The sequence below is a fragment of the Dendrobates tinctorius genome, unplaced genomic scaffold (genome assembly GCF_039654945.1).
Source record: "Dendrobates tinctorius isolate UK_male_01 unplaced genomic scaffold, ASM3965494v1 ptg000017l, whole genome shotgun sequence".
Lineage (NCBI taxonomy): Eukaryota > Metazoa > Chordata > Amphibia > Anura > Dendrobatidae > Dendrobates > Dendrobates tinctorius.
The window spans coordinates 16,596,343-16,740,521 of NW_027361685.1; the positions used below are offsets into that span (position 1 = coordinate 16,596,343).

The 144,179-nt window shown below is 47.5% G+C and overlaps 1 protein-coding gene across 1 annotated transcript; it reads left to right on the plus strand.

Annotated features, from left to right (window-relative positions):
• The first annotated feature begins 21,863 nt into the window (after positions 1–21,863).
• LOC141082460 (uncharacterized) lies at positions 21,864–114,805 on the plus strand. The gene is made up of 3 exons (XM_073566399.1): positions 21,864–21,980; positions 92,848–92,938; positions 113,441–114,805. The coding sequence occupies exons 1-3, from the start codon at positions 21,864–21,866 to the stop codon at positions 114,556–114,558; spliced, it is 1,326 nt and encodes a 441-aa protein (XP_073422500.1). The 3' UTR covers positions 114,559–114,805.
• The last annotated feature ends 29,374 nt before the right edge of the window (positions 114,806–144,179 follow it).

A 144,179-nucleotide genomic window follows, 5' to 3' on the forward strand; every position in this document is an offset into this window, starting at 1 on the left:
TTTGATGTCTTCTGTCTTCTTCTTGGTTCTTTTTTTTTAAAAAAAAGTTTTTCTATAGCATATAGATGTTGTAGAAATCGTGTTGTGTATCAAATCAAAGTCCATAAATTCAAATGTTGATAAGAAACAAAGTCTATAGATGAAATGCAGCTTTAATATCTGTGCAGTGTCACCTTTGAAAACCTGGGCTTACATTGGCTTGCCTTGGATATTCTGGAATCCCCCATCGGCACTGGTCTTTGAACAGGTGTGACGTCTTTGGTCAGCAAAGCAAGGGTTAAAATGACTCTTCCTTGCTAATCATAGCACCATAACCAGTCCTTGTCCTAATGCACAGGACATATGTCAGGGTTGGAGCTTCCTGACAATTACCTTATTGTTCACCAGCCTTCATCGAAGCTTTTCAGGTGATTGAAACCTCTGGAACTTGGTAAGAACGTGATAACACAGTTCATCTCAGCATCACAGGATCATCCTCCTCTGGTTGTCAGGTTAGACACTTTAATTGTGGCTGTCAGTGGTGGATACTGCACTTGTGGCTGTCAGTGGTGGATACTGCACTTGTGGCTGTCAGTGGTGGATACTGCACTTGTGACTGTCAGTGGTGGATACTGCACTTGTGACTGTCAGTGGTGGATACTGCACTTGTGGCTGTCAGTGGTGGATACTGCACTTGTGACTGACAGTGGTGGATACTGCACTTGTGGCTGTCAGTGGTGGATACTGCACTTGTGACTGTCAGTGGTGGATACTGCACTTGTGACTGTCAGTGGTGGATACTGCACTTGTGGCTGTCAGTGGTGGATACTGCACTTGTGGCTGTCAGTGGTGGATACTGCACTTGTGACTGTCAGTGGTGGATACTGCACTTGTGGCTGTCAGTGGTGGATACTGCACTTGTGACTGTCAGTGGTGGATACTGCACTTGTGGCTGTCAGTGGTGGATACTGCACTTGTGGCTGTCAGTGGTGGATACTGCACTTGTGGCTGACAGTGGTGGATACTGCACTTGTGGCTGTCAGTGGTGGATACTGCACTTGTGACTGTCAGTGGTGGATACTGCACTTGTGGCTGTCAGTGGTGGATTCTGCACTTGTGGCTGTCAGTGGTGGATACTGCACTTGTGGCTGTCAGTGGTGGATACTGCACTTGTGGCTGTCAGTGGTGGATACTGCACTTGTGGCTGTCAGTGGTGGATACTGCACTTGTGACTGTCAGTGGTGGATACTGCACTTGTGACTGTCAGTGGTGGATACTGCACTTGTGGCTGTCAGTGGTGGATACTGCACTTGTGACTGTCAGTGGTGGATACTGCACTTGTGGCTGTCAGTGGTGGATACTGCACTTGTGACTGTCAGTGGTGGATACTGCACTTGTGACTGTCAGTGGTGGATACTGCACTTGTGGCTGTCAGTGGTGGATACTGCACTTGTGACTGTCAGTGGTGGATACTGCACTTGTGACTGTCAGTGGTGGATACTGCACTTGTGGCTGTCAGTGGTGGATACTGCACTTGTGGCTGTCAGTGGTGGATACTGCACTTGTGACTGTCAGTGGTGGATACTGCACTTGTGGCTGTCAGTGGTGGATAGTGCACTTGTGACTGTCAGTGGTGGATACTGCACTTGTGGCTGTCAGTGGTGGATACTGCACTTGTGACTGTCAGTGGTGGATTCTGCACTTGTGACTGTCAGTGGTGGATACTGCACTTGTGACTGTCAGTGGTGGATACTGCACTTGTGGCTGTCAGTGGTGGATACTGCACTTGTGGCTGTCAGTGGTGGATACTGCACTTGTGGCTGTCAGTGGTGGATACTGCACTTGTGACTGTCAGTGGTGGATTCTGCACTTGTGACTGTCAGTGGTGGATACTGCACTTGTGACTGTCAGTGGTGGATACTGCACTTGTCGCTGTCAGTGGTGGATACTGCACTTGTGACTGTCAGTGGTGGATACTGCACTTGTGACTGTCAGTGGTGGATACTGCACTTGTGGCTGTCAGTGGTGGATACTGCACTTGTGACTGTCAGTGATGGATACTGCACTTGTGGCTGTCAGTGGTGGATACTGCACTTGTGACTGTCAGTGGTGGATACTGCACTTGTGACTGTCAGTGGTGGATACTGCACTTGTGACTGTCAGTGGTGGATACTGCACTTGTGACTGTCAGTGGTGGATACTGCACTTGTGGCTGTCAGTGGTGGATACTGCACTTGTGACTGTCAGTGGTGGATACTGCACTTGTGGCTGTCAGTGGTGGATACTGCACTTGTGACTGTCAGTAGTGGATACTGCACTTGTGACTGTCAGTGGTGGATACTGCACTTGTGACTGTCAGTGGTGGATACTGCACTTGTGACTGTCAGTGGTGGATACTGCACTTGTGACCGTCAGTGGTGGATACTGCACTTGTGACCGTCAGTGGTGGATACTGCACTTGTGACCGTCAGTGGTGGATACTGCACTTGTGACTGTCAGTGGTGGATACTGCACTTGTGACTGTCAGTGGTGGATTCTGCACTTGTGACTGTCAGTGGTGGATACTGCACTTGTGACTGTCAGTGGTGGATACTGCACTTGTGACTGTCAGTGGTGGATACTGCACTTGTGACTGTCAGTGGTGGATACTGCACTTGTGACTGTCAGTGGTGGATACTGCACTTGTGGCTGTCAGTGGTGGATACTGCACTTGTGACTGTCAGTGGTGGATACTGCACTTGTGACTGTCAGTGGTGGATACTGCACTTGTGACTGTCAGTGGTGGATACTGCACTTGTGACTGTCAGTGGTGGATACTGCACTTGTGGCTGTCAGTGGTGGATACTGCACTTGTGACTGTCAGTGGTGGATACTGCACTTGTGACTGTCAGTGGTGGATACTGCACTTGAGACTGTCAGCCACGGTGTTTTTTGGCTTGCGCTTGTTTTTTTTCTTTTTCCTCTTTCCGGTTGCCCCGTCCTCAGGGCAGACCTCATCCCCAAAGAGCAGTGTGCCAAACCGCTCTGGGGACTCGATCTGCCTCACCTGTTGTAGGACGAGGCAGCCCCCCTCACTACTACTGTCCCCACTTCCACCAACCTCCCCCTCGCTCCCACTTTCCTCCGAGTAACTGGAGTCCGGTGGGAGAGCCACTTGCTCAGGGGCAACCCCGCTGCATGTTACCTGGGTGTTGTTGCTCACCAGGCCTTCAGGTGGGGCAGTGTAAAATAATGCTTAGCCTTGTAAAATACTTAAGACTAGTTACCAGATAAAAATATAGTGGTTTATTTGGATTCTTCCATCAAAGGAAAGATTATTACAGAAAAATATAAAAACAGGTGAAAGAGAGATTGTCCATTAGTTCATTAGTGCGAAGATTGGTCACCTTCTTACGCTGAGATCCCACATGGCAAATGGCCTCTGTCTCTCTTAGGCTTCTTCGTAGTAAAGTAACATACCAGCTGTTCAGTTATGTCCAAGCAGAGATGTCTGTGTCTCATGATGATGAGGGAAGGAACCAGCGACCTCTACAGTTAGCCATGAATTATATACGTCTCTTGAAGCACGTGATCCTGGTATATATGGAGTTTGACATTTACCATGAGCCAAGCTTAAAATATGTAGTGGAGCTGACATTTACCACTTGCTAAAATAGCACATGCAATGGAAGACAATGTCCCGTACAGAACATATAAGAATACAACTTCATAACTAATATAAATCCATAACTAATATAAATCCATAACTAATAATATTTAACAATTCCCCCTTTTGAGGGAGACAGACATTAATTGGAACCCTCGAAATATAACAAGATCTTCTTTCTTCTTTTCTTCTTCTTTGACAAAATAATTTAATATCAATAATAATAATAATATCAGATTACCGTTATAAGTACTCAATGACATAATTGATGTGAATTCATGTTATGGTAAGCCGTGAACAATATTCATATAAAAAAATGTATAATTATACTTCCCTAAGTCTAAATTGAAGCATCTCAGGTCCAGTCATCATCATCTGATGTCATCTGGTCTTCATTTTGATGTCTTCTGTCTTCTTCTTGGTTCTTTTTTAAAAAAAAAAAGTTTTTCTATAGCATATAGATGTTGTAGAAATCGTGTTGTGTATCAAATCAAAGTCCATAAATTCAAATGTTGATAAGAAACAAAGTCTATAGATGAAATGCAGCTTTAATATCTGTGCAGTGTCACCTTTGAAAACCTGGGCTTACATTGGCTCGCCTTGGATATTCTGGAATCCCCCATCGGCACTGGTCTTTGAACAGGTGTGACGTCTTTGGTCAGCAAAGCAAGGGTTAAAATGACTCTTCCTTGCTAATCATAGCACCATAACCAGTCCTTGTCCTAATGCACAGGACATATGTCAGGGTTGGAGCTTCCTGACAATTACCTTATTGTTCACCAGCCTTCATCGAAGCTTTTCAGGTGATTGAAACCTCTGGAACTTGGTAAGAACGTGATAACACAGTTCATCTCAGCATCACAGGATCATCGTCCTCTGGTTGTCAGGTTAGACACTTTAATTGTGGCTGTCAGTGGTGGATACTGCACTTGTGGCTGTCAGTGGTGGATACTGCACTTGTGGCTGCCAGTGGTGGATACTGCACTTGTGACTGTCAGTGGTGGATACTGCACTTGTGACTGTCAGTGGTGGATACTGCACTTGTGGCTGTCAGTGGTGGATACTGCACTTGTGACTGACAGTGGTGGATACTGCACTTGTGGCTGTCAGTGGTGGATACTGCACTTGTGACTGTCAGTGGTGGATACTGCACTTGTGACTGTCAGTGGTGGATACTGCACTTGTGGCTGTCAGTGGTGGATACTGCACTTGTGGCTGTCAGTGGTGGATACTGCACTTGTGACTGTCAGTGGTGGATACTGCACTTGTGACTGTCAGTGGTGGATACTGCACTTGTGGCTGTCAGTGGTGGATACTGCACTTGTGGCTGTCAGTGGTGGATACTGCACTTGTGGCTGACAGTGGTGGATACTGCACTTGTGGCTGTCAGTGGTGGATACTGCACTTGTGACTGTCAGTGGTGGATACTGCACTTGTGGCTGTCAGTGGTGGATTCTGCACTTGTGGCTGTCAGTGGTGGATACTGCACTTGTGGCTGTCAGTGGTGGATACTGCACTTGTGGCTGTCAGTGGTGGATACTGCACTTGTGACTGTCAGTGGTGGATACTGCACTTGTGGCTGTCAGTGGTGGATACTGCACTTGTGACTGTCAGTGGTGGATACTGCACTTGTGACTGTCAGTGGTGGATACTGCACTTGTGACTGTCAGTGGTGGATACTGCACTTGTGACTGTCAGTGGTGGATACTGCACTTGTGGCTGTCAGTGGTGGATACTGCACTTGTGGCTGTCAGTGGTGGATACTGCACTTGTGGCTGTCAGTGGTGGATACTGCACTTGTGGCTGTCAGTGGTGGATACTGCACTTGTGACTGTCAGTGGTGGATACTGCACTTGTGGCTGTCAGTGGTGGATAGTGCACTTGTGACTGTCAGTGGTGGATACTGCACTTGTGACTGTCAGTGGTGGATACTGCACTTGTGACTGTCAGTGGTGGATTCTGCACTTGTGACTGTCAGTGGTGGATACTGCACTTGTGACTGTCAGTGGTGGATACTGCACTTGTGGCTGTCAGTGGTGGATACTGCACTTGTGGCTGTCAGTGGTGGATACTGCACTTGTGGCTGTCAGTGGTGGATACTGCACTTGTGACTGTCAGTGGTGGATTCTGCACTTGTGACTGTCAGTGGTGGATACTGCACTTGTGACTGTCAGTGGTGGATACTGCACTTGTCGCTGTCAGTGGTGGATACTGCACTTGTGACTGTCAGTGGTGGATACTGCACTTGTGACTGTCAGTGGTGGATACTGCACTTGTGGCTGTCAGTGGTGGATACTGCACTTGTGACTGTCAGTGATGGATACTGCACTTGTGGCAATCAGTGGTGGATACTGCACTTGTGACTGTCAGTGGTGGATACTGCACTTGTGACTGTCAGTGGTGGATACTGCACTTGTGACTGTCAGTGGTGGATACTGCACTTGTGACTGTCAGTGGTGGATACTGCACTTGTGGCTGTCAGTGGTGGATACTGCACTTGTGACTGTCAGTGGTGGATACTGCACTTGTGGCTGTCAGTGGTGGATACTGCACTTGTGACTGTCAGTGGTGGATACTGCACTTGTGACTGTCAGTGGTGGATACTGCACTTGTGACTGTCAGTGGTGGATACTGCACTTGTGACTGTCAGTGGTGGATACTGCACTTGTGACCGTCAGTGGTGGATACTGCACTTGTGACCGTCAGTGGTGGATACTGCACTTGTGACCGTCAGTGGTGGATACTGCACTTGTGACCGTCAGTGGTGGATACTGCACTTGTGACCGTCAGTGGTGGATTCTGCACTTGTGACTGTCAGTGGTGGATACTGCACTTGTGACTGTCAGTGGTGGATACTGCACTTGTGACTGTCAGTGGTGGATACTGCACTTGTGACTGTCAGTGGTGGATACTGCACTTGTGGCTGTCAGTGGTGGATACTGCACTTGTGGCTGTCAGTGGTGGATACTGCACTTGTGACTGTCAGTGGTGGATACTGCACTTGTGACTGTCAGTGGTGGATACTGCACTTGTGACTGTCAGTGGTGGATACTGCACTTGTGACTGTCAGTGGTGGATACTGCACTTGTGGCTGTCAGTGGTGGATACTGCACTTGTGACTGTCAGTGGTGGATACTGCACTTGTGACTGTCAGTGGTGGATACTGCACTTGTGACTGTCAGTGGTGGATACTGCACTTGTGGCTGTCAGTGGTGGATACTGCACTTGTGGCTGTCAGTGGTGGATACTGCACTTGTGACTGTCGGTGGTGGATACTGCACTTGTGACTGTCAGTGGTGGATACTGCACTTGTGACTGTCAGTGGTGGATACTGCACTTGTGACTGTCGGTGGTGGATACTGCACTTGTGACTGTCAGTGGTGGATACTGCACTAGTGACTGTCAGTGGTGGATACTGCACTTGTGACTGTCAGTGGTGGATACTGCACTTGTGACTGTCAGTGGTGGATACTGCACTTGTGACTGTCAGTGGTGAATACTGCACTTGTGGCTGTCGGTGGTGGATTCTGCACTTGTAATTAACACAGTTACTCAGTAATCATAGCTTTGTTACCTTCTGGGACTTCTGGATATCGGCATTCTTCTTCTTGCAACTGGTAAGAATCAATAAAGTTTAGAAATATGAAAAGTCTTTATTAACGTAATTTCAGTATCTTGCTTGAAGTCTTCATTCCCTATTCTATACCAAATCTGGTAATTTTCCTATCCTATAATATCACAGCGTACCATAGCAATCAGTAATATCCATATAATCATTATCAGAATTTGTACCGTATATGGATTTCAATGTTTGAAATAATAAACCAATAATAAGTGATAATACATTATTATCCATATTCTTCATGTGATAGAACATTTTTTTTTTTATGTCATAGGTGTAATTACCTTTTCCAACCCATAGGTGCCACTGTGTTTTATGTAACCAGTGTTTTCATCTTTATTAATAAGGAATATATTTATTATACTAATAATATGTAGGAATGTATAGCCATGAACCAAAATAAGAATATATGAGTGAGCGAATGAATGAATAAAAGAATTGTTGCATATAACTCAGAAGTGAAACATTTCCTTTGTAATAGAACCATATCATCGCTATATTTAATGAATCAATATTCTCAGTAGATATTACTTTACTAAATATTGATGAAAGAAAAAATAAAAATTTAAGAATTATAATAAAAATAGATTAAAAAAATTGAAAATTAAAAATAAGAATAAGAATAAAAATAAGAATAAGGCCTTTATGTTGATGCAGAGTAGTTATGTCTTCAGTAACATATACCCTTAATATTTCCATGATCTGGATTATTTCATAATTGTCATAAACTTGTGTTATCAAAATATTCAAATTATGCAACTTTGCATGTATTACTCCTCTTACTGTAAAAAAATGACTCTTTATAATATTTAATGTTATTATACCCAATACTTATACCATTGTACCTTATTAATATTTCTTCTTTATTAAAATGTGTGAAGAAGAGGTATTAATCAAATGTGATGATGTAGTCAGGATCAAAAACATATTTCCCCCTTAATACCAAAAAATATTGTTTCATGAAATAATTCATTTATCAAAACCAAAATTAAAAATAATTAATTTATAAATTATGTGAATTTATACTTGCTTATACCATTATTTGTCTGAAGATGTGTAACCATCTATGTAACCATTAAAACTAATTTGAATATCATAAAATTATCCTTTGGAAAATTAATTTAAATGTAGATTTTCTTCATAAACCATATTGATGTGCGATTGCACTTATCCACAATTAACTAAATCAAGAAATAATAATTACTATAGAAATATAGAAATATATGTTGTGTAGATAATATTTCATTATATATCCTAATATTCTAATAATTTAAATGATCTGCATATTTCTCCTAAAGATAAAGGCTTTTGGTTTTTTGTTTTTTTTCTCTCTAGCATTCAGAATCCTGAGGCCTCATACAAACGTATCACATCACTCGCTCAGCAGCTGCTCATACACTCAGTCACTGTCACTCAGACTGTGTCACATATTTAAGTTTAAACCAAATACCCCACATACAAAGGTGTGATGAATACACGTATTTTAACCCAAATTATCCTAATTATCAATGCATTGTAAACTATTTAAATTTAGTCTTAATATTTCTTTGAATATTCCCCACATGACATAAATATATGTTGTATAGCTATACTTGACATTTAGGCCTGGAAAAAAAATTCCATTGGTTTGCAAAAGTTGAGACCCCCTTAAAAATTCTTTTACTTATTATTAGAACAAGGTTCAAATTCCACATGCTGTGGCTGTCATTCAAGCCATGCAGTAAAAGCATACACACAGAACACATTTAAAATGCAGTTAGTTATTTCCTTTTAAGGGTTAGATATAAAATCATGCAATTATTGCAACTTCCTGTGTAAATCATAGAATCATAGAATCGTAGAGTTGGAAGGGACCTCCTGGGCCATCTGGTCCAACCCCCTGCTCAAAGCAGGATTCGCTAAATCATCCCAGTCAGATGTCTGTCCAGCCTCTGTTTGAAGACTTCCATTGAAGGAGAACTCACCACTTCTCGTGGCAGCCTGTTCCACTCATTGATCACTCTAACTGTCAAAAAGTTTTTTCTAATATCTAATCTGTGTCTCTTCCCATTCAGTTTCATCCCATTGCTTCTAGTCTTTCCTTGTGCAAATGAGAATAAAGTTGATCCTTCTACAATGTGACAGCCCTTTAGATATTTGTAGACAGCTATTAAGTCTCCTCTCAGTCTTCTCTTTTGCAAACTAAACATTCCCAAATCCTGCAACCTTTCCTCATAAGACAGGGTTTGCAGACCGGTCACCATTCTGGTCGCTCTTTTCTGAACTTGCTCCAGTTTGTTGATGTCTTTTTTAAAATGTGGTGCCCAAAACTGGACACAATATTCCAGATGAGGTCTGACCAAAGAGGAGTAGAGGGAAATAATGACTTCACGTGATCTAGACTGTATGCTTCTGTTAATACATCCTAGAATTGCATTTGCCTTTTTTGCTGCTGCATCACACTGTTGACTCATATTCAGTCTGTGATCTATTAGTATACCCAAGTCTTTTTCACATGTGCTGTCACTTAGCCCTATTCCTCCCATTCTATATATGCTTTTTTCATTTTTATTGCCCAGATGTAGTACTTTGCATTTCTCCCTGTTAAAAACCATTCTGTTAGTTGCTGCCCACTTCTCCAGTTTATTTAAATCTTTTTGAATCCTCTCTCTCTCTTCTCTAGTATTAGCTATCCCTCCTAGCTTTGTGTCATCAGCAAATTTAATCAGTTTACCCTCAATTCCTTCATCTAAATCATTGATAAAGATGTTGAACAATACAGGGCCCAGGACAGAGCCCTGTGGTACCCCACTTGAGACATTCTTCCAACTGGATGTGCAGCCATTTACGACCACTCTTTGGGTCCGATCACTAAGCCAGTTATGAATCCACCTAACAGTTGCCTTGTCCATTCCATACTTAGTCATTTTTTCAATAAGGATTGTATGAGAGACTTTGTCAAATGCTTTGCTGAAGTCAAGATATACTATATCTACAGCATTTCCTTGATCCACCCAATCAGTGATACCGTCATAGAAGGAAATTAAGTTAGTCTGACATGACTTATTAGTTAGAAACCCATGCTGACTCTGTTTAATCACTTCATTCTTATCCAGGTATTGACATACATGTTGTTTAATAATTTGTTCAAAGATCTTTCCTGGTATAGAAGTCAGACTCACCGGCCTATAGTTGCCTGGGTCCACCTTCTTCCCCTTTTTGAAGATAGGAACAACATTTGCTCTTCTCCAGTCTTCTGGCACTTCTCCTGTTCTCCAAGAATTTTCAAAGATTATGGAGAGGGGTTCAAAAATTTCTTCTGCTATCTCCTTCAGTACTCTGGGGTGTAATTCATCTGGACCTGGAGGCTTGAATTCATTTAGGTTAGCTAAGTGTTTCCTCACTATCTTTCTGTTTATAGATATCCTGGATTCTTCTATTCCCTTAATAGGACAGTGAATAACAGTTGATGTTGCATTTCCTTTCTGAGAGAAAACAGATGCAAAATAGGAATTTAAAAGTTCAGCCTTCTCAACATCCTGTCTTACCATTTCATCATTTTCATCCTGTAAAAATCCTATAGCATCTTTGACTTTTCTTTTACTTTTGACATATCCCCAAAATCCTTTATTATTGCTTTTGACATCTCTTGCAAGCCTCAGTTCATTTTCAGCTTTAGATAATCTGATTTGTGCCCTGCAGGTTCTGCAGACAGCATTATATTCTTCTTTAGATATGCCTCCCTCTTTCCATTTTATAAACATTTTTTTCTTCCTTTTTAGCATGTGCTTAAGTTCTGTGTTCATCCATCCTGGTTTCCTTAAATGCTTCCTATTCTTCCCTCTTTTCGGAATTGTTAACAACTGTGCTTTGAGAATTTCATTTTTCAAGATTTCCCATCCTTCCTGGACATTTTTGTCTTTAAGGATATCCAGCCATTGGATCCCTCCAATTCTCTTTCTGAATCCCTTAAAATCTGCCTTTCTGAAATCTAACCTTGACGTCTGAGTCTTCACAGGTCTTCCACCTCTAGTAATCCAAAATTCTAAAATAGCATGGTCGCTACCTCCTAGGGTCCCAGCCACTTTTACCTCCTCAACCATTTCCTCCCTGTTTATAAGGATTAGATCCAAGGTAGCAGTTCCCCTTGTTTTCTCCCTTACCTTTTGGAAGATAAAGTTGTCAGCAAGAGAGGATAAGAATTTCCTTGACCTGTTAGTTTTGCCTGAGAGAGATTCCCAACAAATGTCTGGATAGTTGAAATCTCCCATGACAACTATGTCATATTTTTTGGAGAACTTGGCCATCTGATGCATAAAGAGTTCATCTATATCTTCGGCTTGCACAGGCGGCCTGTAGTAAATGCCTACAATGGTGTCCTTTCCATTGTTCTGTCCTTGTATTCTTACCCAAACAGTTTCCACAGAACTCCCAGTCTCTGAAGCTTCAATCTCTGTGCAGATATACGCGTTTCGAACATACAATGCGACACCCCCTCCTCGTTTATCAAGTCTGTTTCTTGCAAATAAGTTGTATCCTTCTAGTCTTGTATTCCAATCATGTGTATTGTCCCACCAAGTTTCAGTGATTCCAATTACATCATATTTCTGTTCCTGTGTTAGTAGTTCCAATTCTCCTTGTTTGTTGCCCATGCTTTGTGCATTAGTATAGAAACATTTTAGTTTGTGATTGGTTTCTCTTTCGCCAATATTTTTATTAATTAGATTCTTTCGTCTTTGTTCTTCCTTTCCACTTCTAATAGCAGAGTTCTCAATAGCATTTGTCAGGTGTATGGCTTTTTCTGGTCTTTTGCTTCCCTTCCCATGTTGTTCTAGTTTAAAGCTCTCCTTACAAGTGTAGCAATAAAGTCATAAATCCTTGTAAGAGAATTTTTCCCGATTAAGTCCTGCTTTGAAATGAAAATTCTAAGGAAAAATAAAAGAGAAGGTTAATATCATATTCATAATTCTAAATATTATTACTGATGTAGATTTTAATTTTCATTAAATACAGTTCTACTATTTCTACTTCTACAAACACTCTATATATACTGTATGAATATGTATATATCCACAAACCATAAAACTACAGGATTATACTCTATATAATAATTACATATAACTAATACATTGCATAACACTTTACACAATATATATATAATTACTTTTTCTAGCCAATTCCTACACCCATACTTATTTCTCTGCAAAAAATATCCTGAAAGGTTCTTGCCATTTTGAAGCTGATAGATTGTTGGAGCAGAGTATTCAGTTTACAGGCCATGATGTCACTCACCACCTGCTTCTGTCTGTCAAATTCGGCCATCTTGGTTACAGAAAGAAGATCAAAACTCATCATTTTTCTTAACTCAATTTGTGTCTTTTCGGTGATCCTTTGCATCATTCCATAAGGCTTATAACAAACATGTGATTTTCTTCGTTCTTCATAGATTTGATTTCGGGGAAAACTCATTTTAGAAGGCTTTGCTAATACAGGCTTCTGATAAGATTTTACTCCGCCTGTCTTCACAAAATTAGCACAATTTACTTTCCTTTCACGATTCTCGTGTTTTCTGGCAAAATCAAGGGATTGCGCACATTCCAATAAAGAATCTTTTTGCGACGCAATAACACGAGATGCAGGATTTAAAAACCAAAATTTGCTTACAAAACTCCTTATGAGGGACGGTGTTTTGACATTCTCAATCAGCATTTTGTACAAACGTTCATATATTGACAAAAACGTGAAAGTACATTCCTTCCGACCAATCCTTAATTCTTGAAGAATATCAATATCTGGATGATTTTCACTTGATGAACAAAAAATGAGAATTTGTAATCTGTCCTTATCAGATAAATTCTCATGTGTTTCACCAGATAACTTTAAAGTCAATCTCCTAGCAAAGTTTACAGGGATCCACATTTTGAACAACTGATTCTTCTCCTCGTTAGATAAATCAAATTTGTCAACACAACTTTCAAAAACCTCAGAGTTTCTACAAACATGGATTGTGTTATCATATGCAGGAATGATTTTGCATATTTTTAGCAACGTTTTTCTTACTTTCCTTCGAAGTTGGGCCTGTGAGTCGTCTATTTTTAGTGGTCCGTCTATCCCGTGTACGTCCTCTACGTCAGTTCTGAAGTCTCCTCCTACTTCTCCATCTTGTTCCACATCTGCAAGGTCACCTTCAATGGCTGCTACAGACACTTGATTACAGGCAATCTCGAGAACATCACAACAATCATTTTTGGATTTCTCTGACACAGATCTATGAAATATATCTACCATCTGTAGAATATTTTTTAATCTCTCTCTTTCTCTATTGAAGAATTTACAATCTAACTTCTGATTCGCCAGTTCGCACTCAGTATATAATCTAAGCCATAATACTTCTGGATTAGACTTGTCTACAGACTTAAATTTCAATTTACTCTGCTTAGCAAGAGAATTAATGACATCCATTTCTCTTACCTTGAAATGTCTCAGCTTGTTCCTTTGATGGACAACGCTGGGCTCCGGTCTTCACACGTCTGGCACTTTGGCACTTGTAGTACTTCTCAATCCATCTGGCAATTCTTAGTCCTCACTTCTAGATTCTGTCTGATTCTTGTGAATAGTGGAATTCCTGATAACTTGCACATATGACTGACGTTATCAAAGTTCAATCCCCCTTTTGGGCAAGTTGAGGGAAATCCGCAAAAAAAAGTACGAAAATTCAGATCTGGCTGGCTCTCCAATGTAAAATAATGCTTATCCTGTAAAATACTCAGGACTAGTTACCAGATAAAAATATAGTGATTTATTTGGATTTCTCCATCAAAGAAAAGATTATTACAGGAAAAATATAAAAATAGGTGAAAGAGAGATTGTCCATTAGTTCATTGCAAAAGCTTGTCACCTTCTTTCTCTGAGATCCCACATGGCAAATGGCCTCTGTCTCTCTTAGGCTTCTTCGTAGTAAAGTAACATACCAGCTGTTCAGTTATGTCATCTTGCGTCTGTGTCTCATGATGGTGAGGGAAGGATCCAGCGACCTCTACAGTTAGCCATGAATTATATACGTCTCTTGAAGCACGTGATCCTGGCATATATGGAGTTTGACATTTACCACTTGCTAAAATAGCACATGCAGTGTTAGTAGAAGGCAATGTCCTGTACAGAACTGAGTGTGATAAGAATACAACTCCACAACTAATATATAAATCCATAACTAATATAAATCCATAATATTTAACAGGTATAATGAAGCCTCACTGTACAGGAGAGAGCGGAGCGTGGAGCAGGGGTCTGATCACAAGAGCTGACAATCTGAGGACACAGCAATGCTGAATAACAGTCTACACTGCATCACTAGATCCTTATACAGGGGTATAATGAGGCCTCACTGTACAGGAGAGACCGGAGCGAGGAGCAGGGGCCTGATCACAAGAGCTGACAATCTGAGGAAACAGCAATGCTGAATAACAGTCTACACTGCATCACTAGATCCTTATACAGGGGTATAATGAGGCCTCACTGTACAGGAGAGACCGGAGCGAGGAGCAGGGGCCTGATCACAAGAGCTGACAATCTGAGTAGACAGCAATGCTGAATAACAGTCTACACTGCATCACTAGATCCTTATACAGGGGTATAATGAGGTCTCACTGTACAGGAGAGACCGGAGCGAGGAGCAGGGGCCTGATCAAAGGAGCTGACAATCTGAGGAAACAGCAATGCTGAATAACAGTCTACACTGCGTCACTAGATCCTTATACAGGGGTATAATGAGGCCTCACTGTACAGGAGAGACCGGAGCGAGGAGCCGGGGACTGATCACAAGAGCTGACAATCTGAGTAGACAGCAATGTTGAATAACAGTCTACACTGCGTCACTAGATCCTTATACAGGGGTATAATGAGGCCTCACTGTACAGGAGAGACAGGAGCGAGGAACAGTGGCCTGATCACAAGAGCTGACAATCTGAGGAAACAGCAATGCTGAATAACAGTCTACACTGCGTCACTAGAGCCTTATACAGGGGTATAATGAGGCCTCACTGTACAGGAGAGACCGGAGCGAGGAGCAGAGGCCTGATCACAAGAGCTGACAATCTGAGGAGACAGCAATGCTGAATAACAGTCTACACTGCGTCACTAGATCCTTATACAGGGGTATAATGAGGCCTCACTGTACAGGAGAGACCGGAGCGAGGAGCCAGGGACTGATCACAAGAGCTGACAATCTGAGTAGACAGCAATGCTGAATAACAGTCTACACTGCGTCACTAGATCCTTTTACAGGGTATAATGAGGCCTCACTGTACAGGAGAGACCGGAGCGAGGAGCAGGGGCCTGATCACAAGAGCTGACAATCTGAGGAGACAGCAATGCTGAATAACAGTCTACACTGCGTCACTAGATCCTTATACAGGGGTATAATGAGGCCTCACTGTACAGGAGAGACCGGAGCGAGGAGCCGGGGACTGATCACAAGAGCTGACAATCTGAGTAGACAGCAATGTTGAATAACAGTCTACACTGCGTCACTAGATCCTTATACAGGGGTATAATGAGGCCTCACTGTACAGGAGAGACAGGAGCGAGGAACAGTGGCCTGATCACAAGAGCTGACAATCTGAGGAAACAGCAATGCTGAATAACAGTCTACACTGCGTCACTAGAGCCTTATACAGGGGTATAATGAGGCCTCACTGTACAGGAGAGACCGGAGCGAGGAGCAGAGGCCTGATCACAAGAGCTGACAATCTGAGGAGACAGCAATGCTGAATAACAGTCTACACTGCGTGACTAGATCCTTATACAGGGGTATAATGAGGCCTCACTGTACAGGAGAGACCGGAGCGAGGAGCCAGGGACTGATCACAAGAGCTGACAATCTGAGTAGACAGCAATGCTGAATAACAGTCTACACTGCGTCACTAGATCCTTTTACAGGGTATAATGAGGCCTCACTGTACAGGAGAGACCGGAGCGAGGAGCAGGGGCCTGATCACAAGAGCTGACAATCTGAGGAAACAGCAATGCTGAATAACAGTCTACACTGCGTCACTAGAGCCTTATACAGGGGTATAATGAGGCCTCACTGTACAGGAGAGACCGGAGCGAGGAGCAGGGGCCTGATCACAAGAGCTGACAATCTGAGGAAACAGCAATGCTGAATAACAGTCTACACTGCGTCACTAGAGCCTTATACAGGGGTATAATGAGGCCTCACTGTACAGGAGAGACCGGAGCGAGGAGCAGAGGCCTGATCACAAGAGCTGACAATCTGAGGAGACAGCAATGCTGAATAACAGTCTACACTGTGTCACTAGATCCTTATACAGGGTATAATGAGGCCTCACTGTACAGGAGAGACCGGAGCGAGGAGCAGGGGCCTGATCACAAGAGCTGACAATCTGAGGAAACAGCAATGCTGAATAACAGTCTACACTGCGTCACTAGAGCCTTATACAGGGGTATAATGAGGCCTCACTGTACAGGAGAGACCGGAGCGAGGAGCAGAGGCCTGATCACAAGAGCTGACAATCTGAGGACACAGCAATGCTGAATAACAGTCTACACTGCGTGACTAGATCCTTATACAGGGGTATAATGAGGCCTCACTGTACAGGAGAGACCGGAGGGAGGAGCAGGGGCCTGATCACAAGAGCTGACAGACTGTGTTGACCTAAAAGGAGGGGAAGGTAACCCCTTAACGCATTTCCTCAGCCCCTCTTAACCACTATTAATTAGACACTGAGAACGATTGATGGGTGAAAGTCGGTCACAGCTTTATTAAACTTCTTTTATAAAATTTAACAACCTTTTGTAAACAGGCACTTAGCTTTCTTAAAACGCGCTAGCCGCTCAATGCCCCGCTCCATAGACGCAGGCAAGTCAGCCGGCAAGCCGTAGCTTCGTGCAATAACTTCTCCAACGCCGTGACTTGTAATAACTACGAATAAAAGAACGAAATAACATAACATCAGCAAATTTGTAACAAAAAAGGGAGGGAGGGTGGGAAAAGCACTTCCAGGACCGCAGTGAACGGAGGAAGAGGAAGGGCTGCTAAAATCCCAGGACTTTATATACATAGGAAGGGGCTGTGCTAATCCCTTCTTTATCCCAATTGGCTCCCCATACTTAAATCCCACCTCATTAAATCATGGAAGGGCAGCTGTCATGCCCGAACCAATCAGGGTTAAGGGGAGGGTAGGAAAGGCACACCCAGTCAGTGGCACTTTCCTTAATCAGATCAGTGCCCACCAGACTGTGTTGACCTAAAAGGAGGGGAAGGTAACCCCTTAACGCATTTCCTCAGCCCCTCTTAACCACTATTAATTAGACACTGAGAACGATTGATGGGTGAAAGTCGGTCACAGCTTTATTAAACTTCTTTTATAAAATTTAACAACCTTTTGTAAACAGGCACTTAGCTTTCTTAAAACGCGCTTGCCGCTCAATGCCCCGCTCCATAGACGCAGGCAAGTCAGCCGGCAAGCCGTAGCTTCGTGCAATAACTTCTCCAACGCCACGGAGGATCCTGACATCAGACAGGACTCCGACCCCCACCCATCAACAGCAATGCCTGCTCAATGCCATCTTGGAGACCAGAGAGGAAAATATTGAGCCCGATATCATTCAGATGTACACCATCGGGTCTCAACAATGCAGCATTGTCCCCTTCCAACTGTCTATGCCTAACCACTACCCCAAAACGCTCGAGAACGAACTTAGAAATCCGAGCATTTATGTTCCTCCTGGTACGCTCCACGGCTATACCATCCCTCGCTCCTTGCCACACTGCCCTCGGAACAATTTCTGACCATACGAAAACCAATTCTTGAAAAAAACCATGAAATCGCTCCATGTCGGCTCGCATCATTGTAAGGAGCTCCGCCATTTTGTAGGAACATAAATCATTTCCCCCTGCATGCAAAACCAAAATTGCCGGACCCCTGGTTCCTCTTGAAATCGACACCACTTCTGGGAGAACTTGCGGCCATTGCAACCCCCTGATGCCTCTCCACATGCAGGACACATCTCGAAAGCCTAAGTGCCTCCCACCAGGGCGGCACTCCGCTCACTGCGCTGCCCAAAATATATACGAGTGTCCCAGCAGCCATATCGTTGGTCTAACCGGATCTGCAGAAAGAAATGAAGCGTTAGTACAATAAATCCGGACGAATGTACCTAGCAAAACACGCTGAACGCCACCTCCCAATCCGCTGAACTTCCTCATCAGGTAAACCTTCCTTAGCAGCCTCCGTAGCAACCCCAATTCGAAAAGAATGTGTGCCATAATCACGCACAGCCACTCCCACACCCTTCAAACATTTATTGAATACCGCCTGGAATTGGTATCTCGTCAATGGCGATGAATCTGCGTGCGTGAAGAAAAATTCACCACCGCATCTAATATCCAAGTATACCGTCAGCAAACCCACCGGGCACGTCGGGGAGTTTGAGGCATTCAGCAACACCCAAGAGCCCCGTCCCAATGTATCAGTCTTGGACTTCCTTATTCGTACCCGCACCGCTGTGTCCAAGAAAACCACATCCCCAACTAGTAATCCACATTCTGAACCGTGTTTTCCCCACGGAACTAATTCCCCAACCCTTAATGCTCCAAAAAATGCTAAACTGAACGCCGCGGATATGAGAGTCGCTTCGAACTTTGAACTACAGACCTTTTGCGAAATCTCTATCAGCTGGCCCAGTAAGGCTAGCGAAATAGGACGCCGACACTCACTAGTAGGATGAATCCTTTTCCACCCTTTAATGGCCTGCCGAATAATAAAGGATTTCGTCACATCCCCCAACCTAACAATTGAAAATGAAAGGCAATACCCGACAAACGCTGCTGTACTGATGTCCCTGACAAACCCCTATCCCTCAAATGGCAGAGGTACTCTATTACCACTTGAAATCTCGCCTCCCCGCAGACTTGCACTGGCCTGGAACCCGCTACTAAACACCATTCCTTCCACGCCTTACCGTAAGCTTGCCACGTAGACGCAGACACCGACGAGCGAACCAGCGACATCAGCTGTTCGCGACCAACTCCCACAGGTGCGGCGGACATCGAAAAACCTCCTGGAGAGCATTGGGGCAAGAACCTGATAGCACCTGTAAATCAGGGTGAATGGAAAAGTTAGACATGCAAAGATCACTTTCTTGTACCAATTGAGCTCGAAGCCAGATAATAAATCTCAAACTCAATAAAGCCAACCGGCGCAGCAGGCTCAATACCGGCTGCGACTTGGACGACATATGATTGATACATCTAGCAACGCGCAAATCAGCAGTCTGCATATGTATCTCCTGGTTACGGAGTAACTCACCCCAAAGTTCAATTGAAACGACAATCGCAAAAATCTCACAAAATGTCCCGTCACGACATAACTCCGAACTCCGCCAAACCTCCGGCCACGGCTCCCTACACGTCCTGTTCTCGAAAACCGCCAAAAAACCAGTCTCTGTATCTCCTGTGAAACGCAATCCCAAATCACGAGCCATGCGGCGGGGCAGCATGAAACAGGTATGACCATTGAACTTTTCCAAAAACAACCGCCACACTTCCAAATCTGCCTTCATAGTCCTTGTAACCCGCACCCTGTGATGGGGGCTAGACGCACCTTTCGTAGCTAAGGATAGCCTCCGCGAAAAAACCCTGCCCACTGGCATGATTCTGCTGGCAAAAACCAAGAGACCCAACAGCGATTGCATCTGTAAAAGGGTCACATTGTTAACTGACATGAATCCATCAATCATCGACATCAATTTTTGAACTTTCTCATTGGGAAGATGGTACACCATTGCGACCGTATCAATTTCGATGCCCAAGAACGATAAAACTTGCTCCGGGCCGATGGTCTTCTCTTGGGACAATGGCACACCAAATCTGTCTGCCATGGTCGTGAAAGCCATAAGCAACCTGTGACACAAATCCGAGCCCTTTGGGCCAACAAAAAGAAAATCATCAAGGTAGTGGGTAACGGACCTGCTCCCCGATTCCCATCTCACTACCCATTCCAAAAATGAACTAAAAAGCTCAAAATAATAGCAAGAGATAGAACATCCCATGGGGAGACACATGTCATAGTAAAATTCGCCGTCCACTTGGCAACCTAGCAAATGAAAACAATCCGGGTGCACTGGCAGTAAACGAAACGCCGAGTCAATATCCGATTTTGCCAACCAAGCACCTTCTCCCGCCGTTCTGATCAACGTTACCGCCCGATCAAACGATGCATAAGACACCGATGCATCTTCGGGCGAAATCCCGTCATTAACGGAAAACCCTTTCGGATGCGATAAGTGATGTATCAATCGAAACGAACCCGGCTCCTTCTTTGGAATAACCCCTAACGGCGACACTCTAAACTCCGAAAACGGCGGTATTGAAAAGGGGCCAGCCATTCTACCAAGACGAACCTCCTTTTGTATCTTCTCGACAAGAACCTCTGGATGTTCCCGAGCTGATTTCAAATTCGCCGGGAAACCACTGCATTTTTGCAGTCGGAACGGAATGAAAAAACCCTCAGAAAAACCAAAACGCAGCTGACCAGCCGCTTCTTTATTAGGATAACGGTCTAACCACGGTCCCATCTCGACTACGCTCACCGGCGTCCTTCCTATCCGTTTGCTGCGGCTTAATTGTCAACTTTCCTGCTGGCCGCGTACATTTACATGCTGGATGGGAACCGCCACATGCCGAACATTCGTGTTTAAACTTACAAAGGCCGTAGAATCTGCAGTGCCCTTCATTGAACAACCAACAGGCACCAGGTCTGCGCACGACCACTGAACTGGAACCTGTTGCACTTTGTCCAGCAGCCGCTGATGGAAAGGGAGATGGCCTTTGTGTCATCATCAGCCTTAACCAAACCTCGGTCGCTTTCACCCCCCAACCAATATCTGGATGGAGAGCCAATCTCCTCCGGAATTCTTCGTCATACCGCCACCATGCCGATCCACCATGAGCCTTATAAGAGTTGTAAATCAAATCTTGGTAAATAAAAAGCTCCGAACAACGACCCGGATACTTCTGACCCATAATGCAACCCAGCACTGCAAAAGCCTGCAACCAATTGTTCATCGTTTTTGCCACCTTCTGGCGCCCTTTATCCGTAAATCTCTCAAACGTTTTCCTCTCTTTATCCACCGTATGTTGATCCACAGAAATTAGCGACCAAATATCTATAAAACCATTATTCCAAATTTTTATTTTTGTTTCCTCGTCGATGTGCGATCCAAGCGCACTCACCCCACAAAACATGGTATCTTTATATACTCCCGCTGGTGCGGTATCAACTTTTGCTTTGTCTTGTACAACATCGGATGTTAAGGGCAATTGCCCAAGCAACGCCTTAAGAGCTGAAAGAACCACAGCATTATCCGCACTTTTTAGTCCCAAAAGGGAACACTCACCCGTGTCCGCTGATGGAGGAGGGACTCCCATCGATGGAGGTACTCCGGCTCCTGGACACCTCTCCTGGCTGAACGTGCTGCGACTTGAAGCCCTGGGAGGCACGGCCACCTCGACCAGGCTGAAAGTCCTTGACCGCGCCCTCGACTCCCGATGACTAGGAGGAGGGCCCTGGCCATGTTCAGGACTCGCAGACGTGCTGGACACCTCCGACACCGAAGATGGGGAGCCACGCCTCGAAGACTGATGATGATGACGACCACGAGAAGTTTCCCTGCGCCCCGACCGCCGGGACCTCTTCCTATTCCTCCGAGAAGTGCGACGCTCCCGCCGCGTCTGTGGGGACGACGAATAAGAGGACGAGGATCTCTGGCGCCTACGCCTGTCCTCCCTCCTGCCTGGGGAACCCCTTACCCCTGCATGGACCACTGTAACCCCTTCTGCATCCATAACATTCGGGGCATGGGCCGCCGGAGACTGGGCATCATTATAAGAAGCCCCAGTTGCCCCTGTATCTAAGCTACCCCTTGTGACACTAACGGGCGTAATCAAGGGCGGCTGAGCAGGGCTTGATCCCGGCTGCTGCAAAGCTGTGGCTTGGCCCTGTACCCCCCCCAAAGCCACCGTGGCCTGTTCATGGCTCGCCTCCTCCGCCGACCCGGCGGAGGAGGTACTATTCCTGCTCCCCATAATGGGCCCCGCCGCCACGACCGGCAGCCCCATGCTGTGCTGACCCCACACCTCCCTCCCTATACCCGACTCTTTAGACGCTGTCCTTGACGTGCGCACGCTGGCGCTGCGGCGTGCTGCTGCCGGAGACCGCGGCGCCGCGTCCTGTAATGTCGCCGCCTCACCGCGCTCCGCCCACGAACCCCGACAGGCACCGGTGAGGCCTCCCGAAGATGCAGAGGAGGGCGGGTTCGGCGCTCAGACCGCCTGCCTCCTCCCCGCCCCCCCGCCGCCGGCTGCACACACTGAGCCACAGCGGCGGCGGCCGGGGCGACTGCCGCTGGAACCGCGCCAGGGGGCATAACCGCCGAGGACAGGTGAGCGCTGATCCCCTCTACCAATGTCCGAAACCAGGGCTCACCCTCCTGCATAACCTGAGCTCGCAGGGCCTCCATCAGAGAATCTGCCATCTTCCTGCCAGACAGTGCTAAAAAAGCACTTCCAGGACCGCAGTGAACGGAGGAAGAGGAAGGGCTGCTAAAATCCCAGGACTTTATATACATAGGAAGGGGCTGTGCTAATCCCTTCTTTATCCCAATTGGCTCCCCATACTTAAATCCCACCTCATTAAATCATGGAAGGGCAGCTGTCATGCCCGAACCAATCAGGGGTAAGGGGAGGGTAGGAAAGGCACACCCAGTCAGTGGCACTTTCCTTAATCAGATCAGTGCCCACCAATCTGAGGAAACAGCAATGCTGAATAACAGTCTACACTGCGTCACTAGATCCTTATACAGGGGTATAATGAGACCTCACTGTACAGGAGAGACCGGAGCGAGGAGCAGGGGCCTGATCACAAGAGCTGACAATCTGAGGAAACAGCAATGCTGAATAACAGTCTACACTGCGTGACTAGATCCTTATACAGGGGCATAATGAGGCCTCACTGTACAGGAGAGACCGGAGCGAGGAGCAGGGGCCTGATCACAAGAGCTGACAATCTGAGGAAACAGCAATGCTGAATAACAGTCTACACTGCGTCACTAGATCCTTATACAGGGGTATAATGAGACCTCACTGTACAGGAGAGAACGGAGCGAGGAGCGGGGGCCTGATCACAAGAGCTGACAATCTGAGGAGACAGCAATGCTGAATAACAGTCTACACTGCGTCACTAGATCCTTATACAGGGGTATAATGAGGCCTCACTGTACAGGAGAGACCGGAGTGAGGAGCAGAGGCCTGATCACAAGAGCTGACAATCTGAGGAGACAGCAATGCTGAATAACAGTCTACACTGCGTCACTAGATCCTTATACAGGGGTATAATGAGGCCTCACTGTACAGGAGAGACCGGAGCGAGGAGCAGGGGCCTGATCACAAGAGCTGACAATCTGAGGAGACAGCAATGCTGAATAACAGTCTACACTGCGTCACTAGATCCTTGTACAGGGGTATAATGAGGCCTCACTGTACAGGAGAGACCGGAGCGAGGAGCAGGGGCCTGATCACAAGAGCTGACAATCTGAGGATACAGCAATGCTGAATAACAGTCTAAACTGCGTCACTAGATCCTTATACAGGGGTATAATGAGGCCTCACTGTACAGGAGAGACCGGAGCGAGGAGCAGGTGCCTGATCACAAGAGCTGACAATCTGAGGAAACAGCAATGCTGAATAACAGTCTACACTGCGTGACTAGATCCTTATACAGGGGCATAATGAGGCCTCACTGTACAGGAGAGACCGGAGCGAGGAGCAGGGGCCTGATCACAAGAGCTGACAATCTGAGGACACAGCAATGCTGAATAACAGTCTACACTGCGTCACTAGCTCCTTATACATTGGTATAATGAGGCCTCACTGTACAGGAGAGACCGGAGCGAGGAGCAGGGGCCTGATCACAAGAGCTGACAATCTGAGGACACAGCAATGCTGAATAACAGTCTACACTGCGTCACTAGATCCTTATACAGGGGTATAATGAGACCTCACTGTACAGGAGAGAACGGAGCGAGGAGCGGGGGCCTGATCACAAGAGCTGACAATCTGAGGAGACAGCAATGCTGAATAACAGTCTACACTGCGTCACTAGATCCTTATACAGGGGTATAATGAGGCCTCACTGTACAGGAGAGACCGGAGCGAGGAGCAGGGGCCTGATCACAAGAGCTGACAATCTGAGGAGACAGCAATGCTGAATAACAGTCTACACTGCGTCACTAGATCCTTATACAGGGGTATAATGAGGCCTCACTGTACAGGAGAGACCGGAGCAAGGAGCAGGGGCCTGATCACAAGAGCTGACAATCTGAGGACACAGCAATGCTGAATAACAGTCTACACTGCGTCACTAGATCCTTATACAGGGGTATAATGAGGCCTCACTGTACAGGAGACACCGGAGCGAGGAGCAGGGGCCTGAACACAAGAGCTGACAATCTGAGGACACAGCAATGCTGAATAACAGTCTACACTGCGTCACTAGATCCTTATACAGGGGTATAATGAGGCCTCACTGTACAGGAGACACCGGAGCGAGGAGCAGGGGCCTGATCACAAGAGCTGACAATCTGAGGAAACAGCAATGCTGAATAACAGTCTACACTGCGTCACTAGATCCTTGTACAGGGGTATAATGAGGCCTCACTGTACAGGAGACACCGGAGCGAGGAGCAGGGGCCTGATCACAAGAGCTGACAATCTGAGGACACAGCAATGCTGAATAACAGTCTACACTGCGTCACTAGATCCTTATACAGGGGTATAATGAGGCCTCACTGTACAGGAGAGACCGGAGCGAGGAGCAGGGTCCTGATCACAAGAGCTGACAATCTGAGGACACAGCAATGCTGAATAACAGTCTACACTGCGTCACTAGATCCTTATACATTGGTATAATGAGGCCTCACTGTACAGGAGAGAACGGAGCGAGGAGCGGGGGCCTGATCACAAGAGCTGACAATCTGAGGACACAGCAATACTGAATAACAGTCTACACTGCGTCACTAGATCCTTATACAGGGGTATAATGAGGCCTCACTGTACAGGAGAGACCGGAGCGAGGAGCGGGGGCCTGATCACAAGAGCTGACAATCTGAGGACACAGCAATGCTGAATAACAGTCTACACTGCGTCACTAGATCCTTATACAGGGGTATAATGAGGCCTCACTGTACAGGAGAGACCGGAGCGAGGAGCAGGGGCCTGATCACAAGAGCTGACAATCTGAGGAAACAGCAATGCTGAATAACAGTCTACACTGCGTCACTAGATCCTTATACAGGGGTATAATGAGGCCTCACTGTACAGGAGAGACCGGAGCGAGGAGCAGGGGCCTGATCACAAGAGCTGACAATCTGAGGAGACAGCAATGCTGAATAACAGTCTACACTGCGTCACTAGATCCTTATACAGGGGTATAATGAGGCCTCACTGTACAGGAGAGACCGGAGCGAGGAGCAGGGGCCTGATCACAAGAGCTGACAATCTGAGGAGACAGCAATGCTGAATAACAGTCTACACTGCGTCACTAGATCCTTATACAGGGGTATAATGAGGCCTCACTGTACAGGAGAGACCGGAGCGAGGAGCAGGGGCCTGATCACAAGAGCTGACAATCTGAGGACACAGCAATGCTGAATAACAGTCTACACTGCATCACTAGATCCTTATACAGGGGTATAATGAGGCCTCACTGTACAGGAGAGACCGGAGTGAGGAGCAGAGGCCTGATCACAAGAGCTGACAATCTGAGGAAACAGCAATGCTGAATAACAGTCTACACTGCGTCACTAGATCCTTATACAGGGGTATAATGAGGCCTCACTGTACAGGAGACACCGGAGCGAGGAGCAGGGGCCTGCTCACAAGAGCTGACAATCTGAGGAAACAGCAATGCTGAATAACAGTCTACACTGCGTCACTAGATCCTTGTACAGGGGTATAATGAGGCCTCACTGTACAGGAGACACCGGAGCGAGGAGCAGGGGCCTGATCACAAGAGCTGACAATCTGAGGACACAGCAATGCTGAATAACAGTCTACACTGCATCACTAGATCCTTATACAGGGGTATAATGAGGCCTCACTGTACAGAAGAGACCGGAGCGAGGAGCAGGGGCCTGATCACAAGAGCTGACAATCTGAGGACACAGCAATGCTGAATAACAGTCTACACTGCGTCACTAGATCCTTATACATTGGTATAATGAGGCCTCACTGTACAGGAGAGACCGGAGCGAGGAGCAGGGGCCTGATCACAAGAGCTGACAATCTGAGGACACAGCAATGCTGAATAACAGTCTACACTGCGTCACTAGATCCTTATACATTGGTATAATGAGGCCTCACTGTACAGGAGAGAACGGAGCGAGGAGCGGGGGCCTGATCACAAGAGCTGACAATCTGAGGAGACAGCAATGCTGAATAACAGTCTACACTGTGTCACTAGATCCTTATACAGGGGTATAATGAGGCCTCACTATACAGGAGAGATCGGAGAGAGGAGCAGGGGCCTGATCACAAGAGCTGACAATCTGAGGACACAGCAATGCTGAATAACAGTCTACACTGCGTCACTAGATCCTTATACAGGGGTATAATGAGGCCTCACTGTACAGGAGAGACCGGAGCGAGGAGCAGGGGCCTGATCACAAGAGCTGACAATCTGAGGACACAGCAATGCTGAATAACAGTCTACACTGCGTCACTAGATCCTTATACAGGGGTATAATGAGGCCTCACTGTACAGGAGAGACCGGAGCGAGGAGCAGGGGCCTGATCACAAGAGCTGACAATCTGAGGACACAGCAATGCTGAATAACAGTCTACACTGCGTCACTAGATCCTTATACATTGGTATAATGAGGCCTCACTGTACAGGAGAGAACGGAGCGAGGAGCGGGGGCCTGATCACAAGAGCTGACAATCTGAGGACACAGCAATGCTGAATAACAGTCTACACTGCGTCACTAGATCCTTATACAGGGGTATAATGAGGCCTCACTGTACAGGAGAGACCGGAGCGAGGAGCAGGGGTCTGATCACAAGAGCTGACAATCTGAGGAGACAGCAATGCTGAATAACAGTCTACACTGCGTCACTAGATCCTTATACAGGGGTATAATGAGGCCTCACTGTACAGGAGAGACCGGAGCGAGGAGCAGGGGCCTGATCACAAGAGCTGACAATCTGAGGAGACAGCAATGCTGAATAACAGTCTACACTGCATCACTAGATCCTTATACAGGGGTATAATGAGGCCTCACTGTACAGGAGAGACCGGAGTGAGGAGCAGGGAACTGATCACAAGAGCTGACAATCTGAGGAGACAGCAATGCTGAATAACAGTCTACACAGCGTCACTAGATCCTTATACAGGGGTATAATGAGGCCTCACTGTACAGGAGAGACCGTAGCGAGGAGCAGGGGCCTGATCACAAGAGCTGACAATCTGAGGAAACAGCAATGCTGAATAACAGTCTACACTGCATCACTGGATCCTTATACAGGGGTATAATGAGGCCTCACTGTACAGGAGAGACCGGAGCGAGGAGCTGGGGCCTGATCACAAGAGCTGACAATCTGAGGAAACAGCAATGCTGAATAACAGTCTACACAGCGTCACTAGATCCTTATACATTGGTATAATGAGGCCTCACTGTACAGGAGAGACCAGAGCGAGGAGCAGGGGCCTGATCACAAGAGCTGACAATCTGAGGACACAGCAATGCTGAATAACAGTCTACACTGCGTCACTAGCTCCTTATACAGGGGTATAATGAGGCCTCACTGTACAGGAGAGAACGGAGCGAGGAGCGGGGGCCTGATCACAAGAGCTGACAATCTGAGGAGACAGCAATGCTGAATAACAGTCTACACTGCGTCACTAGATCCTTATACAGGGGTATAATGAGGCCTCACTGTACAGGAGAGACCGGAGCGAGAAGCAGGGGCCTGATCACAAGAGCTGACAATCTGAGGAAACAGCAATGCTGAATAACAGTCTACACTGCGTCACTAGATCCTTATACAGGGGTATAATGAGGCCTCACTGTACAGGAGAGACCAGAGCGAGGAGCCGGGGCCTGATCACAAGAGCTGACAATCTGAGGACACAGCAATGCTGAATAACAGTCTACACTGCGTCACTAGATCCTTATAAAGGGGTATAATGAGGCCTCACTGTACAGGAGAGACCGGAGCGAGGAGTAGGGGCCTGATCACAAGAGCTGACAATCTGAGGACACAGCAATGCTGAATAACAGTCTACACTGCGTCACTAGATCCTTATACAGGGTATAATGAGGCCTCACTGTACAGGAGAGACCGGAGCGAGGAGCAGAGGCCTGATCACAAGAGCTGACAATCTGAGGAGACAGCAATGCTGAATAACAATCTACACTGCGTCACTAGATCCTTATACAGGGGTATAATGAGGCCTCACTGTACAGGAGAGACCGGAGCGAGGAGCAGGGGCCTGATCACAAGAGCTGACAATCTGAGGAGACAGCAATGCTGAATAACAGTCTACACTGCGTCACTAGATCCTTATACAGGGGTATAATGAGGCCTCACTGTACAGGAGAGACCGGAGTGAGGAGCAGGGGCCTGATCACAAGAGCTGACAATCTGAGGAGACAGCAATGCTGAATAACAGTCTACACTGCGTCACTAGATCCTTATACAGGGGTATAATGAGGCCTCACTGTACAGGAGAGACCGTAGCGAGGAGCAGGGGCCTGATCACAAGAGCTGACAATCTGAGGAAACAGCAATGCTGAATAACAGTCTACACTGCGTCACTAGATCCTTATACAGGGGTATAATGAGGCCTCACTGTACAGGAGAGACCGGAGCGAGGAGCTGGGGCCTGATCACAAGAGCTGACAATCTGAGGAAACAGCAATGCTGAATAACAGTCTACACAGCGTCACTAGATCCTTATACATTGGTATAATGAGGCCTCACTGTACAGGAGAGACCGGAGCGAGAAGCAGGGGCCTGATCACAAGAGCTGACAATCTGAGGACACAGCAATGCTGAATAACAGTCTACACTGCGTCACTAGCTCCTTATACAGGGGTATAATGAGGCCTCACTGTACAGGAGAGAACGGAGCGAGGAGCGGGGGCCTGATCACAAGAGCTGACAATCTGAGGACACAGCAATGCTGAATAACAGTCTACACTGCGTCACTAGATCCTTATACAGGGGTATAATGAGGCCTCACTGTACAGGAGAGACCGGAGCGAGGAGTAGGGGCCTGATCACAAAAGCTGACAATCTGAGGACACAGCAATGCTGAATAACAGTCTACACTGCGTCACTAGATCCTTATACAGGGTATAATGAGGCCTCACTGTACAGGAGAGACCGGAGCGAGGAGCAGAGGCCTGATCACAAGAGCTGACAATCTGAGGAGACAGCAATGCTGAATAACAATCTACACTGCGTCACTAGATCCTTATACAGGGGTATAATGAGGCCTCACTGTACAGGAGAGACCGGAGCGAGGAGCAGGGGCCTGATCACAAGAGCTGACAATCTGAGGAGACAGCAATGCTGAATAACAGTCTACACTGCGTCACTAGATCCTTATACAGGGGTATAATGAGGCCTCACTGTACAGGAGAGACCGGAGTGAGGAGCAGGGGCCTGATCACAAGAGCTGACAATCTGAGGAGACAGCAATGCTGAATAACAGTCTACACTGCGTCACTAGATCCTTATACAGGGGTATAATGAGGCCTCACTGTACAGGAGAGACCGTAGCGAGGAGCAGGGGCCTGATCACAAGAGCTGACAATCTGAGGAAACAGCAATGCTGAATAACAGTCTACACTGCGTCACTAGATACTTATACAGGGGTATAATGAGGCCTCACTGTACAGGAGAGACCGGAGCGAGGAGCTGGGGCCTGATCACAAGAGCTGACAATCTGAGGAAACAGCAATGCTGAATAACAGTCTACACAGCGTCACTAGATCCTTATACATTGGTATAATGAGGCCTCACTGTACAGGAGAGACCGGAGCGAGGAGCAGGGGCCTGATCACAAGAGCTGACAATCTGAGGACACAGCAATGCTGAATAACAGTCTACACTGCGTCACTAGATCCTTATACAGGGGTATAATGAGGCCTCACTGTACAGGAGAGACAGGAGCGAGGAGCTGGGGCCTGATCACAAGAGCTGACAATCTGAGGAAACAGCAATGCTGAATAACAGTCTACACAGCGTCACTAGATCCTTATACATTGGTATAATGAGGCCTCACTGTACAGGAGAGACCGGAGCGAGGAGCAGCGGCCTGATCACAAGAGCTGACAATCTGAGGAGACAGCAATGCTGAATAACAGTCTACACTGCGTCACTAGATCCTTATACAGGGGTATAATGAGGCCTCACTGTACAGGAGAGACAGGAGCGAGGAGCTGGGGCCTGATCACAAGAGCTGACAATCTGAGGAAACAGCAATGCTGAATAACAGTCTACACAGCGTCACTAGATCCTTATACATTGGTATAATGAGGCCTCACTGTACAGGAGAGACCGGAGCGAGGAGCAGGGGCCTGATCACAAGAGCTGACAATCTGAGGACACAGCAATGCTGAATAACAGTCTACACTGCGTCACTAGCTCCTTATACAGGGGTATAATGAGGCCTCACTGTACAGGAGAGAACGGAGCGAGGAGCGGGGGCCTGATCACAAGAGCTGACAATCTGAGGAGACAGCAATGCTGAATAACAGTCTTCACAGCGTCACTAGATCCTTATACATTGGTATAATGAGGCCTCACTGTACAGGAGAGACCGGAGCGAGGAGCAGGGGCCTGATCACAAGAGCTGACAATCTGAGGACACAGCAATGCTGAATAACAGTCTACACTGCGTCACTAGCTCCTTATACAGGGGTATAATGAGGCCTCACTGTACAGGAGAGAACGGAGCGAGGAGCGGGGGCCTGATCACAAGAGCTGACAATCTGAGGAGACAGCAATGCTGAATAACAGTCTACACTGCGTCACTAGATCCTTATACAGGGGTATAATGAGGCCTCACTGTACAGGAGAGACCGGAGCGAGAAGCAGGGGCCTGATCACAAGAGCTGACAATCTGAGGAAACAGCAATGCTGAATAACAGTCTACACTGCGACACTAGATCCTTATACAGGGGTATAATGAGGCCTCACTGTACAGGAGAGACCAGAGCGAGGAGCCGGGGCCTGATCACAAGAGCTGACAATCTAAGGAAACAGCAATGCTGAATAACAGTCTACACTGCGTCACTAGATCCTTATACAGGGGTATAATGAGGCCTCACTGTACAGGAGAGACCGGAGCGAGGAGTAGGGGCCTGATCACAAGAGCTGACAATCTTAGGACACAGCAATGCTAAATAACAGTCTACACTGCGTCACTAGATCCTTATACAGGGTATAATGAGGCCTCACTGTACAGGAGAGACCGGAGCGAGGAGCAGAGGCCTGATCACAAGAGCTGACAATCTGAGGAGACAGCAATGCTGAATAACAATCTACACTGCGTCACTAGATCCTTATACAGGGGTATAATGAGGCCTTACAGTACAGGAGAGACCGGAGCGAGGAGCAGGGGCCTGATCACAAGAGCTGACAATCTGAGGACACAGCAATGCTGAATAACAGTCTACACTGCGTCACTAGATCCTTATACAGGGGTATAATGAGACCTCACTGTACAGGAGAGAACGGAGCGAGGAGCTGGGGCCTGATCACAAGAGCTGACAATCTGAGGAGACAGCAATGCTGAATAACAGTCTACACTGCGTCACTAGATCCTTATACAGGGGTATAATGAGGCCTCACTGTACAGGAGAGACCGGAGCGAGGAGCAGGGGCCTGATCACAAGAGCTGACAATCTGAGGAGACAGCAATGCTGAATAACAGTCTACACTGCGTCACTAGATCCTTATACAGGGGTATAATGAGGCCTCACTGTACAGGAGAGACCGGAGTGAGGAGCAGAGGCCTGATCACAAGAGCTGACAATCTGAGGAAACAGCAATGCTGAATAACAGTCTACACTGCGTCACTAGATCCTTATACAGGGGTATAATGAGGCCTCACTGTGCAGGAGACACCGGAGCGAGGAGCAGGGGCCTGATCACAAGAGCTGACAATCTGAGGAAACAGCAATGCTGAATAACAGTCTACACTGCGTCACTAGATCCTTATACAGGGGTATAATGAGGCCTCACTGTACAGGAGAGACCGTAGCGAGGAGCAGGGGCCTGATCACAAGAGCTGACAATCTGAGGAAACAGCAATGCTGAATAACAGTCTACACTGCGTCACTAGATCCTTATACAGGGGTATAATGAGGCCTCACTGTACAGGAGAGACCGGAGCGAGGAGCTGGGGCCTGATCACAAGAGCTGACAATCTGAGGAAACAGCAATGCTGAATAACAGTCTACACAGCGTCACTAGATCCTTATACATTGGTATAATGAGGCATCACTGTACAGGAGAGACCGGAGCGAGGAGCTGGGGCCTGATCACAAGAGCTGACAATCTGAGGAAACAGCAATGCTGAATAACAGTCTACACTGCGTCACTAGATCCTTATACAGGGGTATAATGAGGCCTCACTGTACAGGAGAGACCAGAGCGAGGAGCAGGGGCCTGATCACAAGAGCTGACAATCTGAGGACACAGCAATGCTGAATAACAGTCTACACTGCGTCACTAGCTCCTTATACAGGGGTATAATGAGGCCTCACTGTACAGGAGAGAACGGAGCGAGGAGCAGGGGCCTGATCACAAGAGCTGACAATCTGAGGACACAGCAATGCTGAATAACAGTCTACACTGCGTCACTAGATCCTTATACAGGGGTATAATGAGGCCTCACTGTACAGGAGAGACCGGAGCGAGAAGCAGGGGCCTGATCACAAGAGCTGACAATCTGAGGAAACAGCAATGCTGAATAACAGTCTACACAGCGTCACTAGATCCTTATACAGGGGTATAATGAGGCCTCACTGCACAGGAGAGACCGGAGCGAGGAGCAGGGGCCTGATCACAAGAGCTGACAATCTGAGGACACAGCAATGCTGAATAACAGTCTACACTGCGTCACTAGATCCTTATACAGGGGTATAATGAGGCCTCACTGTACAGGAGAGACCGGAGCGAGGAGCAGGGGCCTGATCACAAGAGCTGACAATCTAAGGAAACAGCAATGCTGAATAACAGTCTACACTGCGTCACTAGATCCTTATACAGGGGTATAATGAGGCCTCACTGTACAGGAGAGACCGGAGCGAGGAGTAGGGGCCTGATCACAAGAGCTGACAATCTGAGGACACAGCAATGCTGAATAACAGTCTACACTGCGTCACTAGATCCTTATACAGGGTATAATGAGGCCTCACTGTACAGGAGAGACCGGAGCGAGGAGCAGAGGCCTGATCACAAGAGCTGACAATCTGAGGAGACAGCAATGCTGAATAACAATCTACACTGCGTCACTAGATCCTTATACAGGGGTATAATGAGGCCTCACTGTACAGGAGAGACCGGAGCGAGGAGCAGGGGCCTGATCACAAGAGCTGACAATCTGAGGACACAGCAATGCTGAATAACAGTCTACACTGCGTCACTAGATCCTTATACAGGGTATAATGAGGCCTCACTGTACAGGAGAGACCGGAGCGAGGAGCAGGGGCCTGATCACAAGGGCTGACAATCTGAGGAGACAGCAATGCTGAATAACAGTCTACACTGCGTCACTAGATTCTTATACAGGGGTATAATGAGGCCTCACTGTACAGGAGAGAGCGGAGCGAGGAGCAGGGGCCTGATCACAAGAACTGACAATCTGAGGAGACAGCAATGCTGAATAACAGTCTACACTGCGTCATTAGATCCTTATACAGGGGTATAATGAGGCCTCACTGTACAGGAGAGACCGGAGCGAGGAGCAGGGGCCTGATCACAAGAGCTGACAATCTGAGGAAACAGCAATGCTGAATAACAGTCTACACTGCGTCACTATATCCTTATACAGGGGTATAATGAGGCCTCACTGTACATGAGAGACCAGAGCGAGGAGCCGGGGCCTGATCACAAGAGCTGACAATCTAAGGAAACAGCAATGCTGAATAACAGTCTACACTGCGTCACTAGATCCTTATACAGGGGTATAATGAGGCCTCACTGTACAGGAGAGACCGGAGCGAGGAGCAGGGGCCTGATAACAAGAGCTGACAATCTGAGGACACAGCAATGCTGAATAACAATCTACACTGCGTCACTAGATCCTTATACAGGGGTATAATGAGGCCTTACAGTACAGGAGAGACCGGAGCGAGGAGCAGGGGCCTGATCACAAGAGCTGACAATCTGAGGACACAGCAATGCTGAATAATAGTCTACACTGCGTCACTAGATCCTTATACAGGGGTATAATGAGGCCTCACTGTACAGGAGAGACCGGAGCGAGGAGCAGGGGCCTGATCACAAGAGCTGACAATCTGAGGACACAGCAATGCTGAATAACAGTCCACACTGCGTCACTAGATCCTTATACAGGGGTATAATGAGACCTCACTGTATAGGAGAGACCGGAGCGAGGAGCCGGGGCCTGATCACAAGAGCTGACAATCTGAGGACACAGCAATGCTGAATAACAGTCTACACTGCGTCACTAGATCCTTATACAGGGTATAATGAGGCCTCACTGTACAGGAGAGACCGGAGCGAGGAGCAGGGGCCTGATCACAAGAGCTGACAATCCGAGGACACAGCAATGCTGAATAACAGTCTACACTGCGTCACTAGATCCTTATACAGGGTATAATGAGGCCTCACTGTACAGGAGAGACCGGAGCGAGGAGCAGGGGCCTGATCACAAGAGCTGACAATCTGAGGAGACAGCAATGCTGAATAACAGTCTAAACTGCGTCATTAGATCCTTATACAGGGGTATAATGAGGCCTCACTGTACAGGAGAGATCGGAGCGAGTAGCAGGGGCCTGATCACAAGAGCTGACAATCGGAGGACACAGCAATGCTGAATAACAGTCTACACTGCGTCACTAGATCCTTATACAGGGTATAATGAGGCCTCACTGTACAGGAGAGACCGGAGCGAGGAGCAGGGGCCTGATCACAAGAGCTGACAATCTGAGGAGACAGCAATGCTGAATAACAGTCTACACTGCGTCATTAGATCCTTATACAGGGGTATAATGAGGCCTCACTGTACAGGAGAGACTGGAGAGAGGAGCAGGGGCCTGATCACAAGAGCTGACAATCTGAGGACACAGCAATGCTGAATAACAGTCTACACTGCGTCACTAGATCCTTATACAGGGGTATAATGAGGCCTCCCTGTACAGGAGAGATCGGAGTGAGGAGCAGGGGCCTGATCACAAGAGATGACAATCTGAGGAAACAGCAATGCTGAATAACAGTCTACACTGCCTCACTAGATCCTTATACAGGGGTATAATGAGGCCTCACTGTACAGGAGAGACCGGAGCAAGGATCAGGGGCCTGATCACAAGAGCTGACAATCTGAGGAAGCAGCAATGCTGAATAACAGTCTACACTGCGTCACTAGATCCTTATACAGGGGTATAATGAGGCCTCACTGTACAGGAGAGACCGGAGCGAGGAGTAGGGGCCTGATCACAAGAGCTGACAATCTGAGGACACAGCAATGCTGAATAACAGTCTACACTGCGTCACTAGATCCTTATACAGGGTATAATGAGGCCTCACTGTACAGGAGAGACCGGAGCGAGGAGCAGAGGCCTGATCACAAGAGCTGACAATCTGAGGAGACAGCAATGCTGAATAACAATCTACACTGCGTCACTAGATCCTTATACAGGGGTATAATGAGGCCTCACTGTACAGGAGAGACCGGAGCGAGGAGCAGGGGCCTGATCACAAGAGCTGACAATCTGAGGAGACAGCAATGCTGAATAACAGTCTACACTGCTCGCACCAACTTCTCGCACCAACTGCGTCACTAGATCCTTATACAGGGGTATAATGAGGCCTCACTGTACAGGAGAGACCGGAGTGAGGAGCAGGGGCCTGATCACAAGAGCTGACAATCTGAGGAGACAGCAATGCTGAATAACAGTCTACACTGCGTCACTAGATCCTTATACAGGGGTATAATGAGGCCTCACTGTACAAGAGAGACCGTAGCGAGGAGCAGGGGCCTGATCACAAGAGCTGACAATCTGAGGAAACAGCAATGCTGAATAACAGTCTACACAGCGTCACTAGATCCTTATACATTGGTATAATGAGGCCTCACTGTACAGGAGAGACCGGAGCGAGAAGCAGGGGCCTGATCACAAGAGCTGACAATCTGAGGACACAGCAATGCTGAATAACAGTCTACACTGCGTCACTAGCTCCTTATACAGGGGTATAATGAGGCCTCACTGTACAGGAGAGAACGGAGCGAGGAGCGGGGGCCTGATCACAAGAGCTGACAATCTGAGGACACAGCAATGCTGAATAACAGTCTTCACAGCGTCACTAGATCCTTATACATTGGTATAATGAGGCCTCACTGTACAGGAGAGACCGGAGCGAGGAGCAGGGGCCTGATCACAAGAGCTGACAATCTGAGGACACAGCAATGCTGAATAACAGTCTACACTGCGTCACTAGATCCTTATACAGGGGTATAATGAGGCCTCACTGTACAGGAGAGACCGGAGCGAGGAGTAGGGGCCTGATCACAAGAGCTGACAATCTGAGGACACAGCAATGCTGAATAACAGTCTACACTGCGTCACTAGATCCTTATACAGGGTATAATGAGGCCTCACTGTACAGGAGAGACCGGAGCGAGGAGCAGAGGCCTGATCACAAGAGCTGACAATCTGAGGAGACAGCAATGCTGAATAACAATCTACACTGCGTCACTAGATCCTTATACAGGGGTATAATGAGGCCTCACTGTACAGGAGAGACCGGAGCGAGGAGCAGGGGCCTGATCACAAGAGCTGACAATCTGAGGAGACAGCAATGCTGAATAACAGTCTACACTGCGTCACTAGATCCTTATACAGGGGTATAATGAGGCCTCACTGTACAGGAGAGACCGGAGTGAGGAGCAGGGGCCTGATCACAAGAGCTGACAATCTGAGGAGACAGCAATGCTGAATAACAGTCTACACTGCGTCACTAGATCCTTATACAGGGGTATAATGAGGCCTCACTGTACAGGAGAGACCGTAACGAGGAGCAGGGGCCTGATCACAAGAGCTGACAATCTGAGGAAACAGCAATGCTGAATAACAGTCTACACTGCGTCACTAGATACTTATACAGGGGTATAATGAGGCCTCACTGTACAGGAGAGACCGGAGCGAGGAGCTGGGGCCTGATCACAAGAGCTGACAATCTGAGGAAACAGCAATGCTGAATAACAGTCTACACAGCGTCACTAGATCCTTATACATTGGTATAATGAGGCCTCACTGTACAGGAGAGACCGGAGCGAGGAGCAGGGGCCTGATCACAAGAGCTGACAATCTGAGGACACAGCAATGCTGAATAACAGTCTACACTGCGTCACTAGATCCTTATACAGGGGTATAATGAGGCCTCACTGTACAGGAGAGACAGGAGCGAGGAGCTGGGGCCTGATCACAAGAGCTGACAATCTGAGGAAACAGCAATGCTGAATAACAGTCTACACAGCGTCACTAGATCCTTATACATTGGTATAATGAGGCATCACTGTACAGGAGAGACCGGAGCGAGGAGCAGGGGCCTGATCACAAGAGCTGACAATCTGAGGAGACAGCAATGCTGAATAACAGTCTACACTGCGTCACTAGATCCTTATACAGGGGTATAATGAGGCCTCACTCTACAGGAGAGACAGGAGCGAGGAGCTGGGGCCTGATCACAAGAGCTGACAATCTGAGGAAACAGCAATGCTGAATAACAGTCTACACAGCGTCACTAGATCCTTATACATTGGTATAATGAGGCCTCACTGTACAGGAGAGACCGGAGCGAGGAGCAGGGGCCTGATCACAAGAGCTGACAATCTGAGGACACAGCAATGCTGAATAACAGTCTACACTGCGTCACTAGCTCCTTATACAGGGGTATAATGAGGCCTCACTGTACAGGAGAGAACGGAGCGAGGAGCGGGGGCCTGATCACAAGAGCTGACAATCTGAGGAGACAGCAATGCTGAATAACAGTCTTCACAGCGTCACTAGATCCTTATACATTGGTATAATGAGGCCTCACTGTACAGGAGAGACCGGAGCGAGGAGCAGGGGCCTGATCACAAGAGCTGACAATCTGAGGACACAGCAATGCTGAATAACAGTCTACACTGCGTCACTAGCTCCTTATACAGGGGTATAATGAGGCCTCACTGTACAGGAGAGAACGGAGCGAGGAGCGGGGGCCTGATCACAAGAGCTGACAATCTGAGGAGACAGCAATGCTGAATAACAGTCTACACTGCGTCACTAGATCCTTATACAGGGGTATAATGAGGCCTCACTGTACAGGAGAGAACGGAGCGAGGAGCGGGGGCCTGATCACAAGAGCTGACAATCTGAGGACACAGCAATGCTGAATAACAGTCTACACTGCGTCACTAGATCCTTATACAGGGGTATAATGAGGCCTCACTGTACAGGAGAGACCGGAGCGAGAAGCAGGGGCCTGATCACAAGAGCTGACAATCTGAGGAAACAGCAATGCTGAATAACAGTCTACACTGCGACACTAGATCCTTATACAGGGGTATAATGAGGCCTCACTGTACAGGAGAGACCAGAGCGAGGAGCCGGGGCCTGATCACAAGAGCTGACAATCTAAGGAAACAGCAATGCTGAATAACAGTCTACACTGCGTCACTAGATCCTTATACAGGGGTATAATGAGGCCTCACTGTACAGGAGAGACCGGAGCGAGGAGTAGGGGCCTGATCACAAGAGCTGACAATCTTAGGACACAGCAATGCTAAATAACAGTCTACACTGCGTCACTAGATCCTTATACAGGGTATAATGAGGCCTCACTGTACAGGAGAGACCGGAGCGAGGAGCAGAGGCCTGATCACAAGAGCTGACAATCTGAGGAGACAGCAATGCTGAATAACAATCTACACTGCGTCACTAGATCCTTATACAGGGGTATAATGAGGCCTTACAGTACAGGAGAGACCGGAGCGAGGAGCAGGGGCCTGATCACAAGAGCTGACAACCTGAGGACACAGCAATGCTGAATAACAGTCTACACTGCGTCACTAGATCCTTATACAGGGGTATAATGAGACCTCACTGTACAGGAGAGAACGGAGCGAGGAGCTGGGGCCTGATCACAAGAGCTGACAATCTGAGGAGACAGCAATGCTGAATAACAGTCTACACTGCGTCACTAGATCCTTATACAGGGGTATAATGAGGCCTCACTGTACAGGAGAGACCGGAGCGAGGAGCAGGGGCCTGATCACAAGAGCTGACAATCTGAGGAGACAGCAATGCTGAATAACAGTCTACACTGCGTCACTAGATCCTTATACAGGGGTATAATGAGGCCTCACTGTACAGGAGAGACCGGAGTGAGGAGCAGAGGCCTGATCACAAGAGCTGACAATCTGAGGAAACAGCAATGCTGAATAACAGTCTACACTGAGTCACTAGATCCTTGTACAGGAGTATAATGAGGCCTCACTGTGCAGGAGACACCGGAGCGAGGAGCAGGGGCCTGATCACAAGAGCTGACAATCTGAGGAAACAGCAATGCTGAATAACAGTCTACACTGCGTCACTAGATCCTTATACAGGGGTATAATGAGGCCTCACTGTACAGGAGAGACCGTAGCGAGGAGCAGGGGCCTGATCACAAGAGCTGACAATCTGAGGAAACAGCAATGCTGAATAACAGTCTACACTGCGTCACTAGATCCTTATACAGGGGTATAATGAGGCCTCACTGTACAGGAGAGACCGGAGCGAGGAGCTGGGGCCTGATCACAAGAGCTGACAATCTGAGGAAACAGCAATGCTAAATAACAGTCTACACAGCGTCACTAGATCCTTATACATTGGTATAATGAGGCATCACTGTACAGGAGAGACCGGAGCGAGGAGCTGGGGCCTGATCACAAGAGCTGACAATCTGAGGAAACAGCAATGCTGAATAACAGTCTACACTGCGTCACTAGATCCTTATACAGGGGTATAATGAGGCCTCACTGTACAGGAGAGACCAGAGCGAGGAGCAGGGGCCTGATCACAAGAGCTGACAATCTGAGGACACAGCAATGCTGAATAACAGTCTACACTGCGTCACTAGCTCCTTATACAGGGGTATAATGAGGCCTCACTGTACAGGAGAGAACGGAGCGAGGAGCAGGGGCCTGATCACAAGAGCTGACAATCTGAGGACACAGCAATGCTGAATAACAGTCTACACTGCGTCACTAGATCCTTATACAGGGGTATAATGAGGCCTCACTGTACAGGAGAGACCGGAGCGAGAAGCAGGGGCCTGATCACAAGAGCTGACAATCTGAGGAAACAGCAATGCTGAATAACAGTCTACACAGCGTCACTAGATCCTTATACAGGGGTATAATGAGGCCTCACTGCACAGGAGAGACCGGAGCGAGGAGCAGGGGCCTGATCAGAAGAGCTGACAATCTGAGGACACAGCAATGCTGAATAACAGTCTACACTGCGTCACTAGATCCTTATACAGGGGTATAATGAGGCCTCACTGTACAGGAGAGACCGGAGCGAGGAGCAGGGGCCTGATCACAAGAGCTGACAATCTAAGGAAACAGCAATGCTGAATAACAGTCTACACTGCGTCACTAGATCCTTATACAGGGGTATAATGAGGCCTCACTGTACAGGAGAGACCGGAGCGAGGAGTAGGGGCCTGATCACAAGAGCTGACAATCTGAGGACACAGCAATGCTGAATAACAGTCTACACTGCGTCACTAGATCCTTATACAGGGTATAATGAGGCCTCACTGTACAGGAGAGACCGGAGCGAGGAGCAGAGGCCTGATCACAAGAGCTGACAATCTGAGGAGACAGCAATGCTGAATAACAATCTACACTGCGTCACTAGATCCTTATACAGGGGTATAATGAGGCCTCACTGTACAGGAGAGACCGGAGCGAGGAGCAGGGGCCTGATCACAAGAGCTGACAATCTGAGGACACAGCAATGCTGAATAACAGTCTACACTGCGTCACTAGATCCTTATACAGGGTATAATGAGGCCTCACTGTACAGGAGAGACCGGAGCGAGGAGCAGGGGCCTGATCACAAGGGCTGACAATCTGAGGAGACAGCAATGCTGAATAACAGTCTACACTGCGTCACTAGATCCTTATACAGGGGTATAATGAGGCCTCACTGTACAGGAGAGAGCGGAGCGAGGAGCAGGGGCCTGATCACAAGAACTGACAATCTGAGGAGACAGCAATGCTGAATAACAGTCTACACTGCGTCATTAGATCCTTATACAGGGGTATAATGAGGCCTCACTGTACAGGAGAGACCGGAGCGAGGAGCAGGGGCCTGATCACAAGAGCTGACAATCTGAGGACACAGCAATGCTGAATAACAGTCTACACTGCGTCACTATATCCTTATACAGGGGTATAATGAGGCCTCACTGTACATGAGAGACCAGAGCGAGGAGCCGGGGCCTGATCACAAGAGCTGACAATCTAAGGAAACAGCAATGCTGAATAACAGTCTACACTGCGTCACTAGATCCTTATACAGGGGTATAATGAGGCCTCACTGTACAGGAGAGACCGGAGCGAGGAGCAGGGGCCTGATAACAAGAGCTGACAATCTGAGGACACAGCAATGCTGAATAACAATCTACACTGCGTCACTAGATCCTTATACAGGGGTATAATGAGGCCTTACAGTACAGGAGAGACCGGAGCGAGGAGCAGGGGCCTGATCACAAGAGCTGACAATCTGAGGACACAGCAATGCTGAATAATAGTCTACACTGCGTCACTAGATCCTTATACAGGGGTATAATGAGGCCTCACTGTACAGGAGAGACCGGAGCGAGGAGCAGGGGCCTGATCACAAGAGCTGACAATCTGAGGACACAGCAATGCTGAATAACAGTCCACACTGCGTCACTAGATCCTTATACAGGGGTATAATGAGACCTCACTGTATAGGAGAGACCGGAGCGAGGAGCCGGGGCCTGATCACAAGAGCTGACAATCTGAGGACACAGCAATGCTGAATAACAGTCTACACTGCGTCACTAGATCCTTATACAGGGTATAATGAGGCCTCACTGTACAGGAGAGACCGGAGCGAGGAGCAGGGGCCTGATCACAAGAGCTGACAATCCGAGGACACAGCAATGCTGAATAACAGTCTACACTGCGTCACTAGATCCTTATACAGGGTATAATGAGGCCTCACTGTACAGGAGAGCCCGGAGCGAGGAGCAGGGGCCTGATCACAAGAGCTGACAATCTGAGGAGACAGCAATGCTGAATAACAGTCTAAACTGCGTCATTAGATCCTTATACAGGGGTATAATGAGGCCTCACTGTACAGGAGAGATCGGAGCGAGTAGCAGGGGCCTGATCACAAGAGCTGACAATCGGAGGACACAGCAATGCTGAATAACAGTCTACACTGCGTCACTAGATCCTTATACAGGGTATAATGAGGCCTCACTGTACAGGAGAGACCGGAGCGAGGAGCAGGGGCCTGATCACAAGAGCTGACAATCTGAGGAGACAGCAATGCTGAATAACAGTCTACACTGCGTCATTAGATCCTTATACAGGGGTATAATGAGGCCTCACTGTACAGGAGAGACTGGAGAGAGGAGCAGGGGCCTGATCACAAGAGCTGACAATCTGAGGACACAGCAATGCTGAATAACAGTCTACACTGCGTCACTAGATCCTTATACAGTGGTATAATGAGGCCTCCCTGTACAGGAGAGATCGGAGTGAGGAGCAGGGGCCTGATCACAAGAGATGACAATCTGAGGAAACAGCAATGCTGAATAACAGTCTACACTGCCTCACTAGATCCTTATACAGGGGTATAATGAGGCCTCACTGTACAGGAGAGACCGGAGCAAGGATCAGGGGCCTGATCACAAGAGCTGACAATCTGAGGAAGCAGCAATGCTGAATAACAGTCTACACTGCGTCACTAGATCCTTATACAGGGGTATAATGAGGCCTCACTGTACAGGAGAGACCGGAGCGAGGAGCAGAGGCCTGATCACAAGAGCTGACAATCTGAGGAGACAGCAATGCTGAATAACAATCTACACTGCGTCACTAGATCCTTATACAGGGGTATAATGAGGCCTCACTGTACAGGAGAGACCGGAGCGAGGAGCAGGGGCCTGATCACAAGAGCTGACAATCTGAGGAGACAGCAATGCTGAATAACAGTCTACACTGCGTCACTAGATCCTTATACAGGGGTATAATGAGGCCTCACTGTACAGGAGAGACCGGAGTGAGGAGCAGGGGCCTGATCACAAGAGCTGACAATCTGAGGAGACAGCAATGCTGAATAACAGTCTACACTGCGTCACTAGATCCTTATACAGGGGTATAATGAGGCCTCACTGTACAGGAGAGACCGTAGCGAGGAGCAGAGGCCTGATCACAAGAGCTGACAATCTGAGGAAACAGCAATGCTGAATAACAGTCTACACTGCGTCACTAGATCCTTATACAGGGGTATAATGAGGCCTCACTGTACAGGAGAGACCGGAGCGAGGAGCTGGGGCCTGATCACAAGAGCTGACAATCTGAGGAAACAGCAATGCTGAATAACAGTCTACACAGCGTCACTAGATCCTTATACATTGGTATAATGAGGCCTCACTGTACAGGAGAGACCGGAGCGAGAAGCAGGGGCCTGATCACAAGAGCTGACAATCTGAGGACACAGCAATGCTGAATAACAGTCTACACTGCGTCACTAGCTCCTTATACAGGGGTATAATGAGGCCTCACTGTACAGGTGAGAACGGAGCGAGGAGCGGGGGCCTGATCACAAGAGCTGACAATCTGAGGACACAGCAATGCTGAATAACAGTCTTCACAGCGTCACTAGATCCTTATACATTGGTATAATGAGGCCTCACTGTACAGGAGAGACCGGAGCGAGGAGCAGGGGCCTGATCACAAGAGCTGACAATCTGAGGACACAGCAATGCTGAATAACAGTCTACACTGCGTCACTAGATCCTTATACAGGGGTATAATGAGGCCTCACTGTACAGGAGAGACCGGAGCGAGGAGTAGGGGCCTGATCACAAGAGCTGACAATCTGAGGACACAGCAATGCTGAATAACAGTCTACACTGCGTCACTAGATCCTTATACAGGGGTATAATGAGGCCTCACTGTACAGGAGAGACCGGAGCGAGGAGCAGAGGCCTGATCACAAGAGCTGACAATCTGAGGAGACAGCAATGCTGAATAACAATCTACACTGCGTCACTAGATCCTTATACAGGGGTATAATGAGGCCTCACTGTACAGGAGAGACCGGAGCGAGGAGCAGGGGCCTGATCACAAGAGCTGACAATCTGAGGAGACAGCAATGCTGAATAACAGTCTACACTGCGTCACTAGATCCTTATACAGGGGTATAATGAGGCCTCACTGTACAGGAGAGACCGGAGTGAGGAGCAGGGGCCTGATCACAAGAGCTGACAATCTGAGGAGACAGCAATGCTGAATAACAGTCTACACTGCGTCACTAGATCCTTATACAGGGGTATAATGAGGCCTCACTGTACAGGAGAGACCGTAGCGAGGAGCAGGGGCCTGATCACAAGAGCTGACAATCTGAGGAAACAGCAATGCTGAATAACAGTCTACACTGCGTCACTAGATACTTATACAGGGGTATAATGAGGCCTCACTGTACAGGAGAGACCGGAGCGAGGAGCTGGGGCCTGATCACAAGAGCTGACAATCTGAGGAAACAGCAATGCTGAATAACAGTCTACACAGCGTCACTAGATCCTTATACATTGGTATAATGAGGCCTCACTGTACAGGAGAGACCGGAGCGAGGAGCAGGGGCCTGATCACAAGAGCTGACAATCTGAGGACACAGCAATGCTGAATAACAGTCTACACTGCGTCACTAGATCCTTATACAGGGGTATAATGAGGCCTCACTGTACAGGAGAGACAGGAGCGAGGAGCTGGGGCCTGATCACAAGAGCTGACAATCTGAGGAAACAGCAATGCTGAATAACAGTCTACACAGCGTCACTAGATCCTTATACATTGGTATAATGAGGCCTCACTGTACAGGAGAGACCGGAGCGAGGAGCAGGGGCCTGATCACAAGAGCTGACAATCTGAGGAGACAGCAATGCTGAATAACAGTCTACACTGCGTCACTAGATCCTTATACAGGGGTATAATGAGGCCTCACTGTACAGGAGAGACAGGAGCGAGGAGCTGGGGCCTGATCACAAGAGCTGACAATCTGAGGAAACAGCAATGCTGAATAACAGTCTACACAGCGTCACTAGATCCTTATACATTGGTATAATGAGGCCTCACTGTACAGGAGAGACCGGAGCGAGGAGCAGGGGCCTGATCACAAGAGCTGACAATCTGAGGACACAGCAATGCTGAATAACAGTCTACACTGCGTCACTAGCTCCTTATACAGGGGTATAATGAGGCCTCACTGTACAGGAGAGAACGGAGCGAGGAGCGGGGGCCTGATCACAAGAGCTGACAATCTGAGGAGACAGCAATGCTGAATAACAGTCTTCACAGCGTCACTAGATCCTTATACATTGGTATAATGAGGCCTCACTGTACAGGAGAGACCGGAGCGAGGAGCAGGGGCCTGATCACAAGAGCTGACAATCTGAGGACACAGCAATGCTGAATAACAGTCTACACTGCGTCACTAGATCCTTATACAGGGGTATAATGAGGCCTCACTGTACAGGAGAGACCGGAGCGAGGAGTAGGGGCCTGATCACAAGAGCTGACAATCTTAGGACACAGCAATGCTAAATAACAGTCTACACTGCGTCACTAGATCCTTATACAGGGTATAATGAGGCCTCACTGTACAGGAGAGACCGGAGCGAGGAGCAGAGGCCTGATCACAAGAGCTGACAATCTGAGGAGACAGCAATGCTGAATAACAATCTACACTGCGTCACTAGATCCTTATACAGGGGTATAATGAGGCCTTACAGTACAGGAGAGACCGGAGCGAGGAGCAGGGGCCTGATCACAAGAGCTGACAATCTGAGGACACAGCAATGCTGAATAACAGTCTACACTGCGTCACTAGATCCTTATACAGGGGTATAATGAGACCTCACTGTACAGGAGAGAACGGAGCGAGGAGCTGGGGCCTGATCACAAGAGCTGACAATCTGAGGAGACAGCAATGCTGAATAACAGTCTACACTGCGTCACTAGATCCTTATACAGGGGTATAATGAGGCCTCACTGTACAGGAGAGACCGGAGCGAGGAGCAGGGGCCTGATCACAAGAGCTGACAATCTGAGGAGACAGCAATGCTGAATAACAGTCTACACTGCGTCACTAGATCCTTATACAGGGGTATAATGAGGCCTCACTGTACAGGAGAGACCGGAGTGAGGAGCAGAGGCCTGATCACAAGAGCTGACAATCTGAGGAAACAGCAATGCTGAATAACAGTCTACACTGCGTCACTAGATCCTTGTACAGGAGTATAATGAGGCCTCACTGTGCAGGAGACACCGGAGCGAGGAGCAGGGGCCTGATCACAAGAGCTGACAATCTGAGGAAACAGCAATGCTGAATAACAGTCTACACTGCGTCACTAGATCCTTATACAGGGGTATAATGAGGCCTCACTGTACAGGAGAGACCGTAGCGAGGAGCAGGGGCCTGATCACAAGAGCTGACAATCTGAGGAAACAGCAATGCTGAATAACAGTCTACACTGCGTCACTAGATCCTTATACAGGGGTATAATGAGGCCTCACTGTACAGGAGAGACCGGAGCGAGGAGCTGGGGCCTGATCACAAGAGCTGACAATCTGAGGAAACAGCAATGCTGAATAACAGTCTACACAGCGTCACTAGATCCTTATACATTGGTATAATGAGGCATCACTGTACAGGAGAGACCGGAGCGAGGAGCTGGGGCCTGATCACAAGAGCTGACAATCTGAGGAAACAGCAATGCTGAATAACAGTCTACACTGCGTCACTAGATCCTTATACAGGGGTATAATGAGGCCTCACTGTACAGGAGAGACCAGAGCGAGGAGCAGGGGCCTGATCACAAGAGCTGACAATCTGAGGACACAGCAATGCTGAATAACAGTCTACACTGCGTCACTAGCTCCTTATACAGGGGTATAATGAGGCCTCACTGTACAGGAGAGAACGGAGCGAGGAGCAGGGGCCTGATCACAAGAGCTGACAATCTGAGGACACAGCAATGCTGAATAACAGTCTACACTGCGTCACTAGATCCTTATACAGGGGTATAATGAGGCCTCACTGTACAGGACAGACCGGAGCGAGAAGCAGGGGCCTGATCACAAGAGCTGACAATCTGAGGAAACAGCAATGCTGAATAACAGTCTACACAGCGTCACTAGATCCTTATACAGGGGTATAATGAGGCCTCACTGCAGAGGAGAGACCGGAGCGAGGAGCAGGGGCCTGATCACAAGAGCTGACAATCTGAGGACACAGCAATGCTGAATAACAGTCTACACTGCGTCACTAGATCCTTATACAGGGGTATAATGAGGCCTCACTGTACAGGAGAGACCGGAGCGAGGAGCAGGGGCCTGATCACAAGAGCTGACAATCTAAGGAAACAGCAATGCTGAATAACAGTCTACACTGCGTCACTAGATCCTTATACAGGGGTATAATGAGGCCTCACTGTACAGGAGAGACCGGAGCGAGGAGTAGGGGCCTGATCACAAGAGCTGACAATCTGAGGACACAGCAATGCTGAATAACAGTATACACTGCGTCACTAGATCCTTATACAGGGTATAATGAGGCCTCACTGTACAGGAGAGACCGGAGCGAGGAGCAGAGGCCTGATCACAAGAGCTGACAATCTGAGGAGACAGCAATGCTGAATAACAATCTACACTGCGTCACTAGATCCTTATACAGGGGTATAATGAGGCCTCACTGTACAGGAGAGACCGGAGCGAGGAGCAGGGGCCTGATCACAAGAGCTGACAATCTGAGGACACAGCAATGCTGAATAACAGTCTACACTGCGTCACTAGATCCTTATACAGGGTATAATGAGGCCTCACTGTACAGGAGAGACCGGAGCGAGGAGCAGGGGCCTGATCACAAGGGCTGACAATCTGAGGAGACAGCAATGCTGAATAACAGTCTACACTGCGTCACTAGATCCTTATACAGGGGTATAATGAGGCCTCACTGTACAGGAGAGAGCGGAGCGAGGAGCAGGGGCCTGATCACAAGAACTGACAATCTGAGGAGACAGCAATGCTGAATAACAGTCTACACTGCGTCATTAGATCCTTATACAGGGGTATAATGAGGCCTCACTGTACAGGAGAGACCGGAGCGAGGAGCAGGGGCCTGATCACAAGAGCTGACAATCTGAGGACACAGCAATGCTGAATAACAGTCTACACTGCGTCACTATATCCTTATACAGGGGTATAATGAGGACTCACTGTACATGAGAGACCAGAGCGAGGAGCCGGGGCCTGATCACAAGAGCTGACAATCTAAGGAAACAGCAATGCTGAATAACAGTCTACACTGCGTCACTAGATCCTTATACAGGGGTATAATGAGGCCTCACTGTACAGGAGAGACCGGAGCGAGGAGCAGGGGCCTGATCACAAGAGCTGACAATCTGAGTACACAGCAATGCTGAATAACAATCTACACTGCGTCACTAGATCCTTATACAGGGGTATAATGAGGCCTTACAGTACAGGAGAGACCGGAGCGAGGAGCAGGGGCCTGATCACAAGAGCTGACAATCTGAGGACACAGCAATGCTGAATAATAGTCTACACTGCGTCACTAGATCCTTATACAGGGGTATAATGAGGCCTCACTGTACAGGAGAGACCGGAGCGAGGAGCAGGGGCCTGATCACAAGAGCTGACAATCTGAGGACACAGCAATGCTGAATAACAGTCCACACTGCGTCACTAGATCCTTATACAGGGGTATAATGAGACCTCACTGTATAGGAGAGACCGGAGCGAGGAGCCGGGGCCTGATCACAAGAGCTGACAATCTGAGGACACAGCAATGCTGAATAACAGTCTACACTGCGTCACTAGATCCTTATACAGGGTATAATGAGGCCTCACTGTACAGGAGAGACCGGAGCGAGGAGCAGGGGCCTGATCACAAGAGCTGACAATCTGAGGACACAGCAATGCTGAATAACAGTCTACACTGCGTCACTAGATCCTTATACAGGGTATAATGAGGCCTCACTGTACAGGAGAGACCGGAGCGAGGAGCAGGGGCCTGATCACAAGAGCTGACAATCTGAGGAGACAGCAATGCTGAATAACAGTCTAAACTGCGTCATTAGATCCTTATACAGGGGTATAATGAGGCCTCACTGTACAGGAGAGATCGGAGCGAGTAGCAGGGGCCTGATCACAAGAGCTGACAATCGGAGGACACAGCAATGCTGAATAACAGTCTACACTGCGTCACTAGATCCTTATACAGGGTATAATGAGGCCTCACTGTACAGGAGAGACCGGAGCGAGGAGCAGGGGCCTGATCACAAGAGCTGACAATCTGAGGAGACAGCAATGCTGAATAACAGTCTGCACTGCGTCATTAGATCCTTATACAGGGGTATAATGAGGCCTCACTGTACAGGAGAGACTGGAGAGAGGAGCAGGGGCCTGATCACAAGAGCTGACAATCTGAGGACACAGCAATGCTGAATAACAGTCTACACTGCGTCACTAGATCCTTATACAGGGGTATAATGAGGCCTCCCTGTACAGGAGAGATCGGAGTGAGGAGCAGGGGCCTGATCACAAGAGATGACAATCTGAGGAAACAGCAATGCTGAATAACAGTCTACACTGCCTCACTAGATCCTTATACAGGGGTATAATGAGGCCTCACTGTACAGGAGAGACCGGAGCAAGGATCAGGGGCCTGATCACAAGAGCTGACAATCTGAGGAAGCAGCAATGCTGAATAACAGTCTACACTGCGTCACTAGATCCTTATACAGGGGTATAATGAGGCCTGACCGTACAGGAGAGACCGGAGCGAGGAGTAGGGGCCTGATCACAAGAGCTGACAATCTGAGGAAACAGCAATGCTGAATAACAGTCTACACTGCGTCACTAGATCCTTATACAGGGGTATAATGAGGCCTCACTGTACAGGAGAGACCGGAGCGAGGAGTCGGGGCCTGATCACAAGAGCTGACAATCTGAGGAGACAGCAATGCTGAATAACAGTCTACACTGCGTCACTAGATCCTTATACAGGGGTATAATGAGGCCTCACTGTACAGGAGAGACCGGAGCGAGGAGCAGGGGCCTGGACACAAGTACTGACAATCTGAGGAAACAGCAATGCTGAATAACAGTCTACACTGCGTCACTAGATCCTTATACAGGGGTATAATGAGGCCTCACTGTACAGGAGAGACCGGAGCGAGGAGCAGGGGCCTGATCACAAGAGCTGACAATCTGAGGAAACAGCAATGCTGAATAACAGTCTACACTGCGTCACTAGATCCTTATACAGGGGTATAATGAGGCCTCACTGTACAGGAGAGACCGGAGCGAGGAGCAGGGGCCTGATCACAAGAGCTGACAATATGAGGACACAACAATGCTGAATAACAGTCTACACTGCGTCACTAGATTCTTATAAAGGGGTATAATGAGGCCTCACTGTACAGGAGAGACCGGAGCGAGGAGCAGGGGACTGGATACAAGAGCTGACAATCTGAGGAGACAGCAATGCTGAATAACAGACTACACTGCGTCACTAGATCCTTATACAGGGGTATAATGAGGCCTCACTGTACAGGAGATATCGGAGCGAGGAGCAGGGGCCTGATCACAAGAGCTGACAATCTGAGGACACAGCAATGCTGAATAACAGTCTACACTGCGTCACTAGATCCTTATACAGGGGTATAATGAGGCCTCACTGTACAGGAGAGACCGGAGCAAGGAGCAGGGGCCTGATCACAAGAGCTGACAATATGAGGACACAACAATGCTGAATAACAGTCTACACTGCGTCACTAGATCCTTATAAAGGGGAAAAATGAGGCCTCACTGTACAGGAGAGAACGGAGCGAGGAGTCGGGGCCTGATCACAAGAGCTGACAATCTGAGGATACAGCAATGCTGAATAACAGTCTACACTGCATCACTAGATCCTTATACAGGGGTATAATGAGGCCTCACTGTACAGGAGAGACCGGAGCGAGGAGCAGGGGCCTGATCACAAGAGCTGACAATCTGAGGAGACAGCAATGCTGAATAACAGTCTACACTGCGTCACTAGATCCTTATACAGGGGTATAATGAGGCCTCACTGTACAGGAGAGACCGGAGCGAGGAGTCGGGGCCTGATCACAAGAGCTGACAATCTGAGGACACAGCAATGCTGAATAACAGTCTACACTGCGTCACTAGATCCTTATACAGGGGTATAATGAGGCCTCACTGTACAGGAGAGACCGGAGCGAGGAGCAGGGGCCTGGACACAAGAGCTGACAATCTGAGGAAACAGCAATGCTGAATAACAGTCTACACTGCGTCACTAGATCCTTATACAGGGGTATAATGAGGCCTCACTGTACAGGAGAGACCGAAGCGAGGAGCGGGGGCCTGATCACAAGAGCTGACAATCTGAGGAAACAGCAATGCTGAATAACAGTCTACACTGCCTCACTAGATCCTTATACAGGGGTATAATGAGGCCTCACTGTACAGGAGAGACCGGAGCGAGGAGCGGGGGCCTGATCACAAGAGCTGACAATCGGAGGAAGCAGCAATGCTGAATAACAGTCTACACTGCGTCACTAGATCCTTATACAGGGGTATAATGAGGCCTCACTGTACAGGAGAGACCGGAGCGAGGAGTCGGGGCCTGATCACAAGAGCTGACAATCTGAGGACACAGCAATGCTGAATAACAGTCTACACTGCGTCACTAGATCCTTATACAGGGGTATAATGAGGCCTCACTGTACAGGAGAGACCGGAGCGAGGAGCAGGGGCCTGGACACAAGAGCTGACATTCTGAGGAAGCAGCAATGCTGAATAACAGTCTACACTGCGTCACTAGATCCTTATACAGGGGTATAATGAGGCCTCACTGTACAGGAGAGACCGAAGCGAGGAGCGGGGGCCTGATCACAAGAGCTGACAATCTGAGGAAACAGCAATTCTGAATAACAGTCTACACTGCGTCACTAGATCCTTATACAGGGGTATAATGAGGCCTCACTGTACAGGAGAGACCGAAGCGAGGAGCGGGGGCCTGATCACAAGAGCTGACAATCTGAGGACACAGCAATGCTGAATAACAGTGTACACTGCGTCACTAGATCCTTATACAGGGGTATAATGAGGCCTCACTGTACAGGAGAGACCGAAGCGAGGAGCAGGGGCCTGGACACAAGAGCTGACAATCTGAGGAGACAGCAATGCTGAATAACAGTCTACACTGCATCACTAGATCCTTATACAGGGGTTTAATGAGGCCTCACTGTACAGGAGAGACCGGAGCGAGGAGCAGGGGCCTGATCACAAGAGCTGACAATCTGAGGAGACAGCAATGCTGAATAACAGTCCACACTGCGTCACTAGATCCTTATACAGGGGTATAATGAGGCCTCACTGTACAGGAGAGACCGGAGCGAGGAGCAGGGGCCTGATCACAAGAGCTGACAATCTGAGGAGACAGCAATGCTGAATAACAGTCTACACTGCGTCACTAGATCCTTATACAGGGGTATAATGAGGCCTCACTGTACAGGAGAGACCGGAGCGAGGAGCAGGGGACTGGATACAAGAGCTGACAATCTGAGGAAACAGCAATGCTGAATAACAGTCTACACTGCCTCACTAGATCCTTATACAGGGGTATAATGAGGCCTCACTGTACAGGAGAGACCGGAGCGAGGAGCGGGGGCCTCTTCACAAGAGCTGACAATCGGAGGAAGCAGCAATGCTGAATAACAGCCTACACTGCGTCACTAGATCCTTATACAGGGGTATAATGAGGCCTCACTGTACAGGAGAGACCGGAGCGAGGAGTCGGGGCCTGATCACAAGAGCTGACAATCTGAGGACACAGCAATGCTGAATAACAGTCTACACTGCGTCACTAGATCCTTATACAGGGATATAATGAGGCCTCACTGTACAGGAGAGACCGGAGCGAGGAGCAGGGGCCTGGACACAAGAGCTGACAATCTGACGAAACAGCAATGCTGAATAACAGTCTACACTGCGTCACTAGATCCTTATACAGGGGTATAATGAGGCCTCACTGTACAGGAGAGACCGGAGCGAGGAGCAGGGGCCTGATCACAAGAGCTGACAATATGAGGACACAACAATGCTGAATAACAGTCTACACTGCGTCACTAGATCCTTATAAAGGGGTATAATGAGGCCTCACTGTACAGGAGAGACCGGAGCGAGGAGCAGGGGACTGGATACAAGAGCTGACAATCTGAGGAAACAGCAATGCTGAATAACAGTCTACACTGCGTCACTAGATCCTTATACAGGGGTATAATGAGGCCTCACTGTACAGGAGAGACCGGAGCGAGGAGCAGGGGCCTGGACACAAGAGCTGACAATCTAAGGAAACAGCAATGCTGAATAACAGTCTACACTGCGTCACTAGATCCTTATACAGGGGTATAATGAGGCCTCACTGTACAGGAGAGACCGAAGCGAGGAGCGGGGGCCTGATCACAAGAGCTGACAATCTGAGGAAACAGCAATGCTGAATAACAGTCTACACTGCCTCACTAGATCCTTATACAGGGGTATAATGAGGCCTCACTGTACAGGAGAGACCGGAGCGAGGAGCGGGGGCCTGATCACAAGAGCTGACAATCGGAGGAAGCAGCAATGCTGAATAACAGTCTACACTGCGTCACTAGATCCTTATACAGGGGTATAATGAGGCCTCACTGTACAGGAGAGACCGAAGCGAGGAGCGGGGGCCTGATCACAAGAGCTGACAATCTGAGGAAACAGCAATGCTGAATAACAGTCTACACTGCCTCACTAGATCCTTATACAGGGGTATAATGAGGCCTCACTGTACAGGAGAGACCGGAGCGAGGAGCGGGGGCCTGATCACAAGAGCTGACAATCGGAGGAAGCAGCAATGCTGAATAACAGTCTACACTGCGTCACTAGATCCTTATACAGGGGTATAATGAGGCCTCACTGTACAGGAGAGACCGGAGCGAGGAGTCGGGGCCTGATCACAAGAGATGACAATCTGAGGACACAGCAATGCTGAATAACAGTCTACACTGCGTCACTAGATCCTTATACAGGGGTATAATGAGGCCTCACTGTACAGGAGAGAACGGAGCGAGGAGCAGGGGCCTGGACACAAGAGCTGACATTCTGAGGAAGCAGCAATGCTGAATAACAGTCTACACTGCGTCACTAGATCCTTATACAGGGGTATAATGAGGCCTCACTGTACAGGAGAGACCGAAGCGAGGAGCGGGGGCCTGATCACAAGAGCTGACAATCTGAGGAAACAGCAATGCTGAATAACAGTCTACACTGCGTCACTAGATCCTTATACAGGGGTATAATGAGGCCTCACTGTACAGGAGAGACCGAAGCGAGGAGCGGGGGCCTGATCACAAGAGCTGACAATCTGAGGACACAGCAATGCTGAATAACAGTGTACACTGCGTCACTAGATCCTTATACAGGGGTATAATGAGGTCTCACTGTACAGGAGAGACCGAAGCGAGGAGCAGGGGCCTGGACACAAGAGCTGACAATCTGAGGAGACAGCAATGCTGAATAACAGTCTACACTGCATCACTAGATCCTTATACAGGGGTTTAATGAGGCCTCACTGTACAGGAGAGACCGGAGCGAGGAGCAGGGGCCTGATCACAAGAGCTGACAATCTGAGGAGACAGCAATGCTGAATAACAGTCCACACTGCGTCACTAGATCCTTATACAGGGGTATAATGAGGACTCACTGTACAGGAGAGACCGGAGCGAGGAGCAGGGGCCTGATCACAAGAGCTGACAATCTGAGGAGACAGCAATGCTGAATAACAGTCTACACTGCGTCACTAGACCCTTATACAGGGGTATAATGAGGCCTCACTGTACAGGAGAGACCGGAGCGAGGAGCAGGGGACTGGATACAAGAGCTGACAATCTGAGGAAACAGCAATGCTGAATAACAGTCTACACTGCCTCACTAGATCCTTATACAGGGGTATAATGAGGCCTCACTGTACAGGAGAGACCGGAGCGAGGAGCGGGGGCCTGATCACAAGAGCTGACAATCGGAGGAAGCAGCAATGCTGAATAACAGCCTACACTGCGTCACTAGATCCTTATACAGGGGTATAATGAGGCCTCACTGTACAGGAGAGACCGGAGCGAGGAGTCGGGGCCTGATCACAAGAGCTGACAATCTGAGGACACAGCAATGCTGAATAACAGTCTACACTGCGTCACTAGATCCTTATACAGGGATATAATGAGGCCTCACTGTACAGGAGAGACCGGAGCGAGGAGCTGGGGCCTGATCACAAGAGCTGACAATCTGAGGAAACAGCAATGCTGAATAACAGTCTACACAGCGTCACTAGATCCTTATACATTGGTATAATGAGGCCTCACTGTACAGGAGAGACCGGAGCGAGGAGCAGGGGCCTGATCACAAGAGCTGACAATCTGAGGACACAGCAATGCTGAATAACAGTCTACACTGCGTCACTAGATCCTTATACAGGGGTATAATGAGGCCTCACTGTACAGGAGAGACAGGAGCGAGGAGCTGGGGCCTGATCACAAGAGCTGACAATCTGAGGAAACAGCAATGCTGAATAACAGTCTACACAGCGTCACTAGATCCTTATACATTGGTATAATGAGGCATCACTGTACAGGAGAGACCGGAGCGAGGAGCAGGGGCCTGATCACAAGAGCTGACAATCTGAGGAGACAGCAATGCTGAATAACAGTCTACACTGCGTCACTAGATCCTTATACAGGGGTATAATGAGGCCTCACTGTACAGGAGAGACAGGAGCGAGGAGCTGGGGCCTGATCACAAGAGCTGACAATCTGAGGAAACAGCAATGCTGAATAACAGTCTACACAGCGTCACTAGATCCTTATACATTGGTATAATGAGGCCTCACTGTACAGGAGAGACCGGAGCGAGGAGCAGGGGCCTGATCACAAGAGCTGACAATCTGAGGACACAGCAATGCTGAATAACAGTCTACACTGCGTCACTAGCTCCTTATACAGGGGTATAATGAGGCCTCACTGTACAGGAGAGAACGGAGCGAGGAGCGGGGGCCTGATCACAAGAGCTGACAATCTGAGGAGACAGCAATGCTGAATAACAGTCTTCACAGCGTCACTAGATCCTTATACATTGGTATAATGAGGCCTCACTGTACAGGAGAGACCGGAGCGAGGAGCAGGGGCCTGATCACAAGAGCTGACAATCTGAGGACACAGCAATGCTGAATAACAGTCTACACTGCGTCACTAGCTCCTTATACAGGGGTATAATGAGGCCTCACTGTACAGGAGAGAACGGAGCGAGGAGCGGGGGCCTGATCACAAGAGCTGACAATCTGAGGAGACAGCAATGCTGAATAACAGTCTACACTGCGTCACTAGATCCTTATACAGGGGTATAATGAGGCCTCACTGTACAGGAGAGAACGGAGCGAGGAGCGGGGGCCTGATCACAAGAGCTGACAATCTGAGGACACAGCAATGCTGAATAACAGTCTACACTGCGTCACTAGATCCTTATACAGGGGTATAATGAGGCCTCACTGTACAGGAGAGACCGGAGCGAGAAGCAGGGGCCTGATCACAAGAGCTGACAATATGAGGAAACAGCAATGCTGAATAACAGTCTACACTGCGACACTAGATCCTTATACAGGGGTATAATGAGGCCTCACTGTACAGGAGAGACCAGAGCGAGGAGCCGGGGCCTGATCACAAGAGCTGACAATCTAAGGAAACAGCAATGCTGAATAACAGTCTACACTGCGTCACTAGATCCTTATACAGGGGTATAATGAGGCCTCACTGTACAGGAGAGACCGGAGCGAGGAGTAGGGGCCTGATCACAAGAGCTGACAATCTTAGGACACAGCAATGCTAAATAACAGTCTACACTGCGTCACTAGATCCTTATACAGGGTATAATGAGGCCTCACTGTACAGGAGAGACCGGAGCGAGGAGCAGAGGCCTGATCACAAGAGCTGACAATCTGAGGAGACAGCAATGCTGAATAACAATCTACACTGCGTCACTAGATCCTTATACAGGGGTATAATGAGGCCTTACAGTACAGGAGAGACCGGAGCGAGGAGCAGGGGCCTGATCACAAGAGCTGACAACCTGAGGACACAGCAATGCTGAATAACAGTCTACACTGCGTCACTAGATCCTTATACAGGGGTATAATGAGACCTCACTGTACAGGAGAGAACGGAGCGAGGAGCTGGGGCCTGATCACAAGAGCTGACAATCTGAGGAGACAGCAATGCTGAATAACAGTCTACACTGCGTCACTAGATCCTTATACAGGGGTATAATGAGGCCTCACTGTACAGGAGAGACCGGAGCGAGGAGCAGGGGCCTGATCACAAGAGCTGACAATCTGAGGAGACAGCAATGCTGAATAACAGTCTACACTGCGTCACTAGATCCTTATACAGGGGTATAATGAGGCCTCACTGTACAGGAGAGACCGGAGTGAGGAGCAGAGGCCTGATCACAAGAGCTGACAATCTGAGGAAACAGCAATGCTGAATAACAGTCTACACTGAGTCACTAGATCCTTGTACAGGAGTATAATGAGGCCTCACTGTGCAGGAGACACCGGAGCGAGGAGCAGGGGCCTGATCACAAGAGCTGACAATCTGAGGAAACAGCAATGCTGAATAACAGTCTACACTGCGTCACTAGATCCTTATACAGGGGTATAATGAGGCCTCACTGTACAGGAGAGACCGTAGCGAGGAGCAGGGGCCTGATCACAAGAGCTGACAATCTGAGGAAACAGCAATGCTGAATAACAGTCTACACTGCGTCACTAGATCCTTATACAGGGGTATAATGAGGCCTCACTGTACAGGAGAGACCGGAGCGAGGAGCTGGGGCCTGATCACAAGAGCTGACAATCTGAGGAAACAGCAATGCTGAATAACAGTCTACACAGCGTCACTAGATCCTTATACATTGGTATAATGAGGCATCACTGTACAGGAGAGACCGGAGCGAGGAGCTGGGGCCTGATCACAAGAGCTGACAATCTGAGGAAACAGCAATGCTGAATAACAGTCTACACTGCGTCACTAGATCCTTATACAGGGGTATAATGAGGCCTCACTGTACAGGAGAGACCAGAGCGAGGAGCAGGGGCCTGATCACAAGAGCTGACAATCTGAGGACACAGCAATGCTGAATAACAGTCTACACTGCGTCACTAGCTCCTTATACAGGGGTATAATGAGGCCTCACTGTACAGGAGAGAACGGAGCGAGGAGCAGGGGCCTGATCACAAGAGCTGACAATCTGAGGACACAGCAATGCTGAATAACAGTCTACACTGCGTCACTAGATCCTTATACAGGGGTATAATGAGGCCTCACTGTACAGGAGAGACCGGAGCGAGAAGCAGGGGCCTGATCACAAGAGCTGACAATCTGAGGAAACAGCAATGCTGAATAACAGTCTACACAGCGTCACTAGATCCTTATACAGGGGTATAATGAGGCCTCACTGCACAGGAGAGACCGGAGCGAGGAGCAGGGGCCTGATCACAAGAGCTGACAATCTGAGGACACAGCAATGCTGAATAACAGTCTACACTGCGTCACTAGATCCTTATACAGGGGTATAATGAGGCCTCACTGTACAGGAGAGACCGGAGCGAGGAGCAGGGGCCTGATCACAAGAGCTGACAATCTAAGGAAACAGCAATGCTGAATAACAGTCTACACTGCGTCACTAGATCCTTATACAGGGGTATAATGAGGCCTCACTGTACAGGAGAGACCGGAGCGAGGAGTAGGGGCCTGATCACAAGAGCTGACAATCTGAGGACACAGCAATGCTGAATAACAGTCTACACTGCGTCACTAGATCCTTATACAGGGTATAATGAGGCCTCACTGTACAGGAGAGACCGGAGCGAGGAGCAGAGGCCTGATCACAAGAGCTGACAATCTGAGGAGACAGCAATGCTGAATAACAATCTACACTGCGTCACTAGATCCTTATACAGGGGTATAATGAGGCCTCACTGTACAGGAGAGACCGGAGCGAGGAGCAGGGGCCTGATCACAAGAGCTGACAATCTGAGGACACAGCAATGCTGAATAACAGTCTACACTGCGTCACTAGATCCTTATACAGGGTATAATGAGGCCTCACTGTACAGGAGAGACCGGAGCGAGGAGCAGGGGCCTGATCACAAGGGCTGACAATCTGAGGAGACAGCAATGCTGAATAACAGTCTACACTGCGTCACTAGATCCTTATACAGGGGTATAATGAGGCCTCACTGTACAGGAGAGAGCGGAGCGAGGAGCAGGGGCCTGATCACAAGAACTGACAATCTGAGGAGACAGCAATGCTGAATAACAGTCTACACTGCGTCATTAGATCCTTATACAGGGGTATAATGAGGCCTCACTGTACAGGAGAGACCGGAGCGAGGAGCAGGGGCCTGATCACAAGAGCTGACAATCTGAGGACACAGCAATGCTGAATAACAGTCTACACTGCGTCACTATATCCTTATACAGGGGTATAATGAGGCCTCACTGTACATGAGAGACCAGAGCGAGGAGCCGGGGCCTGATCACAAGAGCTGACAATCTAAGGAAACAGCAATGCTGAATAACAGTCTACACTGCGTCACTAGATCCTTATACAGGGGTATAATGAGGCCTCACTGTACAGGAGAGACCGGAGCGAGGAGCAGGGGCCTGATAACAAGAGCTGACAATCTGAGGACACAGCAATGCTGAATAACAATCTACACTGCGTCACTAGATCCTTATACAGGGGTATAATGAGGCCTTACAGTACAGGAGAGACCGGAGCGAGGAGCAGGGGCCTGATCACAAGAGCTGACAATCTGAGGACACAGCAATGCTGAATAATAGTCTACACTGCGTCACTAGATCCTTATACAGGGGTATAATGAGGCCTCACTGTACAGGAGAGACCGGAGCGAGGAGCAGGGGCCTGATCACAAGAGCTGACAATCTGAGGACACAGCAATGCTGAATAACAGTCCACACTGCGTCACTAGATCCTTATACAGGGGTATAATGAGACCTCACTGTATAGGAGAGACCGGAGCGAGGAGCCGGGGCCTGATCACAAGAGCTGACAATCTGAGGACACAGCAATGCTGAATAACAGTCTACACTGCGTCACTAGATCCTTATACAGGGTATAATGAGGCCTCACTGTACAGGAGAGACCGGAGCGAGGAGCAGGGGCCTGATCACAAGAGCTGACAATCCGAGGACACAGCAATGCTGAATAACAGTCTACACTGCGTCACTAGATCCTTATACAGGGTATAATGAGGCCTCACTGTACAGGAGAGACCGGAGCGAGGAGCAGGGGCCTGATCACAAGAGCTGACAATCTGAGGAGACAGCAATGCTGAATAACAGTCTAAACTGCGTCATTAGATCCTTATACAGGGGTATAATGAGGCCTCACTGTACAGGAGAGATCGGAGCGAGTAGCAGGGGCCTGATCACAAGAGCTGACAATCGGAGGACACAGCAATGCTGAATAACAGTCTACACTGCGTCACTAGATCCTTATACAGGGTATAATGAGGCCTCACTGTACAGGAGAGACCGGAGCGAGGAGCAGGGGCCTGATCACAAGAGCTGACAATCTGAGGAGACAGCAATGCTGAATAACAGTCTACACTGCGTCATTAGATCCTTATACAGGGGTATAATGAGGCCTCACTGTACAGGAGAGACTGGAGAGAGGAGCAGGGGCCTGATCACAAGAGCTGACAATCTGAGGACACAGCAATGCTGAATAACAGTCTACACTGCGTCACTAGATCCTTATACAGGGGTATAATGAGGCCTCCCTGTACAGGAGAGATCGGAGTGAGGAGCAGGGGCCTGATCACAAGAGATGACAATCTGAGGAAACAGCAATGCTGAATAACAGTCTACACTGCCTCACTAGATCCTTATACAGGGGTATAATGAGGCCTCACTGTACAGGAGAGACCGGAGCAAGGATCAGGGGCCTGATCACAAGAGCTGACAATCTGAGGAAGCAGCAATGCTGAATAACAGTCTACACTGCGTCACTAGATCCTTATACAGGGGTATAATGAGGCCTCACTGTACAGGAGAGACCGGAGCGAGGAGCAGAGGCCTGATCACAAGAGCTGACAATCTGAGGAGACAGCAATGCTGAATAACAATCTACACTGCGTCACTAGATCCTTATACAGGGGTATAATGAGGCCTCACTGTACAGGAGAGACCGGAGCGAGGAGCAGGGGCCTGATCACAAGAGCTGACAATCTGAGGAGACAGCAATGCTGAATAACAGTCTACACTGCGTCACTAGATCCTTATACAGGGGTATAATGAGGCCTCACTGTACAGGAGAGACCGGAGTGAGGAGCAGGGGCCTGATCACAAGAGCTGACAATCTGAGGAGACAGCAATGCTGAATAACAGTCTACACTGCGTCACTAGATCCTTATACAGGGGTATAATGAGGCCTCACTGTACAGGAGAGACCGTAGCGAGGAGCAGAGGCCTGATCACAAGAGCTGACAATCTGAGGAAACAGCAATGCTGAATAACAGTCTACACTGCGTCACTAGATCCTTATACAGGGGTATAATGAGGCCTCACTGTACAGGAGAGACCGGAGCGAGGAGCTGGGGCCTGATCACAAGAGCTGACAATCTGAGGAAACAGCAATGCTGAATAACAGTCTACACAGCGTCACTAGATCCTTATACATTGGTATAATGAGGCCTCACTGTACAGGAGAGACCGGAGCGAGAAGCAGGGGCCTGATCACAAGAGCTGACAATCTGAGGACACAGCAATGCTGAATAACAGTCTACACTGCGTCACTAGCTCCTTATACAGGGGTATAATGAGGCCTCACTGTACAGGTGAGAACGGAGCGAGGAGCGGGGGCCTGATCACAAGAGCTGACAATCTGAGGACACAGCAATGCTGAATAACAGTCTTCACAGCGTCACTAGATCCTTATACATTGGTATAATGAGGCCTCACTGTACAGGAGAGACCGGAGCGAGGAGCAGGGGCCTGATCACAAGAGCTGACAATCTGAGGACACAGCAATGCTGAATAACAGTCTACACTGCGTCACTAGATCCTTATACAGGGGTATAATGAGGCCTCACTGTACAGGAGAGACCGGAGCGAGGAGTAGGGGCCTGATCACAAGAGCTGACAATCTGAGGACACAGCAATGCTGAATAACAGTCTACACTGCGTCACTAGATCCTTATACAGGGGTATAATGAGGCCTCACTGTACAGGAGAGACCGGAGCGAGGAGCAGAGGCCTGATCACAAGAGCTGACAATCTGAGGAGACAGCAATGCTGAATAACAATCTACACTGCGTCACTAGATCCTTATACAGGGGTATAATGAGGCCTCACTGTACAGGAGAGACCGGAGCGAGGAGCAGGGGCCTGATCACAAGAGCTGACAATCTGAGGAGACAGCAATGCTGAATAACAGTCTACACTGCGTCACTAGATCCTTATACAGGGGTATAATGAGGCCTCACTGTACAGGAGAGACCGGAGTGAGGAGCAGGGGCCTGATCACAAGAGCTGACAATCTGAGGAGACAGCAATGCTGAATAACAGTCTACACTGCGTCACTAGATCCTTATACAGGGGTATAATGAGGCCTCACTGTACAGGAGAGACCGTAGCGAGGAGCAGGGGCCTGATCACAAGAGCTGACAATCTGAGGAAACAGCAATGCTGAATAACAGTCTACACTGCGTCACTAGATACTTATACAGGGGTATAATGAGGCCTCACTGTACAGGAGAGACCGGAGCGAGGAGCTGGGGCCTGATCACAAGAGCTGACAATCTGAGGAAACAGCAATGCTGAATAACAGTCTACACAGCGTCACTAGATCCTTATACATTGGTATAATGAGGCCTCACTGTACAGGAGAGACCGGAGCGAGGAGCAGGGGCCTGATCACAAGAGCTGACAATCTGAGGACACAGCAATGCTGAATAACAGTCTACACTGCGTCACTAGATCCTTATACAGGGGTATAATGAGGCCTCACTGTACAGGAGAGACAGGAGCGAGGAGCTGGGGCCTGATCACAAGAGCTGACAATCTGAGGAAACAGCAATGCTGAATAACAGTCTACACAGCGTCACTAGATCCTTATACATTGGTATAATGAGGCCTCACTGTACAGGAGAGACCGGAGCGAGGAGCAGGGGCCTGATCACAAGAGCTGACAATCTGAGGAGACAGCAATGCTGAATAACAGTCTACACTGCGTCACTAGATCCTTATACAGGGGTATAATGAGGCCTCACTGTACAGGAGAGACAGGAGCGAGGAGCTGGGGCCTGATCACAAGAGCTGACAATCTGAGGAAACAGCAATGCTGAATAACAGTCTACACAGCGTCACTAGATCCTTATACATTGGTATAATGAGGCCTCACTGTACAGGAGAGACCGGAGCGAGGAGCAGGGGCCTGATCACAAGAGCTGACAATCTGAGGACACAGCAATGCTGAATAACAGTCTACACTGCGTCACTAGCTCCTTATACAGGGGTATAATGAGGCCTCACTGTACAGGAGAGAACGGAGCGAGGAGCGGGGGCCTGATCACAAGAGCTGACAATCTGAGGAGACAGCAATGCTGAATAACAGTCTTCACAGCGTCACTAGATCCTTATACATTGGTATAATGAGGCCTCACTGTACAGGAGAGACCGGAGCGAGGAGCAGGGGCCTGATCACAAGAGCTGACAATCTGAGGACACAGCAATGCTGAATAACAGTCTACACTGCGTCACTAGATCCTTATACAGGGGTATAATGAGGCCTCACTGTACAGGAGAGACCGGAGCGAGGAGTAGGGGCCTGATCACAAGAGCTGACAATCTTAGGACACAGCAATGCTAAATAACAGTCTACACTGCGTCACTAGATCCTTATACAGGGTATAATGAGGCCTCACTGTACAGGAGAGACCGGAGCGAGGAGCAGAGGCCTGATCACAAGAGCTGACAATCTGAGGAGACAGCAATGCTGAATAACAATCTACACTGCGTCACTAGATCCTTATACAGGGGTATAATGAGGCCTTACAGTACAGGAGAGACCGGAGCGAGGAGCAGGGGCCTGATCACAAGAGCTGACAATCTGAGGACACAGCAATGCTGAATAACAGTCTACACTGCGTCACTAGATCCTTATACAGGGGTATAATGAGACCTCACTGTACAGGAGAGAACGGAGCGAGGAGCTGGGGCCTGATCACAAGAGCTGACAATCTGAGGAGACAGCAATGCTGAATAACAGTCTACACTGCGTCACTAGATCCTTATACAGGGGTATAATGAGGCCTCACTGTACAGGAGAGACCGGAGCGAGGAGCAGGGGCCTGATCACAAGAGCTGACAATCTGAGGAGACAGCAATGCTGAATAACAGTCTACACTGCGTCACTAGATCCTTATACAGGGGTATAATGAGGCCTCACTGTACAGGAGAGACCGGAGTGAGGAGCAGAGGCCTGATCACAAGAGCTGACAATCTGAGGAAACAGCAATGCTGAATAACAGTCTACACTGCGTCACTAGATCCTTGTACAGGAGTATAATGAGGCCTCACTGTGCAGGAGACACCGGAGCGAGGAGCAGGGGCCTGATCACAAGAGCTGACAATCTGAGGAAACAGCAATGCTGAATAACAGTCTACACTGCGTCACTAGATCCTTATACAGGGGTATAATGAGGCCTCACTGTACAGGAGAGACCGTAGCGAGGAGCAGGGGCCTGATCACAAGAGCTGACAATCTGAGGAAACAGCAATGCTGAATAACAGTCTACACTGCGTCACTAGATCCTTATACAGGGGTATAATGAGGCCTCACTGTACAGGAGAGACCGGAGCGAGGAGCTGGGGCCTGATCACAAGAGCTGACAATCTGAGGAAACAGCAATGCTGAATAACAGTCTACACAGCGTCACTAGATCCTTATACATTGGTATAATGAGGCATCACTGTACAGGAGAGACCGGAGCGAGGAGCTGGGGCCTGATCACAAGAGCTGACAATCTGAGGAAACAGCAATGCTGAATAACAGTCTACACTGCGTCACTAGATCCTTATACAGGGGTATAATGAGGCCTCACTGTACAGGAGAGACCAGAGCGAGGAGCAGGGGCCTGATCACAAGAGCTGACAATCTGAGGACACAGCAATGCTGAATAACAGTCTACACTGCGTCACTAGCTCCTTATACAGGGGTATAATGAGGCCTCACTGTACAGGAGAGAACGGAGCGAGGAGCAGGGGCCTGATCACAAGAGCTGACAATCTGAGGACACAGCAATGCTGAATAACAGTCTACACTGCGTCACTAGATCCTTATACAGGGGTATAATGAGGCCTCACTGTACAGGACAGACCGGAGCGAGAAGCAGGGGCCTGATCACAAGAGCTGACAATCTGAGGAAACAGCAATGCTGAATAACAGTCTACACAGCGTCACTAGATCCTTATACAGGGGTATAATGAGGCCTCACTGCAGAGGAGAGACCGGAGCGAGGAGCAGGGGCCTGATCACAAGAGCTGACAATCTGAGGACACAGCAATGCTGAATAACAGTCTACACTGCGTCACTAGATCCTTATACAGGGGTATAATGAGGCCTCACTGTACAGGAGAGACCGGAGCGAGGAGCAGGGGCCTGATCACAAGAGCTGACAATCTAAGGAAACAGCAATGCTGAATAACAGTCTACACTGCGTCACTAGATCCTTATACAGGGGTACAATGAGGCCTCACTGTACAGGAGAGACCGGAGCGAGGAGTAGGGGCCTGATCACAAGAGCTGACAATCTGAGGACACAGCAATGCTGAATAACAGTCTACACTGCGTCACTAGATCCTTATACAGGGTATAATGAGGCCTCACTGTACAGGAGAGACCGGAGCGAGGAGCAGAGGCCTGATCACAAGAGCTGACAATCTGAGGAGACAGCAATGCTGAATAACAATCTACACTGCGTCACTAGATCCTTATACAGGGGTATAATGAGGCCTCACTGTACAGGAGAGACCGGAGCGAGGAGCAGGGGCCTGATCACAAGAGCTGACAATCTGAGGACACAGCAATGCTGAATAACAGTCTACACTGCGTCACTAGATCCTTATACAGGGTATAATGAGGCCTCACTGTACAGGAGAGACCGGAGCGAGGAGCAGGGGCCTGATCACAAGGGCTGACAATCTGAGGAGACAGCAATGCTGAATAACAGTCTACACTGCGTCACTAGATCCTTATACAGGGGTATAATGAGGCCTCACTGTACAGGAGAGAGCGGAGCGAGGAGCAGGGGCCTGATCACAAGAACTGACAATCTGAGGAGACAGCAATGCTGAATAACAGTCTACACTGCGTCATTAGATCCTTATACAGGGGTATAATGAGGCCTCACTGTACAGGAGAGACCGGAGCGAGGAGCAGGGGCCTGATCACAAGAGCTGACAATCTGAGGACACAGCAATGCTGAATAACAGTCTACACTGCGTCACTATATCCTTATACAGGGGTATAATGAGGACTCACTGTACATGAGAGACCAGAGCGAGGAGCCGGGGCCTGATCACAAGAGCTGACAATCTAAGGAAACAGCAATGCTGAATAACAGTCTACACTGCGTCACTAGATCCTTATACAGGGGTATAATGAGGCCTCACTGTACAGGAGAGACCGGAGCGAGGAGCAGGGGCCTGATCACAAGAGCTGACAATCTGAGGACACAGCAATGCTGAATAACAATCTACACTGCGTCACTAGATCCTTATACAGGGGTATAATGAGGCCTTACAGTACAGGAGAGACCGGAGCGAGGAGCAGGGGCCTGATCACAAGAGCTGACAATCTGAGGACACAGCAATGCTGAATAATAGTCTACACTGCGTCACTAGATCCTTATACAGGGGTATAATGAGGCCTCACTGTACAGGAGAGACCGGAGCGAGGAGCAGGGGCCTGATCACAAGAGCTGACAATCTGAGGACACAGCAATGCTGAATAACAGTCCACACTGCGTCACTAGATCCTTATACAGGGGTATAATGAGACCTCACTGTATAGGAGAGACCGGAGCGAGGAGCCGGGGCCTGATCACAAGAGCTGACAATCTGAGGACACAGCAATGCTGAATAACAGTCTACACTGCGTCACTAGATCCTTATACAGGGTATAATGAGGCCTCACTGTACAGGAGAGACCGGAGCGAGGAGCAGGGGCCTGATCACAAGAGCTGACAATCTGAGGACACAGCAATGCTGAATAACAGTCTACACTGCGTCACTAGATCCTTATACAGGGTATAATGAGGCCTCACTGTACAGGAGAGACCGGAGCGAGGAGCAGGGGCCTGATCACAAGAGCTGACAATCTGAGGAGACAGCAATGCTGAATAACAGTCTAAACTGCGTCATTAGATCCTTATACAGGGGTATAATGAGGCCTCACTGTACAGGAGAGATCGGAGCGAGTAGCAGGGGCCTGATCACAAGAGCTGACAATCGGAGGACACAGCAATGCTGAATAACAGTCTACACTGCGTCACTAGATCCTTATACAGGGTATAATGAGGCCTCACTGTACAGGAGAGACCGGAGCGAGGAGCAGGGGCCTGATCACAAGAGCTGACAATCTGAGGAGACAGCAATGCTGAATAACAGTCTGCACTGCGTCATTAGATCCTTATACAGGGGTATAATGAGGCCTCACTGTACAGGAGAGACTGGAGAGAGGAGCAGGGGCCTGATCACAAGAGCTGACAATCTGAGGACACAGCAATGCTGAATAACAGTCTACACTGCGTCACTAGATCCTTATACAGGGGTATAATGAGGCCTCCCTGTACAGGAGAGATCGGAGTGAGGAGCAGGGGCCTGATCACAAGAGATGACAATCTGAGGAAACAGCAATGCTGAATAACAGTCTACACTGCCTCACTAGATCCTTATACAGGGGTATAATGAGGCCTCACTGTACAGGAGAGACCGGAGCAAGGATCAGGGGCCTGATCACAAGAGCTGACAATCTGAGGAAGCAGCAATGCTGAATAACAGTCTACACTGCGTCACTAGATCCTTATACAGGGGTATAATGAGGCCTGACCGTACAGGAGAGACCGGAGCGAGGAGTAGGGGCCTGATCACAAGAGCTGACAATCTGAGGAAACAGCAATGCTGAATAACAGTCTACACTGCGTCACTAGATCCTTATACAGGGGTATAATGAGGCCTCACTGTACAGGAGAGACCGGAGCGAGGAGTCGGGGCCTGATCACAAGAGCTGACAATCTGAGGAGACAGCAATGCTGAATAACAGTCTACACTGCGTCACTAGATCCTTATACAGGGGTATAATGAGGCCTCACTGTACAGGAGAGACCGGAGCGAGGAGCAGGGGCCTGGACACAAGTACTGACAATCTGAGGAAACAGCAATGCTGAATAACAGTCTACACTGCGTCACTAGATCCTTATACAGGGGTATAATGAGGCCTCACTGTACAGGAGAGACCGGAGCGAGGAGCAGGGGCCTGATCACAAGAGCTGACAATCTGAGGAAACAGCAATGCTGAATAACAGTCTACACTGCGTCACTAGATCCTTATACAGGGGTATAATGAGGCCTCACTGTACAGGAGAGACCGGAGCGAGGAGCAGGGGCCTGATCACAAGAGCTGACAATATGAGGACACAACAATGCTGAATAACAGTCTACACTGCGTCACTAGATTCTTATAAAGGGGTATAATGAGGCCTCACTGTACAGGAGAGACCGGAGCGAGGAGCAGGGGACTGGATACAAGAGCTGACAATCTGAGGAGACAGCAATGCTGAATAACAGACTACACTGCGTCACTAGATCCTTATACAGGGGTATAATGAGGCCTCACTGTACAGGAGATATCGGAGCGAGGAGCAGGGGCCTGATCACAAGAGCTGACAATCTGAGGACACAGCAATGCTGAATAACAGTCTACACTGCGTCACTAGATCCTTATACAGGGGTATAATGAGGCCTCACTGTACAGGAGAGACCGGAGCAAGGAGCAGGGGCCTGATCACAAGAGCTGACAATATGAGGACACAACAATGCTGAATAACAGTCTACACTGCGTCACTAGATCCTTATAAAGGGGAAAAATGAGGCCTCACTGTACAGGAGAGAACGGAGCGAGGAGTCGGGGCCTGATCACAAGAGCTGACAATCTGAGGATACAGCAATGCTGAATAACAGTCTACACTGCATCACTAGATCCTTATACAGGGGTATAATGAGGCCTCACTGTACAGGAGAGACCGGAGCGAGGAGCAGGGGCCTGATCACAAGAGCTGACAATCTGAGGAGACAGCAATGCTGAATAACAGTCTACACTGCGTCACTAGATCCTTATACAGGGGTATAATGAGGCCTCACTGTACAGGAGAGACCGGAGCGAGGAGTCGGGGCCTGATCACAAGAGCTGACAATCTGAGGACACAGCAATGCTGAATAACAGTCTACACTGCGTCACTAGATCCTTATACAGGGGTATAATGAGGCCTCACTGTACAGGAGAGACCGGAGCGAGGAGCAGGGGCCTGGACACAAGAGCTGACAATCTGAGGAAACAGCAATGCTGAATAACAGTCTACACTGCGTCACTAGATCCTTATACAGGGGTATAATGAGGCCTCACTGTACAGGAGAGACCGAAGCGAGGAGCGGGGGCCTGATCACAAGAGCTGACAATCTGAGGAAACAGCAATGCTGAATAACAGTCTACACTGCCTCACTAGATCCTTATACAGGGGTATAATGAGGCCTCACTGTACAGGAGAGACCGGAGCGAGGAGCGGGGGCCTGATCACAAGAGCTGACAATCGGAGGAAGCAGCAATGCTGAATAACAGTCTACACTGCGTCACTAGATCCTTATACAGGGGTATAATGAGGCCTCACTGTACAGGAGAGACCGGAGCGAGGAGTCGGGGCCTGATCACAAGAGCTGACAATCTGAGGACACAGCAATGCTGAATAACAGTCTACACTGCGTCACTAGATCCTTATACAGGGGTATAATGAGGCCTCACTGTACAGGAGAGACCGGAGCGAGGAGCAGGGGCCTGGACACAAGAGCTGACATTCTGAGGAAGCAGCAATGCTGAATAACAGTCTACACTGCGTCACTAGATCCTTATACAGGGGTATAATGAGGCCTCACTGTACAGGAGAGACCGAAGCGAGGAGCGGGGGCCTGATCACAAGAGCTGACAATCTGAGGAAACAGCAATGCTGAATAACAGTCTACACTGCGTCACTAGATCCTTATACAGGGGTATAATGAGGCCTCACTGTACAGGAGAGACCGAAGCGAGGAGCGGGGGCCTGATCACAAGAGCTGACAATCTGAGGACACAGCAATGCTGAATAACAGTGTACACTGCGTCACTAGATCCTTATACAGGGGTATAATGAGGCCTCACTGTACAGGAGAGACCGAAGCGAGGAGCAGGGGCCTGGACACAAGAGCTGACAATCTGAGGAGACAGCAATGCTGAATAACAGTCTACACTGCATCACTAGATCCTTATACAGGGGTTTAATGAGGCCTCACTGTACAGGAGAGACCGGAGCGAGGAGCAGGGGCCTGATCACAAGAGCTGACAATCTGAGGAGACAGCAATGCTGAATAACAGTCCACACTGCGTCACTAGATCCTTATACAGGGGTATAATGAGGCCTCACTGTACAGGAGAGACCGGAGCGAGGAGCAGGGGCCTGATCACAAGAGCTGACAATCTGAGGAGACAGCAATGCTGAATAACAGTCTACACTGCGTCACTAGATCCTTATACAGGGGTATAATGAGGCCTCACTGTACAGGAGAGACCGGAGCGAGGAGCAGGGGACTGGATACAAGAGCTGACAATCTGAGGAAACAGCAATGCTGAATAACAGTCTACACTGCCTCACTAGATCCTTATACAGGGGTATAATGAGGCCTCACTGTACAGGAGAGACCGGAGCGAGGAGCGGGGGCCTCTTCACAAGAGCTGACAATCGGAGGAAGCAGCAATGCTGAATAACAGCCTACACTGCGTCACTAGATCCTTATACAGGGGTATAATGAGGCCTCACTGTACAGGAGAGACCGGAGCGAGGAGTCGGGGCCTGATCACAAGAGCTGACAATCTGAGGACACAGCAATGCTGAATAACAGTCTACACTGCGTCACTAGATCCTTATACAGGGATATAATGAGGCCTCACTGTACAGGAGAGACCGGAGCGAGGAGCAGGGGCCTGGACACAAGAGCTGACAATCTGACGAAACAGCAATGCTGAATAACAGTCTACACTGCGTCACTAGATCCTTATACAGGGGTATAATGAGGCCTCACTGTACAGGAGAGACCGGAGCGAGGAGCAGGGGCCTGATCACAAGAGCTGACAATATGAGGACACAACAATGCTGAATAACAGTCTACACTGCGTCACTAGATCCTTATAAAGGGGTATAATGAGGCCTCACTGTACAGGAGAGACCGGAGCGAGGAGCAGGGGACTGGATACAAGAGCTGACAATCTGAGGAAACAGCAATGCTGAATAACAGTCTACACTGCGTCACTAGATCCTTATACAGGGGTATAATGAGGCCTCACTGTACAGGAGAGACCGGAGCGAGGAGCAGGGGCCTGGACACAAGAGCTGACAATCTAAGGAAACAGCAATGCTGAATAACAGTCTACACTGCGTCACTAGATCCTTATACAGGGGTATAATGAGGCCTCACTGTACAGGAGAGACCGAAGCGAGGAGCGGGGGCCTGATCACAAGAGCTGACAATCTGAGGAAACAGCAATGCTGAATAACAGTCTACACTGCCTCACTAGATCCTTATACAGGGGTATAATGAGGCCTCACTGTACAGGAGAGACCGGAGCGAGGAGCGGGGGCCTGATCACAAGAGCTGACAATCGGAGGAAGCAGCAATGCTGAATAACAGTCTACACTGCGTCACTAGATCCTTATACAGGGGTATAATGAGGCCTCACTGTACAGGAGAGACCGAAGCGAGGAGCGGGGGCCTGATCACAAGAGCTGACAATCTGAGGAAACAGCAATGCTGAATAACAGTCTACACTGCCTCACTAGATCCTTATACAGGGGTATAATGAGGCCTCACTGTACAGGAGAGACCGGAGCGAGGAGTGGGGGCCTGATCACAAGAGCTGACAATCGGAGGAAGCAGCAATGCTGAATAACAGTCTACACTGCGTCACTAGATCCTTATACAGGGGTATAATGAGGCCTCACTGTACAGGAGAGACCGGAGCGAGGAGTCGGGGCCTGATCACAAGAGCTGACAATCTGAGGACACAGCAATGCTGAATAACAGTCTACACTGCGTCACTAGATCCTTATACAGGGGTATAATGAGGCCTCACTGTACAGGAGAGACCGGAGCGAGGAGCAGGGACCTGGACACAAGAGCTGACATTCTGAGGAAGCAGCAATGCTGAATAACAGTCTACACTGCGTCACTAGATCCTTATACAGGGGTATAATGAGGCCTCACTGTACAGGAGAGACCGAAGCGAGGAGCGGGGGCCTGATCACAAGAGCTGACAATCTGAGGAAACAGCAATGCTGAATAACAGTCTACACTGCGTCACTAGATCCTTATACAGGGGTATAATGAGGCCTCACTGTACAGGAGAGACCGAAGCGAGGAGCGGGGGCCTGATCACAAGAGCTGACAATCTGAGGACACAGCAATGCTGAATAACAGTGTACACTGCGTCACTAGATCCTTATACAGGGGTATAATGAGGTCTCACTGTACAGGAGAGACCGAAGCGAGGAGCAGGGGCCTGGACACAAGAGCTGACAATCTGAGGAGACAGCAATGCTGAATAACAGTCTACACTGCATCACTAGATCCTTATACAGGGGTTTAATGAGGCCTCACTGTACAGGAGAGACCGGAGCGAGGAGCAGGGGCCTGATCACAAGAGCTGACAATCTGAGGAGACAGCAATGCTGAATAACAGTCCACACTGCGTCACTAGATCCTTATACAGGGGTATAATGAGGACTCACTGTACAGGAGAGACCGGAGCGAGGAGCAGGGGCCTGATCACAAGAGCTGACAATCTGAGGAGACAGCAATGCTGAATAACAGTCTACACTGCGTCACTAGACCCTTATACAGGGGTATAATGAGGCCTCACTGTACAGGAGAGACCGGAGCGAGGAGCAGGGGACTGGATACAAGAGCTGACAATCTGAGGAAACAGCAATGCTGAATAACAGTCTACACTGCCTCACTAGATCCTTATACAGGGGTATAATGAGGCCTCACTGTACAGGAGAGACCGGAGCGAGGAGCGGGGGCCTGATCACAAGAGCTGACAATCGGAGGAAGCAGCAATGCTGAATAACAGCCTACACTGCGTCACTAGATCCTTATACAGGGGTATAATGAGGCCTCACTGTACAGGAGAGACCGGAGCGAGGAGTCGGGGCCTGATCACAAGAGCTGACAATCTGAGGACACAGCAATGCTGAATAACAGTCTACACTGCGTCACTAGATCCTTATACAGGGATATAATGAGGCCTCACTGTACAGGAGAGACCGGAGCGAGGAGCAGGGGCCTGGACACAAGAGCTGACAATCTGAGGAAACAGCAATGCTGAATAACAGTCTACACTGCGTCACTAGATCCTTATACAGGGGTATAATGAGGCCTCACTGTACAGGAGAGACCGGAGCGAGGAGCAGGGGCCTGATCACAAGAGCTGACAATATGAGGACACAACAATGCTGAATAACAGTCTACACTGCGTCACTAGATCCTTATAATGGGGTATAATGAGGCCTCACTGTACAGGAGAGACCGGAGCGAGGAGCAGGGGACTGGATACAAGAGCTGACAATCTGAGGAAACAGCAATGCTGAATAACAGTCTACACTGCGTCACTAGATCCTTATACAGGGGTATAATGAGGCCTCACTGTACAGGAGAGACCGGAGCGAGGAGCGGGGGCCTGATCACAAGAGCTGACAATCGGAGGAAGCAGCAATGCTGAATAACAGTCTACACTGCGTCACTAGATCCTTATAAAGGGGTATAATGAGGCCTCACTGTGCAGGAGAGACCGGAGCGAGGAGCAGGGGACTGGATACAAGAGCTGACAATCTGAGGACATAGCAATGCTGAATAACAGTCTACACTGCCTCACTAGATCCTTATACAGGGGTATAATGAGGCCTCACTGTACAGGAGAGACCGGAGCGAGGAGCGGGGGCCTGATCACAAGAGCTGACAATCGGAGGAAGCAGCAATGCTGAATAACAGTCTACACTGCGTCACTAGATCCTTATACAGGGGTATAATGAGGCCTCACTGTACAGGAGAGACCGGAGCGAGGAGTCGGGGCCTGATCACAAGAGCTGACAATCTGAGGACACAGCAATGCTGAATAACAGTCTACACTGCGTCACTAGATCCTTATACAGGGGTATAATGAGGCCTCACTGTACAGGAGAGACCGGAGCGAGGAGCAGGGGCCTGATCACAAGAGCTGACAATCTGAGGAAACAGCAATGCTGATTAACAGTCTACACTGCGTCACTAGATACTTATACAGGGGTTTAATGAGGCCTCACTGTACAGGAGAGACCGGAGCGAGGAGCTGGGGCCTGATCACAAGAGCTGACAATCTGAGGACACAGCAATGCTGAATAACAGTCTACACTGCGTCACTAGATACTTATACAGGGGTATAATGAGGCCTCACTGTACAGGAGAGACCGGAGCGAGGAGCGGGGGCCTGATCACAAGAGCTGACAATCGGAGGAAGCAGCAATGCTGAATAACAGTCTACACTGCGTCACTAGATCCTTATACAGGGGTATAATGAGGCCTCACTGTACAGGAGAGACCGGAGCGAGGAGTCGGGGCCTGATCACAAGAGCTGACAATCTGAGGACACAGCAATGCTGAATAACAGTCTACACTGCGTCACTAGATCCTTATACAGGGGTATAATGAGGCCTCACTGTACAGGAGAGACCGGAGCGAGGAGCAGGGGCCTGATCACAAGAGCTGACAATCTGAGGAAACAGCAATGCTGATTAACAGTCTACACTGCGTCACTAGATACTTATACAGGGGTATAATGAGGCCTCACTGTACAGGAGAGACCGGAGCGAGGAGCTGGGGCCTGATCACAAGAGCTGACAATCTGAGGAAACAGCAATGCTGATTAACAGTCTACACTGCGTCACTAGATACTTATACAGGGGTATAATGAGGCCTCCCTGTACAGGAGAGACCGGAGCGAGGAGCAGGGGCCTGATCACAAGAGCTGACAATCTGAGGAAACAGCAATGCTGATTAACAGTCTACACTGCGTCACTAGATCCTTATACAGGGTATAATGAGGCCTCACTGTACAGGAGAGACCGGAGCGAGGAGCAGAGGCCTGATCACAAGAGCTGACAATCTGAGGAGACAGCAATGCTGAATAACAATCTACACTGCGTCACTAGATCCTTATACAGGGGTATAATGAGGCCTCACTGTACAGGAGAGACCGGAGCGAGGAGCAGGGGCCTGATCACAAGAGCTGACAATCTGAGGAGACAGCAATGCTGAATAACAGTCTACACTGCGTCACTAGATCCTTATACAGGGGTATAATGAGGCCTCACTGTACAGGAGAGACCGGAGCGAGGAGCAGGGGCCTGATCATTTTTTCAATATCGGAAGTCGGCATCGGAATCGGAAGTTGAAGTTCAAAGTTGATTGACAGCCGAAATGACATCATCATGATGCGCGGTGTGTGCGCATCATGATGCACCGTCATTTCGGGCCTTCCGGGGGTCTCTGCCGGCCTGCCGGGGGGCTGTGTGGACTGCCCGGGGTCTGTACCGGCCTGCCGGGGGGCTGTGCCGGCCTGCCGGTGGTCTGTGCACCCTGTGGGGGTCTGTACCGGCCTGCCGGGGGGCTGTGCCGGCCTGCCGGTGGTCTGTGCACCCTGTGGGGGTCTGTACCGGCCTGCCGGGGGGCTGTGCCGGCCTGCCGGGGGGCTGTGCTGATGTCCGGGGGTCTGTGCAAGCATCGTCCGATGGGACTATAAGTCCCATCTGGCGATGCCTGCTACCATGACAGTGATTGACACATTAGCCAATGATGGGACAGTAGTAGTCCCATCATCCGGCTAATGTGTTAAATGTTAAAAAAAAAAAAAAAAATACTACATACATACTACATACATACTACATGCATGCTACATATATACTACATGCTACATACATACTACATATATACTACATGCATGCTACATACATACTGCATGCTACATACATACTACATGCTATATACATACCACATATATACTATATACATACTACATGCATGCTACATACATACCACATACATACTACATACATACTACATACATACTACATGCATGCTACATGCATGCTACATGCTACATACATAACACATATATACTACATGCATGCTACATACATACTACATGCTACATACATACCACATACATACCACATACATACTACATACATACTACATGCATGCTACATACATACTACATGCTATATACATACCACATATATACTATATACATACTACATGCATGCTACATACATACCACATACATACTACATACATACTACATACATACTACATGCATGCTACATGCATGCTACATGCTACATACATAACACATATATACTACATGCATGCTACATACATACTATATGCTACATACATACTACATATATACTACATACATACTACATGCATGCTACATACATACTACATGCTACATACATACCACATACATACTACATACATACTACATGCTACATACATACTACATATATACTACATGCATGCTACATACATACTGCATGCTACATGCATGCTACATATATACTACATACATACTACATGCTACATACATACCACATATATACTACATACATACTACATACAATACATTCATACAATACATACATAGACATACAGTACATATAACAAAGAGTAACATACTTACCAATACTTGTCACATTGTTCCCCGAAGCCATTGTCTTTTACGGAATAAATATTAACATAATAAACCACAAAAATACTCACCCACGATCCGAAGCAGTCCACGAGTGTGTCCCACGACGATCTTGGGTAGAGAACTGCAGCATCAGTTCCCACACAGCAATGGCATAAAGTGAGACTAGGGACTTTTTTTTTTTTAAGTGGCGGAGGAATACAGTGCGGAAGGATACCTACCTTCCGTCATTGGATTCCTGCAGCCCGTAGAGAACGGCAGCATCAGCTGATGCTGCAGTTCTCTACCCAAGATCGTCGTGGGACACACTCGTGGACTGCTTCGGATCGTGGGTGAGTATTTTTGTGGTTTGTTATGTTAATATTTATTCCGTAAAAGACAATGGCTTCGGGGAACAATGTGACAAGTATTGGTAAGTATGTTACTCTATGTTATATGTACTGTATGTCTATGTATGTATTGTATGAATGTATTGTATGTAGTATGTATGTAGTATATATGTGGTATGTATGTAGCATGTAGTATGTATGTAGTATGTATGTAGCATGCATGTAGCATGCAGTATGTATGTAGCATGTAGTATGTATGTAGCATGCATGTAGTATATATGTAGTATGTATGTAGCATGTAGTATGTATGTAGCATGCATGTAGTATATATGTAGTATGTATGTAGCATGTAGTATGTATGTAGTATGTATGTGGTATGTATGTGGTATGTATGTAGTATGTATGTAGCATGCATGTAGTATATATGTAGTATGTATGTAGCATGCATGTAGTATGTATGTAGTATATATGTAGTATGTATGTAGTATATATGTAGTATGTATGTAGCATGTAGTATGTATGTAGCATGCATGTAGTATATATGTAGTATGTATGTATCATGCATGTAGTATGTATGTGGTATGTATGTGGTATGTATGTAGCATGTAGTATGTATGTAGCATGCATGTAGTATATATGTGTTATGTATGTAGCATGTAGCATGCATGTAGCATGCATGTAGTATGCATGTAGTATGTATGTAGTATGTATGTGGTATGTATGTAGCATGCATGTAGTATGTAGTATATATGTGGTATGTATGTAGCATGTAGTATGTATGTAGCATGCAGTATGTATGTAGCATGCATGTAGTATATATGTAGTATGTATGTAGCATATATGTAGTATGTATGTAGCATGTAGTATATATGTAGTATGCATGTTGCATGCATGTAGTATATATGTAGTATGTATGTTGCATGTAGTATATATGTAGTATGCATGTTGCATGCATGTAGTATATATGTAGTATGTATGTTGCATGTAGTATATATGTAGTATGAATGTAGCATGTATGTAGTATGTAATTTTTTTTTTTTTTTACATTCAACACATTAGCCGGATGATGGGACTACTACTGTCCCATCATTGGCTAATGTGTCAATCACTGTCATGGTAGCAGGCATTGCCTGATGGGACTTGTAGTCCCATCGGACGATGCCTGCACAGACCCCCGAAGCCTGCACAGACCACCGGCAGGCCGACACAGCCCCACGGAGCCTGCACAGCCCCCCGGCAGGCCGGCACAGCCCCCCGGCAGGCCGGCACAGCCCACCGGAGCCTGCAGAGACCACCGGCAGGCCGGCACAGCCCCCCGGCAGGCCGGCACAGACCACCGGAGCCTGCACAGACCCCCTGGCAGGCCGGCACAGCCCCCCGAAAGGCCCGTACAGACCCCAGAGAGGCTGTACAAGGCAAAAACAGGGTTTTTCTTATTCCGATACCGGAAGTCCCATAGACTTGAATGGGACTTCCGGTATCGGAATCGGCGATACCGATACTTTTTTTTAAGATCGGCCGATCCATTCCGATCCGATACTTTGAAGTATCGGACGGTATCGCTCAACTCTAGACAGGAGTCAGCGCCTGTTCCCAGGAGCTACAGTCTGAGGAAATGGCTAAAAAGCCTTCACTAGACCCCTGTACAGCTGTATAATGAGGACCAGGCTTTATAGTGAAGGGACAGGAGTGAGGGCCTGTTCCCAGGAGCTACAGTCTGAGGAAAGGGCTAAAAAGCCTTCACTAGACCCCTGTACAGCTGTATAATGAGGCTCAGGCTTTATAGGGAAGGGACAGGAATGAGGGCCTGTTCCCAGGAGCTACAGTCTGAGGAGAGGGCTAAAAAGCCTTCACTAGACCCCTGTACAGCTGTATAATGAGGCTCAGGCTTTATAGGGAAGGGACAGGAGTGAGGGCCTGTTCCCAGGAGCTACAGTCTGAGGAGAGGGCTAAAAAGCCTTCACAAGACCCCTGTACAGCTGTATAATGAGGCCCAGGCATTATAGTGAAGGGACAGGAGTGAGGGCCTGTTCCCAGGAGCTACAGTCTGAGGAGAGGGCTAAAAAGCCTTCACTAGACCCCTGTACAGCTGTATAATGAGGTCCAGGCTTTATAGTGAAGGGACAGGAATGAGGGCCTGTTCCCAGGAGCTACAGTCTGAGGAGAGGGCTAAAAAGCCTTCACTAGACCCCTGTACAGCTGTATAATGAGACCCAGGCTTTATAGTGAAGGGACAGGAATGAGGGCCTGTTTCCAGGAGCTACAGTCTGAGGAGAGGGCTAAAAAGCATTCACTAGACCCCTGTACAGCTGTATAATGAGGCCCAGGCTTTATAGTGAAGGGACAGGAGTGAGGGCCTGTGCCCAGGAGCTACAGTCTGAGGAAAGGGCTAAAAAGCCTTCACTAGACCCCTGTACAGCTGTATAATGAGGCCCAGGCTTTATAGTGAAGGGACAGGAGTGAGGGCCTGTTCCCAGGAGCTACAGTCTGAGGAAAGGGCTAAAAAGCCTTCACTAGACTCCTGTACAGCTGTATAATGAGGCCCAGGCTTTATAGTGAAGGGACAGGAGTGAGGGCCTGTTCCCAGGAGCTACAGTCTGGGGAAAGGGCTAAAAAGCCTTCACTAGACTCCTGTACAGCTGTATAATGAGGCCCAGGCTTTATAGTGAAGGGACAGGAGTGAGGGCCTGTGCCCAGGAGCTACAGTCTGAGGAAATGGCTAAAAAGCCTTCACTAGACCCCTGTACAGCTGTATAATGAGGCCCAGGCTTTATAGTGAAGGGACAGGAGTGAGGGTCTGTTCCCAGGAGCTACAGTCTGAGGAAAGGGCTAAAAAGCCTTCACTAGACCCCTGTACAGCTGTATAATGAGGCCCAGGCTTTATAGTGAAGGGACAGGAGTCAGGGCCTGTTCCCAGGAGCTACAGTCTGAGGAAAGGGCTAAAAAGCCTTCACTAGACCCCTGTACAGCTGTATAATGAGGCCCAGGCTTTATAGTGAAGGGACAGGAGTCAGGGCCTGTTCCCAGGAGCTGCAGTCTGAGGAAAGGGCTAAAAAGCCTTCACTAGACCCCTGTACAGCTGTATAATGAGGCCCAGGCTTTATAGTGAAGGGACAGGAGTGAGGGACTGTTCCCAGGAGCTACAGTCTGAGGAAAGGGCTAAAAAGCCTTCACTACACCCCTGTACAGCTGTATAATGAGGCCCAGGCTTTATAGTGAAGGGACAGGAGTGAGGGCCTGTTCCCAGGAGCTACAGTCTGAGGAAAGGGCTAAAAAGCCTTCACTAGACCCCTGTACAGCTGTATAATGAGGCCCAGGCTTTATAGTGAAGGGACAGGAGTGAGGGTCTGTTCCCAGGAGCTACAGTCTGAGGAAAGGGCTAAAAAGCCTTCACTAGACCCCTGTACAGCTGTATAATGAGGCCCAGGCTTTATAGTGAAGGGACAGGAGTCAGGGCCTGTTCCCAGGAGCTACAGTCTGAGGAAAGGGCTAAAAAGCCTTCACTAGACCCCTGTACAGCTGTATAATGAGGCCCAGGCTTTATAGTGAAGGGACAGGAGTCAGGGCCTGTTCCCAGGAGCTGCAGTCTGAGGAAAGGGCTAAAAAGCCTTCACTAGACCCCTGTACAGCTGTATAATGAGGCCCAGGCTTTATAGTGAAGGGACAGGAGTCAGGGCCTGTTCCCAGGAGCTACAGTCTGAGGAAAGGGCTAAAAAGCCTTCACTAGACCCCTGTACAGCTGTATAATGAGGCCCAGGCTTTATAGTGAAGGGACAGGAGTGAGGGCCTGTTCCCAGGAGCTACAGTCTGAGGAAAGGGCTAAAAAGCCTTCACTAGACCCCTGTACAGCTGTATAATGAGGCCCAGGCTTTATAGTGAAGGGACAGGAGTCAGGGCCTGTTCCCAGGAGCTACAGTCTGAGGAAAGGGCTAAAAAGCCTTCACTAGACCCCTGTACAGCTGTATAATGAGGCCCAGGCTTTATAGTGAAGGGACAGGAGTGAGGGACTGTTCCCAGGAGCTACAGTCTGAGGAAAGGGCTAAAAAGCCTTCACTACACCCCTGTACAGCTGTATAATGAGGCCCAGGCTTTATAGTGAAGGGACAGGAGTGAGGGCCTGTTCCCAGGAGCTACAGTCTGAGGAAAGGGCTAAAAAGCCTTCACTAGACCCCTGTACAGCTGTATAATGAGGCCCAGGCTTTATAGTGAAGGGACAGGAGTGAGGGTCTGTTCCCAGGAGCTACAGTCTGAGGAAAGGGCTAAAAAGCCTTCACTAGACCCCTGTACAGCTGTATAATGAGGCCCAGGCTTTATAGTGAAGGGACAGGAGTCAGGGCCTGTTCCCAGGAGCTACAGTCTGAGGAAAGGGCTAAAAAGCCTTCACTAGACCCCTGTACAGCTGTATAATGAGGCCCAGGCTTTATAGTGAAGGGACAGGAGTCAGGGCCTGTTCCCAGGAGCTACAGTCTGAGGAAAGGGCTAAAAAGCCTTCTCTAGACCCCTGTACAGCTGTATAATGAGGCACAGGCTTTATAGTGAAGGGACAGGAGTGAGGGCCTGATCCCAGGAGCTACAGACTGAGGAAAGGGCTAAAAAGCCTTCACTAGACCCCTGTACAGCTGTATAATGAGGCCCAGGCTTTATAGTGAAGGGACAGGAGTGAGGGCCTGTGCCCAGGAGCTACAGTCTGAGGAAAGGGCTAAAAAGCCTTCACTAGACCCCTGTACAGCTGTATAATGAGGCCCAGGCTTTATAGTGAAGGGACAGGAGTGAGAAAAGTGGGGAAAGGAGAAAGAAGAGCTGGACTGCCCATCACTAACCTGCAGAGCCGCACTCCACATATATGGCTGCTCTGTGCACAGGACCTGTGATGAGGTCACAGGAGGGGAGGAGTCAGGGGTCACATGATCTCCGGAGTGCAGACCTCCATGGAGCCTTCTCCTCAGTCAGTGACATTCCCGCCATTATTCGCCCCTCACTACTGGCACAATTACCCCGCGCCGCCTTCTCTACACAGTGTTATGTGTGGAATGTAACGTGTGGTTTCTCTGGAGGGAAATAGACCCCACACATGAGGGAATTATCCCTAGTTACCGGCCGTCTACTATATGGCGGCATATGATTGTGCTATCGACTCCACACCAGGAGCTAAAATGCCCAAATCTCTAATGTAACCGCTATAAGAGAAGATGTAACAAATTTCCCCTAAACTCACACAGCGGAGGAGGCCTCACTTGGAGCAATGTGACTCGCGCACAGAAAATCTATTCCCGGTTCTGTGATAAGTTATCGGCCGACAGGAAGAAGAAAGGTCTGAATTACAGCCCAGACTGGAGGAGAAACTGCAGGAGTTAGAATTGGCCAATCAGCGCTCTTCACCCCTATACTTATCTACACAAATACAAGATATGAAATGACAATTAGACGCCATTCTCACCACCAGAACGGAGAGGCGCTAACTTGGAGTAAAGCCGCGTTTTATCACCATGCCAATAAGCCTAATAAGATGCCGCTCGTAAGCTCAGAATGAGAGAGTCACTGCATATAATCTCCTCTATAAAGGACCCTAAGGGTCAGACCTCAGCCCACCCCGATGTCATGTATAGCACTTATAATGAATACCCCCAGAGTTTGTATTCGCCCCCACAATCACCCCCCCCCCACTACTGGAGTCATTCCTTCACACACTACATCTACCTAACCTGACTGAGTCCGCGGCACAACAACTCCATTTACACATCTCTGAGGAGGAAATAGTTTCAACAACCAAAAAACTAAAAAGAGGAAAGGCCCCGGGGCCGGATGGTCTTACAGCAATATATTATAAAAAATGCAGCGATGTGCTGACACCACATATAAAAACCTCTGTAATTCACTACTAAATGGCTCACAGCTGCCCCCTGAGCTCTACGTGGCGCATGTAACCGTAATCCCTAATCCTAAGAAAGATCATCTCACCACAAATTATAGACCTATATCCCTCTTATACATTGACTTCAAAATCTTTACATCCATTGTGACAGGATCAATAAAATCCTCCCTCACCTCATCCATCGGGGTCAGGTTGGTTTTATACCAGCGCGACAGGCCCCGGATAATATTAGGAGAGCGTTAAATATTATTCATACAACTAACCTACAGCGAAAGCGACTTCTCCTGCTTGCATTAGATACTGAGAGGGCTTTCGATTCGGCGTCCTGGACGTATCTCTTTACGGTTCTATCGGAAGTCGGATTCTCCCCTAAACTTATAAAGTGCCTCCAATTGTTATATGATAGCCCTATCGCTTATATAAAACTCCCATCACCACATCCCCCTCCAATTAATATTCAGAGGGTACCAGGCAGGGCTGTCCTCTATCTCCGGATCTTTTTGCACTTGTAATGGAACCCATTGTGGAAGCAATAAGGAGAGATCAGAATATCCTGGGCCCTGAGAATATGGGAGACCAATATAAAGTCAGCCTCTTTGTGGATGATCTCCTGCTAACATTAATAAGTCCCCACACTACACTCCCTCACTTGTTTTCCCTCCTTCACGAATTTGAGAAGATCTCAGGGTTAAAGATTAACATTGATAAATCCGAAGCATTATTTGTAAATTTTCCTAAGACAGAGCAAACTACCGTATATACTCGAGTATAAGTCGATCTGAGTATAAGTCGACCCCCCTAATTTTGCCACAAAAAACTGGGAGAACTTATTGACTCGAGTATAAGTCTAGGGTGGGAAATGCTCCATAGATTATTCCCCCATATGCTGCCCCCATTAGAAGCTCCATATTGTTCCCCCATATACTGCCCCCATAAGCAGCTCCATAGATTGTTCCCCCATATGCTGCCCCCATTAGAAGCTCCATATTGTTCCCCCATGTGCTGCCCCCATTAGAAGCTCCTTAAAATTATTCCCCCATGTGCTGCCGCTGCTGCTGCATGTAAAAATAAAAAAATGACATACAGTCATGGCCAAAAGTATTGACACCCCTGCAATTCTGTCAGATAATATTCAGTTTCTTCCTGAAAATGATTGCAAACACAAATTCTTTGGTATTATTATCTTCATTTAATTTGTCTTAAATGAAAAAACGCAAAAGAGAATGAAGCAAAAAGCAAAACATTGATCATTTCACACAAAACTCCAAAAATGGGCCGGACAAAAGTATTGGCACCCTCAGCCTAATACTTGGTTGCACAACCTTTAGCCAAAATAACTGCGACCAACCGCTTCCGGTAACCATCAATGAGTTTCTTACAATGCTCTGCTGGAATTTTAGACCATTCTTCTTTGGCAAACTGCTCCAGGTCCCTGATATTTGAAGGGTGCCTTCTCCAAACTGCCATTTTTAGATCTCTCCACAGGTGTTCTATGGGATTCAGGTCTGGACTCATTGCTGGCCACCTTAGAAGTCTCCAGTGCTTTCTCTCAAACCATTTTCTCTCAAACCATTTTTGAAGTGTGTTTTGGGTTATTGTCCTGCTGGAAGACCCATGACCTCTGAGGGAGACCCAGCTTTCTCACACTGGGCCCTAAATTATGCTGCAAAATTTGTTGGTAATCTTCAGACTTCATAATGCCATGCACACTGTCAAGCAGTCCAGTGCCAGAGGCAGCAAAGCAACGCCAAAACATCAGGGAACCTCCGCCATGTTTGACTGTAGGGACCATGTACTTTTCTTTGAATGCCTCTTTTTTCTCCTGTAAACTCTATGTTGATGCTTTTGCCCTAAAGCTCTACTTTTGTCTCATCTGACCAGAGAACATTCTTCCAAAATGTTTTAGGCTTTTTCAGGTAAGTTTTGGCAAACTCCAGCCTGGCTTTTTTATGTCTCGGGGTAAGAAGTGGAGTCTTCCTGGGTCTCCTACCATACAGTCCCTTTTCATTCAGATGCCGACGGATAGTACGGGTCGCACTCTGCGGGATAATGATGAATGTTTATTGACACTGAATTACATGTCACGTCGGAGATGTGAAGGAGAGTGTGTCAAATGGCTGACTACGGCCGTTTCACACTACTCGAGCGCTTCCACGGGTCCTGGAAGCGCTCGAGTAGCGTGAAACGGCCGTAGTCAGCCATTTGACACACTCTCCTTCACATCTCCGACGTGACATGTAATTCAGTGTCAATAAACATTCATCATTATCCCGCAGAGTGCGACCTTTTTCTCTTGGAAACTACATTCGTCTTGCTACGAGGTCAAGCACCTGGGAGTCCTGGATGTGAGCTCTCCGCCTGCTGCCAGCCACGGACCTTAGCACGGTAACAGCGGTGCCGTCCGCTTTCTTGCATTGACTTCGACGGATAGTACGGGCTGACACTGTTGTACCCTTGGACTGCAGGGCAGCTTGAACTTATTTGGATGTTAGTGGAGTTTCTTTATCTAACATCCGCACAATCTTGCGTTGAAATCTCTTGTCAATTTTTCTTTTCTGTCCACATCTAGGGAGGTTAGCCACAGTGCCATGGGCTTTAAACTTCTTGATGACACTGCGCACGGTAGACACAGGAACATTCAGGTCTTTGGAGATGGACTTGTAGCCTTGAGATTGCTCATGCTTCCTCACAATTTGGTTTCTCAAGTCCTCAGACAGTTCTTTGGTCTTCTTTCTTTTCTCCATGCTCAATGTGGTACACACAAGGACACAGGACAGAGGTTGAGTCAACTTTAATCCATGTCAACTGGCTGCAAGTGTGATTTAGTTATTGCCAACACCTGTTAGGTGCCACAGGTAAGTTACAGGTGCTGTTAATTACACAAATTAGAGAAGCATCACATGATTTTTCGAACAGTGCCAATACTTTTGTCCACCCTCTTTTTTATGTTTGGTGTGGAATTATATCCAGTTTGGCTTTAGGACAATTCTTTTTGTGTTTTTTCATTTAAGACAAATTAAATGAAGATAATAATACCAAAGAATTTGTGTTTGCAATCATTTTCAGGAAGAAACTGAGTATTATCTGACAGAATTGCAGGGGTGTCAATACTTTTGGCCATGACTGTACTCACCTCTCCGTCGCTGGGTGTCAGATTCTCACCTGTCCTGCGTCCATGGCTGCTCACCGCTATCTGCCACGTCATTGGTCAGTGACGTTCAGACTGCAGGGGGCGCGCACTAACCACGTCACCGCGCCCTCTGCTGTCTGAAGTCACTGACCGATGACAGACACAGACAGCAGCAAGCAGCCATGGACGCAGGACAGGTGAGTATCGCTATACTTACCCGTCCTGACGCTGTGTCTTGAGCCCCCAGCTTCTCCGGGCTCTCTCTTCCTGCCTTCAGCGGTCACGTGGTACTGCTCATTAAAACTCATGAATATGCGCATATTCATGAGTTTTAATGAGCGGCACCACGTGACCGCTGAAGGCAGGAAGAGAGAGCACGGGGAGAAGCTGGGGGCTCAAGACACAGCGTCAGGACGGGTAAGTATGACCTGACACCCCCGCCCCCCATCCCCCTCCGACCACCTTTGTATATGACTCGAATATAAGACGAGAGGGGGACTTTCAGCCCAATTTTTTGGGCTGAAAATCTCGACTTATATTCGAGTATATACGGTAATATAGCCTCCCATTTTGGGTTTATACACAAAGGACATTATCTAACATATCTGGGTATCAACTTAACAGCCAACAGGTCACCTCTGTTTCGGTGGAATTACACTCCACTGATCCAAAACTTCCAGAGGGACCTGGATAGATGGGCTCCCTCAAAGTTATCCTGGCTCGGCAGAACACATGCATTAAAAATGGTGTCACTGCCTCGCTTCTTATATCTATTTAGGTCCCTCCCAATTATGGTACCAGCCAGAACGATCACTCATTTACACTCTATGATGTCTAAGTTTCATTGGCTCGGAAAACAACCCAGAATTGTGCAAAAACGTATGTTCCGTCACAGAAAAGAAGGGGGTTTATCCCTCCCTAATTTTACACTTTATTACAAGTCGGCACAGATTGCTCCATTAATAAGTGCGTGTTCATATCCCAATAGTCTGAGATGGGTTATTCTGGAATCATTTCTCTCCAAACCATTCTCTTTATCAGGCCTAATGTGGACCACAGACCGACTTCCACAGGGGTTAATGAATGTGGCTCCTTTTACAGTCCACTCGTTGCTTCTTTGGAGGAAAGTCCGGTTTAAATATAACTTACAATCAAGCCCTTCTCCCCTGACAGCTATATTACAAAACCCCATGCTCCCGCCAGGCCTTGAGCCTCAAATTTTTTCTTGGTGGAAGCTGAAAGGTATTCATATACTTAAACATTTGTGTTCCCCATTTAATATCTTACTTGACAGAGAGGAATTTGTTCAAAAATTTGAACCAGATCTTCCACTTTGCAAAGCAGATCCTCCCGAGCGGTACTACTCTCAGGGCAACGAGTTTTGAAAATAAATGTCTAAATGACCCTTTGGGCAGGGGAACGATCTCATTGATCTACTATGCTATAAATTCTCCACAAAATGATAAAAAATTGAAGTATATGTTACAGTGGGAGGAGGATCTGGGGTTTGAACAGTCAATTGATGAATGGTATCGTAGCTGTGACACCCTATCATGAGGTAGTCACCAGACTTCCCTTGTGGAGACCTCCTTAAAACTATTGCACAGAGTCTATTATGTACCGGAAAAAGTTCACAGCATTTTTCCTAAAATCTCGGGAGACTGTTTTAGGGGCTGTGGAATATCTGGTGACATGAGACATATTTGGTGGTCTTGTATGGTGGTTTCTGGGCTTTGGGAGAAGGTGAAGTGTCTGATAGCACAGATGTATGGTGGACCGGTTGTTCTGGAACCTTCTACCCTTTTACTGGGAACCAGGCCTTCCCAGCTTCCAGAAAGCTTTCAGAAGCTAGTAAACTACTTATGTACGGCCACTAAAATCCACATTGCGGCAAAGTGGAAGTCGCCCTCACTGTCAATATCTATGGTGAAAGAGAAGATGAACGACATTATGTTATTCTCATTTGTGGCCCCAGCGTTTCTTGTAGAATAAATCCCTTTCTCACACAGTCCTGTAGTAATGACTTTGCTCTCACGTTTTGTAGGAGGGTTCGTCTGACTCCATCTTATGTTATCAGTATAAGTGCGAGAGATGAGACCGACGACCGCAGTTTTACCGTGTGTGTCCGGCGTCAGTTCTACAGTGTGAGAGATGCAGTGTCTGTGACCGAAGCTTGGGGTATATGGGTGTAAACAGCATACACAGAGGGGTCTGTGACCGAAGCTGGGGGTATACGGGTGTATACAGCGTACACAGGGGTCTGCGATCAAAGCTGGGGGTATACGGGTGTATACAGAGTACACAGGGATCTGCGACCAAAGCTGGGGGTATACGGATGTATACAGCATACACAGGGGACTGCAACCAAACCTGGGGGTATAAGGGTGTATACAGTGTACACAGGGGTCTGCAACCAAAACTGGGGATATACGGGTGTATACAGTGAACACAGGGGGCTGTGACCGAATCTGGGGTATACGGTGTATACAGCGTACACAGAGGGGTCTGTGACCAAAGCTGGGGGTATATGGGTGTATACAGCATACACAGAAGGGTCTGTGACCGAAGCTGGGGGTATACGGGTGTATAGAGCATACACACAGGGTTCTGAGACTGAAGATGGGGGTATACAGGTGTATACAGTGTGAGAGACGCGGGGTCTGTGACTGAAGCTGGGGGTATACAGGTGAATACAGTATACACAGGGGTCTACGACTGAACCTGCGGGTATACGGGTGTATACAGTGTACACAGGGGTCTGCGACCAAAACTGGGGATAAACAGGTGTATACAGTGAACACGGGTCTGTGACCGAAGCTGGGGGTATACGGGTGTACACAGCGTACACAGAGGGGTTTGCGACCGAAGCTGGGGGTATACGGGTGTATACAGCGTAAAGAGAGGGGTCAGTGACCGAAGCTGGGGGGTATACGGGTGTATACAGCATACACACAGGGTTCTGAGACTGAAGCTGGGGGTATACAGGTGTAAATAGTGTGAGAGACGCGGGGTCTGTGACTGAAGCTAGGTGTATACAGTATACACAGGGGTCTGCAACTGAAGCTGAGGGTATATGGGTGTATAAAGAGCACACTGAGGGGTCTGCGGACGAAGCTGAGGGAATACAGGTGTATACAGCGTACACTGAGGGGTCTGCGACTGAAGCTGGGGGTATACGGGTGTATACAGCGTGCAAAGAGGCGTCTGCAACCGAAGCTGGGGGTATATGGATGTATACAGCATACAAAGGGGTCTGCGCCCGAAGATGGGGGTAAATGGGTGTATACAGCGTACACTGTGGGGTCTGAGACCGAAGCTGGGGGTATACAGCGTACACAGAGGGGTTCACACAAACACGGCTTCGCTCCGTACACCTCGTACACACACAGCTCCACTCCGTACACCTCGTACACATATGGCTCCGCTCCGTACACCTCGGACACACACGGCTTTGCTCAGTATACCTCGTACACACACGGCTCCGCTCCGTACACCTCATACACACACGACTCCGCTCAGTACACCTCCTACACACGCGGCTCCACTCCGTACACCTCCTACACACACGGCTCCTCTCCGTACACCTTAAACACACAGCTCCGCACACCTCGCACACACACGGCTCCGCTCCGTACACCTCGTACACAAACGGCTCCGCTCCGTACACCTCGTACACACACGGCTCCGCTCCGTACACCTCGTACACACACGGCTCCGCTCCGTACACCTCGTACACACACGGCTCCGCTCCGTACACCTCGTACACACACGGCTCCGGTCCGTACACCTCGTACACACGCGGCTCCGCTCCGTACACCTCGTACACACACGGCTCCGCTCCGTACACCTCGTACACACACGGCTCTGCTACATCCACCCTGTAAACCCCTCCTGACCCCACACAGAAACTTCCCCTCATCCAGCACCATGACAACCAGCACAGCAGAGTCCTGCACACACTGAGGCCCCTGATCATGTGACCCCTGACTCCTCCCCTCCTGTGACCTCATCACAGGTCCTGTGCGCACAGAGCAGCTGTAGAAATCTCCGGCCTCGGGGGTCTCACCAGACTTCGCTCTTTTCTTGCAGGGGCCGCAGTGGATTTCATCCTGGATCCATAGAGCTGAATAGAGGAGCGATGTTCCTTCACTCTGATGGGAATTGATGGTGACGTTGATGAGTCTATGAGGAACGTGTTCAGCTGCCGACTCCGAGGAGGAAACTGCTTGTTGCCTGTGGCCTAAATATATAGGTTTTATTAGTAGATGTCAGGGAAGAAAACTAAACCCTGTAAGATAATAAATCTCCTCATATGTTTCCCTTATAATCTCCAGTAATTGTATTATTACACAGGATTCTTATGATGTTACATCGGATCATCTTCTTCTCATTCAGGTCTCTACAATATCGGATCCTCTCAGTGAAGATCTTCTACAAAAGAGAATTTTCCTGATTTACCCATCAAGGATGGATATGGACAGAGACAAGATGGCGGAGAGGATGTTACACCTCACCCTAGAGATCCTCTTCCGTCTCACTGGAGAGGTGAGAGATTCTGATGACGTCACATTACATCATTCTTATCTATGGGAATAACAGATGGACAGAACTGGAGAGGTGAGGACTCTGGAAATGTCTGGAGTGAGATTTATTAATGTGTCTCTCCATAACCAGGATTACACAGTGGTGAAGAAGACCTCTAGTGATCGCTGTCAGGACCCTGTGTCTGAGGGATGGGGAAGACCCCTGAGCCCAATCACGGGGCCTCCACCTCACCCCCTGATCCATGAGGACATCAATGACCAGAAGATCCTAGAACTCATCTACAAGATGACTGAGCTGCTGACTGGAGAGGTGACACTGCTGGGAATGCTGGGACATTATGCAGTAACACAATGAAGGGATCGGGGGGATGACGGTATCATTGTATGTGTCAGGTTCCTATAAGGTGTCAGGATGTCGCTGTCTATTTCTCCATGGAGGAGTGGGAGTATTTAGAAGGACACAGAGATCTGTACAAGAACGTCATAATGGAGGTTCCCCAGCCCCTCACATCACCAGGTAATAGACAGGACTAAATACACACGGCCTATAATTATCTGTATGTAGAGAATGAATTCAGTCCCTGTATGTGTTTCCTCCAGATCTATCCAGTAAGAGGACAACACCAGAGAGATGTCCCCGTCCTCTTCTTCCACAGGACTGTAACCAAGAAGATCCCAGTGCTCCTCAGGATCATCAGGTAGATGGAGAGAAGGTGTCAGGAGATCCCCCCTATGATGTGTAGATGGCTGTGAAGGTCTTGTGCTCAGTCTTGTTTTATCCACCTGTATTATATGTTTTATACTTGTGTAATGAGAGCGGTGGAGATGGCAGGATTAGAGCTGATCATAGATGGGACTTCTCCATCTGTCTGTGACTTTTACAATATTTGTTTCAGGGTGAAGATCTGACCCATATTAATACTACAGAGACATATGTGAGAGATGATGAGCGGTGTAAAGAGGAGATTCCCACATATGACTACCCAGGTTAGTAGTAACCACTGAATGCAGAGAAGTCACAGATTCCTCTCAGTCACCGGCTGTGGCTGCTTTATCGGTGGTGTAGTCCGGCCGTATTACCATGATCACCATTTTCCCTCTAGACCACAACATTCTCCTCCACCCAAAACTGTTCTAATGACTTTGGGCAGTGAAAGCCCTTTTCTATAGAACTTACAACCAATTACATTGTTTCTGATCCTAAGGAATTCAGATTACTGCACAATCTCTCCTGAAATGGGGAGCAATATTATTTTCTCTAATCTTCTGCTCAGGATCCATAGTAGCTCCTATGGTCCACCATAAATGAGGGCAACTCTGGTTTACTGTTTAATCTGTATTTGTAGTTTTCAGTTAATGAGATTCTCGTGCTCTGGGGCGGGGCTGTGGGCGGGGCTGTGGATAGGACTGTGGGCGGGGCTTTATGTGGTGCACTGATTACATATTCCTCTGTATTGGCTTATGACCGGTCGCTGATCCCTCACTGACCTGCCCCCCATTATTACATAATGCATATAATAGCATTGATATTATTGGTGATAATGCCTATAATATTGTGGCCATTGTGAGGCTTAGAAAAAAATTTCATCCAGCAAAATTTCAACTTATCCAGATGTGTATTGATCACCTTGAACCCTCAAGTGCTTCACAGAAGTTAATTATGTAGAGCCGTGAAAATAAAAAATCATATTTTTTTCACAAAAAATGATCGCTTCTCTCTCACCCATGACAGCACCATGGAGAGAGGGGATCCGCCCATCAGGGACAGAAACCTACAGATAAAAAGGGCGGTACCTCTCCTCCGCCCCTGGTTGGGTTCCTGTCCCTGACGGGTGACCTACAGAACCGCAGCAGCTTAACTAATAGGAGATCCAGGGCTGTCCCGTCCGGGGGCTCACAGCGGGGAAGCCCCTGTCATGGCGGGTCGGTTCCTGAAGCCGCCACCGCTGCAGCCGACGGGCTCGACAGGGTGAGCGGGGGGGAGAGGACTGAGCCGCCGCTCTGGAAAGGATTCTGGGGCTGGTGGGGACCCGGGACACACACGGGCAGCGCCATGGTACAGAGGTGTACCAATATGGTGCTGCCCCGGAAATGGATAAATGTCTTCTGAGTCAGCGCACTGCGCACTCCCCGGGGCAGACAGCGGTGCAGTCTGGTAGAGGAGGTGACGTCACGCGCCGCGAAATTCGAAAATGAAAGTGCTGGAATTGCTCCTGGCTGGAGGCGTCCTGTAAGTATGGAATACAGCGACCAGCAAAGGGAGCAACAGCTCAAGCAGCAGCCTAAGCAGCAGCCCAGGCAACAGCAACACCAGCATCACCGGCAAAAAGAGCAGGACAGGAGTGATGGCCGATCCAGTCGCCACTCCACGCAACGCAGCAGGTCGGCTGCAAGGAGCAAGTCACCATCCTTGGATCAGCCCGTACGGGACCTGAATCCACCTCCCGAACCGGTACCTGCAGCCGCGCATATCTGGTGAGTGACCTTCGAGAATGTTCACCATTGTAATAGACTTCTTTTCCCTTATCAGGGAAAAAAGAAGGGGAAACAAAGAACAGGGAATGCCCCACTTATAGCAGAGCCCTGCGAATCCTGCATACAGGAAGTTCTTTGTGAGGAAACCCCGGATTTCGCCTCGGACCTAAGACCTGTAATCAGATCAGAGGTTCAGAGTGCCCTTTTATCCCTGAAACAAGGGGAAAAAGTTAAAAGGAAGGACTCTGGAGTGGGTTCCCAGTCAGAAGTCTCGACGTCAGGGGAGGTTACCTCACATACCTCAGTCACCGGCTCATCATCCTCAGACGAGGAAACGGGAGGCCATCATTGTTTTCCCCCAGAGGAGGTAAACACGCTAGTTAAGGCAATAAGATCTACCATGGGGGTGGCAGTCCCTCGCCCTGATAGGTCAGTCCAGGACATAATGTCCGGGCGACTGGGCCAAAAGAAACAGAGTGTTCCCGATAAACGAGAACGTACAGGGCCTTAAAAAAAGAAAAGGGAAAAACCAGAGTGGAAAAACTCCACTGTCCCTTCCCTTAAGAGGAAATATCCCTTTGATGAAGAGGCGTCCACATCTTGGGACAAAGCCCCGACACTAGACGTAGCTGTCGCCAAGGCCTCAAAAAAGTTTTGCACTCCCCTTTGAGGACACTTTTAGGGTACTCTGAAGGACCCCTTAGAGAAAATGGCCGATACCTTCCTCAAGGGCGCTTGTGAATCAGCTGGGGGAAATCTGAAGCCAGTTATTGTGGCAATATGTACCTCCAGAGCCCTTATGGTATGGGTGGATCAACTAAAGAGACAGTTAAGGGAAGGTACACCCAGAGAGAAGATTCTGGAATCTATTCCAGTAAATAAGGGGAGCGGTGGCATTCTTGGCGGACTCATCAGCTGACTTGGTGAGATTATCATCTAAAGCAGCAGCCATGTCAAACGCAGCCCAAAGAACGTTGTTGCTCAAATGTTGGCCAGGGGATTTACAAACTAAAATGAACCTAGGTCGATCCCCTGCAAAGGGAAGTTCCTATTCGGGGAGACGATAGATGACATCCTCCAAAAGGCAGGGGATAAAAGAAGGGATTCCCAAATCTGGGTCCTACAGTGTTTGAGGTCCTTTCGTAACAGAAAGTTCTTTCAGAGCAGAAATAGGATGACAGAAGGAGAGATATGGGGTTTCTCTTCGGTAACTCGTCCTGAGACAAGAAACCCTCTTGGTGACAGTTGCCCAAGGTGGGGGGGGAGTCTAAACCTTTTTCTCCCAGCTTGGAGGGAAATCTCGAACAGCCCTTGGTTGGTAAGTCTGATTGGCTCGGGCCTAAGGATAGACTCTCTCTCTCCCACTGTAATGTAATGTCTGCAAAATATGATGTTTTCTGTTGGAACCTTCTAGAAGTCTCCCATTTTCTTATCAGGACATTGCAGCCTGCCATGTTGCTGCAAATCCCCCCTTTCTCTTCCCCCACACACACACACACACACACACCAGTGTCTTCATGGGCACAGCTCTGTGAAACCTGAAGCTGTCCATTTCCTGTGAGCAAGGAATGTTAATTAAGCTAGTGGAAAAGATGTTCCTTTGTTCTCTGATCTGTGGCTGAATGAAACTATGGGTGATATTAAAGAGACTGTACCGTAAAAACCATACGCAGCAGAGATATAAAACCCACATTTCTGCGAAGGGCACAAAGCCAGCTGTCTAAACCCCTAAGTTTCACGATTCTCGGACTTCTAGAAAATGAGATATGGATTCCTTCTAAACGGTGTGTCTGAAATACTGCATATTTGGTCTTGAATTATTGTAATCAACAAACTACAAAGAATGATACCATGTGCGTGTTTGTGCGAACTTCCTCCTGCGAGATACAGTTATATTAAGTTTTGTAGTTTGATTCTAAATCCAAGAGTAGGGGGCAGACCCTCTCCAGACTGCCCCTTCCGTGATGTCACACAGCAGAGGCTATAAGGCATTCCCTTGGCAAAACCAGTTCAGAGCAGCTGAAGTCCTCATGCCAGAGAGACGTGCCGATGAGTGGCGACGTTTGGTTACGTGCCCCTCCCCCTCCAGCCACATAGGATGCCTAAAGATTCATAAGCAACCGTGAGTGTACTTTCTGTTTTCATCCACTTTTGTTTTATACTTGTATCTGTACATATGTAATGTCTCAACTTTATAGCAACTTTCATCTATATAATCACTGCCCTCATTTTGGGGAATAAATGATATAATAATTCAGTCTGTCTTCATGCTCTTAGAAATGAACTATACGCCTTATTTAGATAATCGCTACTAATTTGGGGTTTGTCACGGACCCTCTTAATTAACTCTGTGATTAAGTAAAGCGTGGCTGGTGGCAGCGTAATGTGCGCGGCTGCCGAGACTAGCTGGCAGTACAGAAGGGTCTTATATTGCTGAATGAGGGGCTGCGGCCACAGCATTGATAATTCCTTACTGCAGTAGTCTAGAGGTCAGTGCACAACAAGCAGCCCATCCGGCGGCTAATTATCCTAGGTGCAGTTCCCTGACTGACCTGAGGGTAAGGGGGGCGCCGGAGAGCTGCAAGTTCCAAAGTGGAACTGAGAAAGTGGGATATACATAAATATTCGCAGTTCTTGGAAGGTTGTTAGCAGAGGTGGGGGCATCCAAAATAACCCCCCCTGTGGTAAATTGTTAGAGCAAGGTTAGTTTGCTGCATTTTGTTCACATGGTGCCAGTGGTGGGATAACTAAGATAAGCCCCCACTGTGCCTGTGATAGCCATGTGCCGGCAGTGTGTCGCGTCCCTCCGTCCACTGATACACCCGTGTCAGTGGTGAGATTGTGACATATTGGTGACACAGGGTCTGCTGTCCGTCACGTTTTGGTGGCAGCGGGACCCCTGTTCGTCATATTTGGTGGCAGCTGTGGGCTGTTCATCACACACCTCAAAAATACGTGGTAACTCCATACTCCATAAGATCTATATGAGAACAAAAAACTCTCGGAAATGAGGTCCTAAGTTTACTAAAGAAAGGAGGAAATGGAGTCAACCACCAAAATCCTGTTCCCACACTGCCTTATGACAGTATTAGATCTCAGCGATGCATACTATGACGTCCCCATCCACAAAGACTACCGAAAATACCTCAGACTGCCGGTCTCTATAAATGGCGAGATGAGTTTCAATACAGGGCCCTTCCGTTCGGAATATCTATAGCCCACGAGTTTTCACGAAACTAGTGGCAGAAATGATGGCCCACCTAAGGCAGCAGGACATATTAATAATTCCATGTTTGGACGACTTTTTAATAGCAAGCGACTCGGCTCAAAATGCAAGGAACGGAGGGACAGAGTGATGAACACTCTACAGAACCTCGGCTGGCTTCTAATCCTGGAAAAAATCAAGGTTGCAGCCCAGCAAAATTCAGGAGTTCCTAGGACTAACACTGGAATCAAACACCCAAGAGTGTTACCTCCCGGACCACAAAAAGAGAGAATTGCTCAAATGATAGCAAAGGCGATTCAGAACCCTTCCATGACACTAACAAAAGCAATGTCACTACTAGGCTCTCTCCTCTCTCTCCGCCTGCCTGCCGGCGGTCCAGTGGGCACAGCTACATAGGAGAGATCTCCAATGGGATGTATTAGCCAACCAGTTAGCATTAGGAGGTCACTTAGAGGGTCGCATTACCCTAGATTCCAAAACTTCATTCCCTAGCCTGTTGGGGAAACACAGACAACCTATCCAAATGGATTCCGTGGGTAATAAAAATCACATATAATTACCGCGGATGCCAGTCCCATGGGATGGGGAGCACACATGAACAGCAGGGTGGCTCAGGGGGAATTGGGAGGCCAGGAATTAGAAGCCTCCTCAAACCAAAAGGAACTCTGGGCAGTAGGCTATGCCTTAACACACTTCCTATCCATGCTGCAAGGTCATCATGTCCGCATATTTTCGGACAATCAAGTGACAGTGGCCTATATAAATCACCAGGGGGGGGATCCAGGTCCCGAGCCCTAATGAACACGTCCTCCAAAATCCTCACCCTAGCCGAGATAAACCTACTATCTCTTCCTGCACTGCACATACAGGGAACAGAGAACCAGACAGCAAACTTTCTGAGTTGCACTCAATTGCGCCAGGGAGAATGAGCCTTTAAACGGTCCATTTTCGGCAGATTGTGGAAATGTGGGGAATCCCAGACATAGATCTGTTTGCCGACTACAAAAATAAAAAAGTGGAAGAAAAGGGGGAATCCTCGGGCCCTGGACGCCTTGATGCTCCCGTGGACACAGAACCTAACGTATGCCTTTCCCCTGATCATTCTCATTCTGGCTGTCATAAGGAAAGTCAGAGAGGATGGGTCGAGAATGATACTGATACCCCCCTTCTGGCCAAAAAGAACTTGGTTTTCCTGGCTGAGAATGCTCTCGATAACTGACCCCTGGATCTTACCAGATCTCCCGGACCTACTGTCTCAGAGACCAAGGTTACACCCTCGGGCAGTGAACCTCCATTTTACAGCATGGAATTTGAAAGGGCACTGCTGAGGAAAAGGGGGTTCTCCGAAAGCCTAGTTTCTACACTACAAAAGAGTAGGCAACCGACCACGACGAGCCTATGGGAGAACTTTGAGGAAATTTCTGTCCACCTCCGGGACAAGGGTTCAGGATGGGGTCCAGATTGACAGAATTGTTGAATTTCTGCAGAGGGGCTTAGAGCAGAGACTGGCGGTTAACACACTGAAAATACAGATAGCAGCCATAGGTGCCCTTTATAACCAGGATATGGCAGGCAGCCCCGGGGTAACATGGTTTATTAGGGCCGCAACCAGGTCCAGGCCAATAGTCAGCCTGAAATTACCATTGTGGGACCTGAATCTCGCACTATCCGCACTAACAGGTCCCCCGTTTGAACCTATCCAGTCAGTACCCCTAAATATCTTATCATTAAAAACTGTGCTTCAGGTGGCGCTATCGTCGACTCGCAGGGTGAGCGATATTCAAGCTTTATCAGCGGCGCCACCGTTTACTAAAATACTAGACGACAGAGTCATCTTAAAGCCTGACCCGGCATATCTATCTAAAGTAGCATCACATTTTCATAGGTCCCAGGAGGCAGTCCTTCCTTCTTCTGCCCAAACCCTAGGAATAGGGGAGAGGAAAGATTTCATACCCTAGATGTAAAGAGGTGCCTAGTTCAGTACTTAGAGGCCACCAAAGAATGTAGGAAGGAAGGCTCTCTCTTTGTGTGTTTCCAGGGACCTCGGAAGGGACTCAAAGCATCTAAGAGTACCCTGGCAAGGTGAATAAGGGATGCGATTGCCAGGGCATATTCATCAAGTGGAAATACCATCCCGGAAGGGTTGAGAGCTCATTCCACAAGAGCGATGGTGACCTCATGGGCTGGAAGATCGGAGGTATCTATAGAACAGATCTGTAAGGCGGCCACCTGGTCATCACCTTCTACCTTTTTCAGACACTATCGTTTAGATCTAGCCTCTACGTCTGACCTGACCTTTGGGAGAAGGGTCCTTCAGGCTGTGGTCCCTCCCTAAGCTACAAATCTCTGAAATTCTCTCCGTGGTGCTGTCATGGGTGAGAGGGAATAGCTTAGTTACTCACCGATAACGGTGTTTCTCGGAACCCATGACAACACCCGCTTATTCCCCCCCTTCATGTGTGCGGTGAGCACGTTTTACTGTTCGTAGATTGGTTTTCATTTAGACACGGTGCTTCTTGATAATATGCAACATTACAATGTTATGTATATTCTTTTGTTGTTAACTAACCTGGAGACCCTCTGATGCTCTGTAACCAACTGGGGGCGGAGGAGAGGTGCCGCCCTTTTTATCTGTAGGTTCCTGTACCTGATGGGCGGATCCCCTCTCTCCATGGTGCTATCATGGGTTCCGAGAAACACCGTTATCGGTGAGTAACTAAGCTATTCACCCTCATTTTTTTTCCAAAGGGTAACAGGAGAAATTGGATGCCAAAAGTTGTTGAGCAATTTCTCCTGAGTACGCCCATACCCCATATGTGGAAGAATACTACTGTTTGGCCGCATGACAGAGCTTGGAAGGGAAGTAGCGCCATATTGGAGATCAGATTTTGCTGGAATTGTTTGTGGGTGACATGTCACATTGTCAGAGCCCCTGAGTTGCCAGGACAGCATAAGCCCCCAAAAGTGACTACATTTTTCCAAATACTTCCCTGAATGAATTCTTCTAGTGGTACAGTGAGTATACTGACACCACAGCTGTTCCATAGAAGATTATACCATTGGGCAGTGAAGAAAAAATAATAACTGTATTTTTCGGACTATAAGATGCACCCAAAATTTTCAAAAGGAAAATAGGGGAAAAAATGTGCCAAATGGGGGTCCATCTTACAGTCCGAATTCAGCTTATCGGGGGGATCAGCACAGGTGCAAGAGTGGTCACAGAGGTTGTTTGGTGGCCCAGGCCTCCGGAAAATCCCATCCCAGGCTGGTGAGGCAGCGGTGCTCTGTGCTGGGGTGGCAGCGCTCTGTGCTGGGGCGGCGGCAGTGCTCTGTGCTGGGGCGGCGGCAGCGCTCTGTGCTAGGGAGGCGGCAGTGTTTTGTGCTGGGGCGGCAGCGCATTGTGCTGGTGTGGCTGCAGCGCTCTATGCTGGGGCGGCGGTGCTCTGTGCTGCGTGGGGGGCTATGCCGCCATTTTGTCAAAGCCGGAGGCCCCTGCAGCTCCATTGCTGCGATGCGGTGGCAGAGATCTGAATCCGAGCATGCGCCGCCCACGGCGGCCATTTTTCCGGAGACCACCGCATCCCAGCAATGGAACTGCGGGGGTCTCCAGGCTTTGACAAAATGCCAGCGGAGCTCTCCACGCAGCACAAAGCACCACCGCACTTTAGAATAAACCCTAACAGTAACTCTAACTTTAGCCTAACAGTAACCCTAACAGTAACCCTAACTCTAGCCTCAACACTAAACCTAACTCTAGCACTAACTCTAACATGCCTTATCTGTTTCTTTTTACTTTATAGCACAATCGCTGACTGACACAGCTGTTTGCAGCAGCACTTGTAACACTGTTTCTTCTCTAATCTCTCACTGACAGGAGATCTGAGGCAGATTGCCCAGAAAAGTTTGCTGCTACAACAAACTTATCTAGTGATTTGTCTCATTGGCTGGTGTGACACTGACGTCATAAGGACCTGAACCAATCAGGTCTCAATGAGGTCGGGGGTCACAGGAAGCGCTGTGTGCCAGAATCCCCCAGTTATAAGGTACATGGGGGGGCCCGATGAGCACAAAACCGCTGACAAGCGTCGGCGGTGCACAAAGTCCTGCTAGCGCCGACGTTTATCTACTCTTGGTGGTCACAAAGCGGTTAAGTTAAGGGTACCATAATTCCTGTCCAGGCCTATTTCATGAGTTAAAAAAAAAAAAAAAACTGGAGTCTGAACTGAGAAGGTAAGTTAATGTGTATGCACAATGTAAGTGCATATTAACACATGACCATTAACCAGAGAAAACAAAAAGCAAAAAACACAAATATCCTAAAATAAAAAATAAATTTCATGAGTTTTACTTTTTTTTTAAATACTGTGGAAGCATGGTTAAAAAGCTATGGTGTAACTACAAAGTTATGGGCCCCTATGCGAACTTTCAAATGGGGTCCCCCCACCCCGGGCTGCCACTAGGAGTTTCGGGGACCCCATACTGGCAAAATTTTCGGGGCCCCCTTGAGACCAGCCCAGGCTCCATCCCCCGAACTGTCCACAGCCTCATCGCTCCCATAATTCCACCCCCACATAGAGAATGAAAGGAGCAGAGGGCAGATGTCTGACTTGCTATACCATAGAATATAATGCCGCCCCTCATATTATATAACACAGCCTCCCCCATAGAATATAATGTACCCCCCCATGGTATATAACACAGCAGCATAGTACATAGCACAGCATCACTGTTAGCGTGAGTGGTCTGGAGCAGGAAACCCCGGGAGTGGACCCTCTGGACCGTGGCACCGAGGGACCCCGGGCGAGCTGCCAGGTGGAACCGACCCCTATACAGGGACCGTTAGGAGCAGGCCCAGGGGTTCGAGTACCACGGTAGCCGGTACCAAGAGGGGCGGCTCAGGATGGATCGGAGTAAGACTGAGACTGGAGTAGGACGGCAGGAACACTGAAGGCAGGACTGGAGTAGGACGACAGGAACACTGGAGGCAGGACTGGAGTAGGACGGCAGGAGCACTGGAGGCAGGACTGGAGTAGGACGGCAGGAACACTGGAGACAGGACTGGAGTAGGTCGGCAGGAACACTGAAGGCAGGACTGGAGTAGGACGGCAGGAACACTGGAGACAGGACTGGAGCAGGAACACAGAAGACAACTGCGGAAGAGAACAAGGAACACGGGAAGCAGGACTGAGAAGCTGCTGCGGGGAGCAGCCGAGAACGGAACTGCAGGAGCAGAGCGTACACGATGTAGCGAGGCCAGAGTGCTGGAAACACAATGATCAGGCGCCTCCCTCAGGGGGAAGCAGCCTGATATGGCCCCGTCTGGTCCACCATTAGTCCAAAGGTGCTTCCGGGTCAGGGCACAGCCGGAGCATAAGAAGCAGGAAGGAGGCGCGGCCGCGGCCTATGGTGCATGCGCATAGCATGCAGGGACGGCATCGGTCGCGAGCCCGTCTCAGGTGACCGCTGCGGCCGTCGGGTGGAGAGAGGCTGCGGCATGGGAGCGGAGGCCAACTGCGGCGTGGGAGCGGAGGCCGGGTGAGTATGGCGGAGTGATGTAACCATCACATAGTATATAGCACAGCATCACATGGTATACGGCACATTACCGCATGGTATACAGCACAGCACCCCCCCCATTCTATACAACACAGCACCCCCATGGTATACAGCGTAGCATGGTATACAGCCCCCCATGGTATATAGCATCGCATGGTATACAGCACAGCACCACATGGTATACAGCACAGCAACCCACCATGGTATACAGCACCCCCTGTTGTGAATTCGCTTTCTGGCCTCCCTCTGGTTATTACTGAAGGTAGTGGAGCTGGTCAGATTGACAGAGGGATTGTGAGTTCTCTTTCTGGGCTCCCTCTTGTGGTTACTGGAGGTAATGGAGCTTGTTGTGAGTTCATTTTCCCCTTCACTACTGAGGCCCGATGAACTCCCTCTTCTGGTAAGGAAAGGTAGTGAGCCTGATTATCAGGCACCTGAGCCTAATGATGATGACTGGCTGAGTGGAGTTACGGACTGGATATAAGGCTGCCTACGCCCTTCTGCCCTGCGGGTGATTTCTCTGTGGGATCCTTGGAGACCAGTCTGAATTCCTGCTCTTCTAAAGCTAAGTTTTTCTGCTCTGCTTTTTGCATTTGTGCTTTGACTTTGTTTGCTTTGTTTTTCTGGATTTCTGCCATTCCCTGCTGGGGTGAGCTGAATTCCTTTAGCTCTGTCTTCTGAAAATACCTGAGTGCTGATATAGTTTTTGAAGCCTAGCTGCTTCAGGGTCTTTTTCCATATCAGCTGTTGGCTTATGTCTTTGATAGGGTTTTGGCAGATTGCAGACAGCAACCTTCCTTTCCTGTCCTATTCGCATTAAGCATGGGGATGAATGGAAGACGGCGTTTAATACTCCGGAGGGACATTGTGAGTACCTGGTGATGCCTTTTGGGCTCACTAATGCCCCTTCTGTCTTACAGTGCTTCATGAACGATATTTTCCGAGATTTTGTCGATAAATTTTTGATTATCTATCTGGATGATATTTTGATCTTCTCCAAGGATTGGGATTCTCATGTGGAACATATTCGGACTGTGTTCCGGATCTTGAGGGAGAATTCCCTGTATGTCAAAGGATCTAAATGCCTTTTTGGAGTACAGAGGATTTCTTTTTTGGGATTTATTTTGTCTCCGTCAACTATTGAAATGGACCCGGCCAAGGTACAGGCCATTTACGATTGGGTTCAGCCCACTTCTTTGAAGGCCCTCCAGAAGTTTTTGGGTTTTGCTAATTTTTATCGGAAATTTATAGCAAAATTTTCTAGTATTGCCAAGCCATTGACTGATTTGACTAAGAAGGGTGCTGATGTGTTAAATTGGTCTCCGGAGGCTGTTTCTTCCTTTCAGGAGCTGAAGCGAAGATTCACTTCCGCCCCGGTTTTGCGGCAACCTGATGACCCTGCTCGTGAGAGCTTACAATCTACAATGAGGTGAGGGAGATACAAAGTACAGGTGTGTATTTACATTTGTATTTTTACAATGAAGGTCCAGCCATTTTGAGGGAGTGAAGGATGGATAGAGATAGTGAATGGGCTACACACGCACACTTACACATAGAATGACTTTGATTAGTGAATGTGATAGGCCACTGTGAACAAATGTGTTTTGAGGGAGCGCCTAAAGCTATGCAAATTGTGGTTAGTCCTAATTTCTTGGGGTAGAGCATTCCAGAAGATAGGAGCAGCATGGAGAAGTCTTGGAGTCGGGAGTGGGAGGTACAGATTAGTGCAGAGGTAAGTCGAAAGTTTGCAGAGCGCAGCGATCGGCTATGCCGATAGACAGAAATGAGGGAGGAGATGTGGGGGGGTGCCGCACTGTGGAGAGCTTTGTGGGTGAGAACAAGTACTTTGAATTGGATCCTATAATGAATGGGCAGCCAGTGTAATGACTGACGAAGAGCGGACACGTCCAAGTACCGATTAGCCAGATGGACGACCCTGGCAGCTGCATTAAGAATGGACTGGAGAGGGGATAGTCAAGTGACAGGGAGGTGTTGTGAGTTCATTTTTCCCTTCACCAGTGAGGTCTGATGAACTCCCTCTTCTGGCGAAGGAAGGTAGTGAGGCTGATTACCAAACAGCTGATGACTGGGTCACAGGAACTGATGACTGGATATAAGGCAGCCGACGCCCTGCTGCATTGCTGGTGATTTTCCTGCTGGATTCTTGGAGACCAGTCTGATTTCTGCTTCTCAAAGCTAAGTTTTGCTCTGCCTTTTGTACTCTTTAGTTCTGGTTTTGTTTGCCTTGTTTTATGGAGTTCAGCCATCCCCGGCCGGGGGTGAGCTGAATTCCATTTTTGTCTCTGATCTGTTGATCTCTGGCTCTGTCTTCAGAATTTACCTGAGTACTGATATAGTCTTTTTGAAGCCTAGCGGCTTCAGGGCCTGTTTTTCCTCCTTCGGTGACTCATCCATTACAGAATCACCAGCCATACCGCAGATCCTAGGGTACTCAATAGCAGGAAAGAATTGTAAGAAAAAAAAAAGGTGTCAGAATTTCTTTGTGTATATTTTTTCCTCTATCTCTGAGGCCGTAGGGGGAATTTTTTTTTTTCTCTCAATGGAGGTGAAGCAATTGTCTGATCGTGTGGAGCAGCTCGCTGCGGAAGTGCGGGGAATTTCCGCCTATCTTACTCATTCACATGCTGCTGGACCAAAGATCCCTACTCCTGATGTGTTTTTTGGGGATCGGTCTAAATTTTTGAATTTCAAGAATAATTGTAAATTATTTTTTGCCTTGAAGCCTAACTCGTCGGGGAGCTCCGCGCAGCGGATTAAAATTGTCATGTCTTTGCTGCGCGGCGATCCCCAGGATTGGGCGTTTTCTTTGAAACCTGATGATCCTATTCTAAATAATGTGGATGCATTTTTTCAAGCCTTGGGGTTGTTGTATGATGAACCTAATGCTATTGATCAGGCTGAAAAGGCCCTGTTGGCATTGAGCCAAGGTCGGGATTCTGCAGAGTTGTACTGTCAAAAATTCCGAAAGTGGGTGGTCCTTACTACCTGGAATGATGATGCCTTGGCAGCTCTCTTTCGGAAAGGTTTGTCAGAAACCGTAAAAGATACTATGATGGGATTTCCTGTTCCCTCAGGTCTTGACGATTCTATGTCATTAGCCATTCAGGTTGATCGGCGTTTGCGTGAACGTAAGACCGCACGAGAGGTGTTGCCACCTGTTGAACAAATGTCTGAACCTATGCAATGTGATAGAGTTTTGTGAAAGGGGGCAACATCAGGAGTTCAGAAGGCGTAATAAGCTGTGTTTTTTTTTTGTGGAGATGCCTCGCATATTATTTCTGTCTGCCCTAAACGAGAGAAACGTTGTGCTCACACGTTTTCTGTGGTTGGTGTTCAACCTAAGTTTCTTCTGGCAATTACTCTGATCTGCTCCCTGTCCACATTTTCCGCTAAGGCTTTTGTGGATTCGGGAGCAGCTCTGAACCTGATGGACTTGGATTTTGCTAAACGTTGTGGATTTCCTATGACGCCTTTGCGGATGCCTATCCCTTTGAGGGGTAATGATGCGACTCCTTTGGCGAAAAATAAACCTCAGTTTTGGACCCAGGTGGTAATGCGGGTCGCCCCAGACCATCAAGAAAATTGCAGATTTTTGGTGTTGCATAATTTGCATGATACCATTGTTCTGGGGTTTCCCTGGTTGCAAATCCATAATCCAGTTTTGGATTGGAAATCTGTGTCTGTGGTGAGTTGGGGTTGTCGGTGTGCCCTTAGTGATGCTCCTGTTTTCTCCACCTCTCCCCAGTCGCATGATGTTCCTGACTATTTGGCTGACTTTTATGATGTATTTAGTGAGAATGAGTCTGCGTCTTTGCCTCCTCATAGGAGTTATGACTGTGCAATTGAGCTGAGCCCGGGGTGCAAATTTCCCAAGGGTTGGCTCTTCAATTTATCTGTACCCGAACACGAGGCTATGCGATCCTATATTAAGGAGGCGTTGGAGAAGGGTCATATTAGACCATCCTCGTCACCCTTAGGTGCCGGTTTTTTTTTCGTGGCTAAAAAAGATGGTTCATTAAGGCCTTGTATTGACTATCGTGCCCTCAACAAAATTACTGTTAAATATCAGTATCCGTTACCCCTGATTTCTGATCTATTCTCCAGAGTTAAAGGTGCTTGCTGGTTTACCAAGCTTGACCTCAGGGGGGCGTATAATCTTATTCACATTAAGCATGGGGATGAATGGAAGACGGCGTTTAATACTCCGAAGGGACATTTTGAGTACTTGGTGATGCCTTTTGGGCTCACTAATGCCCCTTCTGTCTTCCAGTCCTTCATGAACGATATTTTCCGAGACTTTGTGGATAAATTTTTGATTATCTATCTGGATGATATTTTGATCTTTTCCAAGGATTGGGACTCTCATGTGGACCATGTTCGGACTGTGTTCCGGATTTTGAGGGAGAATTCCCTGTATGTCAAGGGATCGAAATGCCTTTTTGGGGTACAGAGGATTTCATTTTTGGGATTCATTTTGTCTCCGTCAACTATTGAAATGAACCCGGCCAAGGTACAGGCCATTTATGATTGGGTTCAGCCCACTTCTTTGAAGGCCCTCCAGAAGTTTTTGGGTTTTGCTAATTTTTATCGGAAATTTATAGCTAATTTTCTAGTATTGCCAAGCCATTGACTGATTTGACTAAGAAGGGTGCTGATGTGCTGAATTGGTCTCCGGAGGCTGTTTTTTCCTTTCAGGAGCTGAAGCGAAGATTCACTTCTGCTCCCGTTCTGCGGCAACCTGATGTCTCACTCCCGTTTCAGGTAGAGGTGGACGCCTCTGAGATTGATGCAGTAGCTGTTTTGTCCCAAAAAGATCCTGTGACATCTAAAATTAATCCCTGTGCTTTCTTTTCCCGAAAGTTCTCCCCATCCGAACGTAACTATGATGTGGGGAATCGGGAACTGTTGACCATGAAATGGGCATTTGAGGAGTGGAGACATTGGTTGGAGGGAGCTTGACACCAGGTTGTGGTCCTTACTGACAACAAGAATTTGATTTACCTGGAGTCGGCCAAACGCTTGAATCCTAGACAGGCTAGGTGGGCCTTGTTTTTCACACGTTTTGATTTTGTGGTCTCTTTTCTTCCTGGCACTAAGAATGTCAAGGCAGACACCCTCTCTAGGAGTTTCTTTGCTGATTCTCCTGTTGTGACCAAGCCTGCTACCATCTTAGGCGAGGGGGTAGTTCTTTCTGCCATCTCGCCCGATTTGAGACGTGCTCTGGAAGAGTTCCAGGAGGACAAACCTGAGCGTTGTCCCAGTGGAAAGTTGTATGTTCCTGACCAGTGGAGGAAGAAGGTGATGTCTGAAGTTCATTGCTCTGCATTGGCTGGTCATCCAGGTATTTTTGGTACTAGAGATCTGGTGAGTCAGTCTTTTTGGTGGCCCGCCTTGTCTCGTGATGTCTGGAATTTTGTGCAGTCCTGTGGGACTTGCTCCCGGTCTAAACCTTGTTCTCGCTCTAGTGGGTTGTTGATGCCTTTGCCGGTGCCCAAGAGGCCATGGACCCATATTTCAATGGATTTTATCTCTGATATGCCTGTCTCTCAGAGAATGACCGTTATTTGGGTGATTTGTGATAGATTCTCTAAGATGGTCAACACCTCGGCAGGTGGAGCCTTCTGCCTGCCCAGGTGTTGACACTGTGGTGGAGAGAATGCATCGGATCTGGGACCAAGTGGTGGATAAGTTGTCTCTCTCCCAGGAAAAGGCCCAGCGGTTTTCCAACCGGCATAGTACCATTGGTCCCCAGTTTAAGGTGGCTGATATGGTTTGGTTGTCATAAAAAAATATCGCTATGAAGGTGGCTTCTCCTAAGTTTAAAGCCTAGATTTATTGGACCTTACAAGATTTTGGAGATTATTAATCCGTCTCTTTTCGGTTGGCTCTTCCTGTCACGTTTAAGATTCATAATGTGTTCCATAAGTCCTTGTTGAAGAGGTTTGTTGAACCAGTAGTTCCTGGGGTGGCACCTCCTGACCCTGTATTGGTTGAAGGTAACATGGAGTATGAGGTAGAGAAGATACTGGATTCCCGTCTGGCTAGACGGAGACTCCAGTATTTGGTTAAGTGGAAGGGTTATGGTCAGGAGGATAATTCCTGGGTCTCTGCCTCTGATATTCATGCCGAAAGATTGGTGCGTGCCTTTCATCGGGCTCACCCTGATCGCCCTGGTGGCATGGATGAGGGTTCGGTGACCCCTCCTCAAGGGGGAGGTACTGTTGTGAGTTCATTTTTCCCTTCACCAGTGAGGTCTGATGAACTCCCTCTTCTGGCGAAGGAAGGTAGTGAGGCTGATTACCAAACAGCTGAGCAGGTAGATGATGACTGGGTCACAGGAACTGATGACTGGATATAAGACAGCCGACGCCCTGCTGCCTTGCTGGTGATTTTCCTGCTGGAATCTTGGAGACCAGTCTGATTTCTGCTTCTCAAAGCTAAGTTTTGTCTCTGCCTTTTGTACTCCTTAGTTCTGGTTTTGTTTGCCTTGTTTTATGGAGTTCAGAGATCCCCGGCCGGGGGTGAGCTGAATTCCATTTTTGTCTCTGATCTGTTGATCTCTGGCTCTGTCTTCAGAATTTACCTGAGTGCTGATATAGTCTTTTTGAAGCCTAGCGGCTTCAGGGCCTGTTTTTCCTCCTTCGGTGACTCATCCATAACAGGGAGGCCAATTAATAGAGCATTGCAGTAATCCAGGCGGGAGTGGATCATTGCTACAGTGAGGGTTTTTGTTGCTTCCATGTTGAGAAAAGGGCGGATTCTAGAGATGTTCTTTAGGTGTAAGCGGCAAGAGCGGGCAAGAGATTGTATATGGGATGTGAAGGAGAGATTGGTGTCAAACATAACACCCAGACAGCGTGCCTGATGCCGGGGTGTTATTGTGGTACCACCCACAGAGAGGGAAATGTCAGATTTAGGGAGGTTAGTAGACGGCGGGAGCAGAAGAAGTTCAGTTTTGGAGAAATTGAGTTTCAGATAGAGAGTGGACATGATATTGGAGACTGTGGACAGACAGTCACTGGCGTTCTGTAGTACAGCGGGGGTAAGGTCGGGAGAAGACGTATATAGTTGTGTGTCATCAGCATAAAGATGTTACTGAAAGCCAAATCTGCTGATGGTCTGTCCAATTGGGGCTGTGTAGAGAGAGAAAAGAAGGGGGCCAAGGACTGAGCCCTGAGGTACCCCGACAGCAAGAGGAAGAGGAGATGACGTGAAGCCAGAGAACAAAACACTGAAGGAGCGGTCAGAGAGATAGGAAGAGAACCAGGAGAGAGCAGTGTCCTTAATGCCTAGTGACTGGAGCCTAGAGAGTAGGAGATGGTGGTCAACAGTATCGAAAGCTGCAGATAGGTCAAGAAGAATGAGTAGAGAGTGGTCACCGTTACGTTTTGCTGTCAGAAGGTCATTGGTCACTTTGATGAGTGCAGTTTCAGTCGAATGTAGGCGGCGGAAGCCGGTCTGTGAAGGGGAGTGAGTGGAGAGGTAACGGGTAAGGCGGGAGTAAACTAAGAGTTCCAAAAGTTTAGAGATGAAGGGGAGATTGGAGACTGGTCTGTAGTTGTTGGTGCAGGATGGGTTGAGAGCGGGTTTCTTTAGTAATGGAGTAACAATGGCGTGTTTGAAGGAGGATGGGAAAATGCCCGAGGAGAGGGAGAGATTAAAGATTGTAGTTAGGTGGGTTGTGACGACTGGAGAGAGAGACTGGAGGGAATGGAGTCAGTAGTGCATGTAGTCGGACGAGAAGAAGAGAGGAGTCTGGAGACTTCTTCTTCTGTGATGGGATCAAATGTGGAAAGTGAGCCAGGGGAGATGCAGGAAGGGATGGGAGTCACAGCACTTGGTGGTTGAGAGATTTCCTTACGGATATTATCTATTTTTTCTGTCAAGTGGGAGGCCAGGGCATCAGCACAAATGTCTGTGATAGGGGCTTGTGCTTTTGGCCTGAGGAGGGAGTGAAAAGTGTCAAAAAGTTTCTTGGGGTTGTTGGCTAGTGAGGAGATCAGGGTGGTGAAGTAGGTCTGTTTGGCGAGGTGAAGGGCAGCATTATAGGTTCTTACATAAATTTGAAGTGGATGAAGTCTTCAGGTGTGCGGGTTTTTCTCCATAGGCATTCAGCACTCCTAGAGCATTGCTGGAGAAGTTGAGTTTGCGATGTGAGCCAGGGCTGTTTTACTCTGTGCTTGGAGGTTCTGAGGGTGAGGGCAGCTACTTGGTCAAGGGTGCTTCTAAGAGTGTCATTGTAGTGATGAACAGCCAGATTAGGACAGGATAAAGAGGAGATTGGGGACAGTGATGAGTGTAGGGAATCTGAAAGTGTCTGAGGGTTAATGGCTTGTAGATTTCTGACTGTGTGGTAGGTAGGAGTAAGCTGGGGTGGGCGAGGATTTGTGAGCGTGAAGGAGAGAATGTTGTGGTCAGAGAGTGGAAGCGGTGAGTTATTTAGGTGGGAGATTGAACAGAGCTGACCGAAGACCAGATCCAGGGTGTTACCGTCCTTGTGTGTCTCAGAGGTTGAAAGCTGCGAGAGGCCTAGAGAGGTGGTTAGTGATAGAAGCTGGGATGCAGATGTGGAGGTAGGGCTGTTAATGGGGATGTTGAAATTTCCCAGGATGAGGGTTGGAAGTTCTGAGGACATGAAGTGTATAGCACAGCACCCCCCATGGTATACAGTCCCCTATGGTATACAGCATAGCACCCCGCCATGGTATACAGCAGAGCATAGTATACAGCACAGCACCCCCCATGGTATACAGCACGGCATGGTATACAGCACGGCACCCCCCATGGTATACAGCACAGCACCCCCCATGGTATACAGCACAGCACCCCGCCTTGGTATACAGCACCCCCATGGTATACAGCACCCCCATGGTGTACAGTACAGCACCCCCCATGGTATACAGCACGGCATGGTATACAGCACGGCACCCCCCATGGTATACAGCACGGCACCCCCCATGGTATACAGCACTGCATGGTATACAGCCCTGCATGGTATACAGCACAGCACCCCCCATGGTATACAGCACCATGGTATACAGCCCCCCCGAGAATGGCCCCACAGTCCTGGCTGTACTGTTGCATAAACTAAAAGAAAAACTCTCCTCACCTTCTAATCGTGCTTCCGCTGCTCCCAGCTCCTGTCTCCTGCTCTGCCTGATAAACAGTTAGTGCGCATGTGTCAGAGGCAGACAGGGGAATGATGGGAGAGGGAGCGTCGGCTGACGCTCTCCTCCATCATTGCTTTGAACTGTACCGGCATCATAGACGCCGGTACAGTTCAATGCGGCGGGGGGGTCGGTGCTGACATGGTGCCTCTCTGACCCCCCTCCCGCCCAGCCTGCCCCGCCGCTGGGGCCCAATGCGGGCCTCCTCTGCTCATTGGGCTCCATACGCCAGTCAGGGCATTAATGCCCTGACTGGGGGCCCAGACCCCTAAGCGCTCGGGCCCCGTCGCAGCTGCGACCCCTGTGACCGCGGGGGTCATTTTTTATTTATTACTACTTTTGTCAGATTCAAGATATTTCTGTCACCATTGTGGGTTTTTCTATCATCAAACGAGGGGTACCAGCAATTTAGACCACAGGAGGAGTGAATATTTTGATTCCACAGCCACTTTCCGGAAATTAACACGCAGTGGATGTTGGAGAGTGAAAATTACACATTTGCCATTTTGATACCCAGCACATAATGCCCAGATTGTGCTCCAGGAGACACACACCAAAAATTAAGTGGATTCTTCTCACTATAATATTGCTAAATACAGGGATCCTAAATGTTGTTTGCGCACACTGCAAGACTCCGGAGTGAGAGCGGATTTTGCTGGATTGGTTTATAGAAACTCTGTTGCTTTTCAACAGCCTTTGAGCCACTAATAGTGTGGGAACCTCTGTTTTTCCAATGACAGATGATGGACCTGAGTGGGGACTTGTTTTTGTGAGATGAGAATTGGTATTATTTTTGCTTACATAACATTGATTGGTTTCTTTCTATTTGATATTTGGGAGGCAGAATGAACGGACAGTTGAACACCGCACACTACTGGTTCATCCAACAAGGTTTTCTATTAGACTGTGAATTGTCATTGTCTTGGTAAATAATTAAAGTTTTTTACATAGCTTGCCATTTTTATGGACAGTTTAAGTAGAAATGTTCAAGAATATAAAACTCAAGGATATTTTATTAAAAAAATTGTTTTTTTATCTTAGCAGATGACTGTACCAGGAGATCAGAGGGACAGCTGACATCTTCAACTATTAAATCTGATGATCTTGAGATCCTACAAGATACAACTGAAGTGATTACCATTACTCCAGATATATCATCATCCATTCACAGCAAAGATCTGTCATCTGATCCTATGAAACAGGTCCCATCTTCTGATTCATTACCGACTACTAAGGAAAATCAAAGTCACAAAAGAGACATTAAAAAGCAAACTGCTCCTAAAGCAAAGAAGTCATTTTCATGTTCAGAATGTGGGAAATGTTTTAACAACAAATCACATTTTGTTACACACCGGAGAACTCACACAGGGGAGAAGCCTTTTTCATGTTCAGAATGTGGGAAATGTTTTAACAACAAATCACATTTTGTTACACACCGGAGAACTCACACAGGGGAGAAGCCTTTTTCATGTTCAGAATGTGGGAAATGTTTTAACCAGAAAGGGAATCTTGATAAACACCATAGAACTCACACAGGGGAGAAGCCTTTTTCATGTTCAGAATGTGGGAAATGTTTTACACGTAAATCACTGCTTGTTACTCACCATAGAACTCACACAGGGGAGAAGCCTTTTTCATGTTCAGAATGTGGGAAATGTTTTGCACATAAATCACTGCTTGTTACTCACCATAGAACTCACACAGGGGAGAAGCCTTTTTCATGTTCAGAATGTGGGAAATGTTTTGCACATAAATCACTGCTTGTTACTCACCATAGAACTCACACAGGGGAGAAGCCTTTTTCATGTTCAGAATGTGGGAAACGTTTTAACAACAAATCACATTGTGTTGCACACCAAAGAATACACACAGGAGAGAAGCCTTTTTCATGTTCAGAATGTGGGATATGTTTTAACCTGAAAAGAAATCTTGTTAAGCACCAAAGAACTCACACTGGAGAGAAGCAATATTCATGTTCAGAATGTGGGAAATCTTTTGCAGATAAATCACTGCTTGTTACTCACCATAGAAGTCACACAGGGGAGAAGCCTTTTTCATGTTCAGAATGTGGGAAATCTTTTAATCTTAACTCAAATTTGGTTAGGCACCAGAGAACTCACACAAGGGAGAAGCCTTTTTCCTGTTCAGAATGTGGGAAATGATTTGACCGGAAAGAGCATCTTGTTAGACATCACAGCAGTCACACAGAGGAAAAGCTTTTTTCATTTTCTTAATGTGGGAAATATTTTACTTGAAAATCAACTGTTAATAAACATCAGAGACATCACATAGGGGAGAAGCCTTTTTTATGTTCATAATGTTGGATCTTCTTAAAGGGGTTGTCTCTTGTCATTCCTCATGTTTACTGATGAAAGGAAAAAATAAACTTTATTAATTCCAAATGTAAAACTATACCCATAATTCACTCCCTGAAGGTTAGTCAGTAGGTGACTAATAGGTTGAGGGTATATAGGATGAGGTGACATATACACACTCACTCTCCAAGCCTCTCATTTCTACGGGTTTCATCATCCTCACCAAAGACGACTCATCAGGAGACAATTTAATATTGACCTATATTCAAGTGAGACTAGACAAAAAAAACTAAAATCATGTTATCCGAAACAGTCAGAAAACTAGCCACATATTGGCAGACCCCAGACCTCAAGCTATATACTTTGTAAGTTTATAAGCCACTCCAGTGTCAGGAATAGATAGTATGTGAAAATACAGTATAATTCTTGTGTTTTTATCCTATAGGGACCGACCTAGTTTGGTATTGTAACTGCTGTTAATTAGTGGTGCAAACAAATTGTCCTAGACCAGTGATGGCGTACCTATGGCATGCAGAGCCCTCTCTGCTGGCACGTGGTATCACCTCATCTACAAGTGTCCTCGCTCCAGATCTGTAGCTTCCTGCCTCACATGGCAGTCAGCAGCGCTGCTGGATAACATCATCATTCAGCTCCGCAGCCGCTGTGCCAGTGAGAGGAAGCTTCCGGCGAGTTCGCGGAGAGGTGAGAGGTGTGTGTGTGTAATGATGTGAGTGATGGAGAAGGAAATGATGGGGAGAAGGCAATGATGGGAGTGATGGAGAAGGCAATGATGGGAGTGATGGGGGTGATAGCAATGATGGAAGTGATGGAGAAAGCAATAATGTGAGTGATGGAGAAGGCAATGATGGGGGAGAGGGCAAAGATGGGGTGGTAGTGAAGAGGGCAAGGATGGGAGTTATGGAGAAGGCAATGATGCGGGTGATGGGGGAGAAGGCAATGATGGGGAGAGGGCAATGATGTGAGTGATGGAGAGGGCAATGATTGGGTGGTGAGGAGGAAATGATGGAGGTGGAATGGGCAATTTCTACATGAAGGAGATCATGATGGGGCAATTTCTACATGAAGGGGATCAGGATGGGGCACATTATTAAAAGAATGGGGCATATTACTCAAAGAAGGGGACAATGATGGGGCATATTACTACAAGAAGGGGACAATGAAGGGGAATATTTCAGGGTAGAATCTGCTTGTTATTGTTAGGTTCTTTAGAAGGACGTAGATCTGGGGATTTATTCTGACAGAATTTTATAGGCTGAACTGGATGGACTAATGTTTTTTTTTTGGCGTTACTAACTATGTTACTAAGTTATTCCATGCTAATATCTATCTAATCTGCATTTTTGTCCCTAAAGATCAATCCAGCCGCTGTGTCTGGAAAGGGCAGTGTGAGTGGCTCAGTGTCAGTGTGCGACAAGCACGCATGAGCTTGAAGCCCCCCTGCTGAACAGAAGAGAAGACTGCAAAGGTAAGTTTCAAATCAATGAATTGTTTACATAATAGAATTGATCATCAAGGTTTAGGGATGGCAAGCGCTGTACAGGGAAGAGAGTTTGCAGCTTTTCCTTCTATACCAGGAAAGATCTTTGAACAAATTATTAAACAACATGTATGTCAATACCTGGATAAGAATGAAGTGATTAAACAGAGTCAGCATGGGTTTGTAACTAATAAGTCATGTCAGACTAACTTAATTTCCTTCTATGACGGAATCACTGATTGGGTGGATCAAGGAAATGCTGTAGATATAGTATATCTTGACTTCAGCAAAGCATTTGACAAAGTCTCTCATACAATCCTTATTGAAAAAATGACTAAGTATGGAATGGACAAGGCAACTGTTAGGTGGATTCATAACTGGCTTAGTGATCGGACCCAAAGAGTGGTCATAAATGGCTCCACATCCGGTTGGAAGAATGTCTCAAGTGGGGTACCACAGGGCTCTGTCCTGGGCCCTGTATTGTTCAACATCTTTATCAACGATTTAGATGAAGGAATTGAGGGTAAACTGATTAAATTTGCTGATGACACAAAGCTAGGAGGGATAGCTAATACTAGAGAAGAGAGAGAGAGGATTCAAAAAGATATAAATAAACTGGAGAAGTGGGCAGCAATTAACAGAATGGTTTTTAACAGGGAGAAATGCAAAGTACTTCATCTGGGCAATAAAAATGAAAAAAGCATATACAGAATGGGAGGAATAGGGCTAAGTGACAGCACATGTGAAAAAGACTTGGGTATACTAATAGATCACAGACTGAATGAGTCAACAGTGTGATGCAGCAGCAAAAAAGGCAAATGCAATTCTAGGATGTATTAACAGAAGCATACAGTCTAGATCACGTGAAGTCATTATTGCCCTCTACTCCTCTTTGGTCAGACCTCATCTGGAATATTGTGTCCAGTTTTGGGCACCACATTTTAAAAAAGACATCAACAAACTGGAGCAAGTTCAGAAAAGAGCGACTGGAATGGTGACCGGTCTGCAAACCCTGTCTTATGAGGAAAGGTTGCAGGATTTGGGAATGTTTAGTTTGCAAAAGAGAAGACTGAGAGGAGACTTAATAGCTGTCTACAAATATCTAAAGGGCTGTCACATTGTACAAGGATCAACTTTATTCTCATTTGCACAAGGCAAGACTAGAAGCAATGGGATGAAACTGAATGGGAGGAGACACAGATTAGATATTAGAAAAAACTTTTTGACAGAGTGATCAATGAGTGGAACAGGCTGCCACGAGAAGTGGTGAGTTCTCCTTCAATGGAAGTCTTCAAACAGAGGCTGGACAGACATCTGACTGGGATGATTTAGCAAATCCTGCTTTGAGCAGGGGGTTGGACCAGATGGCCCAGGAGGTCCCTTCCAACTCTACGATTCTATGATTCTTATCAGAGAAAATGAACTTCTGTATCGGGTTACCAATGCTGATTCCCTAGATAAGCCCTGGACTTATAGCAAACAGCTGATTGTTCCTCAGAAATACAGAATTCCCCTATTACACCTTGTTCATGACATTCCTACTGCTGGCCATCAAGGCAAAACACGCACTGAGAGACGATTGACTCAATCTTTCTATTGGCCTGGGATTTCCCAAGCCGTAGCGCATTTCTGCCGAACTTGCGACATTTGTCAGAGTAGAGGGCGACCCGGAGATCACCCAAAGGCACCCCTGCAACCGCTCCCTATAATAGAAGAACCCTTTCAAAGAGTAGCTGTCGATATCATTGGACCTCTGGCTAAACCAAGTAAATCTGGAAAGCAGTACATTCTCACTGTTGTGGACTATGCCACCCGATATCCAGAAGCTGTGGCCTTGTCAAGTATTTCTGCAGCCAAGGTGGCCGAGGCCCTGGTTACCATTTTCACCAGAGTAGGATTCCCCAGTGAGATCTTGTCAGACCAAGGATCCCAGTTCATGTCAGAGCTGGTCCAGTGTCTGTAGCGCACCTGTGGAGTACGAGCGATCCGAACGACCCCGTATCATCCCCAAACAAATGGACTTTGTGAACGATTCAATGGCACTCTGAAGAATATGCTGCGGGCCTTCACTGACAGAGATTCAGACTGGGAGAAGTACCTACCCCATCTCTTGTTTACCTATCGGGAAGTTCCCCAGGAGTCCCCCGGGTTTTCCCCCTTTGAACTACTCTATGGAAGAAAGGTCCGAGGACCCTTAACCCTGCTAAAAGAATATTGGGAGGGACAAGTTGAAGATACAGGAGCCCCTGTTGTCCCTTATGTCCTAAAGCTGCGAGAAACCCTGGCTCAACTCACTAGTTTAGCCCAGAGTCATGTGCGTATGGCTCAAACCAGACAGAAGACATGGTATGACCGTAAAGCACGCTATCGGGAGTTTGTAGACGGACAACAGGTCTTAATGATTGTTCCCTATTGGCAGAATAAACTGCAGACAACATGGGAGGGTCCCTTCCGGGTTCACAGAAAACTAAATGATACCAATTATCTTCTTGCTTAGATGATCAGGGGCTAAGACAAAAGACTGTCCATGTGAATATGATTAAGGAGTACCATGACCGGAACTTTCCAATGATAGCAAGCTGTCGGCTAGCTTCAGAAGACGGTCAAGAGGATGAGGACTCCCTACCTGATCTCGTGGAAGCAGAAAAAAGCCAGTAGAAAAAAATATATAAAGTGCTCTCAGTGAGAGAAACAAAATTCCTATTTCAAAATTCCTATAACAAGATTCCTATTTTGTTTCTCTCACTGAGAGCACTTTATATATTTTTTTCTACTGGCTAACACGGTACCAAACCACTTTTTTCGTTTTACTAAATGGAGGATACCAGAATGTACCGTAAATCTATGGAACTGAAAGATCGTCTGAAGAAACTGGCACAACTGGATAGCGACATCTTCTTTTTAACAAGATGCAAGAAGGAGCACTTAATACCCAAAGGACTAAGCTTAAAGAATCCCATTCGGAATACCTACAATACTCATTACTCACAACACCTCTGCTATAGGACTTCGGAGAGACTACGGAACCACCTTATTCATGTTTTCTACAGCACCAAGAAAACGGTCCAAATGGAAATACAAACTTTAAGGAGTACAATTGCTGGTGACATACAGCAGAAAATGCAGCTTTTCTATACAACACTGCAGTCGTACCTAATATACAACAAGAAAAAGAAACTCCACAGACTTCGACTGAAAGCAGGATTACATTCCAGCACCAGTCAAGACCCTCCTAAACACTACAGCATGGGGCAAAACCACCAGAAGGACACAGGTACAGTCAGCTGTGTTATTAATCTGTCATCTTACAAACCCACTAATCTAGAACTTAATGTACTTTCCAGAGGTCTCACATTCTGTCCTACAAAACCTCTAGACAAAACAGAACTTTGTAGTGACATGGAACAATACTTCAGGAGACTTAGACTGAAGGAGTTCTTCTCTGTCAAAGAGGACTTGGGGCTTCTGGGCAGCCAAACTCAAGTCAAACTAGAGAATAAGAAAAACTCTGACTGGACTCCTCCCTCTGGCCGCAACACCATTTTGGACCAATATATTGACTCATTTAGACATTCGATGCAGTCCACGATATTGGATAAAAAAGCAAAGGAAACATCTAATATAAGTTTGCAGGAGAAAAAGGCGATTCACGGCCTTAAGAACAACAGGGAGATCACTATTAAGCCTGCGGATAAAGATGGTGCCATAGTTCTCCTTAATACAACCGACTACATCAAAGAGGCTCACAGACAACTGATGGATATACAGTACTACACCAAACTGGATGATGACCCAACTCCAAAATATCTGAGGGAGTTGAAAAGAGTCATCAAAGGTCTATGTACAGACCCCATAAACCTTCTGGACTTAATACCCGAGAATCCAAGGATGTGAACTTTCTATATGCTTCCCAAGATTCATAAGCCAGGCAACCCAGGGAGGCCAATCATCTCAGGGGTGGGAACACTAACTGAAAAATTCTCAGGGTGGATTGAAAACATCCTCAAGCCGCTGGTAAGGAAGACAGCCAGCTATATACAGGACACTACAGACCTGCTTAATAAGCTATCCATGATCGGTCCCCTCCCCGACAGCACCATCTTAGCCACCATGGACGTCGAATCCTTATATTCCAACATCCCACACGAAGATGGACTAGCGGCCTGCCGAATGTTTCTTGAGGCCAATGGGATCCCCTCCAAGTCTGTAATAGCACTTACCAGATTCATCCTCACACACAACGTTTTCTCTTTCGGTGAGGAGCTATACCTACAACGCACCGGCACCGCTATGGGAAGTAAAATGGCACCCCAGTACGCTAATCTCTTCATGGCTAAACTGGAAAATGACTTTTTAGCATCCTGCTCCATCAAACCCTTTGCCTATTTCCGTTACATTGATGACATATTAATAATCTGGACTGAGCCTGAACAAGAACTTCTAAATTTCCATGACAAATTCAACAAATTTCATCCAACCATAAACTTGACTTTAGACCATTCAAAAACAAAAATCAACTTCCTAGACACCACCATAAAAATCCAAAATGGTTCATTCCAAACATCAGTATATCGGAAACCAATTGACCGTCCCACATACCTCAAATGGGACAGCTTCCATCCTAAACACATTAAGAAATCCATTGTCTACAGCCAGGCCCTCAGATATAACCATATCTGTTCCAGTCCCAAGGACAGGGATGAACACCTAACCCAGCTTAAAATGTCATTTTTAAATCAAGGTTACCATCCCACCTCCATTGATGGTCAGATCGTTAGGGTCACAAGGATCCCTAGAAGTCAAGTACTTCAATACAGAAAAAAAGAGGAAAATCGTGTACCTCTGGTAGTGACCTACAACACACAGCTTGAAATACTCAGAAAAATGGCTAAGAAACTTCACCATATCCTACACAAGGATGACCGGTTAAAAACACTATTCAAAGACCCCCCCTTGCTATGTTACAGAAAACCTCCCAATCTAAGAAACATCATTATCCGAAGTTCAATGCCCTCAGATTCACCAAGAGGAACATGGGAGAAGATGCAAAACCTGCATTCATATAGAGACCAAAGACAAAATCCAAATTCCCAACACACAGCAGGACTATAAGATCCCAGGGACATTCACATGTTCCTCTTCCAATGTGGTGTATTTAATTCTATGCAATATATGTCCTGTGGGTGGCCTCTATGTTGGAGAAACAGGACAGAGACTGAGAGCAAGGATGAGGTCTCATCGTCATACAATTACAGACAAAAAAACCCATTTACCTGTGGCCAAACATTTCTGTGGTCCAGGACACAACATAGGCAATATGAAAGTTGTCATTTTAAAAGGCAATTTTAAATCACAGACGCATCGGAGAGTGTGGGAGCATAAATTCATTACTATCTTTGATTCTATTCACACAGGACTCAATTTGTCAGAAGGTTTTATGACCCATTACCATATCTGAGCTATCTCCTCCAAGTAGCGCTTTGATCTTCAGAACTTTTCATACTACCTATCTGATCTTACCTAATTAAGGATTCTCTCTCCAAGCTCATTGTTTGTTTATTGAAATGTTGTGCTTTAACCCCTTTCTGACATCCGACGTACTATCCCGTCCATGGGACCCGGGCCCCTATGCCCATGGACGGGATAGTACGTCTACCGCGATCAGCGGCGCCCACGTGGTGAGCGCCGCTGATCACGGCCGGGTGTCAGCTGATACCCGGCACAATGTGTCAGGGGCGGTCACGGACCGCCCCCGACATGTTAACCCCTTGCACAACGCGATCAAACATGATCGCGGTGTACCGGGGGTTAAAGGGAAGCATCGGCAGGGAGGGGGCTCCCTCCATGCTTCCCTGAGCCCCCCACGGCAGCGCAATGTGCAGCGCTGCTGCGTGGGGCTCCTTTGCTCCAGGCCCCCGAATCCAAGATGGCGACGGGGGCCTTCGGGGGCCTGCAGGAAGCTGGCTTCCTCAGTGCCTGCAAAGCGCAGGCATGAGGAAGCCTTCTGCACTGCCTGTGACAGATTGCTGATCTGTCACAGTGATCTCTGATGTGACAGATCAGCGATCTGTCACAGGACAGTGATGTCTCACCTGGGACTATTTAATAAAGCTAAAAAAAAAATAAAAAAAGTGTTAAAATAATTAAAAAAAAATCGCCAAATAAATTAGAAAAAAAAAAAAAATATTCCCCCAATAAATCCATTTTTTGGAAATAAATAAAAAAACAATAAAAGTACACATATTAGGTATCGCCGCGTCCGTAACGACCCGCCATATAAAACTGTCCCATTAGTTAACCCCTTTAGTGAACCCCTTAAAAAATAAAAATAAAAAACGAAGCAAAAAATGATTTATTATCATACTGCCAAACAAAAAGTGTAATAACGCATGATCAAAAAGACGCATATAAATATCCATGGTACCGCTGAAAACGTCATCTTGTCCCGCAAAAAACAAGCTGCCACACAGCATCATCAGCGAAAAAATAAAAAAGTTATAGCTCGCAGAATAAAGCGATGCAAAAATAATTATTTTTTATATAAAATAGTTTTCATTGCATAAAACCGACAAAACATAAAAAAAGACCTAAATGAGGTAGCGCTGTAACCGTACTGACCCAAAGAATAAAACTGCTTCATCAATTTTACCGCACGCGGAACGGTGTAAACGCACCCCCCCAAAAGAAATTCATGAAACGCTGGTTTTTGTTCATTCTGCGTCCCAAAAATCGGAATAAAAAGCGATCAAAAAATGTCACGTGCCCGAAATTGGTACCAATAAAAACATCAACTCGTCCCGCAAAAAATAAGACCTCACATGACTCGGTGGGTCAAAATACGGAAAAATTATAGCTCTCAATATGTGGTGATGCAAAAACTATTTTTACAATAAAAAGCGTCTTTTAGCGTGCGACAGCTGCCAAATATAAAAACCGCCATAAATAGTAAATCAAACCCCCCGTTATCACCCCCTTAGTTAGGGAAAAATAATAAAATAAAAAAAATGTATTTATTTCCATTTTTCCATTAGGGTTAGGGCTAGGGTTAGGGTTTAGGTAGGGTTAGGGATAGGGTTAGGGTTAGGGCTAGGGCTAGGGTTAGGGCTAGGGTTAGGGTTAGGGCTGAGATTAGGGTTAGGGGTGTGTTGGGGTTCGGGTTGGAGTTAGAATTGGGGGTTTCCACTGTTTGGGCACATCAGGGGCTCTCCAAATGCATCATGGCGTCTGATCTCAATTCCAGCCAATTCTGAGTTGAAAAAGTCAAATGGTGCTCCTTCCCTTCCAAGCTCTGCCATGCGCCCAAACAGTGTTTTACCCTCACATGTAGGGTATCAGCCTACTCAGGACAAATTGCAAAACAATTTTTGGGGTCCAATTTCTCCTGTTACCCTTAGGAAAATAAAAAATTGGGGGCAAAAATATCATTTTTGTGGAAAAAAATGATTTTTTTATTTTCACGTCCGAGCGTTATAAACTTCTGTGAAGCACTTGGGGGTTCAAAGTGATCACCACACATCTAGATAAGTTCCGTGGGGGTCTAGTGTCCAAAATGGGGTCACTTGTGGGGAGTTTCAATAGTTTAGGTACATCAGGGGCTCTCCAAATGCACATGACACCCGCAGACCATTCCATCAAAGTCTGCATTCCAAAACGTCACTGCTTCCCTTCTGAGCCTCGACATGTATCCATACAGTAGTTTTCTCCCACATATGGGGTGTCAGCGTACTCAGGACAAATTGGACAACAACTTTTGGGGTCCAATTTCTCCTGTTACCCTTGGGAAAATGAAAAAATTGGGGACTAATTGATCATGTTTGTGGAAAAAATACGATTTTTTTATTTTCATGCCCGGGCATTATAAACTTCTGTGAAGCCCTTGGGGGTTCAAAGTGCTCACCTCACATCTAGATAAGTTCCTTAGGGGGTCTCGTTTCCAAAATGGGGTCATTTGTGGGGGGTTTCCACTTTAGGTACATTAGGGGCTCTCCAAAGGCAACATGACACCCGCAGACCATTCCATCAAAGTCTGCATTCCAAAACGTCACTACTTCCCTTCCGAGCCCTGACGTGTGTCCATACAGTAGTTTTCTCCCACATATGGGGTGTCCAGCGTACTCAGGACAAATTGGACAACAACTTTTGGGATCCAATTTCTCCTGTTACCCTTGGGAAAAATGAAAAAATTGGGAACTAATTGATCATGTTTGTGGAAAAAATACGATTTTTTTATTTTCATGCCCGGGCATTATAAACTTCTGTGAAGCCCTTGGGGGTTCAAAGTGCTCACCACACATCTAGATAAGTTCCTTAGGGGGTCTCGTTTCCAAAATGGGGTCATTTGTGGGGGTTTTCACTGTTTAAGTACATTAGGGGCTCTCCAAAGGCAACATGACACCCGCAGACCATTCCATCAAAGTCTGCATTCCAAAACATCACTACTTCCCTTCCGAGCCCTGACGTGTGTCCATACAGTAGTTTTATCCCACATATGGGGTGTCAACGTACTCAGGACAAATTGGAAAACAACTTTTAGGGTTCAATTTCTCCTGTTACCCTTGGGAAAATAAAAAAAATTGGGGACTATTTGATCATGTTTGTGGAAAAAATACGAATTTTTTATTTTCACGCCCGGGCGTTATAAACTTCTGTGAAGCACTGGGGGGTTCAAAGTGCTCACCACACATCTAGATAAGTTCCTTGGGGGATCTAGTTTACAAAATGGTGTCATTTGTGGGGGTTTCCACTGTTTAGGTACATTAGGGGCTCTCCAAAGGCAACATGACACCCGCAGACCATTCCATCAAAGTCTGCATTCCAAAACGTCACTACTTCCCTTCCGAGCCCTGACGTGTGTCCATACAGTAGTTTTATCCCACATATGGGGTATCAGCATACTCAGGACAAATTGGACAACAACTTTTGGGGTCCAATTTCTCCTGGTACCCTTGGGAAAATAAAAAAATGGTGACTAAAGGATCATGTTTGTGGAAAAAATACGAATTTTTTATTTTCACGCCCGGGCGTTATAAACTTCTGTGAAGCACTGGGGGGTTCAAAGTGCTCACCACACATCTAGATAAGTTCCTTGGGGGGTCTAGTTTACAAAATGGTGTCATTTGTGGGGGGGTTCCACTGTTTAGGTACATCAGGGGTTTTCCAATCACGACATGGTGTCCGATCTCAATTCCAGCCAAAAACGTCAAATGGCGCTGCTTCCCTTCCGAGCTCTGCCATGCGCCCAAATAGTGGTTTACCCCCACATGTGGGGTATCAGCGTACTCAGGACAAATTGCACAATAACTTTTAGGGTCCTGTTGCCCTTGGGAAGATAAAAATTGGGGTGAAAAGATCATTTTTGTGGAAAAAATATGATTTTTTAATTGTACCGCTGTACGTTATAAACTTCTGTAAAGCCCTTGTGGGTTCAAAGTTCTCACCACATATCTAGATAAGTTCTTTGGGGGGTCTAGTTTCCAAAATGGGGTCACTTGTAGGGGGTTTCCACTGTTTAGGTACATCAGGGACTCTCCAAACGTGACATGGCGTCCAATCTGAATTCCAGCCAATTTTGCATTGAAAAAGTCAAACGGCGCTCCTTCCATTCTGAGCTCTGCCATGCGCCGAAACAGTCGTTCCCCCCACATATCAGGTATCAGCGTACTCAGGACAAATTGCACAATAACTTTTGCAGTCCAATTTCTCCTGTAAGTCCGGTTTCACATTAGCGCATTTTCAGCGCGCGCACGGCCGGGGGTAGCTCCGCCCCCGAGCCGGCTCTCTGCCCGGCGTGCCCGCCCCTTCCTTGTAGCGCCGCCTCCTAGCGGACAGCGGCGCCTGCGATCGGCGCACCCTATCTTTAGCATAGGGTGCGCCGATCGTGCGCAGGCCGTGCGCTAGTTGCGCTTTGACCTGCGCTGCGCACTTTTGACGGTGCGCCGTGCGCGCCAAAATCCGAAAAGTTTGATTTTGGCGCGCACGGCGCACCGTCAAAAGTGCGCAGCGCAGGTCAAAGCGCAACTAGCGCACGGCCTGCGCACGATCGGCGCACCCTATGCTAAAGATAGGGTGCGCCGATCGCAGGCGCCGCTGTCCGCTAGGAGGCGGCGCTAAAAGGAAGGGGCGGGCACGCCGGGCAGAGAGCCGGATCGGGGGCGGAGCTACCCCCGGCCGTGCGCGCGCTGAAAAAGCGCTAGTGTGAAACCGGCCTTACCCTTGGTAAAATAAAAAAAATTGAACCTGAAGTATTTTTTTTATGAAAACAAGTTAATGTTCATTTTTTTTTAAATATTCAAAAAAATTCCTGTGACGCACCTAAAGGGTTAATAAACTTCTTGAATGTGGTTTTGAGCACCTTAAGGGGTGCAGTTTTTAGAATGGTGTCACTTTTGGGTATTTTCTATCATATAGACCCCTCAAAGTGGCTTCAAATGTGATGTGGTCCTAAAAATAAAATGGTGTTGTAAAAATGAGAAATCGCTGGTCAACTTTTAACCCTTATAACTTCCTAACAAAAAAAAATTTTGGTTCCAAAATTGTGCTGATGTAAAGTAAACATGTGGGAAATGTTAGTTATCAAGTTTTTTGGGTGCCATATCTCTGTGATTTAAGGGCATAAAAATTCAAAGTTGGAAAATTGCAAAATTTTCAAAATTTTCGCCAAATTTCCGTTTTTCTCACAAATAAACGCAAGTTATTTGAATGAAATTTTACCACTAACATGAAGTACAATATGTCATGAGAAAACAATGTCAGAATCACCGGGATCCATGGAAGCGTTCCAGAGTTATGACCTCATAAAGGTACAGTGGTCAGAATTGTAAAAATTGGCCTGGTCATGAACATGCAAACCACCCTTGGGGGTGAAGGGGTTAAACTGTATATAAATAAGGTTTCTTCAAATATTTTGTCATATCAGCCTGATGAAGGGACATAAGCAGTCCAGGAAGCTTGCTTTGTAACAACATTCACTATTATTTGTTAGCCATTAAAAGGTATCATACCCACAAGATTCCTATTTTGTTTCTCTCACTGAGAGCACTTTATATACTTTTTTCTACTGGCTAACACGGTACCAAACCACTTTTTTCGTTTTTCCTGGAATAAAAATCGTTCCTCTTTTTCTAAAAAAACAGAGATACAACATGGCTCATAAAAAGAAAAATAACTATGAAGGATGGACCACGGATTCGGACTCAAGTGTTGCAGACGATCGAGAGGACTCAAGCATGCTTACTTTTCCTTCTACCTCTAATAATTCGCCCCATTTAGGAAAAAAACAAGACGAGGCCGGAAAATTACAAAATCAAGGAAAGAAACGCAAGCAAGTATCATGGAGGAAATAACACCTCCAAGGACAATCTATGTATAATAAACCTTTCAAAGCGCCAATTATCCAGTGAACATACTGAAGTTCTATCTAAAGGCTTAAATTTTTGTATTCCAGAAAAATTTGATTATGTCGATTTTAGGATTGAATTGTTTAAAAGTATAAGAAAGCTACATCTTAAAAAATCTTTTTCCAGTGTTTCAGCTGCAGTTTCTGTTCCTATACATGAAGGTGAGAAAACTCCAACTATTGGTCCTTTAGGCTTTATGCTAAATTTAGATATCTGTCCCAGACAATTTTTAGGTGATGTTGAAATGTTAATGAGTATAACTGAACCGGATTTCTCCCTGGAATCAGTTAATTCCAATGAAGAAATACCAATACCTTTTAAAGGAGGAATAAAATCAAATTTCATGCCTCCTATATCTCCTGGGAACAGTATCGATCTTTTCCATGATCTGGTCATCAAGGATGTAGAAGCTTTACTCTATCCCATGTCAGAAAAAAATTTGAGAGCATCTGAGATGAAAGCTTTGCAAGAAATGAAGGGATGGAGTGATACTGTTTTCAGGAGATCTGATAAAGGAGGGAATTTGGTTCTTTTGGATAAGACATACTATATACAAGATGCCCTAAATCACTTGAATGATAGTAATACCTACTGTATGCTAAATGACAACCCTTTGCATAAATATAAGGACAAATTAAGATCTCTTTTAAGAAAGTATGTTCAATTGGGGATATTATCAAAAAAGAGAGCAGAAAAACTCTTTCCAGAATACCCAGAAATTCCCTATTGGTATAGTGTGCCAAAAGTGCACAAGTCTTTAAAAGAGCCTCCGGGTCGCCCTATAATGTCAGGGAAAAACTCTTTGACTGAACCACTTTCACAATACTTAGACTGGCTACTAAAACCTTTACTAAAAGCTGTGATATCCTTTGTAAAAGACTCAGGAGATTTATTGAAAAAATTGAAAGATTTTCATTGGCAACCACATTTCGCCCTTGCATCTATTGATGTTGAGAGTCTATATAGCCGCATCCCCCATGATAAAGGCATAGCAGCAATAAAGGAGATTTTACACAAACAAATCACAGGATTTTATTTCCTTTATTATCGAGTCACTCGATTGTCATTGTGATTGGCATTGTGTGTCAATTATGTTTTGACACATAATGCCTTCAAATTTCTGGATAAGTGGTATATACAAAGGTGGGCACAGCAATGGGCACGCCAGTCTCTTGTGTCATACAAAGGGTGGGCACAGCAATGGGCACGCCAGTCTCTTGTGTCATACAAAGAGTGGGCACAGCAATGGGCACGCCAGTCTCTTGTGTCATACAAAGAGTGGGCACAGAAATGGGCATGCCAGTCTCTTGTGTCATACAAAGGGTGGGCTCAGCAATGGGCACGCCAGTCTCTTGTGTCATACAAAGAGTGGGCACAGCAATGGGCACGCCAGTCTCTTGTGTCATACAAAGGGTGGGCACAGCAATGGGCACGCCAGCCTCTTGTGTCATACAAAGGGTGGGCACAGCAATGGGCATGCCAGTCTCTTGTGTCATACAAAGGGTGGGCACAGCAATGGGCACGCCAGTCTCTTGTGTCATACAAAGAGTGGGCACAGCAATGGGCACGCCAGTCTTGTGTCATACAAAGGGTGGGCACAGCAATGGGTACGCCAGTCTCTTGTGTCATACAAAGGGTGGGCACAGCAATGGGCATGCCAGTCTCTTGTGTCATACAAAGGGTGGGCACAGCAATGGGCATGCCAGTCTCTTGTGTCATACAAAGGGTGGGCACAGCAATGGGCACGCCAGTCTCTAGTGTCGTACAAAGGGTGGGCACAGCAATGGGCACGCCAGTCTCTTGTGTCATACAAAGGGTGGGCACAGCAATGGGCATGCCAGTCTCTTGTGTCATACAAAGGGTGGGCACAGCAATGGGCACGCCAGTCTCTTGTGTTTATGCAAATTTATTCCTAGCACGGTTTGAAGAGTTTTATATAAAAACAGCCCTAAATCCACACTTAAAACATTTACAAGCATATTTTCGCTTTGTGGATGATATTTTTATTATCTGGGGCGGTTCTCAGGAAGAATTTGCAGATTTTGTAAAATACCTGAACAATGTGAACAGTGACAACATGCGCTTCACATTTTCATTTGGGGGAAACACAATAGATTTTCTTGATGTCAAATTTAAAATAAAAAATGGCTCTTTAAAAACAGAAGTGTTTAGAAAAGAAACCGCAACAAATAATTACTTACATTATAAGAGCGCTCACCCATTACACACTAAAAAGGGACTTCCATATAGTCAAATGCTAAGAGTAAGAAAACTGAATAATGATGAAACCATTTTTAATGAACAAATTTCTGAGCTGAAACAACGTTTTTTGCAAAGGGGATATCCTATGAATTTATTAAATGAAGCATATGAAAGGGTAAAAACATTTTCTCAGATGGATTTATTAAAGGAAAGGACTAAAAATTAAATAGTGTAGTCAAACCTACAAAAAAAATAATTTTTGTTTCAAACATAGTGCAATGGATAGAGCAATACATGCAGCAGTGAGAAAACACTGGCATCTCATTGATGCAGAAAAAACCTTACACACAGATGGTAAATTAGTTCCTCAATTTGCATACAAAAGGGCACATAATATAGGGGATTTATTAGTACATCATAGACTTCATCCCCCTCAAAAAAAATTGGCTACGAGATTTATCAATAAAAGGAAATTATAAATATGGTCACTGCAGATACTGTCATCTTCACCTGACAGGGAATTCTATACATTTCGGCTCTATGGAACATAAGGTACAAAACTACATTTCTTGCCAAACTAAATTCGTGGTTTGTATTATTTTTTGTCCATGTGGTTATTTTTATATTGGAAAAACTATAAGACCACTTACGATACGCTTTGGTGAACACTATAGATCTATTACATCAGGAAAGGGCTCACTGCGACTAATTAAGCATATTCAAGATGTGCAGAAAGCCAACCCAGAAATTTTGAGTTTTGCAGGGATTGAAAAGGTCAATTTTCCACCTCAAGGAGGTAACCATGACAAAGCTTTATTGCAACAAGAAGCAAAATGGATCCTGAAAACGAACGCACAAGGTCCTTTGGGACTAAATGACCGTATCGGTCTATCAGTATTTTTATAAAAAATGTCATATAAAAAACTGTATGTAAAGTTATTTAGATTATAATGTTCCTATGATATTGTAAAAATATAGATTATCTTGTAAATCGATATGGAAAGATTTATTCTTTACTAGTATCTTGCACTCTGTATATTGTATAACTATATATTTTTTTGTAAATGTTTGTTTCACAACTTGTTATGTATGTTAATTAGTAAGGTCTATGATCCTATATAGGGAATGACCTTTAGTTAATCCCCTCACCTGGACCCGTAGAAGCGAGTAATCACGAAACGACCGTTGTCCGGCACCTCCCTCCCCTAGCATTCCTCCACGTCCTGCATGTCCACACATTTGATGGAAATTATGTGAAATAAAGACTCACAGTTTTTCAGCTACATTGGTGAGTGCTGCATATTTCTTCTTTTTTTGCTTCCCCTGTAGTCTGCCTGTCCGATGTTCTACTGAAAATTTAAAATTTTGCAGGGACAGGAACCACCTGGTGACTCGGGCATTCCTCTCCTTAGCTTGACTCATCCACGTAAGAGGGGAATGATCTGTCATCAACCGAAATGTTCTCCCCAGCAAATAGTAGCACAATGACTCCAGTGCCCACTTGATAGCCAGTCACTCTCTCTCCACAATACTGTACCTGGTTTCAGCTGGGGTAAGCTTCCGGCTTAGGAAACTAACGGGATGCTCTTCCTACTGGGACAGGATGGCCCCGAGCCCTATCTCAGAGGCATCCGTCTGCACAACAAACTCTTTTTTGAAATTTGGAGTGATCAGGACTGGTGTACCACACAGTACCCCTTTTAACTTTGTAAAGGCTTCCTCTAACTGATCATTCCAGTGGACCATCACTGATTTCCTCTCTTTTAAGCAGTCTGTTAAAGGCGCTGACAGGGTTGCAAAGTTGGGAATGAACCGCCTGTAATATCCCACCAAACCTAAAAAGGCTTTTACCTGTTTTGTTGTGAGGGGATGGGGCCAGTTCTGAATTGCCTCCACTTTGTTTACTTGAGGCTTGAGAACTCCTCTCCCAATGGCGTAACCCAAGTACCGAGCTTCCTCCAACCCTATGGAGCACTTCTTTGGGTTGGCAGTTAGCCCTGCTTGTCGCAGAGAGTCTAAGTCACTTTCCCAGTCTGTGCTGTACACAATAATATCGTCTAGATAGGCTGAGGCATAACAGCGATGGGGACGGAGAACAATATCCATTAATCGCTGGAACATTGCTGGTGCGCCATGCAATCCAAAGGGTAACACCTTATACTGGAACAGCCCCTCAGGTGTTACAAAAGCCATTTTTTCCTTCACCGCCTCTGTTAGGAGTACCTGCCAATAACCATTTGTGAGGTCCAGAGTTGTAAAATACCGTGCCTGCCCAAATCGCTCTATCAACTCGTCAACCCAAGGCATAGGGTAGGTGTCAAACTTTGAAATGTCATTAAGTTTTCTAACATCATTACAGAATCTTAGCAACCCATCAGGCTTCGGTATTAGGACTATTGGGCTGGCCCACTCACTTTGGGACTCTTCTATGACCCCTAACTGTACCATAGTTTTTACCTCTTCCGAGATGGCTTGTCGCCGGGCCTCAGGCACCCGATATGGCTTTAGTCGGACTTTGGCCTGTGGCTCCGTGACAATGTCATGTTGGATTAGGGAGGTGCGTCCGTGGAGCTCCGAAGAGACATCTGTATTTAGGCTAATGAACTCCCGGACCTCCTGAACTTGTCTAGGAGACAAAGTGTCTGCAATTTTGACTGCGGGTTGGGCTTCTCCTGCCTCGCCCCGAGGTGATGGAGCCTTCTCCATCTGAAACGCAGGCAGCAGACTATCCCCACCAAGGTTTTCTCTATCTTTCCATGGTTTAAGCAAATTTACATGGTAAACCTGTTCTGACTTTCTCCGTCCTGGCTGTTGTACCTTGTAGTCTACTGGCCCCACCCTTTCCATGATCTGTCATGTGGACCAGTACTGTGTGACGCGACCAGCAGGCCGGTAACTAGAACAACAGGACGCGGCACGTGATACTGTCCTGTGTGACACGACTCGCAGGCCGCTAACTAAAACAACAAGACAAAGGGAAGGGAAACAGCTACAATGGTGGGCCCTGCGATAGGGAAAGGGGACGTGGAGACCTCCTGCACTCCCCTGAGTCAGTGTCCCTAACGCTCCTAACGTTCCCTATGCCGGCTCCACACCGGGCGCTGATCAGGAACCTGTCGCCCTAGCACACCCTACACCTATCCCTTGCTAGGGAGCTGGGTGGCGCAGGCACTGGCCCCACTGCTGTACTAATACACACTGCAAACAACAATTCTGGCAATAAGAGATCCCAGTCCTTCCCATCTTTGGAAACTGCTTTTTTTAACATGTTCTTCAGCGTCTTATTGACTCTTTCTACCAGACCATTTGTTTGGGGATGATAGACCGATGTGCGCAACTGTTTAACATTTCGCAAACGGCAGAGTTCCTTCATAATTTTTTAAATGAAGGGGGTTCCCTGGTCTGTTAAAATTTCTTGAGGAATTCCCACCCTCGAAAATATACCCATGAGTTCCTTTGCTATAAGCTTAGCTGATGTGTGGCACAGAGGAATGGCCTCAGGATATCGGGTAGCATAATCTAGAATTACCAAGATGTGTTGGTGTCCCCTTAACGACTTATTGAAAGGCCCGACCAGATCCATTGCCACTCTTTCGAAGGGTACCTCTATGATTGGTAAAGGCACAAAGGGACTCCGAAAGTGAGGCTGGGGACTGGTTACCTGGCACACTGGACAGGAATTACAATACCGTTTAACTTCTTCATGGACCCCTAGCCAGTAGAACTGCTGCAGAATTCGGTCTAGGGTTTTCTTTTGGCCCAAATGCCCCCAAGATATGTGCATGCGCAAAGTCCATTACCAGCCTACGATATGCCTGAGGTACCAGTAACTGTTCTACCATTTCCCCACGTATTTTCTCCACTCGGTACAACAAATCTTGGTTCAGCTTAAAGTGTGGCAACACTGTAGTTGCCCCAGGTTGTTGGGGTTCCCCATTTACAAACAGTACATTTTCTCTGGCACGAGCCAAAGTAGGGTCTCGGAGTTGCACCGTACCAAAATTATCACCTGCTACATTCAAGTCTGACAACTCGGGTCCTGGCGGCAAGTCTTCCACCTCTCCAGCCAATACTTCTATGGGAGAATTCTTCCACTCCTCCACCGAAGGGAACGTTATCCCTACCGCCAGCACTTCTTCCTCCGGGCCACCAGGTTCATGCCCTACTTCTGGAGAATGTAACCTGGTTGCCTCTGGTGCCGGCAGTTGCTCCGTGGGTGGGACAACAGATGGACACATCACAGATACTAAAGGAAAGTCTCTTCCAATTATCACTTCATAGTGAAGATTAGTCACAACCCCCACCTCGTGGCACTGCCTTCCCGCTGGCGTGATTATCACCACTAGTGCGGTGGGATAGTCTTTTAAGTCCCCATATACACAACACCCCTATTTTCCGACCCGTATACTCGCTGGTTTGTATCCAACTGGCTCGTACCAGGGTTGCAAGACTCCCTTAGTCCAATAGGGCCACAGCCGGGGTGCCTTCCACTTCAACCCGGCACAAATGTTCCATATTGGGACCTTTCGGGGTGCCCATTGCACACATCGGTTCGGCATAGTGAGACTGGCGGTACCCAAAGTTTGTGTCCATGGGCTCAGCCAGGTGGGGGCAATCAGCTTTCATATGATTATGGGGCTCCTTCCTTACTTCCCCAGATAAGTCCTGAGCAGCCTTCCTGGGCTCCGTTCGCCGAACCAGGGGTGGAGACTTAGGGAACCTTCCTGTTACCTTCTGGGGAGTCCCTCCCTGTAGCTCTTTCTATGAGGTTTATCATCTGCATGGCATTAGTAGGGGATGCCTGTCTGACCCATGACTGGAGGGGGGGCAATGCCCTCCAAAACTTATCAGTCACTATGTGGTCCAGCATGGCCGTGGGGGAAAACACCTCAGGCTGCAGGCACTTTCGTAACAGGTGCATCAGGTCGTAATACTGGGTCCGAGCCAGCTTGGAGGGGGTAAACTCCCACTGGTGTACCCGCTGGGCCCGAACTAACACATTTACCCCAAGACGTGCCTTGACGACCCTTGAAGACCGTGTAGATCGCTCTTTGCTCCGTGGGTAGGTCCTGATATGCTTTCAAAGGTCCTGGGGCCAGAAACAGAGTGATGATTTCTGCCCACTGGTCCCGGGGTAGCTTTTCTCTCTCAGCGACTCCTTCGAACATCTCCAGGTACGTCTCCACATCGTCCAACTTCTCCATTTTGGAAACCGCTGTACGAACCACTTTCCGGGCATCATGGATTTCCCGGTTAGTTCCTTTTGTCTGCGCTGTTGTGATATGCTGTATCAACAGCTGATTGGTTTCCTGCTGCTGCATAGCCTGCTGCTGCATAGCCTGCTGTTGCATGGCCTCCTGCTGCTGCCGCATGGCCTCCTGCTGCTGCATAGCCTGCTTCTGCTGTGTAGCCTGCTGCTGCATAGCCTGCTGTTGCTGTCGCATGGCCTTTATGAGCGTTTTTACTGTGGCCTCCATTTCTGGAAAGTTCCCCGCCTGGGTCTGTGCCAGTCGTTTCACCCAGGACATAGGCTGGGGTACAAATCAAAAATAAGAAAAACAGCCTGGCCTCACTGCGTTTGCCCGCATTCTTCACCAATTGTAGGGAATGACTCTGGTAGGTAATGGCAGGGCTGCAGTAATGAGGCAACACACAGGCTTAAAATCCAATTTCAGTGGTTTAATGTCATGTTGGAAACAGATTAACAGAAAGTAAGCAAAAACATAAATATAATCCAGCTTGGAGAACCACTGGTCCCAGACTCACCCCTTGCACGGGATGGGCTTAACTAAGTGGCTGCCAGGTCCGCAGCATCCGCCAGGTGCCATTCCCAGGGTTGATGAGAGTCTTGCTGCTATAGTCCTGCAGCACTGGGATCCTGTATACAAGTTCAGGCTAAGTCCAACCAAGCTCCTGTAACTTCCAGACACACACTCACCATGTGCCAAACACCAACCTCCATTACATAGCCCATAACCCCTCCTACAAGTGAGGTAAATATTACATGGGCTGATCACGTGATCATCACATCATCGCAGGTCCTGTCTTTAGGGAAAAACCCAGCCAAACATTAACCTGCTTGGAGAAATGTATCTCACATCCAGTAAAACACCCTTTACTTTACCACAGAGGTCTCAAGAAGGGAAGTCTGGTGACTACCTCTTGATATGGCGTCATAGCTATGATACCATTCATCAATTGACTGTTCAAACCCCAGATAATCCTCCCATTGTAACATATACTTCAATTTTTTATCATTTTGTGGAGAATTTATAGCATAGTAGATCAATGAGATCGTTCCCCTGCCCAAAGGGTCAATTAGACATTTTTTTCAAAACTCATTGCCCTGAGAGTAGTACCGCTCGGGAGGATCTGCTTTGCAAAGTGGAAGATCTGGTTCAAATTTTTGAACAAATTCCTCTCTGTCAAGTAAGATATTAAATGGGGAACACAAATGTTTAAGTATATGAATACCTTTCAGCTTCCACCAAGAAAAAATTTGTGGCTCAAGGCCTGGCGGGAACATGGGGTTTTGTAATATAGCTGTCAGGGGAGAAGGGCTTGATTGTAAGTTATATTTAAATCGGACTTTCCTCCAAAGAAGCAACGAGTGGACTGTAAAAGGAGCCACATTCATTAACCCCCGTGGAAGTCGGTCTGTGGTCCACATTAGGCCTGATAAAGAGAATGGTTTGGAGAGAAATGATTCCAGAATAACCCATCTCGGACTATTGGGATATGAACACGCACTTATTAATGGAGCAATCTGTGCCGACTTGTAATAAAGTGTAAAATTAGGGAGGGATAAACCCCCTTCTTTTCTGTGACGGAACATAAGTTTTTGCACAATTCTGGGTTGTTTTCCTAGCCAAAGAAACCAAGACATCATAGAGTGTAACTGAGTGAACGTTCTGGCTGGTACCATAATTGGGAGGGACCTAAATAGATATAAGAAGCGAGGCAGTGACACCATTTTTAATGCATGTATTTTGCCAAGCCAGGATAACTTTGAGGAAGCCCATCTATCCAGGTCCCTCTGGAAGTTTTGGATCAGTGGAGTGTAATTCCACCTAAACAGAGGTGACCTGTTGGCTGTTAAGTTGATACCCAGATATGTTAGATAATGTTCTTTGTGTATAAACCCAAAATGGGAGGCTATAATAGTTTGCTCTTAGGAAAATTTACAAATAATGCTTCGGATTTCTCAATGTTAATCTTTAACCCTGAGATCTTCTCAAATACTTGAAGGAGGGAAAACAAGTGAGGGAGTGTAGTGTGGGGACTTATTAATGTTAGCAGGAGATCATCCGCAAAGAGGCTGACTTTATATTGGTCTCCCATATTCTCAGGGCCCAGGATATTCTGATCTCTCCTTATTGCTTCCACAATGGGTTCCATTGTAAGTGCAAAAAGATCCGGAGATAGAGGACAGCCCTGCCTGGTACCCTCTGAATATTAATTGGAGGGGGGTGTGGTGACGGGAGTTTTACATAAGCGATAGGGCTATCATATAACAATTGGAGGCACTTTATAAGTTTAGGGGAGAATCCGACTTCCGATAGAACCGTAAAGAGATACGTCCAGGACACCGAATCGAAAGCCCTCTCAGTAACTAATGCAAGCAGGAGAAGTCGCTTTCGCTGTAGGTTAGTTGTATGAATAATATTTAACGCTCTCCTAATATTATCTGGGGCCTGTCGCACTGGTATAAAACCAACCTGATCCCGATGGATGAGGTGAGGGAGGATTTTATTGGTCCTGTTAGTCACAATGGATGTAAAGATTTTGAAGTCAATGTATAAGAGGGATATAGGTCTATAATTTGTGGTGAGATGATCTTTCTTAGGATTAGGGATTACGGTTACATGCGCCACGTAGAGCTCAGGGGGCAGCTGTGAGCCATTTAGTAGTGAATTACAGAGGTTTTTATATGTGGTGTCAGCACATCGCTGCATTTTATATAATATATTGCTGTAAGACCATCCGGTCCCGGGGCCTTTCCTCTTTTTAGTTTTTTGGTTGGTGAAACTATTTCCTCCTCAGAGATGTGTAAATGGAGTTGTTGTGCCGCGGACTCAGTCAGGTTAGGTAGATGTAGTGTGTGAAGGAATGACTCCAGTAGTGAGGGGGGGGTGATTGTGGGGGCGAATACAAACTCTGGGGGTATTCATTATAAGTGCTATACATGACATCGGGGTGGGCTGAGATCTGACCCTTAGGGTCTTTTATAGAGGAGATTATATGCAGTGACTCTCTCATTCTGAGCTTACGAGCGGCATCTTATTAGGCTTATTGGCATGGTGATAAAACGCGGCTTTACTCCAAGTTAGCGCCTCTCCGTTCTGGTGGTGAGAATGGCGTCTAATTGTCATTTCATATCTTGTATTTGTGTAGATAAGTATAGGGGTGAAGAGCGCTGATTGGCCAATTCTGACTCCTGCAGTTTCTCCTCCAGTCTGGGCTGTAATTCAGACCTTTCTTCTTCCTGTCGGCCGATAACTTATCACAGAACCGGGAATAGATTTTCTGTGCGCGAGTCACATTGCTCCAAGTGAGGCCTCCTCCGCTGTGTGAGTTTATGGGAAATTTGTTATATCTTCTCTTATAGCGGTTACATTAGAGATTTGGGCATTTTAGCTCCTGGTGTGGAGTCGATAGCACAATCATATGCCGCCATATAGTAGACGGCCGGCAACTGGGGAGAATTCCCTCCTGTGTGGGGTCTATTTCCCTCCAGAGAAATCACACGTTACATTCCACACATAACACTGTGTAGAGAAGGCGGCGCGGGGTAATTGTGCCAGTAGTGAGGGGCGAATAATGGCGGGAATGTCACTGAGGAGAAGGCTCCATGGAGGTCTGCACTCCGGAGATCATGTGACCCCTGACTCCTCCCCTCCTGTGACCTCATCACAGGTCCTGTGCACAGAGCAGCCATATATGTGGAGTGCGGCTCTGCAGGTTAGTGATGGGCAGTCCGGCTCTTCTGGCTCCTTTCCCCACTTTTCTCCCTCCTGTCCCTTCACTATAAAGCCTGGGCCTCATTATACAGCTGTACAGGGGTCTAGTGAAGGCTTTTTAGCTCTTTCCTCAGACTGTAGCTCCTGGGAACAGGCCCTCACTCCTGTCCCTTCACTGTAAAGCCTGGGCCTCATTATACAGCTGTACAGGGGTCTAGTGAAGGCTTTTTAGCTCTTTCCTCAGACTGTAGCTCCTGGGAACAGGCCCTCACTCCTGTCCCTTCACTATAAAGCCTGGGCCTCATTATACAGCTGTACAGGGGTCTAGTGAAGGCTTTTTAGCTCTTTCCTCAGACTGTAGCTCCTGGGCACAGGCCCTCACTCCTGTCCCTTCACTATAAAGCCTGGGCCTCATTATACAGCTGTACAGGGGTCTAGTGAAGGCTTTTTAGCCCTTTCCTCAGACTGTAGCTCCTGGGCATAGGCCCTCACTCCTGTCCCTTCACTATAAAGCCTGGGTCTCATTATACAGCTGTACAGGGGTCTAGTGAAGGCTTTTTAGCCCTTTCCTCAGACTGTAGCTCCTGGGCATAGGCCCTCACTCCTGTCCCTTCACTATAAAGCCTGGGTCTCATTATACAGCTGTACAGGGGTCTAGTGAAGGCTTTTTAGCCCTTTCCTCAGACTGTAGCTCCTGGGCATAGGCCCTCTCTCCTGTCCCTTCACTATAAAGCCTTGGCCTCATTATACAGCTGTACAGGGGTCTAGTGAAGGCTTTTTAGCCCTTTCCTCAGACTGTAGCTCCTGGGCACAGGCCCTCACTCCTGTCCCTTCACTATAAAGCCTGGGCCTCATTATACAGCTGTACAGGGGTCTAGTGAAGGCTTTTTAGCCCTTTCCTCAGACTGTAGCTCCTGGGCATAGGCCCTCTCTCCTGTCCCTTCACTATAAAGCCTTGGCCTCATTATACAGCTATACAGGGGTCTAGTGAAGGCTTTTTAGCCCTTTCCTCAGACTGTAGCTCCTGGGCACAGGCCCTCACTCCTGTCCCTTCACTATAAAGCCTGGGCCTCATTACACAGCTGTACAGGGGTCTAGTGAATGTTTTTTAGCCCTTTCCTCAGTCTGTAGCTCCTGTGCACAGGCCCTCACTCCTGTCCCTTCACTATAAAGCCTGGACCTCATTATACAGCTGTACAGGGGTCTAGTGAAGGCTTTTTAGCCCTTTCCTCAGTCTGTAGCTCCTGGGCACAGGCCCTCACTCCTGTCCCTTCACTATAAAGCCTGGGCCTCATTATACAGCTGTACAGGGGTCTAGTGAAGGCTTTTTAGCCCTTTCCTCAGTCTGTAGCTCCTGGGCACAGGCAAGCCCTCACTGCTGTCCCTTCACTATAAAGCCTGGGCCTCATTATACAGCTGTACAGGGGTCTAGTGAAGGCTTTTTAGCTCTTTCCTCAGTCTGTAGCTCCTGGGAACAGGCCTTCACTCCTGTCCCTTCACTATAAAGCCTGGGCCTCATTATACAGCTGTACAGGGGTCTAGTGAAGGCTTTTTAGCTCTTTCCTCAGTCTGTAGCTCCTGGGAACAGGCCTTCACTCCTGTCCCTTCACTATAAAGCTTGGGCCTCATTATACAGCTGTACAGGGGTCTAGTGAAGGCTTTTTAGCCCTTTCCTCAGACTGTAGCTCCTGGGCATAGGCCCTCTCTCCTGTCCCTTCACTATAAAGCCTTGGCCTCATTATACAGCTGTACAGGGGTCTAGTGAAGGCTTTTTAGCCCTTTCCTCAGACTGTAACTCCTGGGCACAGGCCCTCACTCCTGTCCCTTCACTATAAAGCCTTGGCCTCATTATACAGCTGTACAGGGGTCTAGTGAAGGCTTTTTAGCCCTTTCCTCAGACTGTAGCTCCTGGGCATAGGCCCTCTCTCCTGTCCCTTCACTATAAAGCCTTGGCCTCATTATACAGCTGTACAGGGGTCTAGTGAAGGCTTTTTCGCCCTTTCCTCAGACTGTAGCTCCTGGGAACAGGCCCTCACTCCTGTCCCTTCACTATAAAGCCTGGGTCTCATTATACAGCTGTACAGGGGTCTAGTGAAGGCTTTTTAGCCCTTTCCTCAGTCTGTAGCTCCTGGGCACAGGCCCTCACTCCTTCCCTTCACTATAAAGCCTTGGCCTCATTATACAGCTGTACAGGGGTCTAGTGAAGGCTTTTTCGCCCTTTCCTCAGACTGTAGCTCCTGGGCACAAGCCCTCACTCCTGTCCCTTCACTATAAAGCCTGGGTCTCATTATACAGCTGTACAGGGGTCTAGTGAAGGCTTTTTAGCCCTTTCCTCAGTCTGTAGCTCCTGGGCACAGGCCCTCACTCCTTCCCTTCACTATAAAGCCTGGGCCTCATTATACAGCTGTACAGGGGTCTAGTGAAGGCTTTTTAGCCCTTTCCTCAGACTGTAGCTCCTGGGCATAGGCCCTCTCTCCTGTCCCTTCACTATAAAGCCTTGGCCTCATTATACAACTGTACAGGGGTCTAGTGAAGGCTTTTTAGCCCTTTCCTCAGACTGTAGCTCCTGGGAACAGGCCCTCACTCCTGTCCCTTCACTATAAAGCCTGGGCCTCATTATACAGCTGTACAGGAGTCTAGTGAAGGCTTTTTAGCCCTTTCCTCAGACTGTAGCTCCTGGTCACCATGTGATCTCACCATAACCCTAACAAGCTAACTAAGGTTTGAAATCTTGGTCAAAATTATCTCAGTACACAAATCTCTAAAGGTGCCCAAAGTTTTGCATCGCCCTTTTTCCTTTTTGCAATTATGAAATTGTAAAAAAGTCTATATATATATTTTATTATTATTATTTTTGCCTAGAATACAAAGGCCATGTGTCATCTTAGAGGTTCGGCCTTTTAGAGATCATTTCATCTTCATCTTACTACTGTTCACAGTCATTTTGACCAGGGGCGCCCACACTTTTACATGCCGCTGTGAATGCTTCATCCCGCTGGTGCTCAATATTTAATAGGGTCTTACTATTAAACTTAATGAAAAGTTCGGTGAATTTCTTTGAGCTGTTATTACTAGAGATGAGTGAATATCGTCGGAGAAGTTGTTATTGGGTAATACCGCTTACCGAATAGCTGCATCGGGACCCCGGATCCCTGGAGCGCTCCCGATAATCAGCTGCGTGTGTCGCCCTCCATGCAGGTGCTGTGACTATCACACAGCGCGACACACGCAGCTGATGATCAGGAGCGCTCCAGCACACTGAGTCCTGCACACACTGAGGCCCTGATCATGTGACCCCTGACTCCTCCCCTCCTGTGACCTCATCACAGGTCCTGTACACAGAGCAGTCATATATGTGGCAGACACTCCTGGACCTTCTGCTTTCTGGGTCGGTTCCTCCTGTGAGTCCTATTAACCCTTTTGCTCCCTGTATTCTCAATTCTGACAGGACAATATCTGAATTCGGACAGTGTGACAGGAATATAAGCAATGTGGAAGGAAAAAATGACAGTTTTACTTTTTTTCTCACAAAAATGTGACTTTAGCCCCAAAATTGGCAGCGTAACAAATCCTTATTTCCCCCACTGTAGTTTGTAGACTCCATATACAGATCCCTTAAGTGTGAAAAGAGCTGAATTCCCCACTTAAGTTATTGCATTTTGGAAATTGCCCCCACTGGGAATTTATCTCCAGGTAAAGGCACAATTGTGTCTCCATGGGGGTTGTGCTCACAGCCCAACATCGTGTGGCTTCCAAAGAAATGCCACCCCGCACCATTACTGACCACTGCCAAACCGGTCATGCTGAAGGATGTTGCAGGCAGCAGATCGCTCTCCACGGCGTCTCCAGACTCTGTCACGTCTGTCACATGTGCTCAGTGTGAACCTGCTTCCATCTGTGAAGAGCACAGGGCGCCAGTGGCGAATTTGCCAATCCTGGTGTTCTGTGGCAAATGCCAAGCGTCCTGTACGGTGTTGGGCTGTGAGCGCAACCCCCATATGTTGACGTCGGGCCCTCAGGCCATCCTCATGGAGTCAGTTTCTAACCGTTTGTGCAGACACATGCACATTTGTGGCCTGCTGGAGGTCATTTTGCAGGGCTCTAGCAGTGCTCCTCCTGTTCCTCCTTGCAGAAAGGTGGAGGTAGCGGTCCTGCTGCTGGGTTGTTGCCCGCATACGGCCCCCTCCACATCTTCTGGTGTACTGGCCTGTCTCCTGGTAGCACCTCCAGCCTCTGGACACTACGCTGACAGACACAGCAAACCTACTTGCCACAGCTCGCATTGATATGCCATCCTGGATGAACTGCACTACCATAGCCACTTGTGGGGGTTGTAGAGTCTGTCTCATGCTACTACGAGTGTGAAAGCACAGCCAACATTCAAAAGTGACCAAAACATCATCCAGAAAGCATTGGTACTGAGATGTGGTCTGTGGTCCCCACCTGCAGAACCACTCCTTTATTGAGGGTGTCTTGATAATTGCCAATAATTTCCGTCTGTTGTCTATTCCATTTGCACAACAGCATGTGAAATTGATTGTCAATCAGTGTTGCTTCCTAAGTGGACAGTTTGATTTCACAGAAGTTTGATTTACTTGGAGTTATATTCTGTTGTTTAAGTGTTCCCTTTATTTTTTTGAACAGTGTATATAGATAGAGACAGAGATTTTTTTTTGTTTTTACGTTGGAGGGTCCAATTCCAGCTATTGCTGTGGGATCTGTGATTTCTATCTACTCCACTGTGTACAGGATAATAGAGTATAATAAAGTAGTTATGGACGTGACGTAACTAACATTGTGCAGTGTCTCTGCTTTCCATATAGTAACAGATATTTCTTGTTGCTAAAACTGATTTTTTTTTTCCACTTTAAACCTTTTTTAAACCCCTCTGATCAGTGCGATCATACAACATACAAGCCTCTGATGGCTCCGGTGATGCCCTGTACTACTGTAGTGCCGTGTATCATCACTGCCTGTCAGTGTAATACTAACGGCCCCATACACATGAGATCAGAGTTGGCTGAACGGTCATTTGGCAGACGGCCATCTCTCCCGACTCCCCCATACACACAAATATTCCAGCTTTCCTGTGGTCTGTATGAGAGAGTCGCCTCCAGACTCCTCTAGAGGAGGATTATCTACAGGAAGAACAAACGGATTATCCTCTGAAATTCAGGATGTCAGATCCTTCTCTGCCCTGACATCATCTGTCGGGAGGCCCCCAAATACATTATATGGTCGGCCAAACCCCCCGAAATCAGTGCTTTCATGGAACTTTAGTCTAATGTGTATGGGGGTGTAAGATGGGCGCCGGACGAGTCCTTGAGGGGAGATATGTGTCATCGTGGCTCTTAGCTGCGGTGATGTGAGCTCGGAAGAATACTTCAGCACATATAGTGCTGAGAGAGTTAT

Bases quoted from the DNA above. Each gene is read 5' to 3' on its own strand.
- LOC141082460 (XM_073566399.1), top strand. From the start codon at position 21,864: ATGGGGAGCCACGCCTCGAAGACTGATGATGATGACGACCACGAGAAG. The intron at 21,981-92,847 runs GTGGGGACGACG...TATTTGTTTCAG, and splicing joins GCGACGCTCCCGCCGCGTCT to GGTGAAGATCTGACCCATAT. The intron at 92,939-113,440 runs GTTAGTAGTAAC...TTATCTTAGCAG, and splicing joins TCCCACATATGACTACCCAG to ATGACTGTACCAGGAGATCA.